The 141,934-nt window shown below is 43.0% G+C and overlaps 6 protein-coding genes across 17 annotated transcripts; 4 read left to right on the top strand and 2 right to left on the bottom strand.

Moving 5' to 3' along the window:
* Positions 1–43,203: 43,203 nt before the first annotated feature.
* RAD17 (RAD17 checkpoint clamp loader component) lies at positions 43,204–59,443 on the bottom strand. 3 transcript variants are annotated; one of them, XM_063321042.1, is made up of 16 exons: positions 59,196–59,443; positions 57,603–57,881; positions 56,792–56,875; positions 56,385–56,541; positions 55,784–55,920; positions 54,591–54,643; positions 54,372–54,497; positions 54,215–54,284; positions 53,466–53,577; positions 50,974–51,171; positions 49,659–49,744; positions 48,952–49,098; positions 48,299–48,445; positions 47,432–47,552; positions 46,861–46,918; positions 43,204–44,544 (listed from the first exon to the last, which is right to left on the bottom strand). In XM_063321042.1, the coding sequence occupies exons 1-16, from the start codon at positions 59,235–59,237 to the stop codon at positions 44,277–44,279; spliced, it is 2,085 nt and encodes a 694-aa protein (XP_063177112.1). In that variant the 5' UTR covers positions 59,238–59,443; the 3' UTR covers positions 43,204–44,276. The 3 variants fall into 3 exon arrangements, with proteins under 3 accessions (XP_063177112.1, XP_063177113.1, XP_063177114.1); XM_063321043.1 differs by having other exon boundaries at positions 50,974–51,168; XM_063321044.1 differs by having other exon boundaries at positions 44,412–44,544; positions 46,829–46,918.
* Positions 59,444–61,884, top strand: AK6 (adenylate kinase 6). The gene is made up of 5 exons (XM_063321046.1): positions 59,444–59,579; positions 60,107–60,199; positions 60,527–60,585; positions 60,672–60,817; positions 60,965–61,884. The coding sequence occupies exons 1-5, from the start codon at positions 59,465–59,467 to the stop codon at positions 61,152–61,154; spliced, it is 603 nt and encodes a 200-aa protein (XP_063177116.1). The 5' UTR covers positions 59,444–59,464; the 3' UTR covers positions 61,155–61,884.
* An 80-nt stretch (positions 61,885–61,964) lies between these two features.
* On the top strand, positions 61,965–74,833 carry CCDC125 (coiled-coil domain containing 125). Its single transcript, XM_063321045.1, has 12 exons — positions 61,965–62,050; positions 62,389–62,749; positions 64,302–64,360; positions 65,758–65,844; positions 66,748–66,825; positions 67,535–67,620; positions 69,755–69,837; positions 70,731–70,846; positions 71,419–71,526; positions 72,557–72,728; positions 74,035–74,168; positions 74,295–74,833. Exons 2-12 carry the CDS (start codon positions 62,479–62,481, stop codon positions 74,628–74,630), a joined length of 1,530 nt encoding a protein of 509 aa, XP_063177115.1. The 5' UTR covers positions 61,965–62,050; positions 62,389–62,478; the 3' UTR covers positions 74,631–74,833.
* Positions 74,834–75,007: 174 nt separating this feature from the next.
* On the top strand, positions 75,008–109,165 carry ZFYVE16 (zinc finger FYVE-type containing 16). Of its 5 annotated transcripts, none has more exons than XM_063321041.1 (18): positions 75,008–75,167; positions 84,099–84,207; positions 84,397–86,576; positions 90,717–90,813; positions 91,714–91,821; positions 92,333–92,484; positions 95,388–95,766; positions 96,298–96,420; positions 96,514–96,669; positions 97,273–97,497; positions 99,298–99,380; positions 101,316–101,420; positions 102,310–102,460; positions 104,133–104,213; positions 104,764–104,926; positions 105,762–105,867; positions 106,273–106,437; positions 107,319–109,165. In XM_063321041.1, the coding sequence occupies exons 2-18, from the start codon at positions 84,138–84,140 to the stop codon at positions 107,478–107,480; spliced, it is 4,506 nt and encodes a 1,501-aa protein (XP_063177111.1). In that variant the 5' UTR covers positions 75,008–75,167; positions 84,099–84,137; the 3' UTR covers positions 107,481–109,165. The 5 variants fall into 5 exon arrangements, with proteins under 5 accessions (XP_063177111.1, XP_063177106.1, XP_063177109.1 ...); XM_063321036.1 differs by having other exon boundaries at positions 91,714–91,890; XM_063321039.1 differs by having other exon boundaries at positions 75,008–75,179; positions 91,714–91,890.
* Positions 109,166–109,819: 654 nt separating this feature from the next.
* On the top strand, positions 109,820–123,422 carry FAM151B (family with sequence similarity 151 member B). 6 transcript variants are annotated; one of them, XM_063320511.1, is made up of 7 exons: positions 109,920–109,934; positions 110,042–110,167; positions 110,289–110,701; positions 112,012–112,177; positions 114,766–114,983; positions 116,725–116,860; positions 118,627–123,422. In XM_063320511.1, exons 4-7 carry the CDS (start codon positions 112,023–112,025, stop codon positions 118,775–118,777), a joined length of 660 nt encoding a protein of 219 aa, XP_063176581.1. In that variant the 5' UTR covers positions 109,920–109,934; positions 110,042–110,167; positions 110,289–110,701; positions 112,012–112,022; the 3' UTR covers positions 118,778–123,422. The 6 variants fall into 6 exon arrangements, with proteins under 6 accessions (XP_063176577.1, XP_063176580.1, XP_063176579.1 ...); XM_063320507.1 differs by lacking the exon at positions 110,289–110,701 and having other exon boundaries at positions 109,820–109,934; XM_063320510.1 differs by having other exon boundaries at positions 109,851–110,167; positions 110,289–110,347.
* Positions 123,423–128,535: 5,113 nt separating this feature from the next.
* Positions 128,536–137,266, bottom strand: ANKRD34B (ankyrin repeat domain 34B). The gene is made up of 3 exons (XM_063321292.1): positions 136,996–137,266; positions 132,257–132,389; positions 128,536–131,663 (listed from the first exon to the last, which is right to left on the bottom strand). The coding sequence occupies exon 3, from the start codon at positions 131,617–131,619 to the stop codon at positions 130,063–130,065; it is 1,557 nt and encodes a 518-aa protein (XP_063177362.1). The 5' UTR covers positions 131,620–131,663; positions 132,257–132,389; positions 136,996–137,266; the 3' UTR covers positions 128,536–130,062.
* Between the last annotated feature and the right edge of the window lie 4,668 nt (positions 137,267–141,934).

The raw sequence follows: 141,934 nt of genomic DNA, 5'->3' as shown, positions 1-141,934 counted from the left end.
TTGACTTCAAAGACTAGATTTGCTAATATTTTAGCTGTGCAACTTTCCACAAAGAATGTTGCAGGTGCTGAATAATAAACCAGAGGAGGCGAGTCCACACTGAATATATTTTACCAAAGTTTCAGGTACAACGTTAGGGTACTAAGCAGACTTCATAATTTTCACACAAGCATGCAAGTAGTTTTACAGCAGTGATAACATTAAATTATGTCATTTTATTTACAAAGCTTGAAAATATATATTTTTTTTTAAGTCAGGGCAATATCTTGAGCTAAAAAAAAGTTTTAAGCATCTCACATAGAGCAATAAATCTGCCTGCTGATAAAAGCAATGGCTAAACCTCCAATCCTGTCACATATGTGCATAACTTCAATCACTACAAGATTTATTATATTGTGGTTTCAGGGACTGTGGAAACGTAAAATTAGGTGTTTTCTGTGGAATGCTCTCGGTGGCTGCCATGGTAAAATGCGATTAGCCCTACCACATGAAAGTTTTGAAACCTGCAGCTGATTAACAGGGCTAGCTTCCTTTAAACCTGACTGTCCTCCACACAGTAGTTAGGAAAATGTAAGAAATTTTCACTGCTGTACTTGTGTGTTCTAGACCAAGCAGAATCTTGTTCAAATAAAATTAAGGATGTGATGTAGGCGTTGGAGATTACTGAGTAGGTTCTTTGGTCATCAGTGAACATCAGCCTAGATGATTTCATTAGCAAAACCTTCAGTATTTTGATGTTGTTCAGCTTAATTGATAAAACAGACTACAAGAAAAGAACAGCACATGCTATTCAGTATCCATCTGACAACCCAAAGTGAAGGATAAGGCCATTCCAGTCTTTTAAACACAAAAAATTTCTAAATGGTATTATTTTTTTAACTATTGGGTGTGAACACAGTATAGGCATCAATATTCATGTAAATGGCCTGAATATTTGTTGAAAAAGCTTAAGAAGTAGTCACATATACATAAAGAAAGACAAAAGTGTAGCTGTTTCTTTTGCTCATTAACCAGTGAAGGACACTGATGGACACCAAGCCCGCATTTTCTTGTATCTGGTAAGGCTTATTATTTTGTGGACTGAAACTTTTAATGTTTTGCTGACTGAAAAAGAAATGTCTATTTTAGAAAGTAGTAATTTACATCATAAAAATTAAAGCAAAGGCTTTCTTTACTGTTGTCCAGTTGTAATTTTTAAGTGTTTCCTCAATTCAGGAAGGCTGAATGTTAATTATCCAGATTATTTCTTCTGGACTGCTATAGTACTTCAGGTTATGCACTTGCTGAAGTTACTTGCTAGATCTAGGTTTACAAATTCAGTTCAGTATCTTTTAAATCATCCATAATGTACATACTACTTTTCAGCTGTGATCTTGACAGAGGAAATATTAGTATTTCCACTTTGCTGAGACACAGCCATTACTATGAAGAACTTTTGCAAAACCAGTAATAGGATCTGGTCTCCTAATAGTCTAGAGTGGTTGAGGTTGGAAGAGATCTCTGGAGGTCATCTGGTCCAATCCTCCTGCTTAAGCAGGCACACCATGTCCAGATGGCTTTTGAAGATCTCCAAGGAGGGAGACTCCACAACCTCTCTGAGCAACCTGTTCCAGTGCTTGGTCACCCTCATAATGAGAAAGTGTTTCCTAATGGTCAGAGGGAACCTCCTGTGTTTCATTTTGTGCCCACTGCCTCTTGTCCTGTCACTGGGCACCATTAAAAACAGTCTGGCTCTGTCTTCTTTGGACCCTCCCTTCAGTAATTCAATCCCTGGCTAAGAAGGACTTCTTCCCAGGTCCCAAGCTGTTCCTGACAGGGTTGCTCTGTGGATCTCCATGGAAGCAATGAAGCTGCAAAGTGTGCCATATGCGCCCGCTCTGGAGAACATCTATTGTTAACTGATGTCCCAGCTAGTTGAGAGAAATTGTGATTTCAAGTAAAATAATAAGAGGACATAGGCACCATCTGCCAGAATACTCAATTAGAGTAGACCCAAAATTGCCCTTGAAATTTACTCAAATGTTATAACTAATTGACAAATGTACCTGAAATCTTGATGGATAAAACATTATTTTAGCTATTCCTGTATGCATGTAAAAGGATAAAATCTTAACATTTAAACACTCTCTACCTTTGTTTTGAGTAAGTAATTTCTTAAACTGTAATGATTGTTTGTGATGTTTGTTTAACTGTTGATAGGACAAGGGAAAGGTAAGTCAGTTGGATTTTTTATTCTGTCCCTGTCTACTCTCATGTTCCTGTGCAATAAGTGTGAAATTTGTTCCTCCTTTGGGTCTCTTGACTGAAATGAATAATAGTACAATAACGTAACTGTTAAGAATTGTTAGGATTAATAGCCTTGCTTAGCACTAGAAGCTAAAGTAGCTGAAGCCTTAATCTGCAAACTGTGAACTTTCACAAAGATACTGCTCTAGAAAGGGAGCGGCTTAAACATTAATAGCTGGAGTTCCACCTTGAGAGTCCAAGTGGGTTTGAGTCCCACCTCAGAAGGGTGCTTTAGGTATTCTGGGCCCAAATGGGTTCGAGTCCCATCTTGGAAGCACACTAGAAGAGGTGCGCACTGCCTGATCGGCATAAGGCACACAAATTTGGCATAAGATATGGGGAACATACCCATCACAGAGAAGGGGGCACCCTTAGCCAAGATACTAGAAAATTGGAAGAAAATAGATGGCACAACAGGCCTATCAGAAAAACGAGCAATAACACTGTGTAAGGAAGGCTGGCCAGTGCTTAGAGAATTGAAGGTATGGCCCCACCTAAGGAGCCTTCAAATTAAAGAAATTGGGTATGCTCTGGAAAATTTTAGAAGATTAAAAACCTCAGCAAATAGATTATTGGTACGTATGGGATAATTGGACATATGACCACCATGAAGAAGATGGTCGAAAACAAGCATGAAAACCTTGAGGAAGAACTTTTGCAGCTGTTGTGAGTAATTTAACCACGCTGCCTGCAGAGCTGGTCTCTGGTCTCTGCACTACCCTGTACTCCTCCCTCTGTATTGCTTGTTACTTCCCCCTGCATTGTCCCTGCAGCAGGGTATGTGTGTGGGGGTGTGTGTGTGAAATGTGCCTCCCTGTCACCCCTGGAACCCCAAGGATTTGGTTATGTGGGGAAGTCAAATGCCTAGGTTAGGGGAAGATGTGAGTCAATGTGCCTCAATATTTTCCAATATGTGTTCGGAATATAATCCGTTCTGGGCCTGCTATTGAAAGAGTTGTTCTGTCCAGGCAGAAAGATAAGATAATTGAAAAGAATGTGGAATTAACCCAACAGGCAGGAGGAAATCAGACTTCCTGGTCTCAGGTTGATCCTAACTGGGATTATAATAATCAAACAGGTAGAGATAATTGCCAAACAGTGGTTAGAAATCTGATAAATGTGATCAGAGTTTGTGAGAAGATAAAAGTAAATTGAACTAATGTACAGGAATGAATTCAGAGGCCAGAGGAATACCCCAGCGACTACGGAGGAAGATTGTAACAGGCTCCAGAATTTTAATAATGAATTGACAGCAAATGTGTTTCTAACAAAGCCACCTCTGATATCATAGATTCATAGAAACATAGAATGGTTTGGGTTGGAAGAGATCTTAAAGATCACCTAGCTCCAATTGCCCTGCCCTGGGCAGGGGGGACCTTCGAATAGACCAGGTTGATCAAAGTCCCATCCACCCTGGCCTTGAACACCTCCAGGGATGAGAGATCCACAACTTCTCTGGGCAACGTGTTCCAGTGTCTCACCACCCTCAAAATAAAGAATTTCTTCATAATGTCAGATTGAAATCTATCTGCTTTCAGTTTAAAACCATTAGCCCTCATCCTCCCCACCTTTCCTGTAGCCCCTTTAGGTACTGGAAGGCTGCTATAAGGTCTCCCCGGAGCCTTCTCTTCTCCAGGCTGAACAACCCCAACTCTCTCAGCCTGTCTTCACAGGAGAGGTGCTCCAGCCCTCTGAGCACCTTTGTGTCCCTCCTCTGGACTCACTCCAACAGTGGGTCCATGTCCTTCTTATCTGCAACTATTTTAAGGATCACATGCTGGGGTGGCAAGGAGAAAATGTGAAAGGTATTATATTACCTGGAGGTTCTATACTTCTACATTATGTAGATGATTTGTTATTTGCCAGCAAGACATATGAAGATTGCTTGAAAGATACTATTTTTCTGTGTACTGCTTTAGCAGAGAAAGGTCACTGTTCATCTCTTTCTAAGCTTCATCTGTGTCAGAAGGAAGTAAAATATTTAGGATTTATGTTAACTGAAGGACAAAGATTAATACACCAACAACAGGTCCAGGCTATTGTAGAAATACCTTGACCGATAACAAAGAAACAACTGCAAGGATTTTGGGGTGCAGCAGGATACTGCAGACCATGGATACTGGGACTGAGGGAGTTTAGTAAGCCATTGACAAAAGTTACCAAGGCGGAGAATGTGGAGCCTACAAGGTGGGGTCCAGAGAGAGAAAAGGCTTTCCAAGCTATAAAAGGGTCTTTAACTTCTTGTTCGGCACTGAGATTTCCGGATTGCTCCAAGTCCTCTGAACTATTTCTGTATGAAAACAAAGGAGTAGCTAGCAGAGTCCTTACTCCAAAAGTGGGTCCACACCGCCACCCTGTGGGTTTTGACTCAATTCAAATGGATCCTATAGCTGCAGGGAATAATAATTCCTGTGTTAGCGCAATAACAGCAACTATTATAAAAAGGAGCAGATCATTAGTTCTGGGTCATCCAACAACTGTGTAATGTCCCACATCAACTAGAACTGATTCTTAAGCAACATGCTACATAAGCATTGTCCCCACAAAAAGCACATCGCTATGAATTAACAATTAGAATGCAGATAATATTACTTTTAAAAGACGTAATATTTTGAATCCAGCAGCTTTACTGTCTGTTTCCTCCAACAGTGAGCCACACCATGATTGCGAACCAGACTGTGAGAATGTGGGCAGCTCCAGGAATAGATACAGCACAGCAGTAAAAAGGATTGTGAGTTCTTGTCTCACATGTCGAAAGTTTTTGAATGCAAAACCCAAACAGGATGTTGGAGGACAACCATGGGATTTTCCATTCCAAAGACTGCAAATTTACTATGCTGACATGCCTCCCATGACTTCAGTGGACTTAAGCACCTGCTGGTAATTGTTGATCAACTCTCAGGATGGGTAGAACCTTTTACTTAAAAATAAAATTACTCAAACTTGTAGTCAGATAGTTTTGAAATGGCCTGAAGTTCTTGGAATAGTACTATGGTATATCTGGATATTGGAAATACCCCTTACCAACCTCTATGGTTGTCACCAGCAGAAAGTGTTTGGCAAGTATTTAGCTGTACCTGAGACCTTCATCCCTGTAGGACCAGCCTCTTAGATGGAGATGACAAATTACCAAATTTCTATTGGGGATACAAAAACATTTACAGGTAAGTTTCAAAATTAAAAGGGATCATGCTCGGTGGTACCAACACACCCCTCCAGAGATACAGGTACATGATTTGGAGATGGAGGATAAAGTTTTAATAAAAGCATTTTCCTGTAAATCTAAACGGGAACCCAGGTGGGAGGGGTTGTTAATAAGGGTCTTATTAAGTTCTAACTTTGCTATAAAAGTTACAGGAAAAGAAGCCCGGATCCACCACTCACATGTTAAACAGCTGCCTGAAGATCATTTAGTAGATGAACAACAACCAGCAACAGAAAAATCTACCACAATCAGTACACTGGAGACTGAAACCATTGGAATTTCCAAAGGATGGAGTTACGAATTTGAGTCATTTCTGCTTCCTTTCCATGGCTACTTGGTCATGGGACTCCTCAGACACCTAGTCAAGCAGACCATCTGAGATTGTTAGTAAGGGTGTTTACAATTCTTGGTTACTGGTGAAGTTACTAACATTCGCTGTGCTGATTGCCAGAATAGCCCAGCCCCATGTAAGCCCCGTGATGAAAGAAGCATGAAACGTGCTTCTCAGCGGGCTGATCCTGGCAAGAGGGAAGCATTTAGTTTTCACTCAGAGTAGCAGCAGCTGTGAGTGACAGAATTTGCGACTGCGTACCTCAATGGTAAAATTAGTTCCTATTCTTTTCCTATTTTATCTTTTCCTGTGCATGACTTAACCTTGTGAAATATAAATTGAAACCTGCTGCTTTCCGTTATGTCACCTCAGTCACAGATTCTTTAAAGCAGGTGTACAACTTTATAGATGGAAATTCTGCTGTCAAATGTCGTTTCCAGGACCAGCACTACTGGCTTTCTCCTCTTCTAAGTAAAATTCCATGTTATTTACAGTGGATTTAAAAAAATATATCTATATATTGTTTCTGATTGAAAAAGTCCACTGTCAAGATAAGATAAAAATTAACAAAACAGAAAATTCTCTTTGAGACCAAAATAATCTCTTAAATGCAGATCAAGAAGGATTTTAAATTCATTGACTCATTTTTCTCTACAAGCAGAAATTACAGAGATAGATTGTCTCCCGAGATATACTGGGGTTTTTTTACTCAAAGGTACAGTGTTTTTAAGAATGTATATCAAGCACACAGTTCTAATAATAATGGAAAACGGAACCTGAGATTTTCAAACAACTCATCAACACAATCTGGAGTAATTTGAGATTATTCATGCTACTAACTTAACTTGGAGAACACTTGACACAAGAATAAACACTACCAACAACCCCATCTGCTGAAAAATTTAACTGAGATTGCTATATTCAAAAACTGTTGCTCTGCAAGTTACAGGACTTACACTATCGCTATTATATGAACATCATCAGGATCTATACCCAAACCTTTGCTGCCCTTCATAACTCTCCATAATTCAAAGTAGCTGTAAAATATTACATCATTGAATTGTTAACATTTTACAATGTTTTACAATATTTACAATGTTCCCTTGGTAAAAGGGAAGAGAAAAAGGAAATGGGGAATCAGGATTTCAAGAGTAAATCCACCTAGCATAAAAAATGTCATCGTCTACCACATAAGGTATGACAAAAACCTGTTGTGACCAAAAACCTGCAGTTTTCACACTGGAAAACTTTACCATCCATCTATTAGAACTGAAAGTGCTTTGTTCACTCAGTTTTTCTTCATGTGCTAGTGCTTTTTTCACAGTAAGGACGAGGCCTCAGAGGAGCATGTAATGGACACTGCAAATTTCTAGGGCTGCATTATCACTGAGGGACACCAACTTGCTCTCAAAGGCAAGAGTCCTGAGTACGTGTAATACCAAATCTGTGACTAATTCTTGCAAAATCAGGCAAATGCTTCTGTGTTCATAAAAAGAAAAGAAAATAAATCAAGAAAAATGGGGAAGATAAATATGGAAGTGTTGCCAAACAGAATGCTTTGGAAGAAAGAGGCTTTTCATAAAATACCTTTAATGAATGTTCAAGATTTCGAAAGCCGGTGGCTTTCAGTATGCAAAGCCACTGATAACCATTTTATTGCCTAATTTCTTAGCTTGCGAAAGTGCACTTTCAGTGAAAAGCAACAGATGACCAATTTGTCAGCCTGCAGAAATCCATCACAAGCTTGTAAAAGTTGTCCACTTTGTGGTGATTGATGGACTCAGATATGTTGTTTACAGAGAAGCAAAGTAGGCATTCAATTCAGGGCAAAAGGAGCAAAGATATAAAGTTAAATCATGGTATCCGATGAAGGATATACTCAAGTTCCCCTTTGCTATCACTTCATTATTATTCACTTATTACTTTATGACCCATATCTGTATTATCCTGTTTCATATTTTGTAATGCATAAATTGGAAAGGAATTAACTTAGAAAGTTTGAAAAAAGGAAATGCAGTTTGGAAATTAACATGCACCCTGTCCTTTCTTTTCCTGTAATCACAGAATCACAGAATGGTAGGGTTGGAAGGGACCTCTGGAGATCATCTAGTCCAACCCCCTGCCAGAGCAGGGTCACCCAAAGCAGGTTGCACAGGAACACGTCCAGGCGGGTTTTGAATGTCTCCAGAGAAGGAGACTCCACCATCTCTCTGGGCAGCCTGTTCCTCAGCTGGTACACCTTACCAAATCAAGTTATCATGCTTAGGATCAGATAAGTAAGGGAATCAAAAACTTTAAGTTAAAGAAAGAAGTGTCAATCTCATAAAATGCATAGGCACCATATTTTAAATTGCATTTCCACATCTTGATGTGCTGGGGAAAAAAAAAAATGCATTTTTACTCTCTCTGCCAAGTTCTCTTTGTGCCATAAAGCACAGTTTTCACGATGCTTCATGCTGGCGTGAAGAAAGAGCTTTGCAGCTGGTTACTCCTTCATGAAAAAGGAGATCAAGTCTCATCTGTCTGCCATATCTGGCAGTAAAAAACACAATTATAAATATTTTTTTTTACCCAGATATATCCCCAAAACTTCAGGAAACACTGTAAAATATGAATTGAGACTTCCTGACTGTGTAGAAGCAACTTTGATCTGTCAGACCATATGGAAGGAATGTCTCCAGGACACTGAATGAAATGAGCTGCAGTAAGCTCAAATTCAACCTAGCCTAAAAGAGATTTATGTGACATATAGGAAACTAATTAGATTTATTCTTTTCAGCCTCTGCTTAACATGTGTTTATATTTATGCCTGCATTTTTTTGTTCATATTTGCAGTGTTCATAGCCTTACACGTCTCTTATATTCTTAACAAGCTGTCTGCAAGCTATATCGCTTGTGAAGGTTTTGAAGCTTGGATTTTTGCTCTCTGGGAAGCAATTATAATGAAAAATTTAGATATCGAAAATATCCTGTGTTTAGTTTTCAGTTATGTCCTAGTCCAACAAAGACACAACATTTTCCTAACAACCTGACCTTCCTAATTATAAATGTGAGGAATAATTTTATGCTGGTGCCATTCCACTGGACATCCTGAATTCTGAAAATCTGTAAACACTTACATTAGAAAAAGAAGAGGATTGACTCTCTGTCTTCTAACACAGTGTTGGAGAAAACTCAGGAGCCTCAAGGGACTTACACCCATCCAGACACATGGAAAAAAAAACAACAGCAAATGAAACACAAGCCCACAAGTGAAGTATGTTGAACCTCTGTTACAACACAGCAGGTTAACAATCTTGTTTCCAGAGGTCTCTCTTTCTCTGGTTGAGGACTCTCAAACTGGTCTCCTTCAGAGCTTTTGGTGCTGTAGTACTGGATGAATCTGTTCTGCTTCCAAGATAGAGTTAGCAGGTACCTAAAGCCATTAATTCATACTCTTTCAATACAGTGGGGCATCTACACAGGTTTCATAAGTCAGGCAATATTATATTTCATAATATTATAAGAAAGCACCTTGATGGTTTTGGAAACAAAAACAAATATGACTTGTTCTAAGGAAGGTACTCATGCTTTAGATCAAGTACTCTTGAGTACCTATCCTAACAGAGAGAAAAAAGACTTGACCAATAAACAAGCATAAAGCTTGCCCCACTTTCTGTTCTGCTAGAAGTCGCAGCAGGGTCGTATCCCACACAGTGAGTTTCAAGGCAGCAGAAGTAGAAAAAGATGGGCCTAGTGCTGGAGGAGCAAGGTCGTGTCCGGTGGCATCAACAGCAAAGGCACAGAACATGAAAAGTGCATGAATGGGAGTGATGAGAGTGAATATGAGCATTTATTCTGTTCCTTGGCCTGGTAACTATATGGAACCCAGACTGCAATTAATCCACATGGCTTCAGAAAATTAGATTCATGTCCAGAATCTTCTGCCGGTTTATCTGCCTCTTCTTATACAGCTATTCTTCCAGTGTAGTCACTTTGAAGAAGAGCACACCAAATCCTCCCCCTTGTCCAGTCATGTTGGCATCTTCTGCTTCATTAGAACAGCAGCCAAATTGTGCTTTTGGGCTAATGAAGTCTCTCTCTCTCGGTAAAATCTTCCCTCGGTCCTGTTAGGAAATCTGATTCATGGTATAAGTATAGAGTGCCTAAAGAGAGCCCTGGTTTGGATTTAGAATAACCTGAAATGAAAGGCAGGAAATACTAAGGATTAAAAAGAAGGGAAAAAGAGGATTAATGAGAAAAAAGAAAGAAAGTGGAAATTTGGTAAGAAGCTTCTTGGTGATATTTCTCCATTCCTTCCCACTGTGGTCCTCAGCATGGGGTGCTACTCTCTATTGCCCATATACTATAAAGTGTAGCTGAAAGGCTACATAGAATCTTTTTTGCCATGAATATCATAGAATCATAGAATGGTTTGGGTTGGAAGGGACCTTAAAGATCACCTAGTTCCAACCCCCCTGCCCTGGGCAGGGACACCTCCCAGTAGACCAGGTTGCTCCAAGCCCCATCCAGCCTGGCCTTGAACACCTCCAGGGACGGGGCATCCAAACTTCTCTGGGCAACCTGTTCCAGTGCCTCACCACCCTGACAGTAAAGAATTTCTTCCTGATATCTAATCTAAATTTTCCCTCTTTCAGTTTAAAACCGTAACCTATTGCTAGACTCCCTCATTATGAGTCCCTTCCCTTCCCTCCTGTAGGCCCCCTTTAGGTACTGGAAGGCTGCTAAAAGGTCTCCCCAGAGCCTTCTCGTCTCCAGGCCATCAGTACCTCCAAAGACAGCAGTATCTGGCCAGACCTTTTTCGCAGTTTCTGTTCTATTCACAGCTAACATGACTAAACAGGGAAACTCATGAATGCTTATGCGGTTTTGACAAGGATGTCTTAATTATGGCAGTGAAAATGAGTAACAAACTGGCAGGAACTTCTTGGGTCTGGCAGTCAAATCCTATAATCCCAATCATAAACTACGTCAAGTTCTGTCCTACAGCCACTAAGTTTTCTGTCCTCACCTCTATTAGGAAAGCTATTCCATGACTCTCTTTCTCTGACAACTAGAAACCATCTTCTAAATTGCAGCCTAAGCTTTTTAACAGCCAGTTGATACCCATTTGTTCTTGTTCCAATACTTCTGTTCAATTTGCAACGTTCTCCCGCCTTCCCTCCCTGTTGGAGCTGTTGACTGATTAATATGTTGAGACAAGGTGTTAAGGGTGTGCAGAGAGGGTCAGATCACTTCATGACAAACTTAAGATTCCCCCATTTTCTTTTAATTTTCTCTTCAGACTCAGTGTGTCCTGGAATCCCCCATTTAGTTGTATACTGGTAGTTTACCCTTTATCATCAATGATGCTCTCTTGGGTCTTCTATCTGTCTAGAGGTGTGATGAGATAGGGCTCAGATTTGAATAAGAGTTGGAAGGTGGGTAAGCTCTGGCTTCTTCAAAAATGCATAAGGACTCATAAAATACAGTTATGGCAGCCTCATTTCAAAATGGCGCCAGAGAAGATGTAGCATTTCTCTTTTGAGCTGGTCTTCCATCTCCACCTTTATAAAAGGTCTCAGTGATGTCTGTACTCATCCAGAGCCTTGAGTCTCAGACTGGAAACTCTTCAGGATTTTCAAAATCAGTCTTCCTGGAACTTTCCCTAATAGAAATCTGGCTGGTTCCCGGAAGGGGGGGGTAGGGTAGTCAGGGTCAGGTAGACATAATTATCTCATATTATCAACTGTGGTAGTGTACGCAAAGACCAGGCAGGCTTTCCTTTACAGGACAGTTGACAGGTCTCCATCTACACTAAGTCATAGTCAGATTAAATATGCATTGATACAGAAGACTATAAGAGAAAAAACCAGCACATGACATATTATTTTTTTTAAATGCTGTCCATGCATGCAAATCTGTGTCATTTTAGCTATGTTTAGACACAAAAAAATTACTGTTTCCTGACACGGTCATCACTTCGTAGTGTACAAGTGTATGCATTGTGCTAGTTTCCATGGGTGCTGGATGGAAGTATCTACCTCTTTTCTCTGATTCATTTCAGAGGAAGCCAAGGAGCCTGCCTCAAGCCTGGGGCTGCCACTGAAAAGCTTCATCTTTGCTACAACACATTTTGGATAATAAAGCTTCGCAATCCCCATGCTACTGCTCAAAGCAGAAGTCACAGTCTCCAATTAGCCTTTAATCCACCAGCCCTTGGTACCTGTAACATCACTTATGCCATGCTGAGTGCTTCGTGTGGTTAGGTGGGCAATGGGTTATTTTGATTTATTTTTTTTTTCTTATTTGAGTATATTTCTAGATCTATCCATGAAATGAATCAGCTGAGCATACTCACAGGAGCACTTGGTATTAGCTCAAGGAAAGCAGATGGAAGAGGACTGGAGGGGATGCATTTGGGCACTACCTCAGTTGTAAGCCAAATTGCAGGTCCGGTGAAACCGTGCTCTTGGGTTCTGAATTCACTTCAGCACTGTCCAGATGTGGTCCTTCCTTGCTCTGAGCTTCATTTCTTCATCTATAGAAAAAGTGACAAGCCCTTTCCCTCTTCATCGGAGTATTGCAAGAATCCAGGGAGAGTTAGCTTCTTATGTACGATGGGGGTTAAATGTCCATATGAAGAAGAGGAGAACGCAGAGCTTTTATGTTTATGTGAAGGAAGCTGCTTTAGCCTGGTACAAGGAATTCAGAGAAACAGAGTGGGGAGGAAAAGGAGGGAAGGTGAAAAGTTTCCAGAAACATACTTAAAAACTTCCCCCCTTTCAAAAATGTTTGCAGTAGGATGTGGCCTCATCCCACAACAGCTGGTCATTGCATCATGTTTACAGGGTAGCTTTCTCAATTTATCTTCAGGAGTTGTGTGTTTTGCTTAGGGGTAACACATTGTGAATACAGAGAACTACGGCTGCTGTTGCGCACAAAACACTGAGTTAAAGCTATGGGGGAAATAAATGAACCACCAAGCTTTTCTTCTGACATGAGTCATTTCAAAACAGCGGCCTTGACTTTTGTATTAATGTCAGTTAATCACGTTTTAAAGTTTCCTATTTACTCTGTATTGAAAATAATAGTACTTATGAACCATTCAAATCACAAAAATAGGCAGGTATGACAGGCCATGAAGACAGAAAATGGTTTGAAATGTTAAAAAAAAAAAAAAAGAAAAAAAACTCAAAGTGAAAACAGATTATCATGTGAATAATACCACATGGAATTTATCATCTACACAACAAACGGACTTTGCAAATTTAGCTCCATTGTAGTATAATGGGCAACAGGCTGGTGTTGACACCCATCAGGTGCTCTAACTTAAATTAGTAATGATTTAATGCAAGGAGTAAACAGCTGATTACAGAGATCTGAAGCTAAAAAGGGAGCTGGTTCAGAAGCAATTTCTGCACATCGACTTGTCCTACTTTCCATACTCCTCATACACCAATAGTCAGGGGTCTGCGCTGTTTCCCAAGTATGACATACCTTAAAAAGTAATCACTGCCTTGAAGAAATGTACATTTCCAGACATAAAGCAGGTAATATATAGGACCTCTTTGGATCAGCCAAACAAAAATCATGCAAATTGAAAACATCTTTGGGTGCAACTTGAAGATCTACTTCACGACAAGGTCACCTACCTCTTGCCCAGCCTCTTGCCCCTGCAGAAGGTGCTTTATAAAGCAAGGAAACACCATTAGAACCATTTTACCCCTGAGGAAATGGAAATCTAGAAAAGTTGCTTCACCAGCTAATGGAGGAAAACCTTTAGAGAAGAGGTTTCAGTCTGGTGCTTTAGCCCTGAGGCCTTACTGCTTTGTCATTGTCAACGCACCATTGCGTCACCGCTGCACAGCTTTCAGCTAGTCTGTCGCTGTACTAAAAGCACCTGCACAGCTTTCTTCTTTTCAGAGAACAGGCTGCTAGCGACATAAAAAGGACCTGCAAGCCCACCTCATAGGACCTTGGCTCATCATGAGAGTTGTACATCTTTATGTTGATGGGTTGAATAAATAGACGGTGTGTGTCCCTAAGCCCAATACACAGAGTAATGGAGAGAAAGACAGAGAAAGAGGTGCAAACTAATTATGCTCCAGTATAACAGGCTGTTATGCTCCTTTATGCCCTTTCTTTGCAGTCAGCAAAAAATAAATATTCCCTTTTTCTTTATGTTGACCTTTTCTGGTTTAGAAAATGTTTTTAATCTTGTGGAGTTTTTTTTTTAATTCTCCATTCATAAATTTCCTAACACAAGATCTTATGCCCATCAGTGAAGCTGGACAAAGCAATCAGAGGGAGAAAAAAAAGAATATAGTAACTTCCTTGATCTTTGTGCTTAGTTTTGTTCTCATAAGAGAGGAGGGAAAAAAAATGGGGGTGGAGGGAGCAGTATCTACTCAGGAGAGCAGGACAGTTAAGTACAAGCGACTGTAAGAGACATGAAGGAAAGAATTGCCCAGACCCTCTTGGAAACTGTTTGGCTTTGCAAATCTACAAATCATGCCAAGGAAAATCAAAGTTTTTGTCACTTTCGCCATAAGATGATATAAATCATTTTTAAAACAACAAGAAGCATATTAGAATACTAATAACATGAAGTGCTCTGTTATATTGGCACCAGTGTTATGTACTGGTGCGCTGCCAGTTTGCCAGCGGCTCCTGGGACGCGCCAGCTGCTTGAGAGGGCACGCACCGAGCCAGGGCACAAGGAACGGCACCAAACGGGACGTGGTGCTGAAAGGTTTCAAGCTGGATTTTCTCTTATCTCGCAAATTCCTAGGATTGCTTTTGAAAGGAAGACTTGTTCATAATATTTCATTTGTGTGAATTCTCTCTTGTGTACCAAGGGACACAAGACAGGATGGAGTTAGACTGTCATCTCTTCTTTTACTGAAGGGTCTCTCTCTCTTTCCTCCTAAGTTCATTTTTTTAAAAGAACATGTGGAATCTTTGGAGTCTTTCCACTATGAAAGATCGTTGAAAATTCAGTCTGTAAGTTCAGAATTTGAATGGCAATTCTTATTCTGCACATCATCAGAGAACCAGGCAAAATCACCTCTTGGTCTTGATCCAGTTTACCATGGGTAGTTCTCTTTTCTTTTTTCATAGATTTCACTGTGAGGTTCCAACCATTTATTGACCTTCACTCAGGCCCAATACGCCGCCATTGCAGGCGTTATGGGTGCAAGGGAGGAACGCACTATCGCAATTTCAAAAGCAGTTCACAGGACACTCTTGTTACAACCTGCAAGAGATGCCCAGAAGGTACTAACACAAACCGCAAGCACGTTCACTTGAATGCCTTAAAGAGTGCACTAATCGCCATCTTAAAGCACGCCAAATACGGTACGTGTGCTCCCCCCCACACCCGGGCGGTTCCGGCTGGGGCGGAGACGCTCCACAAGAGAGTGATTTCGGGCGGGAGACGGGCCGGGCCGGGCCGGGCCGGGCCAGGCCGCGGGCGGCGCGAGCGGGAGCAGCGGGTCAGAGCGGCCGCAGCCCCCCGGGCGGGCCCCGCCGGCGGCCGGAGCCTTCCCGGGGCGGGACGGGCTGGGAAGAGGGAGCCTTTGGCGGAAAGCCTTCGGCCCGGGAGTGCCCCGACGGTGCTGCGCGGGCAGACGAGGCTGCCATCGGGCACGGCGGGAACGGCCAGCGGGGCGGGACAAGGCCGGGAGAAATGGCGGAGGCGGCGGCCCCGGGACGGGACCTTCACCCGGGGCGTCTCTGCCGCCGCTGCCGGAGGGACAGAGCTGGAAGCCGCCGTTTGCGGTTTGGGCCGCCCGCTCCCCTGGCGAATTCCTGCCAGGGGCCACTGCCAGGGAGCCTTAATACCCACTACTGTGGGTGCGGGAGGCCGAGTTTGGAACTGGTCGCTGGTCAGGGGCAAAATCGCCATTTTAAACGAGGAGCAGGACGAAGAATTGGAATTAAACCCTCAAGAAAAGCTAGAAGAGGGTACAGCAGAATGAGTAAAGCAGAAAAATGTGCTTTGGCTACCCAGGGAGAGGAGAGCAACGGCTGCAGAGGTGGCTCTGAGCCCTGATGCGGGAAATACACGGGGTGTGATGTACCCGCGGGCAGGCGGTGGCTCCGACGCGGCATGACGGAAGTAATTAATGAGCTTGAGAAAAGGCAAATCCTCAGTCACACTCACTCGCTGTACAGTTCCCTACTTGGGCCAGTGAGGCCTGACAGACGGTGACGTTTAATAGTTGCTTACAGAAAACCAAAGGGTAATACTCCACCCTTCCCAGTTGCTGTCACGAGCTTAGTGCCAGTGGTGATGCCGGTCCAGGCATCCACTCACCTGTGGGTGGCCGCTTTAGATGCTAAGTCCCTGTTTTTCATGATAGCCCTGAGAGAACAGGGTAAAGTCCAGCTTGCCTTCACTTGGGAAGGATTGCGATGAGCTTTTAACCGACTCCCCCAACGATACAAACACTCCCCTGCCGTTGGCCACAATGCCTTAGCTAAACTTATGGATACTGTAGAAGTGCCATCAGGCATGCGCATATATCAATATATAGATGATATTCTAGTTGGTGGAGATAAGAAAAGGTAGGGCAAAGGGCTGAGGCCATCTGGAATCTGAGCTGAGAATGGGCTAGACATTCCAAATGTCAGGGTCTGGGACAAGAGATGGAATTCCTAGGAGCCCGGTGGAGTTGCAATACCTGATGATACACTGTCAGCTCTTGAGAAGGGGTAAATTCCGGGCAATAAGACAATTAGAGCAGCTGCTGGGTGCATTGGTCTCTTGGGGGGGCATGTACCATGGGGGGGCATGGGTTCTCAGTGATTGCCTGCCCTGTGTGTGGCCTGCTCCGGAAAAACGGAATGGGGTTGGGCTAGGCAGCATGCAGAAGCCCTTAACACCTTGAACTGAAAACCTGTCAGAGGTGGGGTCCATTGCACCCACAAGATCTGCCAAGGGCAGAGTGGGGAGTTGAAGAACATGCCTCCTATTGTGGCGTGTTTCAAAGGGACCAGGAGGCCCAGCTGGACCTTTCTTGTTCTCTTCCATCTCCTTCAAAGAAACCTATCAATCAGTGGTATTCTGAGTGGGACGAGGGACTACCTTCACTCACCAGGGCAGTTAAGGAAGCGGAGAGGTTACGTACCTCACAAGATATCATGGTGCAAGGCTCTTCCCCTCTTCTAAATTTGATCCTTAGGGTGTCACCCCCTTCTGAGGGTGTAGCCCAAAAGGCCACAGAGTGGAAGTGGTCTGCCTACCTGGAAGAAGTTAGTCAGTTACTGCAAGTAAGAGAGGGCCCCATTAAGGTCTCCAGGATCCAACAACCTGTTGATCCAGATCAAGTTTTGTTAGGCCAACCTTACAGACCTTCCGTGATCACAGAGGCATCCGCACTATCCGTAGGTTTGGACACACAAGGCATGTTGTTCGCTGATATATCTGCCTGCCAGACAGGATCAAAGTGGCAATATGAAGCAGCAGCATTGGCAATTAGTACCAGGAAAAGAGTTACAGAGGAGGGAGACAGTAGTGCACAGATGGGAGAATTGTGAGCCCTTCTGCTGGCAGCAGAGAATGGCACCACCACCATTTATACAAATTCCTGTGCAGGTTATAAGGGTGCTATAAGAGTGGATATGCCAGTGGGAACCCAATAGCTGGGAAGTGGGCCATACAAAGAACCAGAGACTGGCAACGATTGTTAGAAATAGGCAGATCATGACCCCTAAAGGTGAAAGGCCATGCAAGGAATGGAACCCCAGCTGTGAAATGGAATCAAGAGGTAGATCATCTAGCGCAAATCAAGGTAGTTGACAGCAAAAAGGAGGATTCGGGATGGTTGGCTTAACGGCTGCACATTACGTGAGGACACTCAGGGAAGACAGATCCTCTATTACGAATGTTTGTCTCAGGGGTGGCCAGTGTCTATGAAAATATGGGAAGCAATTCTTAGAGCCTGTCCACAATGCTCAATAAGGCTCAAGGCCGACCATCCAGATCAAGACCCTGCCCAACATATTAAAGAAGGTAAAGCTCTTGGGGGCTTCTGACAGATTGATTATGTTGGGCCCTTGAGGCCATCCCATGGGAAGAGGTATATTTTGATAGGACTAGGGACAATATTGGGACTGACTATGGCCATACCTGTTGGCACAGACACGGGTGATCAGGGGGTTCAAGTGCTGCAAGAATGGCTTGGTATTTTTCCCGTTGCTGAATGTATTCTGAGTGGCAACAGGTCGCATTTCACAGCTACAGTTGTAAAAGACTGGGCATGGAGAGAAGGTATCAAATGGGTGTTTTACACACCATATTATCCCCAGGCTAATGGTATAGTTGAGGACGTGGACAACAACGACCTGGATGACAATATGGTAGTGAATATGATGATAGAGTTTGCCCAAAGGTTGAATGTAACCTCTGTTAACAGTTTGTCTACCTGTCCTCAAGTCAGCAGAAGCCCCCTTTCTGGTTTTTGTGCAAGACATCAACATATCAGTCCCTCTTGAGCTCACATGGAAGCAATACAGCAATTATAGCAGGTATTTCAAAAGGCTTGAGGGCAAAGGTTACACTTGTCTATAGTTGGTCATTGGGTGCGTTAAATGCGAGCTCAGTATGGGATGCAAGATGCAATTATATCCTCCAGCCCCCTGTTAACGCCACTGGGTGATGTGTGAGTGGTCCTGTACCATGTTCCTGTATTTCATGGGGAGCTACTGAGTATAATATTCGATGGAGTGCTGATGTATATTCTCTACAATATACAAACCCATTAAACGCCTCAGGGTATATTAAATACCCTGCAAGGGATAATAATGAGTGTCCCAGGCCATGTAATTATAACTTTTTTGACTGTCCTCTCAGCTGCACGTGGGCTATCTGTTCATATGTGTAGAGGTGGGACAAGGACAAGGAGCAGATACCCTCAGCAACAGAATCTTCTCTCTGGAACTGCCAAGTAGAAATCCGATGCAAAGACATGGACACAATGCCATTTCTATGGCTATACCCTCCTGTTCAGAGAGCTCTAACAGAGGGCTGCTTGTGCAGTAACACCAGTTACTCACAACCCTCTGTCTTAGATTGTAGTAAGAAAGGCTATTGTACTACCAGACCAGGTTCATGCCGAGCATCCGCTGTCCTTGCATCTGCTCACTTAGTAAGGGCATGCTCTGACGGCCACCTGTATTCCCATCTACATTGAACTATCCCTGGGCCAGCTTGTACACTGGCTGTGCTCTGCCTCTGCCCCATGTATTGGGAAGGGCCTATCCCATGCCAGTGGTAGGATCAAAGACCACGGGATGTATGGAAGGGGTGGCAAGAAGTCCGAACACGAATTGGATAGTGGATGGAATCTTTATTTGGAGTATGAATTGCCCTGGTACAAAACCAACAAGCCATTTTGGATCCAGGTCTACAACTATCAGCTTTAGCCAACACCACATCTGATGGTCTGAAGCTTTTAAACAATCAATTACGACATACTGTGGAATAATTACTAAATTGGCCAAGAATACAAAAATACAGCATCGTTCACACATTAAGGAAAGTCATAAAATCAAGAGGCTTCTGAGGTAGAATACAGCCGCAGCCAGCACACGAAGAATGCAACATCTGTGATTCCTTGTACAAGGTTGTTTGCGAAACTACACGAGGGATGGAATGGAACGCGCTTGTTCCGTGGCCTTCCCTTGTGACGAATAGCAGATATGGGGACGAGATGGTACTAGGGAACTGATAAGCAGCCTACACACTACCCAAGCCAACATTTCGTCAAATGTTGATGAAATGCTGTCCTTTGTGCGAACTTTGCTCACCACAATGTACCAAAACACACCTCCATCCCGGAGGCTGTCCGCCCCCGAGGTATGAACACTCCTCCTTGAATACATTAATCATAATAAAAGTACGTATGACTAAAGTCACTCAAACTCCACTTTGAAGATAAAAAAAAAAATATAGCCCAAGAGAGAGGGGATGTCAGGGAAGACACCATCGCGAAGAATTCCACCGCTGATTTCCGGGATCAGTCGACGGGCTGAGCCTCTCTTCCCCCCCATAGGCACGCCTTTGGGTAAGACTTCGATTACACCGAGCGCTTTCTCAGGGACTTAGAAATTTCTCTAGAGAATCTCTACCCTACATTTATAGCCAGGCTGTATCGTTTATAATTTTGTCGCACGTTTGTATACTTAACAGTACCTTTATTTGCACGTGCTTTGCAGACAGTGTATTTATCACCGGCAATCCTAAAGAACCTGTATATCTGTTGGTTAAATAAACTGCACTGTTTAAGTAGCCGGTCGTTTCGCTTTCTCACTGAACGCGACCAAAACTTGAGAGAGGCAGTGCTAGTTCAGGAGCACGACTAGACTGAAGGTGCAGCCCACTATTAGCGTATCCAAATCGTAATAGTTTAATACATATTAAATGCGATTGGACTGATAGTGCTGAATTGGGCATCACTCAGAATTTAAACCTAGCCGCACCTAGCCTCCCACCTCGGTGAGGAGTGTTAGAACGCAAGGGGGTTTATCTTCTGCCAAAACCGCTTGGCCCCATTTCACGCAACACATACCAGTAAGACGACCATTTAAAACTGAGCCGTATTAGACTTGATTGTGCTAGAGAGAGGCTTATGTGGAGTTCTGAACCTGGCAGTGGATGAGTGTTGTGTCTACATCCCAAATGTATCAATACTGCTTCAAGAGCAAATCATTGAGAGGAAGAAAGTAGACAAAGATGCAGAAGCGATCATTGCTGGACTAGGAACAAACTGGTTGGGGTAAGTTTTTGACATGTCTGGATTTTGTCTTTCTGGGTGGCTAACCAGCCTCCTTCAATCTTCGATAATGATTGTGTCTATGATAGTTGTAATCTGTGTTATGAGAAGTTGTATTAAGCACACAATAGTAAGATCTGTGTCAGTTGTGAAATATACTCCCTTACAACCTGTTCATGTAGATGATATCCCAGTATAGCTGTAGAACAATTGAGAAATGATGATCCACAGTGAACACTGAGACTCACCGAGACTGTGCTTCCTTTTAACTTTGGCAGTAAGAGGTGACTGTACCACCACTCCAAGGAAACCAGTTGGATCATGACTGTGGTCACAGGGTGGATTGTGTGGCAGATGCACCCACCTCGACAAAGCCTTAATAAAGTTCAGATAAGATCTGATGAAAGCTTGTGAAAACCTATACAACAATATATAGGCTCTACGAGGGCTATACAACCATATATGACCACAGGTCAGATTTGAATTGGGTATAAACAGGGCCTCGTGAGAGAGACATTTTGAGTTGGTCTCCCTCAGAGCAGTGGTTCTGTGGCTGGGGGCTCTCCCTGCGGGTTGGGACACCATTCCTCTCTTACCTAGGTGAGTGGTTATGCAGTTTGGGTCTGTCGGATCCCAAGGTTGGGGCAACTCTAGGTTGACAGATTTCTGTTGTCAGAATTAAGGTGAAATGACACCAGAGAAGTCCAAACAACAATTGATGTTTATTAACCAAGGTAACCTTTCTGAAGTATAGCGTTGCATCATGTCATTAAGCTGCCATTTGGAAAAATTAGTTAGAGAAGGAGAGAGAACAGAGAAAAGAAAAAAGGAAGAGAGAGAGACGGAGAGACAAATCACCAGTCCCGGGTCCAGTGTTGGTCCAGCCAACCAAAGAGGGTTCCGGGTTCTGGGGGCACCGTGCGGGGCAGCCTCTCCCCTGGATTTATATAGGTGACCAGTCTCCTCCGCTAGTCCACCACCTTGCTCTTCATGTAAATTAAGTGTCACGTGCAGTTCTTTCTGGAACATTCTGGAAGTTGGTTGGGATTAGAAGTGTGTGTGGCTACTCTGGAGTCTTGGGTGATAGTTACCCAGCAAGGATGCATGGTTTTGTAAGATAAGGAAGTTTGTTCAGAAAAGCGCTGCCTCATCTCCCAGGGCCCTCTTTTCCAACCACAACTTGTTCGTTTTTCTTCTGTCGACACTCTTCAGGGTCACTCTTCAGTGAGTGTTTGAGGCAGTTTCTTCTATGCTGGGTCTCTACAAGGTCATTGACCATAAACCTTAAGAATTCTTCAGTCAGCAGCATAGTATTAACTCACGAGCAACATCCTGAACCTGCGGATTGTGAATATTTGTCAGAGTCTCAAAGCGGCTTTGGTTAGAGTAAAACTTAGTTTGATTTTGTTACCGTGTTGTAAACATAAATCCTGTTTTCAGTTTCTTTTAGTCAGTCTGGCTTGGTTTGTGAGGTTCCATGACAGCACTCTCTGGCAGAGCGTTGCCCGAGGGCTGGGCGCTGATGGCACCTGGTCTTGGAGCTGGCTGAGCTCCAAGTGGTGTCACCAACTCCAGTGGTGGGAGTGACTTGGTTGCTTTGCACTTGTTTCCTAGAGGAGACACCATCCCTTTTGCTGGACTTTGAGCACCGAGAAGCCAGGGAGCGGTGCATACATGAAGCTGTCATTTCTGCGGGGCTCCTCCTCATGGCTGCATGGCAATGCTGTCCGAGGTCTCTCCAGCTGCTTTCTCTTGGTTGCGCTCTCCATCCTTGCCACCTGGTCTGGACACGCTCTCGATGAGCTCAGCCAAGTCTCAGTAGCACCCATAACGCCTGCAATGGCGGCGTATTGGGCCTGAGTGAAGGTCAATAAATGGTTGGAACCTCACAGTGAAGTCTCTCTCTCTCCCCGTCACACCAATCTGCCAGGGAAACCATCAGCGGAGGAATTTCCACAGGCTCTGGGTGGCTGGGGGCCAGAGTGACCGTCGGTTCTACTTTCTCCTCTGCCTTCCTTCTCTTTTCTTTCTCTTCCCCGAGTTGTTTCTGCAATTGTTCTGTTCCCAGAGATAGCAGCATTTCTGCTCGCTTGCATTCTTCCACCTCATCTCATCACGCTCTCCTGTTCTCTGTATTCTTCATACTGACGTGTTGCTCCTATATACTTTTTTAACATCTTGTATGTTGTTCTTCCCTTCTCTTTCCATTACCATCTTAGGAGGTTTGCCTGGTCTTTTCTCTTACTCCAATTATCCCGCTTTTCGCATGGCAAGTAATCCAGAAATTTCAGTGAAGGGCTAACCCCACGCCTCTATAAATAGTCCGCCGTTGAAGCTGCCGCACGACCGACTATGGCAGTTTTTGTCGCAGGTGAATTATTAAGAGAAGTCATCGTTGTGGGCCTAACTAAAAGGGTTTTATTGATTCTTAAACAATGATCAGATGATAACTAATCCATGACTGAATTAAAATTAACTGGTGATTAAGCAATAACTGACTGGTAATTAAAGAGTGATTTGACAATGACTGAAATGTTGACTGAAGTGATAATTTAGAGGGTGATGAGGGCGCTTCCCCGTGGCAGCCGAGGGGGGCTGAGTTGAGACCCGCAGGCGGCAGAGCCAGCGCAGCAGCCTCAGGTGCCCGGGGGCGGCTGCCCTGCCCATGGTGGGGCGAAAGGTGGGTGGGCTGCGAGGTGGGGGGTCCCCGCAGCCCTGTGTGACACAGCATGGCATCACAATGGGACACGCGCAGCCCAGCCACAGCTGCCTCTCCCCACCCTGCCCCCGCACCACACTCTCCGGCGAGGCCTGAGCAAGGGCAGGGCTGCTCTCGCCAGCGCTCTGCTCTGCAGGAGCTGCCCTGCTGCCAGGAGGAGGCGAGGGGAGGCCGTGGAGAGCCTTGGAGACGCTGCCTGGGGAAGCAGCCAGGAGGAGGACGAGGACCAGGAGCAGGAGGAGGACGAGGGGGCTTCGTAGCAGCACCAGCACCTCTTCCCTAACTGCTGCAGCGCCAGGGGGCAAAGATGATGAAATACCTGCTCTTTAGCTCCCTGGGGCCTGAGAAGCTCCCAACCCTCAAGGAGCTCACCACCAGCGGTAGGGCGCCGGGGAAGCCCTTGCAGGAGCCCTGTCAGAGCCAAGATGAAATGGAGACGGGCTGTGGAAGCCCTGAGGCTGCGGCTGGGGCTGTAGCGGGGATGTTCTGGAGGGCACCGCTGTCTGCAAGGAGAGCCCTGCCTGCTGCTGCCTTGGGGCTCCAAGTGGGCTTTGGTAGCCCAGGCTCCTTGCTGCTGCCCGTGTCAAAGGGCGGGATCCCCTTCCTCAAAACTCTGCGGATTCCTGCCTTTCCTCTGCAGGACCTTCCTGGGCAAAGGGCTAGCTTCTTGGAGTCTGGGGGTGGTCAGGAGGGCAGCTGGGCCGCCCTGGCAGTGGCCGTCTTTGCTGAGGGCGAGGCAGGGTTTGAGTGCCCTCCGCTGTTGTCTGCGTGGGTAGGGGGGTGCTGGGTGGTTGGGCGCTGCCGACTCAAGAGCATGGCGGGCCTTTGCTTTGCTTTCCAGAAATCTGCAGAGTCTGGGCTGCCACATCGAGGTACATCCGCAGACAGCTCTTGCAGAAGAGGGTGAGCCTTGCCTCCTGCCCGTGTCCCTCCTGCCCCTCTGGACCTCCGCAGGGGGCAGGGCACAAAGCACCGGCCCCAGGGCCACGCCAGTCACGCGTCAGCCTTCCCGCCCCAACGCTCCCTCTTCTTGCTTGCGTTTCCAGGCGGTGGAGATCGGCGTTGGGACATTTGCGGTTGTCCCAGCGTGTGCCACGGTGGGAGAGGACGAGGTTTTGCCGCTTGAGAGACCTGTCTTCAAGCCGTGCAAATTTCTGAAGAAATTTTACAAACTCAAGTGTGCAAAGACCAAAATTCCCGGTAAGAAGACGGGTGCCTCCCCTGCACAGCCCTTGCCTTGGCTCGGTGCCGACACCTCTGTGACATGGCCAAGCAAAGGCTCTCCCAGGCAGGAGAGCCGCTGAGCGTGGGCACACGTACGGCGGCCCAGCACCCTGCCCCCCCTTGGGAGCCAGCCTCCTCTCCCCAGCGCACCCAACGCTCCAGCTGGGTGCTCCCAGCAGGAGGCAAAGCTTCACTTGTTGAAGTGGTCTGTTCCTGAGACGTGGGCGAAGCTGAAAGGGGAGCGTCTCTCTCGGAGCGTAGCTCGAGGGCTGGGCGCTGATGGCACCTGGTCTCGGGGTCGGCTGAACTGCGGTGGGAGTGAGTCGGTTGCTTTGTGCTTGTTTCCTAGACGAGACACCATGCGTTCCGCTGGACTTTGAGCAGATTGCTGCGGATATCCACTTCCGCCAGGAAGTCGTGGAGCTGTGTGTACACGAGACCCTGCTTTTCTTTGCTGGGACTCTCCGAGATGAGAAGGAGGTGGAATTCTCCTTCAAGGGCATTGGCATCCTTGCTGTGCGAAGAAAAGCGGTCAGCATGACCTTCTTGGATGACTTCCTGCTGCAGCTGGATGCCACCGGGAACATGCAGGCAGCTCTTCTCGGGGTGAGCTAGTGATTTCTGCGGGGCTCCTCCTCGTGGCCCTGTGGCAGTGCTGGCAAAGCTCTCTCCAGCTGCTTTCTCTTGGCTGCGCTCTCCTGCCTCGCCACCTGGCCTAGACACGCTCTCGACGAGCTTGCCCTAGTCTTGGTAGCGCCTCGGCCCCTTCAAGGGAGGGTCTGCTGCCACCAAGGGAGATGGTGGTGTGAGGCTTTCTGAGAGGCAGCCATTGTGTCTCTGAGCAGCCGAGAAGGTTTGCCGCCTTTGTGAGCAACCAGCACGTGTCCTGGGCCTCTGCTGAGGTGTCTCTGTGCCCTTGCAGGACTCCAAGATGAGGAGTACCGTGGCCTTCCCTGGCAAAAACAATTTTGTTCGTCTCAGTCAAGATGGGGTCATCACGCTGCCAAGGTGAGCAGGATGGTTCTGCAGCCCCTGGCTGGTCAAGGGAGCAGCTGCGCAGCGCCTTCTCTGGGGGCACCCTCTTGCCGAGGCTCCTCTCCTGCCAACCTTAGGCAAGACCAGCTCCTTGCCAGGAGAGCTTCCTGGTCTTCCCACCGCTGGCTCCTCCCTGGCTTGGAGAGTGCGGACCGAGCAGCCCGTGCGCTCTGGACGTGCCCTGAGAGAGCAAGAGAGGCGGGAGGGTCTGCGGAGGGGGCAGCGAGGAGGGCGTGAGCTGGGATCATCAGCTTTCTGGCAGGAAGGCGAGGGCAGCAGCGGCTGATGGAGACCGTGGGGCCCCTCAGGTCGACAGAGCTGCGTCCCCCAAGGACTGGGCAGCGGCTGCCAAAGATGCCTGCCAGCAGCTTAGTAGCGTCAGCCCCCAAGGGAGCGCGGAGCCCTTTCACCCAGCTGGTGCCTTCTTCTTTCCAGGCTGGCACTTGAGACCCCCCACGGAGCGTGGGTCCATGCCATTTCTCTGAAGCCCCGCAGAGAGTCGGCGCCGTGGGACGGAGGTGCCCGCAGAGGTAATGTGTTGCCGAGTGCTGGGAGGGGGCCGTGGGCGCTCCTCTCTGGCCCGCAGGGTCCCAAAGATGCTGTTGGGCTGTTCTCCCGCTTGCAGTGAGCGTGCTGGATCCGGTGTTCCTGGCTCAGCGGAGGGTTTCTCTGGCCAGGCAGCTGGCGCAGGAAGCCGAGCGGGCTAAACCCAAGAAAGCCGGCCGAGCCAGGTGAGCCTCCCGCAGGAGCGGTGTGCCTGGGGGTGCGGGGGCACGCCGTGCCGTTGTGGTAGTGCGAGTGAGACGTTTCCCTTGGCTGGGGGGTGTCTGTGCTGGTGCTGAAAGGCCCCACAGTTGTCGTCCTGCTGGACACGGGGTCCTGCTGCCCAACCGCCTGGCGACGGCGGAGGTGGCTCAGCCCGGGCTCCCATCAGCTCAGCGTGCCGTGCCTCTTTAGGTTCCTGCCAGAAATCAAGGAGAAGTCCCAGGAGGAGCTGAAGAAGCCCAGAGCTGCGGCTTGGCCACGGTGTCAGCTCCCTGTGTGTGCTCCGCAGCCCTCGGGAACGGTACGCCCTAGGGATTTGCCAGCCCTGTGTCCCCTTTGGGCTCTGGGCCGGGGCAGAAGAGGCAGCAAGAGCTGCCCACCGTCCCAGCCCCCCTGCCCTGCCCAAGCCCAGGAGACTAACGCTGCGTGTGTGGGGTGTGCCTGGTCTCCAGGGAACGAGCTCCCTCTGCACCGAGAGGGCAGAGAAACGGCTGCAGCTGCTGATGGCGTCCAAGCGCCAAGAGGTGGAAGTGGACGTGTGGCGCCAGTACTTTGCCCACAGAACAGGGCAGAACACGGAGCGAGGCCAGGTACGGCATGCAGTTCAGCGCCCCAGGAAAAGGGCCTTTCCCCTGGCCGCTGCCTGGGAGGGAGCCTCTGCAAGTCCCACGCCTCGGCTGAAGCCTCGGGAGCAGCCCCCGCTCTTGGTGGCTGGGCTTTAGGAGTCTCTTCTGCCTTTGCAGAGCCCCTGCCGCCATGTCTTCGAGGATCCCTATTGCCCTCCCCACCTGCGGAGAAAGGCCTACGCCGAGAAGCTGAAGGAGAGGCAAGCGGAGGAGGAGAGATGCCCAAGCCCTGCGAGGCCGAGAGCCTCCGAGGGGCGGCGGGCAGAGCTGCAGCTCCCGGGCAGAGCCCGGGCAGAGTAAGTGTGTGCCGGCTCCCGCAGAGGCCGGGGAAAGCACTGGGCGGCTCCCAGCCCTGGACGGGTGCGGGCTGAGGACGAAAGGCCGGCTCAGCTGCTGGGCTCTGCCTTCCCAAAGGTCGGGCAGGAGGCCCACGAGACGCCACACCGAGCAGCGGGCCGGCCTCCCTCGGCGGCACCTCCCAGAAGTGCTGGCCTGAGCGTGGGCCCTTGTCCCCGGCCTCAGAGCTGAGTCCCTTTCTTCTGCGTCCTTCGGCAGGGGGGAGCAGGGGAGGCTGCTGGAGCGCCGTGGGAAGGCCCAGGGATCGCCAGCCCCGCCAGGAAGCGGCCAGCAGCCCCACGGAGTCCGGTGGCAGGGGCCGTAGCCATCCCGGCGGCCGGCCTGTTACCGAAGACAGGCCTCTGCTTCTTTTATAGATACATGCTAAATAAAACGTTGCTTGTTTCCCACTGAGCTTCTTATTGCGGGAGAAAATAGTCACTGAGGTGATGATTACAGACAGTGATAACGAGGAGACAGCCAGAAGTAGCTCATCACCACGGATGGGATAACAAGAAGCAGTTAATCACTTCAAGGTTCTTTTACGCATCAAGTATGTGCTCCTGTCCCAAGTAGGACAGAGCTGGGTCTACTTCAAGGAACATCCTTGTCATCCTCAAGAAGTTGGCAAACTGGCGGTAAACTTTTACCATCCTGCGGTGACGCCACACCTTAAAAGGATAATGTGAGGAAGGGTCTCCTTACCCAAACGACCACCGAGGAGCTCACGCCTGCGCAGAAGTGTCTTGCTGATGCAGCCAAATTTGATATGCCCGTGCAAAAAGGCCATTCGGTCATCCTAATGAATACGTACAGCGAGGAGGAGTTATGTATTAGGTGGGCGGAACGATAAGCATCTTCTGTGTATCAATCACAATCTGTGCATCAGCAACAGCTGCCTCTCCCCACCCTGCCCCCACACCACACTCTCCGGCGAGGCCTGAACAAAGGCAGGGCTGCTCTCACAGTGGCCCTCAGAGGAGGACAACTTGCTCCAACAGTTTGATGTCCTCCTTATGTTGGGGGCCCCAGAGGTGGACATTGTACTCCAGGTGGGGTCTCACCACAACAGAGTAGAGGGGCAGAATCAGCTCCCTCACCCCACTGGCCATGCTTCTTTTGATGCAGACCAGGATGCAGTTGTCTTTCTGGGCTACGAGCACACATTGCCAGCCTATGTTGAGCTTCTCATCCACCAACACCCCCGAGTCTTTCTTCTCAGGGCTGCTCTGAATCCCTTCTCTGCCCATCCTGCATCTGTGCTTGGGATTGCCCTGACCCACGTGCAGGACCTCTCCTTTGGCCTTGTTGAGCTCGATGAGATTTGCACGGGCCCACCTCTCAAGGTTGTCAAGGTCCCTCTGGATGGCATCCCTTCCCTCCAGCGTGTCGACAGCTTGTTGTCATCGGCAAACTTTCTGAGGGTGCGCTCAATCTCACTGTCCATGTCACCAACGAAGATGTCAAACAGCGCTGGTCCCAGTACCGACCCCTGAGGAATGCCACTCCTCACTGGTTTCCCCTTGGACATGGAGACGTTGACCACAACTCTTTGAGTGCAACTGTCCAGCCAATTCATTATCCAGTGAGCGGTCCATCTGCCAAATCCACGTCTCTCCAACTTAGAGACAAGCACGTTGTGCAGGGACAGTGTCAAATGCTCTGCACAAGACTGGGTTTGTCACAGCTGCTGTGATTATAGCAGTGGACTGCATCTAATTGTGTCTAACCGTGCTGACAGTTGCTTGTCGATTGCTGATTGTAGAAGGGGTCAGAAAGTACCCGATCTCCCCAACAGCGTTTGGATTACACCGACACGCAGACGGTAGCACAAAGGCTGTCACAAAAGGGCGAGTGCTGATGGCCTGTAACTCTGCGCCGAGGCTGCCACGTTTGGTGCGTGCTGCTGGGTAGATGCTGGGGTTGCTGCTGCCAGGACACAGGGATCAAAGCCGAGTCCTGGATCTCACCGCGTCAGATGCTCCGCACACCCACATTCACTGTTAGTGCTTGCTCCAGACGCAAAACAGGGAAAGGGGCTAAAGCGTCAAAAAAACCCCAAGTGGAGTGGCATAAAAACTTCAATATCCCCAAGGAGGTAATAGAGGACAGAACAGAAATCGATTCCCCCTGTCCGGTCACTTCTCACCACAACTCCTGAAAACTTTGCCAAAGCACCAAGAATGTTTTTGGTTTAGTTTTTAGCAATTTTTCTAGTATCCTCATACTGCCAGTGGTTTCACGAGCTCTTTTTCTCATACACGGGCAGAGAGTTCCCCGTACATTTGCTACAAAGAGAGAAACGTTTGTGCGTGTTCGTGTCCAAGACCTCTTCAGCGTAAAAACACATCGGATCCAACTCCAATTCACTGCCTTTCAGGAAGAGAACTACTGCCCTGGAAGATGCGATTGTGCAACCTGAGCCAGGCTGCCTTTACAGAAAACGCACAATACGTGTGTCCTTCTGCAGCTGGAGCGCGTCTCGCCAGGCTGGCATCCATTTGAAACTGAGCCCGTTCAAAGGTGAGGATGTCAAGGCAATTGGGGGGGGTAAGGGGTTTTTTTTTTGGCAGGGGGGGAAAGAGAACTACCCACGGTAAACTGGATCAAGACCAAGAGGTGATTTCTCTTGGGTGTCCCACACAACTCTGACATAGAATCCCAGAATCATAGAATTGTTAGGGTTGGAAGGGGCCTTAAAGATCATCTAGTTTCAACACCCTTATTTTAGTCCAATCATCAACCTAACTCTGACAAAAACCATCACTAAGCCCTATCTCTAAGCACTACATCTACCTGTCTTTTAAATACCTCCAGGGATGGTGCCTCAACCACTTCTCTGGGCAGCCTGTTCCAATGCTTAATAACCCTTTCAGTGGAAAAATTTTTCCTAATATCCAGTCAGAAGCTCCCCTGGTGCGACTTGAGGCCATTTCCTCTTCTCCTATGACTTGTTACTTGGGAGAAGAGACCGACCCCCACCTCTCTACCCCTTCCTTTCAGGGAGTTGTGGAGAGCGAGACGGTCTCCCCTCAGCCTCCTTTTCTCCAGGCTGAACGCCCCCAGTGCCCTCAGCCGCTCCTCACAAGACTTGTGCTCCAGACCCCTCACCAGCTCCATTGCCCTTCTCTGGACCGGCTCCAGCACCTCCACGCCTTTTTTGTGGTGAAGGGCCCAAAACTGGACACAGCCCTCAAGATGGGGCCTCGCCAGTGCCGAGTACAGGGAGACAATCACTGCCCCAGTCCTGCTGCCCACACTGTTCCTGACACAGGCCAGGATGCTCTTGGCCTCCTTGGCCACCTGCGCACGCTGCCGGCTTGTATTCAGCCAGCTGTCGACCAACACCCCCAGGTCCTTTTCCACCAGGCAGCTCCCCAGCCACTCTGACCCTGGCCTGTAGCGCTGCAGCAGGTTGGTGTGACCCAAGTGCAGGACCCAGCACTTGGCCTCGGTGGACCTCGTAGCATTGGTCTTGGCCCATCGATCCAGCCTGTCCAGATCCCTCTGCAACACCTTTCTACCCTCCAGCAGGTCGACACGGAGCAGTGGCACCTGCTGACAAGAGCGAGTTTTCCTGTTCAGGCCCACAGTTTGCAGAGTTTTTCAGTTCCTCTCTGGAGAACTTTGCGGTTAGACAAGGTGAAAAAAGTTCTAAGTAGCTGTACCTCAGAGGAGGGGAAGCCTGAGAAGGCCATGACAACCAAAGGTGTGTCTTCCCAGCTGGGCGAGGACTGTTTTTGGCAGAGCAGCAGGCAGGCGCATCCAGGATTGCGCTTGCTGTGGCTGCCTCACGTGTCGGTGATGTACTGTCTGCACTGAACACCCCCAGGATTACACCTACACTTAGAATCTTGGGTGCGTCGGATGGGTTCAAGCGTGAGCCACGTTGGTTTCCAAAAGGCTGTCACAGTTGTTGAAATTCTTGGACCCCACCAAAAAAGCACAGGTATCTTTCCTTCTTGGGATGCTCCTAAGTCACTCCTATTTGAAGGGCAGTTCTCTTCTTTTCCCCGCCTTGTCATTGAGGTAACATTGCTGAGGCGCTCTGCCAGAACGGACCCTTCCACTCCCAGAGACAGCGAGGAGGTGGGCTGTAGCACCAACGTTCTTGTGCCTGCTTGCAGCTACACAAGCTTAACAGCTGTCAGCGCTTCCCTTTGTGTCCCGGTTTGCCGTAAAACAGAACCAACTTTCTGTTCAGTAATTTTATTTCTTAGCTAGGCCTTTTCTAACTCTTGAAATTAACAGCATGTTGTGTCTAAAATGGTTTGTTCAGAGCGATAGGACACTTTGTGCCAAGGAATGGTACGCAGGGAGGCTCCTGCTTACGCTCATTGCTATAACGCCCAGGGTCAGCTAATTTCATTATTTGCCCCGTTGGAGGGTCGGAAGGGGAAAAGCGTGGAGGGGTCCCACCTGCGGGGAGGAGCGGACAGGACAGGGGACCCAAAACTGACCAACAGGGTAGTCCATCCCATCTGCCTCCTGCTCAGTATACAAACCGAGGGAGCAAAGGGTCAGCTCTCTTCCTTCAATGGCTGACGTCCGAGGAGGACCCTGTCTGTTCATCTGCCTTTGATCCCGATCCGTGGGTTCCTGACTCGTCTGCGGAATCCGGTTCCCACCCGTCGCTGAGTGCAGTCTGGGACTTCCCCAGTGCCTGCCGGTGGCAGCATCCTGGGAGCTTAATAGGGTTGGGTATATGCTGTATCTATTTCATTATTTTCCTTTCTATTTTATTATTAATATTTCATTGAAGTGGTTTCGTTTCTTCTGAACTTGTAAAATCTCTTTATCTCTCCTCTTGCTCCCTGGCAGTGGCCCCTGGCAGGAATTCGCCAGGGGAGCGGGCAGCCCAAACCGCAAACGGCGGCTTCCAGCTCTGTCCCTCCGGCAGCGGCGGCAGAGACGCCCCGGGTGAAGGTCCCGTCCCGGGGCCGCCGCCTCCGCCATTTCTCCCGGCCTTGTCCCGCCCTGCTGGCCGTTCCCGCCGTGCCCGATGGCAGCCTCGTCTGCCCGCGCAGCACCGTCGGGGCACTCCCGGGCCGAAGGCTTTCCGCCAAAGGCTCCCTCTTCCCAGCCCGTCCCGCCCCGGGAAGGCTCCGGCCGCCGGCGGGGCCCGCCCGGGGGGCTGCGGCCGCTCTGACCCGCTGCTCCCGCTCGCGCCGCCCGCGGCCTGGCCCGGCCCGGCCCGGCCCGGCCCGTCTCCCGCCCGAAATCACTCTCTTGTGGAGCGTCTCCGCCCCAGCCGGAACCGCCCGGGTGTGGGGGGGAGCACACGTACCGTATTTGGCGTGCTTTAAGATGGCGATTAGTGCACTCTTTAAGGCATTCAAGTGAACGTGCTTGCGGTTTGTGTTAGTACCTTCTGGGCATCTCTTGCAGGTTGTAACAAGAGTGTCCTGTGAACTGCTTTTGAAATTGCGATAGTGCGTTCCTCCCTTGCCTGCAATGGCGGCGTATTGGGCCTGAGTGAAGGTCAAGAAATGGTTGGAACCTCACAGTGAAGTCTCTCTCTCTCCCCGTCACACCAATCTGCCAGGGAAACCATCAGCGGAGGAATTTCCACAGGCTCTGGGTGGCTGGGGGCCAGAATGACCGTCGGTTCTAGTTTCTCCTCTGCCTTCCTTCTCTTTCTCTTCCCCCAGTTGTTTCTGCAATTGTTCTGTTCCCAGAGATAGCAGCATTTCTGCTCGCTTGCATTCTTCCACCTCATCTCATCACGCTCTCCTGTTCTCTGTATTCTTCATACTGACGTGTTGCTCCTATATACTTTTTTAACATCTTGTATGTTGTTCTTCCCTTCTCTTTCCGTTACCATCTTAGGAGGTTTGCCTGGTCTTTTCTCTTACTCCAATTATCCCGCTTTTCGCATGGCAAGTAATCCAGAAATTTCAGTGAAGGGCTAACCCCACGCCTCTATAAATAGTCCGCGGTTGAAGCTGCCGCACGACCGACTATGGCAGTTTTTGTCGCAGGTGAATTATTAAGAGAAGTCATCGTTGTGGGCCTAACTAAAAGGGTTTTATTGATTCTTAAACAATGATCAGATGATAACTAATCCATGACTGAATTAAAATTAACTGGTGATTAAGCAATAACTGACTGGTAATTAAAGAGTGATTTGACAATGACTGAAATGTTGACTGAAGTGATAATTTAGAGGGTGATGAGGGCGCTTCCCCGTGGCAGCCGAGGGGGGCTGAGTTGAGACCCGCAGGCGGCAGAGCCAGCGCAGCAGCCTCAGGTGCCCGGGGGGGGCTGCCCTGCCCATGGTGGGGCGAAAGGTGGGTGGGCTGCGAGGTGGGGGGTCCCCGCAGCCCTGTGTGACACAGCATGGCGTCACAATGGGACACGCGCAGCCCAGCGACAGCTGCCTCTCCCCACCCTGCCCCCGCACCACACTCTCCGGCGAGGCCTGAGCAAGGGCAGGGCTGCTCTCGCCAGCGCTCTGCTCTGCAGGAGCTGCCCTGCTGCCAGGAGGAGGCGAGGGGAGGCCGTGGAGAGCCTTGGAGACGCTGCCTGGGGAAGCGGCCAGGAGGAGGACGAGGACCAGGAGCAGGAGGAGGACGAGGGGGCTTCGTAGCAGCACCAGCACCTCTTCCCTAACTGCTGCACCGCCAGGGGGCAAAGATGATGAAATACCTGCTCTTTAGCTCCCTGGGGCCTGAGAAGCTCCCAACCCTCAAGGAGCTCACCACCAGCGGTAGGGCGCCGGGGAAGCCCTTGCAGGAGCCCTGTCAGAGCCAAGATGAAATGGAGACGGGCTGTGGAAGCCCTGAGGCTGCGGCTGGGGCTGTAGCGGGGATGTTCTGGAGGGCACCGCTGTCTGCAAGGAGAGCCCTGCCTGCTGCTGCCTTGGGGCTCCAAGTGGGCTTTGGTAGCCCAGGCTCCTTGCTGCTGCCCGTGTCAAAGGGCGGGATCCCCTTCCTCAAAACTCTGCGGATTCCTGCCTTTCCTCTGCAGGACCTTCCTGGGCAAAGGGCTAGCTTCTTGGAGTCTGGGGGTGGTCAGGAGGGCAGCTGGGCCGCCCTGGCAGTGGCCGTCTTTGCTGAGGGCGAGGCAGGGTTTGAGTGCCCTCCGCTGTTGTCTGCGTGGGTAGGGGGGTGCTGGGTGGTTGGGCGCTGCCGACTCAAGAGCATGGCGGGCCTTTGCTTTGCTTTCCAGAAATCTGCAGAGTCTGGGCTGCCACATCGAGGTACATCCGCAGACAGCTCTTGCAGAAGAGGGTGAGCCTTGCCTCCTGCCCGTGTCCCTCCTGCCCCTCTGGACCTCCGCAGGGGGCAGGGCACAAAGCACCGGCCCCAGGGCCACGCCAGTCACGCGTCAGCCTTCCCGCCCCAACGCTCCCTCTTCTTGCTTGCGTTTCCAGGCGGTGGAGATCGGCGTTGGGACATTTGCGGTTGTCCCAGCGTGTGCCACGGTGGGAGAGGACGAGGTTTTGCCGCTTGAGAGACCTGTCTTCAAGCCGTGCAAATTTCTGAAGAAATTTTACAAACTCAAGTGTGCAAAGACCAAAATTCCCGGTAAGAAGACGGGTGCCTCCCCTGCACAGCCCTTGCCTTGGCTCGGTGCCGACACCTCTGTGACATGGCCAAGCAAAGGCTCTCCCAGGCAGGAGAGCCGCTGAGCGTGGGCACACGTACGGCGGCCCAGCACCCTGCCCCCCCTTGGGAGCCAGCCTCCTCTCCCCAGCGCACCCAACGCTCCAGCTGGGTGCTCCCAGCAGGAGGCAAAGCTTCACTTGTTGAAGTGGTCTGTTCCTGAGACGTGGGCGAAGCTGAAAGGGGAGCGTCTCTCTCGGAGCGTAGCTCGAGGGCTGGGCGCTGATGGCACCTGGTCTCGGGGTCGGCTGAACTGCGGTGGGAGTGAGTCGGTTGCTTTGTGCTTGTTTCCTAGACGAGACACCATGCGTTCCGCTGGACTTTGAGCAGATTGCTGCGGATATCCACTTCCGCCAGGAAGTCGTGGAGCTGTGTGTACATGAGACCCTGCTTTTCTTTGCTGGGACTCTCCGAGATGAGAAGGAGGTGGAATTCTCCTTCAAGGGCATTGGCATCCTTGCTGTGCGAAGAAAAGCGGTCAGCATGACCTTCTTGGATGACTTCCTGCTGCAGCTGGATGCCACCGGGAACATGCAGGCAGCTCTTCTCGGGGTGAGCTAGTGATTTCTGCGGGGCTCCTCCTCGTGGCCCTGTGGCAGTGCTGGCAAAGCTCTCTCCAGCTGCTTTCTCTTGGCTGCGCTCTCCTGCCTCGCCACCTGGCCTAGACACGCTCTCGACGAGCTTGCCCTAGTCTTGGTAGCGCCTCGGCCCCTTCAAGGGAGGGTCTGCTGCCACCAAGGGAGATGGTGGTGTGAGGCTTTCTGAGAGGCAGCCATTGTGTCTCTGAGCAGCCGAGAAGGTTTGCCGCCTTTGTGAGCAACCAGCACGTGTCCTGGGCCTCTGCTGAGGTGTCTCTGTGCCCTTGCAGGACTCCAAGATGAGGAGTACCGTGGCCTTCCCTGGCAAAAACAATTTTGTTCGTCTCAGTCAAGATGGGGTCATCACGCTGCCAAGGTGAGCAGGATGGTTCTGCAGCCCCTGGCTGGTCAAGGGAGCAGCTGCGCAGCGCCTTCTCTGGGGGCACCCTCTTGCCGAGGCTCCTCTCCTGCCAACCTTAGGCAAGACCAGCTCCTTGCCAGGAGAGCTTCCTGGTCTTCCCACCGCTGGCTCCTCCCTGGCTTGGAGAGTGCGGACCGAGCAGCCCGTGCGCTCTGGACGTGCCCTGAGAGAGCAAGAGAGGCGGGAGGGTCTGCGGAGGGGGCAGCGAGGAGGGCGTGAGCTGGGATCATCAGCTTTCTGGCAGGAAGGCGAGGGCAGCAGCGGCTGATGGAGACCGTGGGGCCCCTCAGGTCGACAGAGCTGCGTCCCCCAAGGACTGGGCAGCGGCTGCCAAAGATGCCTGCCAGCAGCTTAGTAGCGTCAGCCCCCAAGGGAGCGCGGAGCCCTTTCACCCAGCTGGTGCCTTCTTCTTTCCAGGCTGGCACTTGAGACCCCCCACGGAGCGTGGGTCCATGCCATTTCTCTGAAGCCCCGCAGAGAGTCGGCGCCGTGGGACGGAGGTGCCCGCAGAGGTAATGTCCCAGCCGAGTGCTGGGAGGGGGCCGTGGGCGCTCCTCTCTGGCCCGCAGGGTCCCAAAGATGCTGTTGGGCTGTTCTCCCGCTTGCAGTGAGCGTGCTGGATCCGGTGTTCCTGGCTCAGCGGAGGGTTTCTCTGGCCAGGCAGCTGGCGCAGGAAGCCGAGCGGGCTAAACCCAAGAAAGCCGGCCGAGCCAGGTGAGCCTCCCGCAGGAGCGGTGTGCCTGGGGGTGCGGGGGCACGCCGTGCCGTTGTGGTAGTGCGAGTGAGACGTTTCCCTTGGCTGGGGGGTGTCTGTGCTGGTGCTGAAAGGCCCCAGAGTTGTCGTCCTGCTGGACACGGGGTCCTGCTGCCCAACCGCCTGGCGACGGCGGAGGTGGCTCAGCCCGGGCTCCCATCAGCTCAGCGTGCCGTGCCTCTTTAGGTTCCTGCCAGAAATCAAGGAGAAGTCCCAGGAGGAGCTGAAGCAGCCCAGAGCTGCGGCTTGGCCACGGTGTCAGCTCCCTGTGTGTGCTCCGCAGCCCTCGGGAACGGTACGCCCTAGGGATTTGCCAGCCCTGTGTCCCCTTTGGGCTCTGGGCCGGGGCAGAAGAGGCAGCAAGAGCTGCCCACCGTCCCAGCCCCCCTGCCCTGCCCAAGCCCAGGAGACTAACGCTGCGTGTGTGGGGTGTGCCTGGTCTCCAGGGAACGAGCTCCCTCTGCACCGAGAGGGCAGAGAAACGGCTGCGGCTGCTGATGGCGTCCAAGCGCCAAGAGGTGGAAGCGGACGTGTGGCGCCAGTACTTTGCCCACAGAACAGGGCAGAACACGGAGCGAGGCCAGGTACGGCATGCAGTTCAGCGCCCCAGGAAAAGGGCCTTTCCCCTGGCCGCTGCCTGGGAGGGAGCCTCTGCAAGTCCCACGCCTCGGCTGAAGCCTCGGGAGCAGCCCCCGCTCTTGGTGGCTGGGCTTTAGGAGTCTCTTCTGCCTTTGCAGAGCCCCTGCCGCCATGTCTTCGAGGATCCCTATTGCCCTCCCCACCTGCGGAGAAAGGCCTACGCCGAGAAGCTGAAGGAGAGGCAAGCGGAGGAGGAGAGATGCCCAAGCCCTGCGAGGCCGAGAGCCTCCGAGGGGCGGCGGGCAGAGCTGCAGCTCCCGGGCAGAGCCCGGGCAGAGTAAGTGTGTGCCGGCTCCCGCAGAGGCCGGGGAAAGCACTGGGCGGCTCCCAGCCCTGGACGGGTGCGGGCTGAGGACGAAAGGCCGGCTCAGCTGCTGGGCTCTGCCTTCCCAAAGGTCGGGCAGGAGGCCCACGAGACGCCACACCGAGCAGCGGGCCGGCCTCCCTCGGCGGCACCTCCCAGAAGTGCTGGCCTGAGCGTGGGCCCTTGTCCCCGGCCTCAGAGCTGAGTCCCTTTCTTCTGCGTCCTTCGGCAGGGGGGAGCAGGGGAGGCTGCTGGAGCGCCGTGGGAAGGCCCAGGGATCGCCAGCCCCGCCAGGAAGCGGCCAGCAGCCCCACGGAGTCCGGTGGCAGGGGCCGTAGCCATCCCGGCGGCCGGCCTGTTACCGAAGACAGGCCTCTGCTTCTTTTATAGATACATGCTAAATAAAACGTTGCTTGTTTCCCACTGAGCTTCTTATTGCGGGAGAAAATAGTCACTGAGGTGATGATTACAGACAGTGATAACGAGGAGACAGCCAGAAGTAGCTCATCACCACGGATGGGATAACAAGAAGCAGTTAATCACTTCAAGGTTCTTTTACGCATCAAGTATGTGCTCCTGTCCCAAGTAGGACAGAGCTGGGTCTACTTCAAGGAACATCCTTGTCATCCTCAAGAAGTTGGCAAACTGGCGGTAAACTTTTACCATCCTGCGGTGACGCCACACCTTAAAAGGATAATGTGAGGAAGGGTCTCCTTACCCAAACGACCACCGAGGAGCTCACGCCTGCGCAGAAGTGTCTTGCTGATGCAGCCAAATTTGATATGCCCGTGCAAAAAGGCCATTCGGTCATCCTAATGAATACGTACAGCGAGGAGGAGTTATGTATTAGGTGGGCGGAACGATAAGCATCTTCTGTGTATCAATCACAATCTGTGCATCAGCAACAGCTGCCTCTCCCCACCCTGCCCCCACACCACACTCTCCGGCGAGGCCTGAACAAAGGCAGGGCTGCTCTCACAGTGGCCCTCAGAGGAGGACAACTTGCTCCAACAGTTTGATGTCCTCCTTATGTTGGGGGCCCCAGAGGTGGACATTGTACTCCAGGTGGGGTCTCACCACAACAGAGTAGAGGGGCAGAATCAGCTCCCTCACCCCACTGGCCATGCTTCTTTTGATGCAGACCAGGATGCAGTTGTCTTTCTGGGCTACGAGCACACATTGCCAGCCTATGTTGAGCTTCTCATCCACCAACACCCCCGAGTCTTTCTTCTCAGGGCTGCTCTGAATCCCTTCTCTGCCCATCCTGCATCTGTGCTTGGGATTGCCCTGACCCACGTGCAGGACCTCTCCTTTGGCCTTGTTGAGCTCGATGAGATTTGCACGGGCCCACCTCTCAAGGTTGTCAAGGTCCCTCTGGATGGCATCCCTTCCCTCCAGCGTGTCGACAGCTTGTTGTCATCGGCAAACTTTCTGAGGGTGCGCTCAATCTCACTGTCCATGTCACCAACGAAGATGTCAAACAGCGCTGGTCCCAGTACCGACCCCTGAGGAATGCCACTCCTCACTGGTTTCCCCTTGGACATGGAGACGTTGACCACAACTCTTTGAGTGCAACTGTCCAGCCAATTCATTATCCAGTGAGCGGTCCATCTGCCAAATCCACGTCTCTCCAACTTAGAGACAAGCACGTTGTGCAGGGACAGTGTCAAATGCTCTGCACAAGACTGGGTTTGTCACAGCTGCTGTGATTATAGCAGTGGACTGCATCTAATTGTGTCTAACCGTGCTGACAGTTGCTTGTCGATTGCTGATTGTAGAAGGGGTCAGAAAGTACCCGATCTCCCCAACAGCGTTTGGATTACACCGACACGCAGACGGTAGCACAAAGGCTGTCACAAAAGGGCGAGTGCTGATGGCCTGTAACTCTGCGCCGAGGCTGCCACGTTTGGTGCGTGCTGCTGGGTAGATGCTGGGGTTGCTGCTGCCAGGACACAGGGATCAAAGCCGAGTCCTGGATCTCACCGCGTCAGATGCTCCGCACACCCACATTCACTGTTAGTGCTTGCTCCAGACGCAAAACAGGGAAAGGGGCTAAAGCGTCAAAAAAACCCCAAGTGGAGTGGCATAAAAACTTCAATATCCCCAAGGAGGTAATAGAGGACAGAACAGAAATCGATTCCCCCTGTCCGGTCACTTCTCACCACAACTCCTGAAAACTTTGCCAAAGCACCAAGAATGTTTTTGGTTTAGTTTTTAGCAATTTTTCTAGTATCCTCATACTGCCAGTGGTTTCACGAGCTCTTTTTCTCATACACGGGCAGAGAGTTCCCCGTACATTTGCTACAAAGAGAGAAACGTTTGTGCGTGTTCGTGTCCAAGACCTCTTCAGCGTAAAAACACATCGGATCCAACTCCAATTCACTGCCTTTCAGGAAGAGAACTACTGCCCTGGAAGATGCGATTGTGCAACCTGAGCCAGGCTGCCTTTACAGAAAACGCACAATACGTGTGTCCTTCTGCAGCTGGAGCGCGTCTCGCCAGGCTGGCATCCATTTGAAACTGAGCCCGTTCAAAGGTGAGGATGTCAAGGCAATTGGGGGGGGTAAGGGGTTTTTTTTTTGGCAGGGGGGGAAAGAGAACTACCCACGGTAAACTGGATCAAGACCAAGAGGTGATTTCTCTTGGGTGTCCCACACAACTCTGACATAGAATCCCAGAATCATAGAATTGTTAGGGTTGGAAGGGGCCTTAAAGATCATCTAGTTTCAACACCCTTATTTTAGTCCAATCATCAACCTAACTCTGACAAAAACCATCACTAAGCCCTATCTCTAAGCACTACATCTACCTGTCTTTTAAATACCTCCAGGGATGGTGCCTCAACCACTTCTCTGGGCAGCCTGTTCCAATGCTTAATAACCCTTTCAGTGGAAAAATTTTTCCTAATATCCAGTCAGAAGCTCCCCTGGTGCGACTTGAGGCCATTTCCTCTTCTCCTATGACTTGTTACTTGGGAGAAGAGACCGACCCCCACCTCTCTACCCCTTCCTTTCAGGGAGTTGTGGAGAGCGAGACGGTCTCCCCTCAGCCTCCTTTTCTCCAGGCTGAACGCCCCCAGTGCCCTCAGCCGCTCCTCACAAGACTTGTGCTCCAGACCCCTCACCAGCTCCATTGCCCTTCTCTGGACCGGCTCCAGCACCTCCACGCCTTTTTTGTGGTGAAGGGCCCAAAACTGGACACAGCCCTCAAGATGGGGCCTCGCCAGGGCCGAGTACAGGGAGACAATCACTGCCCCAGTCCTGCTGCCCACACTGTTCCTGACACAGGCCAGGATGCTCTTGGCCTCCTTGGCCACCTGCGCACGCTGCCGGCTTGTATTCAGCCAGCTGTCGACCAACACCCCCAGGTCCTTTTCCACCAGGCAGCTCCCCAGCCACTCTGACCCTGGCCTGTAGCGCTGCAGCAGGTTGGTGTGACCCAAGTGCAGGACCCAGCACTTGGCCTCGGTGGACCTCGTAGCATTGGTCTTGGCCCATCGATCCAGCCTGTCCAGATCCCTCTGCAACACCTTTCTACCCTCCAGCAGGTCAACACGGAGCAGTGGCACCTGCTGACAAGAGCGAGTTTTCCTGTTCAGGCCCACAGTTTGCAGAGTTTTTCAGTTCCTCTCTGGAGAACTTTGCGGTTAGACAAGGTGAAAAAAGTTCTAAGTAGCTGTACCTCAGAGGAGGGGAAGCCTGAGAAGGCCATGACAACCAAAGGTGTGTCTTCCCAGCTGGGCGAGGACTGTTTTTGGCAGAGCAGCAGGCAGGCGCATCCAGGATTGCGCTTGCTGTGGCTGCCTCACGTGTCGGTGATGTACTGTCTGCACTGAACACCCCCAGGATTACACCTACACTTAGAATCTTGGGTGCGTCGGATGGGTTCAAGCGTGAGCCACGTTGGTTTCCAAAAGGCTGTCACAGTTGTTGAAATTCTTGGACCCCACCAAAAAAGCACAGGTATCTTTCCTTCTTGGGATGCTCCTAAGTCACTCCTATTTGAAGGGCAGTTCTCTTCTTTCCCCCGCCTTGTCATTGAGGTAACATTGCTGAGGCGCTCTGCCAGAACGGACCCTTCCACTCCCAGAGACAGCGAGGAGGTGGGCTGTAGCACCAACGTTCTTGTGCCTGCTTGCAGCTACACAAGCTTAACAGCTGTCAGCGCTTCCCTTTGTGTCCCGGTTTGCCGTAAAACAGAACCAACTTTCTGTTCAGTAATTTTATTTCTTAGCTAGGCCTTTTCTAACTCTTGAAATTAACAGCATGTTGTGTCTAAAATGGTTTGTTCAGAGCGATAGGACACTTTGTGCCAAGGAATGGTACGCAGGGAGGCTCCTGCTTACGCTCATTGCTATAACGCCCAGGGTCAGCTAATTTCATTATTTGCCCCGTTGGAGGGTCGGAAGGGGAAAAGCGTGGAGGGGTCCCACCTGCGGGGAGGAGCGGACAGGACAGGGGACCCAAAACTGACCAACAGGGTAGTCCATCCCATCTGCCTCCTGCTCAGTATACAAACCGAGGGAGCAAAGGGTCAGCTCTCTTCCTTCAATGGCTGACGTCCGAGGAGGACCCTGTCTGTTCATCTGCCTTTGATCCCGATCCGTGGGTTCCTGACTCGTCTGCGGAATCCGGTTCCCACCCGTCGCTGAGTGCAGTCTGGGACTTCCCCAGTGCCTGCCGGTGGCAGCATCCTGGGAGCTTAATAGGGTTGGGTATATGCTGTATCTATTTCATTATTTTCCTTTCTATTTTATTATTAATATTTCATTGAAGTGGTTTCGTTTCTTCTGAACTTGTAAAATCTCTTTATCTCTCCTTGTCCTCTCCGTGCATGAGAGGCTGGGGGAAGGAACATCTGTTGACCGTCATTGGCCAATTTAGGCAAAACCACGACACTTTGGTTCACTTTAGGATTGATTTAATCTTGATTACCATTGGCTTTAAGAGGGTGCTCACTGCCACCTCACTAATTTGGAGCTTCCATCCTGTTCACACACTTTGCATGCCATGGCAATTCAGAGGCAAGAGCATAGACATTCAAGCACAAGAGATTATTGAAGACAATAATGGTTTGGGTTTTTTAGTGGTGTTTTCACGTGAAAGAGGCTTTACACAAATTACATATGAATGCTGTAGTTGATGGTGCTAAGTCTCTACTGCTGAAATTTATAATTAACCAGGTAAGCACTGAACACTGCCCTAGTAAGGGCAAGGCCAACAGTAATGCAAAGTAATTGATGCCAAAGTACCTCTGTTATTACTAGTATTATGGGATACTAATGTAAGGAAAGCTGAAAATATATAAATAAGTAGCTTGGAGTTTTACTTGCAAGTCAGAATTTCACGCCTCACTGTCATTTGCACTGGGAGCCCCCCAGGAGCACAGGGATACGCAACCACAGGAGACCCAAGAGAAGGGGGCTGCCACCTAAGCGGAGCAGGGGTCACCCCACCCAAAGCACCCTAGGGAGGGGGACAGGGGTTAAGGGGCATCAACAGCCAACAAAACATTTTGAGTTTGCTGTAACAGAATTTAAGAATTCAGGGTGAAATTTCCCTCTTCACAGTTAGACAACACCTATAGATGTAAAGACTACACCTGTCCCTTGAGAGAGGATAAAAGTGGACTTTTTAATAGCAGCATTAATTCCAAGGTTACGGCAGATAAACACACATTTGCTTCTACCAAACTCTGGATGTAAGCAATACAGAAATGCAAACCTATATTACACATTCAAAGTTGTTTTGTTTGGTTTTTTTTTTTATTCCTGTGGTATCACTAACCACAGCAACATATTAGATTGATTTGCATAGACCAAGCCCAGTTACAGAGAAACACTGAGGTATCAAACAGTCTATTCAGACAACCACAACACACTTCTCACGTGTCAGTTACCAAACACAGTATTATTCTTTCACCCAGCACAACTCCAATTTAAGGAGAAAAACAGCAAAATACACCATTAACTTCCTACAGAATACAAAGGCTGAGAAGGACTTATGTTTGATTGTTATATCTTCCCCTCTATAAATTATGAAAATATCCTTCAAAAAGGAATCAAAAATATTCTGTTGTACAACATATGTTCAACTTATAAACACATAAAAATCTGTGGAAGAGTACAAAACAGTATTAATACAGTAGTTTTATTTACATTATCAGTATAGGATGTCAAACTTTTTACATGTACACTTCAGTGTCTCCTTTCAGAAGGGCCAGGCTTCCAAACAGCAATTTTTTTGAAGGTATAAATTTTAATAAAACCTTCAAATGCTGACAACTTACCAAGTATGCACTCAGGAAACATACTCTACAATTGCAAAGTAAATTAAAATGTGTAAAAAATAAAAATAACTTAAGAGTGACACTGCTTATCTACAATCTCTTCCAAACTAATTTCAGTCATCATTTCTTACTCTCTTTTTATCAATATAGATTACTTCATGGCTCAGGAGAGGCAGGGAATAGCTTGTACTCTAGTATTCAGCTCAGGTCTGACCCTGCAATGTTAAGAGGAAGCTGAGGACAGTTGCCTCGATGCTGACACAGCACGTTCAGCCTTGGCCGCCTAGCCCACCTAAGCAGCCAAAGCAGTACTTTTGCGCAGACCATCATGTCTTTAGCAAAGGCCTTGGCAGTGTATTAATCTATTCAGGCAAGTCAGAGGTTGCTATTGTGTTGTACTCAGTCACTATCATATTCCTCTATTTTTAATTCGTCTTCCTCCATGATGGCTTGAGCTGCAACAGGCTGAGGCTGACTGCAAGGCAGTTCACTTCCACTGCACTGGCTCGAGGAGAGAGGGAATCCGTCCGATTCGTTCTCATTCACTCCATTTTTCTCCACTTGCGCAGCCGTCTCCATAGCGTGCACATTGGCACAGTCCCCCTCAGAGCTAATAAAGAAGTCTGGTATCCCCGGATCTTTGTCAGTAAGTGTTTCAAGCTTTAACCTGCAAAATTGTCATTGCAACAGTAAGTTACCACAAAAAAAAACCCCAAACCATCTCCTGCTCTTTCACACAGAAGCTGCAACAGAAAAGACTGCCCATGTACCACAGGCGTCACCCTTCTTCACTGGTGCTTAAGAGCTTTCAGATTTTCTGGTCGCGACACCATCCCTCAGTGACAATTAATTCAAGCTATATACTTTCTGTGCTTACATCCCTACCTTCAGTATTATGTTTTTACGGCTCTGCGCACATCGTCCAGATCCTTGTGCCCAGAACTCAGCACCGTGCAGCCTACGTGACAGCCTACAGAAGACACGGGAGGAGTTCCTCTCGGGGAAAGGACTGCGCTACATAGCCCCAAACGACAGCGAAATACCAGATGGCATCTGTGCTCCGTCACTCCCCCGTACCCATTGCTGCTTGAAAGTTTCTTCCTTATGGTGACAGCGCTTTTGCTGAGCTTTCCTCGCCCACATGAGCTGCAAACAATTAACTCACTGACAACGGCCCATTAAACCCTTTCCAAGCAAAACTGAAATCCTTTAGGATAGGAAGCAATTTAACTTGAAAGAGGAAAATTAAAAAAAAAAAAAAAGAAATTGAAAGGAAATCTTTTTATATATTTTAAATTTCTGTTACTATTTGGACTGCTCAATCTTTCCAGCATCTCTGCATCAGTATGTTACCGATGTTCCTATATTATTTTCCCCACTTTACATGGGAATAATAAAAACCCATACAGTTACTGACAAAAACTCATCCTGACACAAATTCCAGCTGATCAAATATCATGCACTTTCCTCACTGCCACTTTTCTTACTCCCATACCATTCCCAACCCACTAATAAATACAATGGAAAATAAATATTCTTATTTCCATTTAAACAGTTACACATAAGTTATTTTAAAGACTGCTTAATAACACAAAATAAGTTATTTTCAGTTAGGATTCCTGAAGGAAGCAAACACTTACTAAAATACCTACATTTGGCCATACTTCCTTTCCAAAATAGTGAACAAATTTAAAAAGATTACCGTATTTTCAGGAGAAAATCACCCCTCAGATAAAACTCTAAATGACACATGCCCAACTTAGTAATGCAGATACAAAATGTTTATCAGTATTTAATGGTGTGCTGCAGACAAAATTTATGGCATAAGGAAGTCTACAATTAGTTTGTGAAGTTACAAATATTTTGTCTTAGATGAGGGAGTTTCCTTTCTTCCTGACCAGCAACCAAAATGGCTTTTAATAGAACTGTTGGGGAACAGGGTGGTTCGTGGGTAACACAGCCTTTACCTTACAGGCCAGTATTTCATAACTCGGGCAGCAACACCACCGTGACAAATATGAGATGCTTTGTCAGATGCCCTAAGAAACTCACTCTCTTGGCTAAGAGTTAGTCTCATTCCAGCTAACTGTGATCTCGATCCTTTGTTAGAAACAGACCATCACAATTAAAACTCTTTTTAAATTTCAGAGATATGAAAGTTCCTGAAATATAACTGGGGCTCTACTAGTATAAATGATGCCCATGATTCAGAAGGCTCACCAGAGTCACCGGAGATATAACGTGTCATGCCATGTCTCTCCATGAGCACTACACAATCTGTAAGTGGAGCACTATTCGGTATTTAACATCTAAGACAGATGGACTTCAGCAGCTATAGTTTTATTTAAAAAAAATGCAATCTAAATAAATATTTACTCATAAGCAGTCCAGCAGCCAGAAATTCCATAAAGCAAAAATCAGTGCTGCTATCTAATTTCAGAGGAAGCACTCATTAAAATACATTGTAGTTTCATAGATAAAGAACTGCTTCAAAGGAAATAAGAATAATTCCCCACTATACATCACACACATGAACACAGAATGTTCTATCAGACTTCCAGATTAATGTTTTATGTCATGATAAACAATAGGCAAAGTGCACTATACTCTTTGCATCAGTTCAGTTTTATTCTCACATAAACATTTTTGATTGTAAAAAAAAAAAAATATTCACATCATGCACTGGAGAAACATAGGTATGTCTAGGGCAGAGCTAATATTTGGTACAATGGAAAAGAAAGCTAACCAAGGATTAAAAGCAACACTATAGTAAAAATGTTGCTACTAACATTGTAGTGATAAATAGACTTGAACTGGAAAAAGTTTTAACAGGCTAAATATAAAATTATCATGCTGTAAATGAGGGACAATGTCACATCACAGGTGTACAATGAAGACGTTTTTCTATGAAAGGGTTCTTTTCCTCAATATATTAAAAAAGAAAGTCTTACTTCCTTTAAGAAAAGACAGAAGTCAAGTTTACCTCCCAAAATGTCTTTTCAGTGGTAGCCTCCCAATGTCTTGGATAAAAGCAATCTGAGCTGAGAAAAAAAGAATCACCAGTATCATACTGGGTAAACTGCAACACACATACCATTAAACATACTGGAAAATAAGTTAATTCATAAGTTTAGTCAAGTATTCCTGTATATATTTGCAATATTTTAGACACCAAAACACTGCATGCACATGTATGCATTTATTTTTTCAAACTGTCTACCATATTGCCATATTTACAGATAGCCTACGTACAAAAAAAAAAAAAATCACTGACATTCATCAACTGTGTATTTACGAGGTAGAGTTATTATTCCATAGCCTACAAAATGAATTCATCCTGATGTCAAGGCCTTAGTTAAGATATGAAGCCTTTAATTAGAAATAATTAACATAAGTGACACGGCTGTCTATACAGTAATTTTTGGATTATATACCACACGAAGTAATTGTTTTTTTTACATGCACTGTCTGCTATTGGGTGCTTTAATTACAAAAAATTTAATTACTTTTAACTGAAGAAAAAAAAAAGAGTTCAAGAGTTACACCCATCTTACCTTGGTTTCTCATTGGATTTGCTAACATAGCAAGGTAAGGCAACAGCTCTGTCTGAAGACACTCGGGTGGTAAACAGAAGCTTGAAAAGAGAGATTTTGCAGCAAGGCAATTTTCTTGATACTGTAAGAGTGGGGGGGAAGGAAACACAAGTAAAAAACCTGTTAAATCATTATTAATTTAGATACTCTGTACTATAAAAGGCAGACTTTCTTCTTGCCTGATGGATGACTACACACAAGCTACTGAAAAATGAGACCAGAAGAAAATGATAAGCAGTTAGAGTTAATATATGCAGATCATAAAAATGGGAAATTCCTTCATTTTTGCCTTTTGCTGGGCATTAAAATTTCCAGAAAATATTTATCCCTTGGTTATAGAATTTGCCACCTACCCAGGCAAATATATTTTGCCAGATACAGCAAGAGAAGTATTAGTTCAAATGTAAAAAATTGCAAAGTGCTTTGGTATCTTATGAACAACGTACTTCTGTTAAACACATAAAACATAACAGCAATAATCTGTTAATCTTACACAACATATTAATGTGATTTAAACTGAAAAAAACCCTTAACTTTACTTGTAGGAATACTTTATAGTCTTTCAACACTAATTGTGTCTCCATTAATTTAGAATTAAGACTCTCCCAGCAGTATGCCAATTTGGATACAGGAACCAGACTTTGTCAGAGGCCTCCAATTTATTTTTCCATTAAAGGAATAATATAAACGTAACTGTTCAAGCAAGTGCTTTTTAGAAGTAGCTTCTATCAAAAGATTTGACAAGTTTAGCACTGTAAGCAAATCTCATCTGTACTACTCAAATGTCATACCTTACAAAAAAAAATTTTAAAAAAATCAAGTATTTACCTTTTTATTGATGAAGAACCACTGTGGTTTATGTAAAGGCCGGAACCCCATCCCTCCTTGGTGGTGGGCAAAGGCTCTGGATGTATTTGAATGTATCACCCCTCGGGTGGCCACAGATGCGCTGTATTCTTCCATCACAAGCCTTGTCTAAGAGACAAATTGGGCATTATGTGAACTCAAGGCCTTTGTGCAAGGTGTGTCATTTGCACTAACACACGCTCTGTAATTGCAGTGACAGCACACACCCAGAATACGTTTAGATCACTGTGAAACTCTTACTCAAAGCAGATGAATGAAAAAGCTATCTCAATTACTTCAGGGAAAAGGCATACAAACTCCAACACGTTTTTAGCACAAACATGTTCTACATAAAAATACTTTGTAGAATATTTCACAAACACTATAACTCACTATAATGAAATACTGACAGAAGTTGGACAAAAAGTTGAACGTGCATCTCTTCTATACTTGGATGTACTTCAGCATTTGTTAACAATTCTCTGTCACCTGTACTGGAAGTTTGAAGCTTAATTCTTATTGAATTATAAAAAAAATTATTTCTACCGTTCATATAGACTTAGAGAAAAAATTAGAAGCTCAATGTCAGAGTATTAAAAAAAAAAAGTATGTGTGTATAAAAAGATGACACTTACAGTCCAATTACTACAAAGGATGTCAGCGGTGCTCAAATATTCACTGGCTCTCACTACATCATCTATATCACAAAAAAAGTCTACATAGTTCTGGTGAAGGTATAAATTAAACATGCTTCCAGACATATGCGATTTTTCCACAATATCCTATCAGGACAAAAAAAAAAGTTCAAGTTTTACACAGAGCATAAGGAAAAGCATCCTATAAAACTTACAATACATTTAGACAGTTAGGGAGCTGGCACACATCATCTATGAACAGATGCTTATTACAAAAGGAAGGTTGGCTTGCTCCCCGGGAAGGCTAATGGTGGGGATGGAGGGGCGGAAGCCATTGCTGTCTTCAACTCTCTTAATGGGTGGTAACAGAAAGGTGAACTCAGACTCCTCTTGGCAATGCAGGATGAGACGTAGGAGGAAACAGGAAAGTCCACCTTCCAGCACAATTCCATCAGTGAGGTGAGAGAATCTCTGTCCCTACAGACTCAAAGCTCGACAGTCAAGAGCCTGGGAACCTAATCTACCTCCAGAGGTCCCTTCCAGATTAATTATTCTGTAACACAGACAGATTGAGTACACATATATTAAGATCAATGACAGTGACAAGTCAAGACAGTGACTGTGCCTGAGAATTTGCATCAATCACTTAAGAGTCCGTTTTGGTTTTTTCACACCAAACTGTAATCAAGTAGTTATTGCAGACGTACCTCAGGCTGAATAAGCAAGGTGTCTCGACGGTATTCTGATAAATGAGCAGGCAGCTGAGGAAATTCTGATTCTGACACTGGTTCTCCTACAAAGGATTTTACAATCTTTAGTCTTTTAGTATCAGAAGTATTGTTACATTTCTGCACATAATCAAAAAAGCCAGAAGAAAGACACACATTTCAGATTAGATATTAAAAATTAGAATAAAAGTTACATAAGAGCAAGAACAGAGATGTGTAACTGCATGAACAGTAGCTTTCACATATATTGAGCACCATTTTCAGCAACTGTCAACTCTACCAGCAACTAGATTACACCATTTTCAGTTCCCAGGAACCTCTTGCTGCAGGTGTATGTACTTAATTATACAGTCAATATTATATAGTAAACAAGAGGTAATTAGTTACATTACACTTCATATAAAAAAAATTCAGTTAGTTATTTTCATATTGCCTCATCTCACTAATTCTCCTCAGTTGATTTTGGAACTGATACTGTGAATTATCCCTGAAATGTGGACAGCCAACGTCATTATGGATCCTGATTTAGCTGAATGCAGGTAGTACTAGTTTATTAAGTACCAAATGCTTATGAATTGTATTTTTTAAATGTTAAAAAAAGAGTACTGTAACCACACACAGGGAGCAGATAGGTTCTGTAAATTTACAGAACCTGAGTCCATAGAAAGTAGAACTTTCAGTAGAAAGTAGCAAAGTGGAAAGTATTTTAGAGAGGTGGAAAGGGAGATAGGGTATGGCAGAGAAGTGGAAGAGGTTTTCACGTCAGAAAGGAGAGAGCACACATGTCTGTTAAAAGGGAAACACAGAGCTGAGATAAACAGTAGGGAGGAAAAGACGGCACGAGTCGTCAAACCCATATACACAAATAAGGAAGGCAGTACCTATGAGGCTGCAGGGCAGTTCTATTACCTTTAGGAATACAGACGAGTACAGAACATAACTGTACAACAATGTATTATTATGCACAAGAGCAAAATTTGCTTTTGTACAATACAACAAACATAGTGGCTATCTATCTAGCTTTGTGAGGATGACAACACATGGACCTAACGCAACTAGAATTATGTAATTTTATTACATACATGTAGAACATCTTAATGAAATGTTTATTTACCTAAAAGATACAGACAGCTGCAATCTCAGTTACCACATACTTTTATTACTGTTTTTATACTGTTAGTAATGACTGAACATGCGAATTGGAACTCACCCTAAGCCTTACTTTAGCAAATCTAGCTATCAGCAGCTGACATACTTTGCCATTGAAAGGAAGAGTAAGTCAAAGCGTTCTTACTTTTGCAGTATATTATTTTCCCCAGAGCATGGAAAAGAAAGATGGAAGCATCTTTGCCACCAATAGCTTGTATCTCCTGGTCTTCTGAAGTATCAGATTTAATTTTCTTGCTTGCTTTAGATACTGCTGCTGCTTCACATTTTAGTGTGGAGCTCCTTTTCTTCCTTGACCAAAACTCTTTCTCCAGTGAGCAGTCTACTAAAAAAAGCAAAAATACAATCAGGACAAAGCACATGAATCAAAAAAATGTTTTCTATTATATTGCTACTGCTAATGTTCTAAACAAACAAAAAAACCAACAAAAAAACCCCACCAAACAGAAAAAGTTATATAAATAGGGGCACTAAGAGAAAACTCATGTATTAGGAAGACAACCCAGTCACCTAAACTAGCACGTTTCATTCTACTTCTGTCCCTTAAGTCAGCTAAAGTGCCAAGTACTTAAAAAGTTCTTCTTTATAAAGTACAATGCAAATATATACAAATTATATTTCAGTTACATTCTGTTCACTGATCAATTTATCTTTCATTTGCATTATCTGTATAATGCCCTCACTGAAATAAAAGGAGGCAAAGAAAACCTTTTCTTTAGGTGATTCTTCCAACAGCCTACTAATTTCCACAATGTTTTGAGCTCCAAGGAATAAAACCCTTCTGCTCTTATATAAAACTCAAAAATTTTCACCCACAATTTGATTTAGTGGCAGATGAATATTCCCTATCAAGCTAAGAGAACGTCTCTTTTAAGTATTTACCTTTCTCTTCTCCCAAGATTACCATAGATCCATTTTACCCATTAATGCTGCCAAAGTGAATGTATCGCTTGTGTTTACACACAGCCACAAGTGAAGAAGAAAAAATATAAGTTAATAATGCATTCTCAGGAGATCAACAAGGAGGTGAGGTCTCTCCAAAATTTACAAAATATCACTGGCTGCCAAGCATTTACCTAACTGAAATACCTGAACAACTAAAAAATTTCTATTCAACATGAATTCTCAATCTAGAGAAAATGCGACAAGAGACTGTTCTGTGTGGTATAAAGAGAACATGATCCTGAGAATGTACAGAAGCTGTCAAGCCATATGCCTTTGCTTTCTCCCAAGTTCTATTCATAACTCATGTTTTTACATTTCCAAGGTAATTTATTAAAAGTTACATAAACTGGTCATTTTAAGACTATTTAGATTTTCTACAGTACGTAGAAGCTACTTAGCACCCAGCAGCGAGCTACTGTAAACTTTTCTCAGGTAACCCCAACCTACTGTTTATTAAATTAATGGCATTATCATCAAAATGGTTGTACTAAGAAAAAAAATTCTATTTTTCCTATTAATACAGAACAGTACAAACTTAGTATACTAGAAGACAACATCAGAAGAATTTATTTTCCACGTTCTCAAGTTAAACCTAGGAACTTGACTCTCTCCCTCAGGAAATTTAACAAACACAGCTAAGTTAATTTCAGTATACTCTAAAATTCAAACTACAATACTCCCTCTTACAACAAGGACTTGAAACACTCATGTGTTCCATGAGCAGATTTTCCATTTGCAAGGTGGATGGGAGAGAAAATGAGTAAAAGCAACAAGATCATTGCTAGCTTTATGACATACACCAGAAAACAACCGTTGAATTCATTTCTTACGTCTGGGTTGTATATAAAAGCTGGCACCATCTAACGGTTCTTGGCATGAACTACACATGTCAGAGTACTGCTTTGAAAAATTATCAGTTATGTAACTCACATACATTGGTTCCTTAACAATTATTGACTTCCAGTGTTTATGAAAGACACAACAGCAAGTGTCCTGTTTTCTTTCAATGTTGGAACATTCAAAATAATCCCAAACTAAGTCTGATTTGCGCATTGTCTAACCAAGTACTTTGAAGACTACTAAGACTACTAAAATAACTTCAAAGTTTTTCTGTAATACATTCAAAAACTTCACAGTAGGTCATGCCACCTCACAGTTTTTCAATTTACCAACAGCCGTAGGAGCTCCAAAGCAAAAATCAATCATTACAGAAATGCTGTATACAAAGTCAATGGGCTACTTCAGGAATGCATTATGGGTAGAAATAAGGACATGGAGAAGTATAAAGAACCAAGCAAAGAAAATATCCCTCTCAAATTAAAGTTGCATCATAAAAGATTTGATCAGTAAACACCAATGGCAAAAATATTAAGAGGGCATTTCATTAAATTACATCAACACACACATAGCCCATGCTACTCAATTTTAAGACTACGTATCACAGTTATGAAATTAAACACTTTCAGCTTAAAAAGAAGAAAAAAAAACCCCACAACCAAACTTTGTGCCTTTTATTCCTGCCCCAGAGCAGCACGTCAAAAGTGTTTTGCACAGCTCGCCTAGCTGTGCTGCAACAGTGAAGTATACCTTCTTTATACGTATACCAAGAGTATACCAACTTTCCAGCAGAAATGGTCAAAATGTCATTCGCTTTACAAAATCATAGGTATTTACCTTTCATAGAAGAAAACTGAAGACTGTTTATTGCACTTCTTATATCCCCTGAACAACCTCTGCAAAGCAACTCCAAAGAAGTTCTATCAAGAGCATAATTCTTTTCTCTGTTCTACAAGGAAAAACAACATTAAAAGGAATAAGAAATAGGAAAAGGAGTATTTGAGTATTATCCTGGCTGTGGGGACCCACGTCTGATACACACCATCAACAGACTACATGAGCACCCACCATGTGCTTAAACTGTGTAATACTGCTAACTTTAAAACATTTAATACATTTAAGCACATTGCCACATTTAATATAGCAATATTAAAGATAATAACACACAATTCTTTGCAAGGTGTCACTCAACAGAAGACTTGCTTGTAATCAAAACAGTTCAGGAATAATACAGGTTTTAAGTTTGTGACCTCTTCTGGCCTTGCTGGTACAATGAGAACTACTTCTGTTCCTATTATTTGTTTCATATATATGCTTTCTGTAATAGGCAAAAGAATTTTCAGAAGTAACTTTGAAGGCTTTGAACAAGTATCAAGTGGAACTAATCTTAAAAACAATACATCTTTCTAGTTTGTTCCTTGTTTTCTGTTGGGGGGGATTGGTTGTGTTTTTTGGTGGGTGGGGGGGTCTGCTATCAAAGATCAAACAAATACAGTAACAAATGTAAATAACATATATTAGATATAAAAATCTAAAGTTTCTTTGGACCTAACACCACACAGAAGTTATCAGTTTTGACAACTTACCATACTAGCTTCTGTTGCAGCTATTCGATTAAGAACTTTCATCATATTTGTTGGTGCAACAGGCTTGAAACTGTTGAATTTCATTTAAAAAAAAAATTCATTAGTTTCTGACTTCTCATTTATTTCAATCAAGTTTTAATGAGATAGAAGATCTTACCTAATACTGGCTATAGACAGCTCCTCTAGAATTTCCGTTGGGAACAGTAACCTCTGGTTGCTGTCTCCACTGAAGTTATCTGAGATTATAAATATAAGGGGACATCTACTTGTACGAACAAATCTCCTAAATTGAAAAATAAGCAGGCATAACAAGAATGAAACTCCAGTTTACTGCAAGCGGCTAAAGCTAATAATGAAAAACTTATTTCCAACTGACCTGAGAATTTCATGTAGACTGCTAGGGTCTCGATAGAACTGGTTGGGTACATCCTAGTCAAAAGAAATGAACTGCTGTCATTACACTCAGATGCAAATACTCTTTCCCACAGACTGACTGTTAATGGCACACTCCGTTGCTACACATTTTTTCTTCCTAGTAAACTTGCTTTCAACTAAATCTGAATGTGGCTAACAGTGAAGATAACCGAGGGGGAAAAAAAACCAAAACACCACACAAAACCAAACCCCAACACAGCACAGTATTTCTTTATTTTATTACACAGAAAAAATTATCTAAAAAGAAACATTTTCTTTCTGTCCTTGTTTCCTACGAAACAGCCTTGGATGATTACATTGCCTACTAGAGAGAGTTTTACTCGGAGGATAAACGCTCAAGGTAGCAGCACCACTGAGGAAGAGGACTTGAGATTTGAGAGGACCTACACAAGGACTTCTCTTCATGAAGAGAAGTCACAGAAAACTACGCTTCCTAAATTCTACCAAACATCACATTACTCAACTAGAATTTTTTATCTCATCTGTTCTTTTTCTTGAAAGTTTACAGATCACTTGACTATCATAACTTCTAATACTCCTCTGTCACAGCACATGAAAAGATCAGAAGGAAAATGCTACTGAATCACACTCTGAAAAAGTAAAAATAAAGTCTTCTCCTCTACCTCCTGCTAGAGCTTACAAATCCTCAGTGCTCACATCTCTGCCCTAAACAGCACCACCCACATCAGACCAGGGAATGCTAAATTTCAAATGCCTTCTGATTGTATTAATTCTCACATATCTTCTACACTCTCCTGCATCCTTAAGTAACAAGAATAGCGGGGAGTTTTCCCCTCTTCCTGTTTATACACGTATATTTCCAGAAAGTTAACCATACAGAAACATGGGTGTGAATTTTCAATATTGTTTTGATGTTTTTGATACTCTATTACTTATTTCTGTACACAAACTAGTCTCCAATTTCTGCCTGACTATTAGCTCATATAGCTTAACCACAGGTAGAACTTCATTCTAGCCTGCTGTAGAGACTCAAAAAGTAATAAAGAACTCCTATCTGCAATAAAGCAGACTAACTTTTGGCAACACCAATCCACTAGCTGAAGCCAGTTAGCATGTCAATATTATAATAAAAGGTATTCTTTTCGAAATAAAATTTTACAAGTTTTCACTTACTTCAATAAGAATAAGCTTTTTATCATTTTCTGAGGACTCCCCAAGCATCTGAAGTTTGTTATACTTATTTGCTCTTAACAGAAAATCTTGAAAGAGAGTTGCTTGGGCCTGACTCGGAAACGTATGAAAATTTGGGTCTGAAAAAGAAAACTAATTAAAAATTTGTATTCTCTATATTATCCTAAGTAGAATACAAATACCACAAGAACTAATACCCACCCATGCTATTTTCTGACAGTAGCAACTGAACACCAGCAGACAAGCCCTTTGGCAAACATATGACAAATACAAGAGAATTTTTAAAGGGCAGAATTCAATTGAGGACCCAGACGAAGACAGACTTACCTATTTTTATTTAATTGCCTCAAATGATATCCAGGCTATTACATAGCTCTCTATATTGATTTGAATTGCAAATTATTTTGGCGTAAACACTGGGGAAAAACTAAATCCCTTTTCAGATAAATGCAAAACTAAGATTCTTATTAAGCACTCGGGATCTGACTTCATCTGTGACAGACATAGAAGAACAAAAAAATACAGAACACAAGAGTCACAAAAGTAACTGGAAGAAAAAGAAAAAAAAGAAAAAAATACTTACCATGGCCAAACATATTTCTTAAGTCTTCTTTTGTATAATCTAAAGATATTGGATTGATCCATTCTTGCACCTGAATGCCAAGATCTTTTGCTAATACTTCAATAGTTGCAGTCTTTCCACAACCAGGAGGACCAGTTAGCAGTAAAATAGAGCTACCCTGTCACAGGAAAAAAAACAAAACCAAAACCAACATAAAACCCACACAAAAACAGACTCCACCTTTTAGCAGCATAAGCCCTAAATAAATGTACAAGTTCTAAATCTATATTCTTAAAAGATTCCTTATAACGCAACGGATACATAATCACTGCTGGTAAGTTAAGATTTTTCTCTGAAATTAAAATAAAATTGAATCCAGCTTGTTTGTATGGGTTTGTATCTCTAGCTGCTAATTTTAGCAAGATTACCTGCTTTGGCTGCCTCTGAAATATGTGAGTTTTTAACCAGGTTTCAACTTCTTCGATCTTCCTCTTTTGCACAGCAAGGTCATTCTAAAACAAGATTAAAATACATGAAATTCATATATACACCTTTTGCTTTCTAATACAGTAATGATGACATTCAAGAACAGAATATACACTGACTAAAACACTAACAGACGTGTACGTGTATGTTCCAGTTACATATATTTATGCTATGTAGAAGTGCAACAGTTAAGGACAATCACTTCAGCCTGTTTCCTCAAACAATTTTCCATTGCTTGCAGTTGGGAAACAATGAATTATTATTATTCCTAAAGTAACAACATTACAATCATGCCTGTTTGTGTCAGAGACAGCACAAACTACAGTTATTCAGGAACATGCCAACAGACCAGCTGACTGCTGTCCAGTAACACACAAAATAATTTCTGTTCTCTGTCCCATAATTAGTGCACTAACTCAGTTCTCTCTCCTTTCTTCAGCTGTGCATTTTTCTAGTACTTGGAGCTGTTAGATCTGGCTGAACTTCAATAACTGGTTCAATAACGGGAGTGGATGGACAGGAAACTACATCCCATCAGTAGCTTTATCTCCTCAGGAAGCCTGAGGGAAAAAAATGCACCTTATACAGATAAATAGCTCATTAAAATCTTAACTACAGTCAGGAAATAAATCAAACTAGTATTTCACTGCCCTAATAAATAGGATATACTCAGAACTGACCAATATGAACAGAAACACAACATGTTACACTATAATGTTACTACTGCATTAGCACTTAGCATAACTCTCACACCTGGGTTTCAGGTTTGTATCTATCTACCCATGCCTCATCTTGAGCTTGGCCCCAGTTTTGTCTGGACTTGTTAGAAGGCAGATCTACTGCAGATGACTTTGCTCTTTTCCTGGGCAGAACTTTGGTTTTGCTACTTTCTGGCACAGAAGGCAGGTCTTTCTTTTTCTGCTGCCGTTTTCTTCCAGAGTTGCCTTCTAGTGGCTTCACAGGAACAGCACTAGACGAAATATTTGGGTTTCCAAAGAAGTCATCAAATGAGTGTGCCAACCAATCTGTTACCTGGTAAAATACAAACATTTTGTTATTAACGTAGCACACTCTTCCACTTAATTGGGTACAGTTGTCTCTAGAAAATTAAAGATGTTTAATCAAGTGTATATGAGAATATCTCGTACATCTAAAGAACTTCATTAACACTGAAAGGCATACTACTAGCTATCAGCAAACATGGGCACTCAGGCTTTTTGAACGTCAGCTACATGCTTCTTCAGTATTAACAAAACCAACATCTTGCACATTGTGACAGAGTATTTTTCATCAAACTGGCAAATCAGAACAAGTTAAAAATTCTACAAACACACATTCAAACTAAAGAAGTAAAATTAAAACAGAGATAAGAAGGAAAAAATAGCATAAGCTTATTCCTACCATTTTTACATTACGGTCACGTTCATGTTGTTTCTGTACAGGTTTCAGTATGTGGCTTTTTTTTTTTCTTTTTTTTTAACATTTACAATGCAGCCATTTGTGTTTAAAAGTTAGAAATAGGTGACAGAGAAAAATTATTTAGGCAGCACAATAAAATCAAGTGTTATTTGTCTGCTGTGTGAGGAAGCTTGGACTGATCTAGAATCAGACCGTCCCATGTATCAGACAGTGACCAGGAACAAAACTGCTAAGAACGTCAATATTTAATTTTAGATTTGAGAAATACCCTGCTAGGACAGGTGTACAAACTTGCACCCTTGAGATGCTTTTCAGCCTACCTATGGTCCCAAAATAGTATCTGTGCTGCTAACAACCGCATGATAACCTTTTAGCATAGGAATTGTAACAGGTTACACGCTGAAACACACTTCTGTGAAAACGTGAGTAACAGAATAGACACGTCATCTCCAAAAATGTCTGTGAATACTCTACAGCTTACAAGTCTTATAAATTAATGCAACACACCATTACCAGACCACAGATTATGTGAGAGGCCTTAGCAGCTGGGAAAGAGGATCTGCCTCTACACGGTTTGCTTTTAACGTTACTCTGACAAAAACTATTTTTATTTGAATTTGCATATTCACTAGCGGGTCTGATAGCACCGAGTGAGGGGGTTCCCTTTTTTACACATTGCACCAGCAAGTAAGAAAATAAGCATCTTACACATGGGGGTGTGTGTGTGTGTGCGTAGGAGTAGGGGGAAAGCAACTGAAGAATAACTGTCAACACAGAGACCAAGGAGTAATAATCGGGCGTAAACATACTGCTAATCGGAGCCGCCAGACTATTCCGGGAAGCTGTAAAAGGCTTTCTCAGGACAGACTCGGCGCGCGGGCACCCCTCACCCTCAGCCCATCCCCCCAGCCCCGTCCCGCGGCCTACCTCCACCGGCGCTGCCTGCCTTCCCGAGGAGCTTCCAGACATTCTCAGCCCAGGCGGTGCCCATCCGCCGGGCAGCCCCCAGTTCCTGAGGGGAAGAGCCCCGCTCCCGGGGCGGCCGACGCAGCAGCCGGGCGGGCTGAGGCGGGACCCGCTGAACCCGGGCCGAGCCCCCTCTCACCGGACCACCGACCTCCCCAGGGGTCCTTCTCCTCCGGCGGCTCTTAGCTGCCCGCGGGGCGCCTGCCCGCCAGCGCCGTAGGGACGGGCGGATGGGTGACGCCATCGGCGTGCGCCGTGCGTGGCGGAGGCCCCCGCGCACGTGTCTCCTAGGCGACCAGCGGCCGCCGCCGGGCAGCATGAGGCGGCCCAACCTTCTCCTCACCGGTGCGGGGCGGTGGGGACGGGCCCCGGGATGTCTCGCGGGTCGAGGACGCCGGTGGTGCCCGGGTCGCTTGGCCCCGGCGGGGCTGGGAGCGGTGGGGGTGCGGGTGGGGCCCGAGCTGGGGCGGCGGAGGGAGGCCCCAGCTCTCTTCACAGCCGGGGGGGAGGTTTGGGGTCGAGGTCCCCGCGCAGCCGGGGCCGGGCTGCTCTGCATGAAAACGTGGGGCTTCTCCATGTTAGTTAGGGCTTTTAAACGAAGCAGGTTTTACTTTTGCCTCGCCTCGGTTAGAATAACACTTCTACACAAAGTGAGGTTTTTTCGTAGGATGTTTTTTATAATCTCTAGGTGTTGCTCCTATTTGTTTTTTCTTGTCGTGCACCTTTTTGCCCGTTTTTCTATGGAATAGCCAACGTGACTGACCAAAGTTTTCTGTTTGGTTCCATAGAAGGTTATTTGAAGAGGTCTCACATGCTCTTCTCTAACATGCTTCTCTTACATGCCCTTCTATTATATGGTGTTTTCTCGTTAGGTACTCCGGGTGTTGGGAAAACCACGCTTGGAAAAGAACTTGCGTCAAGATCTGGGATGACCTATATTAATGTGGGTGACATGGCAAAAGAAGGTAGGCTGTATGAACGAAGCAGTCCATCGAAGTGCTTTAGATATTTTTGCTTTGTGTAACAATGTGCTTCTAGCGCATGTGTTCTACATTAAATGAAAAAGCAATGGATTTGCTTTAACAGAAATATTTTTGAAGGCATGAATTAAAAAAGCATTTATGTAGCCATAGCATGCTTTGTAATAAGTAATAAATAACTTAGCCTTATATGGATTTGTAAACAAAGCCTTCCTTGCTGTGAACACTATCTCCTGAAGTAAACATAACAATATAAATAATTCTGTTAACCACTGTTATTTCATAAACTTCCACAAATTATTTTTGCTGCAGGTGAACTGTATGAAGGTTTTGATGAGGAATATGATTGTCCGATTTTGGATGAAGACAGGGTAAGTGCAACTTCAAAACCTATCATTTTTCTATCTTGACTTTCTGTAATTTCAGATAAACCTGTCTATCTTTGTTTCCTTTGTAGGTAATTGATGAACTAGAAGATAAAATGAGTGAGGGTGGAGTGATTATTGATTATCACGGCTGTGACTTTTTCCCTGAACGGTGGTTTGATATAGTATTTGTACTTCGTACAGAAAATTCATTCCTGTATGACAGACTTGAAAGCAGGTATGTCAGTGGAGTAAATAAGGAGTGACATACTGTTGTGTGACTTCATTGGAGATTTTTCTAGGATATAAATTACTGATTCTTTATAGAACCCTCTATACTTCTCTGCATATTTGAGACTCTCCTGGTATTTCTCTCATTTTCTAGGGGCTACAAAGGGAAAAAGCTGCAAGACAACATTCAGTGTGAAATTTTTCAGACACTTTATGAGGAAGCTATGTCATCATATAGAGAGGAAATTGTACACCAATTACCCAGCAACACTCCAGAAGACCTAGAGAGAAATTTGGATCAGATTATGCAATGGATTGAGCAATGGATGAAGGACAACAATTGACATTTGCTGATAAAGTAACTCTGCTGGATCGCTTCCTGGGAGGGTTTAATAAATTACATTCATCATTTTTGTATGATAAACTAAAATCAATTTTACTGTAACATGGTATGGTCGGGGGAGTAGAAGGTGGTTCAGAATAGCCAGGTTGTAAGGCTTTGAAACAGCCCGTGGAGCACTATGGGAGAGGCACACAGGAGAGCTGACACAAGTGAAAATTCATCTGTGAATGAAAGGATGAAAATGACACGGTTGCCCTTAGTAGCAGGAACTGGGTTCCGTAACTGAGAATTTCTTGGAGCCTACAATTAAACCCAAACCTTCCCCCCTGCAAGAAAAGTGTGCAATCCTGGTAACTAGTGGCAGCTGAGGAGCTTTTGATTTCCAAAGGGCAAAATGGTGTCCTGAAAAGGAGTTTTGTCTGTTTCTGAATTTTTAGACTAAAACCTGCTATATTCCACTTTACTCTTGAATGTATGGAGGGTAATGTCGAGTGAGGGGCATGTGATGTTGTTTATGGAGGGTGCTTTATTTTGGAGGGAAGAGAAGTGACGTGGTAAGAGAGATATTTTAAAACGATTATAAGAACTTTGGGGATTACTTGCGGTGTCAGGAAACATTAGCTGTGTCTGCACTGGTGTGGAATATTAAGCAATAAGGTTTTTTCCTCCTTTTTCTCTTAATAGTTTCCATCACACGTCCCAGTCATGGAAGATATTTAGGATTCTGTAGAAAGCGCTTGCTAATAAAGTTTTTATATACACGAATTTGAACAGTAAAACTCTTCATTTGCTTGAAAAATTTCTAGCCTCCCGTGGAGCTGTGGGATCGCGCTGCGGCTGCCGGCTGCTCCAGCCCGCCCCGGGGCGGGACCGGCAGCGCCGAAGCCGGGCGGGCAGGTGGGTCCGGGGGCTCCGGCGGCGGGGGGGGAGACCGGGAGGGGAGGGCAGGAGTGTGGGAATGTCGCGGGGGGGTCACCGAGGCGCTTCCACCCGACCACCGCCGCTCCCCTTCCTTCCCCTGCAGATGCGTCCGCAGCCGGAGGTTTCACTTTAATGTGTTTTTGTTGTTTGGTTTTTTTTAAATATGTAACGCTTTAATGTTCTACCGTGCGGCGGGAGCGATGTTTTACAGCAGACCGAAGCCGTATTGGAAGCAGCCACGCACCATTAGCTTCAGATTTTTCATTTTTATGTTGTTTTGCTGCTTTAATTATGGAGTTTTTCTGTTTTTCTAGATAAAATACTTGTTTCAAGGGAGGCACTGTTCACATTGCCAGTAAGTGAAGTGCTCTCAATAGGAAAAAAAAAAAAAAAAATAGGAGAAGATGGAGGAAGCAGAAGAGGATGACATGACGTGTGGAGACTTGGGAAACGGACTTGGGAGAAGACCTGGCGCTGTTTATCAAGGGGAAAATTTACAAAACTCCTATTCATTTAGATCTAGGAAGGGATCTGGAAAGGTGTGTAGTTCTCTCTTGTCAGCAAAAAGAGTGGAAGAAAGCGATGCCGCAGCTCTTCCTGGTTCAAAACGAAACAGTTTTTACGATGGATCATTCAAAAAGCCAGTTACTGGTCCAACTCGACAGAATAGCTGCGGTAAGAGTAATTTGGAAGTTAATTATTCACTGTGAGAAAAATCTCGGCAAAACTGCCTCACAGTTCATCTGTTTCACGAGGTGTCAAGCTTAATTCAAACTGTTTGCCGAAAGGCTTTGAAATCTCTGCAGGATTCCATGAAATGCGTGTGCGTTGCAAACCTGCTGGGATCCGGCGCAGCCTTGGCAGGGTGGCCGGGCGACCTCTCCGTCTGCTGCTGGTGGCACAAAAGGAGGCAGCCCTTTTGCGTATTCTGTTCCCCAATCTTCCTCCCAAAACAGTTAATGGCAGAATTCCTTTCCAGTGAACGAGGCTGTGGCCCTTCTTAGTGTAAAATGACCAGTTTTTAAATGTTTATTTTTACATTTGGAAGTGATATTTGGCGAAAAGCACCCTGTGGTGGGGGACAGCGTTGTTTGTCTCTAAATGCATATAATGACATTGAGTGGAATTGCTTTGATTCCTGATTTGTTTAAATGTGTCTTCCTAGAGATTGCGTCTAAAGCTAATAGCCAAGTATTCAAAATCCTGTTTGCTACTTAGCTGAAATTTGTGAATTTGCCTTACTTTTGAGGTTAAGAAGTTGTTTTTAGAACCTGCACATCTCTGTTTTCACGGTGTTGGCATTATTATTTTTTTTTGTGAGGACAACACTGCTGTAAATAACATCAAATGAAGGCTGTGCTGTTCATTACACTTCAGATGCTTTGCCTTACGTTTTTATCCATTTTAAGTACTTTGACTGAAATATTTCCATATAACTTGCTTATTTCTTTCCTTTAAAATGAGTCCCCACTATCCTCTCTGCACACTGCAGTAAGCTAAGCAATATAATTATTCTTTGCTGGTTTCAGCATCTTCAGTGAGAATTAATGAGAGCAGCATAATTCCTGCTGGTTTCACTGTCCTGCTGGTGTCTGTCTGATGAGAAAGGTCTAGGTCTTTCACACAGCAATGTCCGTGAAAGCATGAGTTAAGGTCCACGTGAACCTGACTCTGATTTAGGAGGAGGTGGCATCTTAACATATATCTGCAATGCTCAGTTTAAGAAAAACAGTACCAGTAGTAACTGCTTGTTTAGAAGAATACTGGATCTTGTGGGACACTCCCAACACTGCACTTGATCTTCGTCTCTTGCAAATGGCCCCTACTTCTTAATAGTGCTAGCCACTGTTGTGTTTAGTTTGGTTGTTGAAAAGTTACAATCTGAAAAGAATCTAAAAAATTAAATTATTTTTTAATCAAGATGGCAATTTTATTGCTTTGGGCTTTTTTTAAAGAAAATTATAAAATAATTGTCCTTATTTTAGGTCTCTCTACAACTGTTCTTTTTTTTCCCCATTTTACTTCTTTAACTGTGAAACAATATGTTTGAGCTTAGTATTTATGTATTTCTTAAATCTGTGTATTAGCTCCAGAAGAAGAAAAAAAACCACAAAGATGAAAATTCACCTCCGCACATTACCTGTTTTCAGGGTAAAGCAAATTCTCATGTTTTCTTTCGTAAATATTTTACTATCTCATCTTTTACTATCTCCTATCAATCTGACAGAATCTAATACTGAAGTGTCCAATGAAGAACTAAAGGAACAACTTCGGGACGCTCTAGAGGTTAGTCACTGTGCCAAGAGTGCAAGAGTGCTGCTCTGAAATCTGCATTTCCTTTTAATGTAGAAAATTAAAGCACAGTGTTAGTTTAGCTGAAGACCTTGGTGTGTCCAGAACTTGGATGGATTCAGGGTCTTGAAATTAGAGTGCTAGTTGGAAGCCTCATAACATTTTATGCCAGGAAATCACAATGTGAGATGCAGTTTATAGCCTGGATTTTATTTTTTTTTGGGGGGGGGGGGGGGCGGGGGTTGGGAGGGAGTATTTTTAAAGATGTCAAGAATATTAAAAGGATTGTACTCCTTTTCTAGCAGGTTTTCTTTTTTTATTAAGCTTTGGGCCTGAAAATCTGCCCTAGAAACACAACAGTCTTTGGGTTTTCACTGTGGAAAGGTAGTTAACTCCTACATTTTAATTTTACTGTGTTGATATGTTGGCATCAACCCAGGCAGAACGAGCAGGATGATCTCCGCTATGAAAGTACACACTTCATCTGCTCTGTGTTCTTTAACCTCAGGATAGCCCGTGGTAGGTCATTTTCATGCTCTCTTAGCATGAAGAGCCTTCAGTGTGCAGGAAGTTAAAATGTCAAGAGCCTTACTCATTTTCAATTGGACAAAACTGATAATTTGCCATTGCTCCCAGATATGTTTTCAGAATCAACTGCTGAAGTAATATAACTGGGAAGAACTATGAAAAAAGTTTTGTATGACCGCAAGTGAACAACTGAGTGACCCAGATAGGGGTTAAGGAAAGATAAGCATACAAGGCAGTAATTTTTCTTTTAACACTTGGAAATTGAAAAACTGCTTTGTTCATCATTCCCATGTTCTGGGAATGTTGCATGAAGACGTGATTGGCACATACCTGGAGCAGGAATCTGTTTTGTTGTTGTTATTTTGTTCTGGGCAAGCAGTGGTTTTGATCTAACAGTCCTAACATGATACCTGCACTATAGAGTATGGATATTTTGTACAAGATATTGTACATTATGTTAATGTAGCATTTATATTTTAGTGTATGTTTGTAATATTTACTACATTTTGTATCTGTTGCATCTATTTGCCTGCATGTATATCTGCTATTCTGTTTTGCTTTATTATTTTAAAGCTCCAGACCCGTGTTGGTATATACAACAAGCAAGGAAGAACTACAGTATTTGGTGGCTTATTTTCCAAATACACTAAAAGAGAACAGAAAGAATAATAATTACGAGTATTCTTCTTTAAGGATTTTGTGCTAACATGCACGGTTAACATTTATTCATCGCAAGCAAGCTATTAGTCAGAGAAGAATCATATTTGTTTTTTGAAGAGGGCAAATTTACATTGCTGTTACAGCCGAGTTTTAACAGGATTACCTTGGCTTTTACTCAGTGTACCTATTTTATTTTGCTTCAGGAAGTTGAAATTTTGAAAGTTGAGCTTGAAGCATCACAAAGACAGCTTGAAGGAAAAGATGAAGCCCTAAGAATTCTGCAGAGCATGGTATGAGTTGTTCAGAAATAATTTCAGTACTTAGTGGTACAGGAAAGAAGAGAGAAGAAATATTTCTGCCGCTCCTCATCAAAACCCCCAAACCTTAAGTTCTTCCCAGGGCTATAATTTAAACCTTGAGTCTGCAAGTGTCTACAGACTCAGCTTCTACGATTTACTACTTTTTCTGTGTGGAACTATTGCAGTTATTTAAGAAGACTTTACTGTTGTAGTAAATTCTCATAATTTTATCTTTGAGGATCCCTGAAGATTTAGCTATTTAACTTACAAAAATAAGGCTTTATTTCCAATCCTTCAAATTGCAGATTTTGCCAGTGCTTGAAATTCTGCTCCAAAGCATAGGTATTTTCTGTTGACTACTGTGTCTGTTGTCTTAGAGGACGTTATGCGTTAAATGTTACGTCAGTCTTTTGTTCAGTTTGCAATATTTTTTTTCATTATCGCAATGAATTGTGTTGAAATCAGTTTCTGGTTTTTAGCCTACTTGCATAACCCATTTATAGTTCTGCAGTTTATACCTTCAGACATTTTTAGTAAGTTATATCTGGATCAAACTATAAGTGTGTTGTAACTAATATTTTTTAAGAGCTGATTTTGTGTTCAAGCCCTAAAGAAGACGTCATCTCATTTTAAATGATGCTACGTTTTTCAATAGAAAAGATTATGGGATTGGAACACAAGTTCCTTATGCAACATAGCTATTTAGCGACCTGAAATTAGATCTGCTGGGACTTACAAGCAAGTTGCTGCTGTCTGTAATTCTGCACGCTCCTGCTTAACTAAGAATGTGAATTTCTCTTGATGTAAAACTGAAAATGTGGCTAAAGCTAAATCAAGTAAGCTTAATTACAGGATTTGACAGAGTTGTGATTTTTTTTTTTTTTTTTTTTTCAGGCAGTCTTTAATAAAGCCACTAGTCATACAAAAGCAATGCTTCAAAAAACTGAGGAAGAAAAGAGAACTTTAGAAAAGGTAAGGGTGCATGTTTCCTTCACACCTGTGCAAAAACATACTAGATTAATAAGGGGTTATCAGACTGTTTCTGTTTTTTCAGTAGAAATCTGGCATTAGTTCCAGGGGTTTTTTTTAAGTGTTCATATTCCTTCTTACTAGAAAGATGTGTAACTCTTTTGGTCTCTAGTTGCATGCTTTAGTGTGTACAAATAATACCTGACAGTTACTAGAGTTCTCTCTGTATTTTCAGTTGGTCTCTGTTATGAGTTTCACAGTCATTCATAGTGGGTTGCCCTATTTCTTAGTTATTAAACTGTCACTTCCAACAAGTGTAAGAAATGGGTGCCCAATTTTCATAGGGAAGATGAGGGAGGAGGAGGAAGGTGGCATTGACCTACCTTGTTAACTTGAGTTTTATGCTTTGTCTCTCCTCCTATGTGACCTTTCCACAGGACAGTAAGAGGACAGGGAAATATGACAGTGGGCTTGCTTTTGTCGTGAGTACTACCAGCATTAGGTCGTGCAGTGCAGTCTGGAATCCATAGATCAGTGATGCAGAAACTTTTTGGTGTCTGTACCAAATGTATTTTTAACAGTGCAACAGATTGTCATCATCGTTGGTCATCTAGATCTCTGCCAGCGCCAAAATTGGCACCAGCATTTCGTCTTCCTCCTTTCAGTGGGAGGCTTGTGATGAGCGGCTGCAAGTTTGTTTTTGTTTCCACAGGAAATTAATATTTTGCAATGGGAGATTGAATTTGATCAAGATAGATTTAAAAACATAGAAGACACATGGACCGAAAAGTATGACAGGTATTCGACTTACACTGTGTATCTTTGTGGGGTTTTTAATTGCATTCAGTGTTATATGCCATCTTTCCTGTGTTCCAAGTTTGCTTCATCCGGTTTTATGGAGTTTTTCTGTTTTCACAATTTCCTTCTGGAATTGTGAATATTTATTTAATTTTCTTGCTAGTCACATTTGTATTTTTCAATTAAAACTACTAAAATGATTTTGTCTCAATTCTTTAGTGTGTATATAGGCTAGCTTTGCTAGGCTGAGTCTTCATTTTCATCCCGTTACGCTATTATGTTAGGCAGCTGCAGCCAGACTGTCCTTACTTAATTTAACTGTAAATGGGGCATAGAAAATAATGGTATGTGCATGCATGTGGAAGTATCATTTGCTGGTTAATCATTGCTTTATTTTCTTGCATTGTAGGTATGAGCATACATACAGGTAAAATGGAATGTTTTTAAGAGAGGCTGATCAACTGGTTCTTTGTTTAAATAAGAGTTACTCTGGACGGAGAGCAGGTGTGGTTAGGCAAGCAGAAGATGCCAGAGGCACTAAACTAATAAGGCAATAACAGATGTTGAAAAATGTGACCAGCAGGCTCACTTACTCGAATGTAGAAATGGTATCTCTGAAGTCTCCCCATCAGTTACAATTATTTCAGCGGAGATTTTTATTTAAAATTTTCAAACTTAAAAAATAATGAAAAAGTTTTCAAACTATGAATTTGTAAGAAGAGTTTTACTAAGATACTGTGTCTTGTTCACCTGTGAACTTAGTTATACTTGTCAAGGGATACCTCTTGAAAAACTCTTTGGCTTTTCTGACTTAGGGGATGGGAAGTGTAGCCAGGTATTCTGGAGCAACAAAATTACTGTTAACTGTTGAAAGCTAAAGACATGGCTTCAGAAAACTGCAAGCCAGGAGCTCAGTCCACTTTGCATAAAGATTTTCTGATATCTGAGACGGCAGGATGAGGAGAATGTCTGTTTCCCATTGTTTATTCATGTTAAATAATTCAGGTTACCACTTAGTTTGAAGCAAAACCATGAATTTGCAGTATGCTGCATTTACTGACAGCTGAAGAGATGCACCAAATGTATCACATTGCTTTAACATTTAGGACGTTAGATTGCCACCTTTCTATTCAAGAAGGAAATTCTTAAGTACTTCAAGGAAAAATGCATTATAAAGGCATATTGTATGTTCTCAGGTTGCAACACTTGAAAGTACAGCTGTTCTTGAGAACAGTATTAAGACTACAGGAAGTTTACGTTCTAAAATTAAGACCAGAGCTATGTTGTCGCATGTCCAATAACAATTATGTTCTTTCAAGGAAGTAAGATATTTCTAGCCAGTGCTCAGAGGTTTGTAGTTACAAATTTCTTTGAGTTTCTAATGGTAATGTGCTACTTAAACTCAGCTCTTGTTAAACTCTGAAGTTGTTGGCACCTGCTACTTACAAGTGAATGTTTTTTTTTTTTTTCTTTTAAATTTTATTTTTCTTAACATTCACTTGAACATACTTGGACGCATTTAAATGGGTTGGGTGAGGGTGCGGTCTCCTGAACAAGGCGAGCCTGTTTGGACAGGACATGCTATCTGGGTTGCAGAGAAACCTCTCTATGAGCGCAGAGATTCTTGGTTTTGCTCTTGGTTTTGCTCGCTGCAGAGCCACCTGCAGCCTGGATAAGGAGCAGTGACTCCACAGAAGCCAAGCCTGGCATAGCCCCCTTCCTTCGCCTTGGTTCTGTGCCAGGCAGACCCAGCCTACGCACAGAACTTTCTTCAGAGGGTTAGGAGTAGCTTTAGGTTGCTTATTGGCCCCTGGCTAGGGGATGTGGATCTAACAGCATACTGCGTATTATTGGTACAGATATTGTTATGGAAAAATTTTACAATATTTTCCACAAAAAAATTTAGAAGTGAGGAAACTGCTTATATAGTGCTGCATGGATAATACCTTGTCAAAATGAATACTCTTTTCAGTTTTGATTTTTCTCTTCAATCTTGTCACCAATCCTAACTTTAATTTGCAGAATTATTAGATACAGTGTTTTAACAGGCTAATTTTTTTTTTTTCATTTGAGTGGCCATTTTAAAATACTTTTTTTTTTAAAAGATAATACAGACTTTTTCTGACTTCTGCAGGATATATTGTGAAAATGCAGCTCTCAAGGAAGCACTGAAACTGAGAACAGAAGAAGTTAAAACTCTTAAAGCTGAAAATGCAAGTAAGCCACCAGCAGCTATTCCTCTTCCCATACTGTTTCTCAGCAATAATTCAGGACTGAGCTATGAAGGAAGCTTTCTGTCAGGATAAGTCTCTTGTTAGTGGAGGCTGACATTAGTGGATATGCAGAAACCTTTTTTAAACAGAATTTTGTGTTTGTTTTTCTTGTCACATTGTCACTTGAACTGAAAAAAAAACAACCTTAAATGATAGGAAAAGTCAGGTATGTCAAGCTTACAGCGTAGATCACGTGTGAAAGAAGTATACCTATCTTATCTCCCTGGCATGGTGACACCCTGGGCGAGGAGGGAAACAACCGGTCTGTGCTCCTGGTCCTGTCCTGGAAGGTGGCAACAGCAGCCAGGGCAGCCACCGAGCGCTCCTGCTACAATGACAATCTGCATCAGAGACGTTCATTTTTAACATGCACACTTAGAGATTCCCATAGCACAAACTTTGAGGTAATTCAGCGTGTTGGCTTTATAGTGGAGGTTTCCAAACCGCAGGTTGTGCAGGCGTCTGGCTGGGTCAGATGGCTCAAGCACCTTTCCCTTATTTTTGGCTTCCAAAAAGCTCTAAAATAGCTGACGTACATACATCATTATATTCTCAGTGTTGTGCTATTCTAAAGGAGCAGCTGCCTCAGGTGTAAGTGTACAAAGAAATGAGCCCTCTAGTACTGAGGCAGAGCAACATACGAGATGGTGTCTCCGCAAGTGGGTCATTCCCTAGGAAAACACAGAGGGATCTGAGTTTCCTGATCTACGTAGTCTCAATACATTCCCAAACTGATGCTTATACTACAGAACCGTTTAATTTGGGCTTTTTTAAACCCAGAGATTAAGAAATCAGAGCAGCAGATTTTTTAGTAACTTTCCTTGTTTTATTTCATAGTCCTGAATCAGCAGTGCTTGGAATTTCTTGCCATGCTGGATGTGAAACAACAGAAGGTTGTTCAGGAAAACATGTCCCTGAATAAAAGTGACATTACAGATTTTACAGGTCTTGAAGTAAGTATGAATTCCGTGTTTTTCGAAATGGCTGGTTCAAAGATATGTTTATATGCAAAATATACAGATAAATTTTGCTTACTGATTATTTCACTGTTTCTTTGGATTTACTTTTAGATAATGACAATATTCCCCTGCATGCCTGTTAATCAGTTTTCTAATGTGTCATGCATTGTGATTCCTATATTGCAAAGAAAGGACAGAAGGAGCATCAGGCTATTTTTCCCCAGCCAGCATGCTTATTTTTTCTTCCTAATATCTTAGCTGTTAACTCCTATGCCTACTGCATTACTTTGAGTGAAAAAAATAATTCTAATGAGGTCTGCAGGGAGTGGCACATACAGGCCAACAATTTTTGCCTTTATGTTATCTTGCAGAAAAATATGTTTCACGTGTGTGGTTGTGTGTCAAAAGAAATAGCGCTGAAATCTCTTGTGGCGTGCTTGCTTCCCCTCACCCTTACGCTCCTTTTGTAGTTTCAAGATGGTTTTTTTACTAGTCATCCGGCATCTCTTGGATTGCGTTGTGTATGTAGATAGGTATTTAACTGGTGGTTTGTTTTTGATGTTAAGCTGGCGGTCCTTGGAGCCTGCACCTGCAATACTTCTGGGGGGCAGCCTTGTCCCTGTGCTAAAATGGCAGCTGTAACTCGAAAGCAACTTCTTCATCTCAAGCAAGAGGTAACTTACGCTGATCAGCTTAGACACGAACAAGCAGAGGGGCGCTTGTGCTCAGAACCAAATAAAACCACAAACGCTCTACCGCAGCTTACACAAACCAATGTATCTTAAAACAAGAAAGCTTCACAGACTTAATGTAATATTTGTTTGTAAAGCTTTTAATGCCCTAACTTTTGCTGATAGAAAACTGACATTATGACATCAAATCAGATTTACTAGTTAAAAAAAAATTTCTTTTCTCATTCTTTTTTCTTCCACACACATTTTCTTAATCTAAAAATATGTATACACTGTGTAAATGTATACGCAGTGTGAGTGCGGACTACCACTGGTGGGGGTGACTCCCCTTCCCCTTCCTTCTTGGCAGTGCGTTCCACCCGTCCCTTGCATTGACGCCGCCACTCACAAGCCCGCTCACCCAGCTAGGTCAGGAAGCTCATCTTGCGGGAAACTCTGTACTTACACGTAAATCAATAACGTGATTTTCAAGCTCTTAAGGTTTTTCATTTAGTGAAATTCTATTGTTTTAGATAGAAGATTTTTTTCTTCTAATTTATATTTAACTCTGCGAATGTGGTTGCTGTCCTTGTGGTCCCACAGCAGAAGTCCCAGGTGACTTGCTGGTTTTGAAAATAAGTACCGTCGTGTCCCTTTTGTACCAAACTTCTTATCCCTGACACAGATACCCTTCTTTTGCTCCTTTTGCTGGTGGTCCAACTGGCATGGGACATTAATGCCCTCCTCAAGCTCTTCTGCATGTGCAGAGACCAATGGGCACTGCTGGCAGCTTGTCTGTGTAGATGGGTGGTGGTGTGCGCATGCGGAGAATAGCAGGGTAAAGAATCAATACACATTTCAAATGCACTTCTTCCTGTGGCAAGAAAGCACTTGGTTTCTACTACTTTGATTATATTTATTTAAAAGCTGTCTGTGGTAATGGCTTCAGTCTGTCTCTTAATATATATTTTAAATCTGCTATTGCTTCCAAACGGCTTAATATACTTTACCTTTTCTCTGAATTAAAAACCAGGTTGAAAATCTGAAGAAGAGTAAAGATGAAGCTTATGTAATGGCAGATGCCTTCAGGATTGCATTTGAGCAGCAGCTAATGCAGAGGAAAGACCAAGCCCTGAGGCTTGCAGAAGTGATAAAGATTAAGAAGGAAACTAAATTTATAAACTGGAGACGTCTGAAAGACGATGGTAACTGGACATGCTCTGTATCTAATGGCTGAATAGAAAAGAAGTTAGCTGACAAGCGGCAGAGGCAGACCTTACTGTATTAAATGTATGGTTGTGGTTTAATTGCTAATGGAGGCTTCTGAAGAGTGAAAAAAGAGAAAGACCAAGTTATGTCAAAACTGTAAATACGTTAAATAGTGCGTCATGTAGTTGAAGAATTTCTACTGGAAGTTTCGCATATGTACGGTAGGGTGTCTGTGTATACGTAGAATACATAAGTACTGCTGTAGGATGTTGGAGCTACCAGTCTAGGCTTTTGATGTGGCCCTTTTTTATTACACAATCATATACTGTATTATCTGAGTAAAAAACATGCTCAAATAAACAGGCTGTTATCCAGGATGACAATAACATTCTGGATATTAAAGTTGTTCCTTGTGAAAACAGCACAGAAGAGCTGCCATCTGGCAAGTTTAGCCTGGCCATTTTAGATGCTGTCAGCAATTTAATGTGATGGGTTTCTTTCAAGGGATCTCTACATAAGAGGCAGGGAAGGAAGAGAAGTGCAAAAAATACCTACTGAGTTTTCACTGGAATACTAATTAGAATACCTTTCTTTTATTATGTATGTGCATGTATATCAGTATTTATTACTCTGCTTATACTTGACATGGTCATCTGTGAATTACAAGGCACTCTAAGAAGAGGAAAAATTCTTATTCTTTTCTTCTTTAAGGAAAAGGATACGGAGAAGTATTTAAGTGCTTATGTCATGGTCAAAGCCATAGCAGAATTTAGGAATGGCACTTCAAGGTACATTTGTGCTAGCCATTGATTTGGAGGTGCCAGGCTTAGAAGCTTTGGTGGGTCTTCTAGATTCCTTGAGCAGCCTTGGGATGCAATACTAAAACAGCATACATCCTGAGTATCCGTATCCCCTATACCGATGTCATTGTTTCCTAGCTCCCAGTAATGTCTGTTAATCTTTTTAGAAATCTTGGAAACTTTTCAACAGCTTTTGTCAAAAACCCTTTTTTTTCAGGCTACCTACTGTTTAAAAAACAAATTACCACAAATTACTGTTTAACTAGAGCATTGAAGTATATTTTTTTTTTGTGGAGTGAAAAGAATTTTATTTTCAGTTTGCTCATCTATACAATGAAAGGGCTGTTTAGCGTTCAAGTAATGCTAAGGGTGGAGAAGCTGTAGCTTGCATTGCCCTTTCAGAGGAGATCGTTCAGAATTCAGTTTTACGCATTCCCCTTTTATCCCAAAGCAGATTTTCTCTTCCTAAATTCCACAGTCCTCATACTTTTGTTTTCCGTAGGACGTGTCAAGTTACGAGGGAACAAGAACAGTCTGGGACAAAAACTGTCCATCCTGCTCTCATCAGATGGGGACTGCAGGAAAGTCGAAGAGCTGGACAATCCTCATGAAATCCTGAAGATGTTAATAGATTTGGTTAGTATTTTGTTCAGCTGTTCATCGTGAGTCCTTAGGGGAGTAAATCTGTCAATTCACATAGCCTGCCTTGTTCTTTAGCTTATAAGCTTGTTTTTTGTCTTTCTCTTTTCAATAAACACCCAGGTAAATGACAAAGAGGAGGCTCTGGCTCATCAAAGGAAGGTTAGTTACATGCTCGCTCGCGCAATGGAGATGAAAGAGGGTGTTTTGGAGCAGGATAAAGGAAATTGCATGCCAGGGGGTCATCATCACGAAGCCCCAGCATCATCGGGCCCCCTACACGCCTGCTGCCAGGAGCTCCCTCCTCAAAACGGTGTTTCTTCAGTTCCCGGTGCAAAAACATACGAAAATCCGGTAAAAATGCTTCGAAAATCACACTCCTGGCCGTCTGGGATGACGCACCGTGGAGACAACGATCCCCTGGGAGATTCGGAGGAAACGGTGGTGATCTCTGTATAGCCACCCGCTGCAATAAACGCACTTTTGAACAGAGAAATGCCTGAAAACGTCCTGTGATTACATCACTGGGGGCCAAACGCGGACAACGCACAATTCTGCAGTAGTGCCCTAACTATTGCTTTGGCAGAACAGCCCGATTTAATTAATTTAGCGGCAATTTCCAAGCAGGGTGAGGTCGCTCTCCGTCGCCTCAACCCTCGCCTTCCCTGACTGCCTATGACGTGGTGACGAGCGTGACGGGGTGAGAATCACGTCACGGCGGGGGGTGACGTCCAGAGGAAGGGCGGGGGCGCGGGGCGGGGAGCGGGCGGGGGCGCGGGGCGGGGAGCGGGCGGGGGCGCGGGGCGGGGAGCGGGCGGGGGCGCGCATGCGCTCAGCGGCCTCCGCGCGCGCAAACAAGGGGCGCTGTCGCCGCCGCCGTTCCGAGGCCGCTGGCGGGGGAGGGGCCGCCTCTAAGCCGAAGGGCCGGCGGCGTCCCCTGCGTCCCCCCGCCTCGCCCGGCGGCCGGGGAGGGCAGCCTTGCCCCGCTGCCTGGGGGTGAGGATGCGGGTACGGGGGCGGGAGGGCCGGGGCGCCGGGCGAGGCGCGGTGGGGAGACGCGCGGCCTGGACGGCCGGCAGCTGTGGCCTGCTGGGCAGGGGGGGACCGGGAGTGCCGGCAGAGCGGGGACCGCCGCTTCCCGGGGCAGGAGCCGCTGTGGGCCCGGGGGGCGCGACACGGATCGTGTTTCTGCGGGGGTTCTGACCTACCCGTCCGGCGCCCGGCGGTCCCCTGGCCGCGGTCGGCGCGGCGGTGTGGGTGCTGACCGCCTTCGTCTTCTCCGGTCCGGCACCCCTGCGTATCGCGTCTGAGGAAGGTGTCCTGAGCGGGCCTTGAGCACTGAAGTGTATCCCTTCTGCGCCTCTTGTGTACTTCAGAACTGATAGGACTGGCATTAGCCAGAGAAACGTTGCGCCGTAAGGATTTTACAGTCTCTGTGGCATCGGCGAATGCACTTTTTGGACATGGAAGACGGTAATGAAACGAGAACAGAGCCCCGTGGTTTTTACAGTGCAGTTTGCTACTTGCACGCTGTTGCAGCTGACTGTGTAGTACTCTCACAGCACTTCATGCTGCGTAGCACGTATTAGATTGCTTAGGTGGATTAATTGCCCCTAGAAGTATAGAGATATTGGTGATAGTTTAGCTTACTTCTGTTGCGTTTATCCTGATACAGGGTACAGAGTGTAATGGACACGCTTATGCCATGCACTTACAGGCATTAAATGTTTTAAGACGCGCTTCTGGATAAACTGGGAAACATTCTCAGCCTGAATTTAAATACAGGCTATAATGGGAGAGAACTGGTTATTGGTACATTATGGAGAAGTGAGCAGTGCACAGGAAAGGATCCAGTTGAATGCCAGTGCTAGATGGCGTTAGTGTCTAGTGCTGTATTGCTGGGGTTGTCTAATGAATATCTGGTTATTAATAATGCAAATCAGAGCAGATGAGAATATTGAGGGAGCAGTGGTTTCCGTTGTGGAATGATCTTTCAGACCTGATGTAATAATCATGTTCTCATGACTCATTTTCAAATGCTGAGTAATAAATGCTGATACAACTAACGAGGTGGCACTGTGGGCAGTATGTGAGATGCATTTGTTCAGTTGAGCAAGTGGATTCTTCAGCTGTGGGCCTGGCTGCTGATCGTACTGCTGATGTGTTGGAGCACTGATGAAAATCAGTAATTGTTGCTGGCAGTTTTTTCTGTGTTGTGTGAATGATACTATTTTCTGTTCAGAAGAGCAATAACAAATTACTGTGGATGAATGAAAGGCGAATCTTCAGGGGCTGAAGATGATGCAGGGAAGGAGTTGTGAGTTGTCTTAGTGGTGTTAGTGGTAATATAATGCTGTTGATAGAGTTTTGTTCTTCTGAAGAAATTGTGTTGAACGAACAGAATGTTGCTTTTTAAGCAAGGTAGTCCAGTTTTTTTTACAGTGTGTCACATAAGCTTTTCCTTACGTGTCCGAAAACTTCGGTAGCTTTTATCTTCAACCCCTGATTCAGCTAGTAAATTCGCAGCGGCAGCAGCTGCTGCAGTTCTGGGGTTGGATAATACATTGTCTTGCTCAGCAAGAATCACTTTAACTTCTATTTGACAACATTTAAGTTTTTCACTAAGCATTTGCTCAGTTATAATGAAATTCCCTGTTAAGTTGATTGCTGATGATCTCTGTGGGCGGTTGTACCCTTACATTTTTTTGTCTGTAGAGCCTCAACCCTATGGGTAGGTGCATGGTAGGGATATTGGAGGGGGGGTGAGAAGGAGAAGGTGGGTAACTAAATAATTAAATACTCTTAAATAATTAAATACCCTTAAGGTGGGAGAAGAGGCGTGCTGTGCTTGATGCAGCACTTCTATAGCATTGTGAACTTCGATAGTTCTTAATGGTTGTGTTTCTATCAGAGGCTTTGTTCTAGTTATGGTAGTTCCTGTGTGATAAGGTGGAAAAAGCTAGTTAAATCCTGTTGTGGGGATAAAAGCTTCAATACAGCTTTCTGTTCAGACTCATAATGCTTAAACACAATGGTGAAGTTGAAATTACGTAACTTTGCAGCGAGCAAGGAGACTTCCCTGATAATCTAAAATTAAGATGGCTGCTGTGGTAATTTTCTGGAGTGAGGACTTCTGTCTGTATTTTTGTGTGTGTTTCTTTAACCTGATCTTATGTGGTTTTAGCATGCTCCCTATAAAAGCAGACCTGTATTCTGCAGTGATAATAAGCTGTGACTAGCTGGAGATCTGGTAATGCCTATGTATATTAACACTACGGAGAGTGTTTTTCAGGGATTATTAAATATCAGAGGGCTACTTGTCAACAGACATTGAACTGGTTAGCTGGTAATAATTTACTTATGCCTTGTATGTTACAAGTTATCACCATTGAAGGCTACTAACCACCTCCATTTAGGGAGACTGTATTTGAAAAACCACTGACAATCCATTCTGTAACTTGGCCATTCCCTACCCTAGCACACTTGTGTTATCCTCTCCTTTAAATAAGAGTTTGTTGAGAAGTCCCTAGTGGAATCTTGGTTTTGATTCCTGGAATATGTGCCTATTATGTTAGAAATTATTTATAAAGGGTATAAAAGAAGTGGCCTCTAAAGTGTTTTTAAATGCACTTGTTCCCAAAGACAGGCCTCTGCTTTGTTTATAACCATATGCTAACTAAAATGTTGTTTGTTTCCTACTAACCTTCTTACTGTGTGAGAACACAGTCACTGACCTGATGTTACAGACAGTGATAACGAGGAGACAGCCAGAAGTAGCTCATCACCACGGATGGGATAACAAGAAGCAGTTAATCACTTCAAGGTTCTTTTACGCGTCAAGTATGTGCTCCTGTCCCAAGTAGGACAGAGCTGGGGCTACTTCAAGGAACATCCTTGTCATCCTCAAGAAGTTGGCAAACTGGCAGTAAACTTTTAACATCCTGAGGTGACGCCACACCTTAAAAGGATAATGTGAGGAAGGGTCTCCTTACCCAAACAACCACCGAGAAGCTCACAATTGTGCCCAAGTGTCTTGCTGATGCAGCCAAATTTGATATGCCCGTGCAAAAAGGCCATTCGGTCATCCTAATGAATACATACAGCAAGGAGGAGTCATGTATTAGGTGGGTGGAATTATGAGGATCTTCCGTGTATCAATAATGGGTGAATATCCCCCGTGAGGTGTGCTAGATTTGTGGGTTTTTCCCCTGGCACCCAACGTCGAATAAAGCAGTGTCTCCTCTCTAAACTGCTTTGCGTTTCGAGAGCTTTTATTTCAGGTAACGCACTGACACACTTGCACTTGTTGGATAGTCATACAAATCACAGTATTTGCTTCCGTTAGGTAACAGATTTTATGTAGTAGAATTATTGCATCTGTTTCTTAAGATACTGTATTTATGCAATTTAAAGTGCAGAATTAGGAGTTTCCCAGACAGCAAGCCTCATCTGACTGGGCAAATAACAAAAGCAAACTTTTGCTTATTCTCTCTTGTTCCATTTTAAGCTTGCCTCTTGGAGACCTCAGGAGGTAAAGGAGGGTGTTTGGCCAGGTGTCGATGTGACCTAAATAGGAACTGTTCAGAGTCCTTCCAGAGATTGCCACTGACTGGCTCACTTCAGTACTGTTCACGTCGGCGGTTCTAGGTATTGGCTTACTGGGTTCACCATGTTGACTGCTGCCTGGCATAGCAATTGAGTGTTATTAGTTTTCCACTAAATAAACATGGGTAAGATAATGAAGAATGCTGATCTTGAAATCAGGTGAAAGCTTTGAAAGATAAGAGACTTAAGTTGAGCTTGTTTAGAAACATACCAAATGTTTACGCAGAGAAGTGGCAAGTGCTCTTAGTGTGCTTTTTTGTAATACATCAGCAAAAAGTATTATTTTATCTCGAAGCTAAGGATACTCAGTTGACGAAAGGAAGAGTTGACTGTCAACTGGAAAAAAAAATGGATCTTTGCCAAGCCATGCTCTTGGAAACCCTTGTGATTGGTGTGTTCTGTTCTTCAAGTGAGATTAGCTGCCGCTTAAAGAAGTGAAATGTACCTAAGGATGACTTAGAACTGATGACCTGTAACAGTGTAAAATATTCAGAATGTGACCTGTTTCTGTCCATTAATATGCCATCTTTGGTGTATTTCTGAAGAAGTAGTAATCAAGCACCCCAGCACTTCTTTTGACATCAGGCCTTGTAGTTTACTCACACAGTAGACAGTAAAATGTCTTAAGATGTTTTCTGACTGAACAGACCTAATTAAGTTAATGCAGCACAATAATCTGTGAAAGTAAATTTCTATAAACTAAATTACCTGATTTAACCGTAACTGCGTTCCCAGATCTAAACTTCACTTTCTAAAAGAAAGCTTTCTTGGATCTTGCTCTTTAAAGTGGGTTTTACAATATTAGATACTAGCTGTTATCAGTGTACTGTAGTCATCTTATGCTTTGATTATTTTTTTTGCCTTTTCAAGAAGGACTGGTATTTTATCTTCAAGTCTCCTCACACATAAATATTTAACTTGTCTTGATATGAACACGTACGGTCTTTGACAGACAGTGATTTAGACATTTAAAACTTGAAGCTTTCTAATTTGAAAAAAATTTATAAAATGGAGCTGGTAAGAGCCTCAAGTTGTACGTCTCATTGCACTGTTAAGGATTTAATGCCTCAGATGCCATTATGAACATTGTATTTTAAGAATTTATTTTAAAGAAATATTAATCTGTGAACCAACTTGGAGAGAGTCTAGTGAGTGTGAGTGTTTTCATAGCTCTAGAAAACATCTTCAGAAGACAGCACTTAATGCTGTTTAGTGAACAGAAGGTCCATGCCTTTAAACGTGTAAGAGGTGGCAGCAGCAAGGAGGGGATTGACTCAAATCCTGAAGGTGTCTGCTAGACACGCAGATTAAGCTTCTTTGTGCTTTTCTTCCTGGTCGTAATTCCTTCCTGCTCATGCATTGCCCCTTCTGGTGTGCTGGCACGCTTTTTTGTATGTCTGTGCGAGGATCTTGTCTGGCTGAAAAATAACTGAGGAGAAGCTCTATTTAACCCAGGTCAGTTCTTGCTCTGTGCACAACGCCACTGAACGGATGTTAAACTAGCGTGATGTATGGAAGGGTAAAGGGACAAGCTGTTGCAGAACAGGTCTAAAACCTGCAGTGGGAAGGTCTGTGTGCATAAGCAGCCATAGCCTCCTTTTCTACACCGAGCACCCCCCATCTGCCACACGCACTTTCCTTGCCCATATGAAACAATCATTTCCCACTCCTGTCTCAGTTGTTTGTTTTCTTAATGGTTTTGTAGGATTGGGGGTGGGGGGATGGTGGGTGTTCCTACTACGGAAGGTTCCACCTACTTAAAAAAAATGTATATAGTGGTGGTGCTGATGGTTTTGGATTGCTAGAAGTATAATCCTTAAAAAAATACGTTCAGAGCAAATGCAGTTTGCTAAAACAAATGGTTCGTACAGAGTTCTTTTGCTCAGGGAAACAAGCAGCCATTCAATAAAAACATGTCACTAGAGCTTTTTCATAGCTTCTGATCCACTCCTTGTTTAACGTAAGTATTGGGATTGGCTGTAGGTAGATCTAGGAAGCAAAAAATAAAGATCGGTCTTGTTGATGAAAGATGATCTGAAACGTTAAGAAACCAGAAGGGTTTTACATTTCTTTGGTGATGCAGATACATGGATTCAGGACAGAGAGATGAGAGAGGGAGAGAAGGAGTTACTGCTTTTTACCCTGGTTTGGGGGTTTTGGTTTTGTTGTGGTCTTCTGGTTTTGGTTGTGTTTTTTTGGAGGCCTGTTTTAGAAAAACTGATAGCCTGTGAAACACTTTAAGAAAGGGTAGTGAAATAACAGGAATAATATGCTGAATATTCAAATTTATGTTATGTGTTGAAAATGCTTTACTAACTCAAATGGAACAGTTTTATTACAAAACTATATAGGTTTTACTAAATGTAACAACCTTATTGGCTCAATAAACTGAGGTATCATGGTAGTTTCTGAGCTCTCTGAAGAATGGATGTAAATGCATACGATTTCAGTTCTGCCATTCTTTCCATTGAGTTCTTTTCTTTTTCAGAGGTGAATGGGCCAAGAGCATACAGTGCAAACATGTCCTTCTAATATACCTATTAGCATTATAATCTTATAGTGCATATATGCTTAATTCAGAATTTTTCTTGTACCACTTAAGAGTGCAAAATAATGGGTAATCTCTAGGTCTTTTTAAGTATGAAATAAAGATAGTTGAATAGATTATTTGCCTCTCCTCAGTATGTTTTTTGGAATGCGGAAGATTTTTTTCTGAGAGCTTCTGGTGTCATTGAGAAACCTGAACAAAATTCATTTCAGAGGACATCTTTAAGTCTAATTTATTGGTGATAAATTTTGTTTACTTCATTACCAGTCAAGTTTTTTTAAAAAACATTTATTGCTGATTTTAAAAATAATCAAAATTCTGATTGTAGTAAGTTGGGAGCTTAACTTGCAGGGCTATAACTTTGCAAGCAGTGTGTTTTGTAGGTATCTAAGAGTGAAGCAAGACAGATTGCGCTAGGTCAGTGTTTGTTTCACGTTGGAGACCTGTTTTGATGGCGAAAAAAGCAAAAAACTAACGTTGTTCTCACTCAGAAGTACATGACTTTCTGTCTTCTTTTTAGCTCTTTGACCTGGCTTCATGTGGCATGAGATGAGAGTATTATGTACAAGCCAGTACAAACGAAAGCTTGGGGAATGTGTGGCTGGAGAGTGGCGAGGGGCCTGTGACCACCCCCTCTTTTGGTCACAGGTATTAGTCTGCGCATTAGTTGTAACTTTAGTTGTACCTGAGTGGTAAGGCTGTAACACAAATCCCTACAGAGAATAAAACTCCATTATGTATTCATTGATCCCCAGTTTTCTCATAATCCTTACGTATTTCTGGTTAAGAAGATCTGTTCAGCTAATTTTTGACGAACGGTTTGTTGCTGTCCATAAATACATGCTTTAAGGATGGGTTCTGTGCTTTAATGTCTCTGAATGAATCACCAAAAGCTGTTAACCTTGTAAGGCTCTTAATTGAATTAGCTTCCATTTCAAGTTGTAACCTCCCACTTGCAGGAGGTCGTGAAATGAGATGATTGTTACAGGGGATAACTGTATTCAAATGAGTGTAAGAGAAATGGCATTAAGTATGGCCTTGTTGCTTTTTGATGCCTGTTAGATAGCTGGGTGAGCCTTAATGTACGGTGCAGTGTGCTGAAGACCATTGGAGTGATTGACTTATGGCCATGGATATCAAAACAGTGGTATATTCAGATTATTTGGTTTTTGCTCATATATGGGTACAAAGTACTGCATTATCTTATGTTGCACCTTTCTCATGCTTTGCAAGTCTCTATTTGAACTATGTATTAGCTTAAAAAATACTCTTGTCACATGCCTGTTAATGTGGTATGGTAAGCGAATGCACCTGATGCGAACCATTCAGTGAGAGGAAGCCTTACACCTCACTGGAGTATGTAAGGCATAGAATCTAGATCTATAGCTGTACAGTGGCGTAAGTGATATGAGAGGATTAAAGTATTTCTTTGGGCTCTAAGCTTTGAGAAGAGACAGTACTAGATAGTCAAAGTACCTTGAATGGAGTAGGGTGTCAAAGGTAGAAGGAAAACTAGACAGACCTCCACAGGTCTAGTTTCCAGGCATTAGACTGAAGGGATTTTAGTGCCTTCAGTTTACTTAAGGGAAGTGTAAATCGCATCTTGATTATATGTTTTAAGTAATTGTACAGTGTGGGTGTTCAGACATGAAAAAGATGTGGAATTAAAAAGCAATTCAGAGTGACCGAAAAGGCATAACACTTGAGTGGCTGGAAATCTTCATTAAGCAAATGAAATGGGATGTTTTGCAATAGGGAATGTGATTAATAAGTAGCTTTCTGATAAGTTGGCAAGTCTCTAAAAAGAGATTTTAAAAAATTTTTGTTTCAGTCTCAGAGAAAGTGAATGGCTTATGTGTTTTAAGTAAAATAGAGGTGATGAGCTGAATTACCATGCTGGATTTTTTTCTTTTTCCCCTGGTCTTGGAGGAAGGTTTAAGAGGAGGATTTAGAAGCAGCTCGTTGGTGACCACGGGGGAGGAGTACTGACCTCAGCCTGCCTAAATGCATTGCAGCTCTGTGTTATGACTGTCTTGTGCTTCAGCTGGTTAGCTACTTTATAGTTCCTGGTATATTTTAGGTTTTAACCAGTGTTTAGTCTTACCTGAAACATTTGGTTGAAGCTGAAAGTGATTGAGGTTGATTGGTTGAATAGCTTGGGAACTAAGAGAATCTGTTTCTTTAAGTCTCATGTTCACATGCTCAATGTTGAACTTGTCAGGTTTTAACTCCTAAAGGAGAATTTTTTCTTGCTGGCACTTCTGACAACAGAAGAATACTTTTTATGCTTTCTACTGGAGTTTAAAGGATGAAATGTCTGGGATTATGCAAGCATTATTTAAAGAGTTCACTTGTGTTGGAAGGGTAATGATGACCTATTTGGGGTTTTTGCCTGTGAAGCGTGTGGTATAAAATGTATAGGGGATCAAACTAAAAGTTCCTAGTATCCCTTCTGGTTTTAAACTTCTTGACATAATGCCTTAGTATGTGCTTTTAGATGCATTTGGTTTTAATAAGACAGCCTCAGTTTCCTGATTAGAGGTGTATTTTTGAGTGTATTGTGCATAGTGTATTGAGTATACTGTAGAGAGTATTCAGAGTACCTAGAGGCTGACAGTTTGCAGCCCTGTTTGTAGTTACATTTTGTTTACATGGAGAGAGAAGAAAAAGTTGTTAAAAAGAAAAAAATACTTCATAGAAGTTGTCTTCTAATAGCACTTTGACTTTGCAAACAGCAAAATGCTGTGACTGAAATGCTGTGTTCTTCTTTCTAGATTTAAGAAGGCCAGAGCTTCACTAGAGCTGTAACTAGAATGGATAGTTACTTTAAAGCTGCAGTCTGTGACTTGGACAAACTACTCGATGAATTTGAACAGAATACAGGTTAGTTCCTGCACTATCTTGTTCTCGAACATAATGATACTGTTCAAATGACTGTTACTGTGGAATTCAAAAGTAACATATGCTAAGTAAAAACTTGTATTGATGAACAGATGGGATTTAGAGGGGGTACGCTGTGGAAAGAGAGGAGTTTTATAAACTTCAGTTTTGATCTCTTTTTGCTTAAAATAGATGAATATGACTGCTACAGAACACCTCACAATCCGTATGACTCAAAACACCATTCGCTTTCTTCAGTTCTGGATTGCTTACACAATGTATACCCAACACCAAAACAGCAAGAGGATGCTAACAATTGTACTTCATCAGAAGAAATCTCTCTACCAGGCCACATAGGAACAAATGAGGCCCTTCTGAGTTACTCACCACAAAATGAGAAGAGTGTTGCTGGACCTGATCTGTTGTCCACTGTGGACAGTGGTTCCTTAAATGAAATTCAGGCTTCAAACCTAGGAAGGTGTAGTATACCTGTGTGTGATCTTGTTAATGACACAGGTAACTTAATCCATTCAGTGGCTCCTCATGAAAATACTCAAAAGTTGCAGCCCAATGATTTCCAGTATAGTGAAGGTTTGATTGGCTTTGGTATATCTTGCATACCTGTTCCTACCTGTGTGTCATCAGCAGGTTGCAGTGGTGTTTCAGGTACAGAGCAGAGTGATGGGGACTCAATGCTACAAGATTCAGGACATCTTAGAATGGAGGAGATCAATTGTTTAGCTTTAAAACCAGACAGTTATCCTACAGCAAAGATCTCAGATCCACATGATGATCAACATGGGACAGAATCTGTAAAGTGCAGTGAAGTATTTGATCAGCCTGAACAAGCAGCTTACCTTGAAACTGCATGTGTCCCTGTAACATCACAGAATTCAAATGCATGCAGTCCCAAAGATGAGAAAGCATATGAAAAATGTCTTTGTGAACCACAAGATGAAGGTGCATGGTCTGCAGTAAGCAAAGAGACGTGTGGAAGAAATGCCATAGAAAAGATAGACTCAAAAGATGAGAGTAGTGTTGAATCCATGCCTTCAGATCTGCCAAAGAGGCCTCAGTTGCAAAAAAGCCCTGCAGCATTTCCTGAAAACCATGTTTTACCAGGCTCCTCGTGTCAAACAGGAGCTAAAGTAGAATTGGAACAACAAATCTCAGAAGAGAATGTAAGTAGTGAAGGACTTAATAGCAATGAAATACTGAACAGTGTTTCAGCTTCATGTATTTCAGTTGAGGATGTCCAGACGTCGCTGTCATGTCTTCCACTTCCTGTATCTATATGTGGTTCATTAGCTGTAACGGAAGAAAAAGTTAATCCTCTACCTCAAGATGAAATGGCGGAGGTTATTAGTGATATTGTAACTGTTAATGCTGGAAAGTCTAAAACTGATCTCTCCAGTAGGGAATCCTGTGAAAACATTGACTTGCATGAACAGGAAGGATATATAGCTAAAATCAGTGAAAGTATTGTGGAAAAAAGTACAGATGGAGGGAAATATGATACTGAGAATGTAATTGATGACAGTGATTCTCAGCAAATCAAAGCTTTTGATTCTGCTTTTCTAGAATATGAAGCTGAGCCATATGGTGTTGATACAGACTCTTATTACAGTGAAAGTATGAGCCCAGTTATGGGTGATTTTACTGTTGAGGAGAATGTTTTTAAAAGTGACACTCTAATAAGCGATGCCGAGCTTGATGATTTCTTGTATGGACAAAGTCTTCAGTCCAGCATGTTGAAGTCTTCAGACAATGACAGTAACTTAATGGAAGCTGATACAGATGAAGGGAATTTAACAAATGTGAACAACCTGGACTTTACGGAGGTCACTGAAGAACACATGCAAGCGAAACTAGAGGAGATAACTAGCATTAATAGTAATCTTCAACTATCTCTTACTGCCAGTGAACCAAAGTCTGCAACAGAAGAGAACATGTCTCGTGTTCAGGACATGACTGAGAGTGGTAGTGAAGGACTAGTTTCTAATGTTTGTACTGAAGGTGCAAGACCAAAGCAGTTGCTTGGCCCTTCCCAAGAAGTTTGTCAGAGACAACTGAACAGAGCGGATGTACTTGAGCGAGAAAACCAGGAAGCCAGTTCTGTTGCCGCAGAAGCTCCCCTTTCAGGCACCAGCGTAAATATTGGTAAAAATTCTGAACCTGCACACTCTGGGGAAAGCAGCTCTGACGCTGGAGGAAATCAAACGTCTGAAAATGTAGAATCACTTAAAATACCTGCAGCGCTCTCACGCAAACAACCGTTGTGGGTTCCTGATTCAGAGGCACCCAACTGCATGAACTGCCAAGTCAAATTCACGTTTACAAAAAGACGACACCACTGTCGTGCATGTGGAAAGGTAAGTTATTGGAGAGGGGTCCTGAGTTACTGAAAGCAAATGAATTCTGATTTAGAGATAACCAAAATACAGAAGGGAAGGAATATTGACAGAATTTTTCTAGCTCAAAGTATTTTATTTTTTAAAAATATTTTATTTTTCCTTCATAGAAACTTAAAGGCTGTTGGAAAAGACTGATATTAATTAAGAAACGTATAACTTTTTTGTGAAAATAATTAAAGGGAAGTATGGAGAATGTTCTTTTTTTATCTTTTGTTACTACCTAGACTAATGCGTTTTGCATAGAACAAGGAAGATGATACAGTGGACTACTTCACAGTAGTCATAGTGAATCAGCTTTTTACTCAGTTTTTAAGTTAAGCATAAGTATTTAAGCTTAAAAAAATTGAGGTGATGATCAGAATTCAGGTAAGGGATTATACCAGCTGTAAAACACTGTCCATGGATCTAGAAGGATTGCAGTCTTTCAGGAGATGTAACAGCAGTACCAATGCAAATGATATATAGCCTAAATCTATTCTCCTGTATGTTTAAATGTATAATTTTCCAGGGGAGTCATCCCAGGGGAAAAGCATGCTACTTTTGTGGGTACTCACCAACTGACCAAGTAATCTGTAGTACTTTTTTTCAGACAGTGGTCTTCTGCAGTGAGTAAATAATGTCAAACCTTATTCTTAATCCAGTATTCCTTTCTGAGCTACTGTGGCTTACACTTCTACTAGTGCATAAATGGAAATACTAACAATACTAATTAAGATATTCTCTGTTAGCTTTATGGATGAGGAGATAGAGCAAAGACTAATGTCAGGAGTTACTAACTCTTTGCATCTCCAGTGCTGAGGGCATCTGGAGAGGCTTGGTAACTTTTTTCCATGCTTTCAAGCACCATGTAGTCAAAGCATAGTACTCATTTACTTCAACTGCAGTAAGTGTGAACTAAAATGTAGGTCTGAATTTGGGTGCCAAGGAAATTAAGAACTCATTTGTGACAACCTAGAAGTCATTGAACTTAATCACTTGGCAGAATATCTTGTTGAAGTTTTGTAATGGTTTAAAACAGTTCTTCGGAGTGGTTTCATTTTAGTCATAAGACTGACTGCCTTCAAGTTCCTGTTTATGTTCACTGTGAAGTTTCTTGTGCCTTGTCTGTAAATGGGGATAAAAGCAGCCTTCGCTACACAGTCCTGTTTACAGCCATCAGCTGCTAGTATTGCTAATCCTGTGTGTTAACAGAGGGGGTTTTGGCAGAAGAACAGTGTAATTAGGGAGAGAACGTCAAGGTCTAATCCCAGTCAGCAGCTAGGACCATGCAGCTGCTCTCTCATTCCCCCTGGTTGGGACTGAAGAATGAATCTGAAAAGTAAAAGTGAGAAAACTTGTGGGTTGAGATAAAGACAGTTTAATAGGTAGAGCAAAAGCCGCGCACACAAGCAAAGCAAAACAAGGAATTCATTCAGTGCTTCCCATCGGCAGGCGGATGTGCAGCCGTCTCCAGGAAAGCAGGGCTCCATCATGCATAATGGTTACTTGGGAAGAAAAACACCACCACTCTGAACATCCCACCCTTCCTTCTTCTTCTCCCAGCTTTATATAGTGAGCATGACATCACATGGTATGGAATACCCCTTTGGTCAGTTGGGGTCAGCTGTCCCAGCTGTGTCTCCTCCCGACTTCTAGTGCACCCCAAGCCTGTTTGCTGGCAGGATGATATGAGGAGCAGTTGCCTATCAACAACTAAACACACCTGTGAGCTATCAAAAGTATTTCTCATCCCAATGCAAAACAAAGCATTATACCAGCTGCTAGTAAAAAGGTTACCTCTCTGCTAACTGAAACCATGACAGAGCATCACAATACATGTTCATTGGGCAAATGAGTGAAGGCACTATAGATTATCTAAACTTTACGGATACCGGAGTGCTATGCAGTTGTAACTCTGTCATATCTTTTCTGAATGTGCAATAGCTTAACTTTCTGCCTTGTAAGACTTTTTGTCTTTTTAATAGTAACTTGTTTCCTTAAAAAAAACAACAAACGAAACACTCCTTTTGGACCTGTTTTGGGCTGTTGTGTGTTCAACCACTTGGACACTAGGACATAAGCAGAAACTGGTAGGAATTCACAGCTGCCCTCTGTGGACTATTCTGGAAGACAGTTGTATACCTTTCATCTGATCCTACAGCTTTTTTTTATCAGTGAAAATGGCAACACTTGTGAATTCTGGTTTCTATGCAGGAGGGAAGTGTGACGTTAGTGGTCCCCCTGTTCTCTCCCATCTGCAGCACTTGTGAGGCCAAACAGCTTCTCAGGTTCTTTATTTAGATGTTTGTCTCTTGTTGTGGTATCCTTCCTCGTCCTAGCACAGCCAGAATCAACTTCTTTGCCCGGCGGCCTCATCTTCGTTTCTTTACCGCTGCTACATTGCCTGTCTCTTCATTTGTCTTCACCTCTTGTCTCCAGTGCATTAGGATTAAGCTGCCTCCTCTGTCGTGGGCCCCAGTGGCACCAACTGTAGGAGGAGACCAGTTGCGAAGGATTGTACTGCTTAGTATTTGAAGCTCTAAGGTGGATTGCAACTGATTAGCAATTAATCTTCACCAGTTACATTCTTAACATCTTTACTGAGCATGTGCATGTTCAGTTGAGGTTGATTAGGTGTGACACTAATGCAGAAGGACTTGGAATAGTTTATTTTTTGAGCTCATATTGCACCAATCAGGTATTACTGTTTTTACAGTGACTTTACCTACTTAGAGGAGTTCACTTACAATAAATTTTTCTCTCTGTCACTACTGTTTGGATTTGTTTGTGGTTGTTTTTTTTTTCCTTAATCCATTTTGTTTTCCTGGATATAATTAGGAGTAGCAGAAGAGTTTTAGCGTTCCTTCTGCTTACTTAACTCTGTTCAACAGTAGAAGACTTCTGTCAGACTGAGGTTTCAAAACACACCTTTTGTAAAGGCTAATCCTGACAGCATATAGTTAAAAATGGTGTGACTCTCTGAAATCTTGCAGATCACCATTGAAAGAACATACGGGAAAAGTGAGAAAAGAACCTGATATTTATGGGAACTCTTGCAGAATACTGCTTTACTAGAGACATAATTCTTTCAGTGGGACCATGCACGTGTAGTCCAGGCTAGAGAGATGCACTTTTTTCTGCATCTCTGCTTAAAAATAGACAGGAGAATGTATCCTGTTGGAGTAGAAGAGCATATTCTGTTGTTTCAAAGCAGTCTTCAGCTGGCTTTTATTTTGCTGAAGGGAGTAAGTAACATGAAGGCAACTTTGCTTGTTCTTTCTGGCAGAGTTGGGGAGCCTACTTAGCCAATGTAGGAAGAATCCCTGATCAAAAGCAGACTGGGCAGTCTTCGTAGTTTGGCCCAAATTGTGGAGCTCTTGAGATTCTTAACGATAGCATTGTAGAATAGTTTGGGTTGGAAAGAGCCTTTACAAAGCATCTAGTCCAACCTTCCTGCTGTGGGCAGGGACATTTCTCGCTAGGTCAGGTTGCTCAGAGCCCCATTGAACCTGACCTTGAACACTGCCAGTGATGGAGCATCCATAGCTTCTCTGAGCAACCTGTTTCAGTGTCCCACCACCCTCATTGTAAAAAAAGTTATTTCTTATGTCCAGTCTAAATCTGCCTTCAGTTGAAAATCATTGCCCCTTGTTCTGTCACTGCAGGCCCTGGTAAAAAGTCTGTCCCGATCTTTCTTAACAGCCCCCTTGAAGTACTGAAAGACCACAATAAAGTCTCCCCAGAGCATTCTCTTCTCCGGGTGAAACAACCCCAGGTCTCTCAGCCTGTCCTCACAGGAGAGGTATTCCATTCCTCTGACCATTTTTGTGGCTCTCCTCTGACTTCCACAGGTCCATGTCCTTCCTGTGCTGAGGACTCCGGAGCTGGATGCAGTAAAAGCCTTTTTAGTCTAGTATTTTCCTTCCTTCCTAAACAGAAATGTATTATAAGATACATATGCTAAAGATGCTTTTCTCCTTCCCTACTTCCAAAAATGTGCATGTGTGCTTTATCTAATGCAATGTCTTTTAGTAAATGAAGTAAATAATAATAGGAACTTAATTCAGGAAATACTGGGATTTTGTATATAATATTTAATTAAATCTTTTTCTGGTTCAGGTTTTTTGTGGTGGTTGTTGCAAACGAAAGTGCAAGCTACAATACATGGAGAAGGAAGCAAGAGTCTGTACTGGCTGTTACGATGATATTAATAAAGGTAAAAAGTTTTTTTTGCGTAATGGTATTCATCATTAAGGAAGAATAGGTACAGCTAGCATCTCTTTAATCTTTGTTCTTTTTAGGGAACTTCAGTAGTCTAATTAGTGTATGTTTTCCGATTTCTGAGATGGAGGGAATAAGAGAGTAATTGTACCTCTTAGTTGGATTCCAGTTGTTATTTTAAATTTTGAGTAGCAAGCTGGTTACTTTTTATTTAAAAAAAAAAAAAAAATTTGGTTTGCACTCTGCAGGACTAAATATAAAGTTACACTGTTGGGTCGTCTGTGGCAGGATTCTAGCAAAAGTGATCCTCCTGCCGCAGTAGCCTTCTGCATGTTTGAAGACCATACCCTAACTTGTTCTCACATGTTATTTGCCCATTTCATGTAGCTTTCTGTCCTGCTGTCTTTACAAGTCACTTAACAGTACTACAGTAACTGAATCATAAGATAGCTTTCCGTTAAGAAAAGCTTAAGCATGGATTCTTATGGAAACATCAGGAGAAAATTGAGGTCCTAATTATTAATATTTAAATAACAAGTTGAGAACATATCAGATTTTTAATATGCCACCTGAGTGGAATTTGACTTGATAAATATGATACATGTTTTTGCACCAAGGTACAGGGATTGTATGGTTGAATGTAGTCACTGCAACAGTAGCAAGATGTACAGGGAGGTCTGTTTCTATGTTAGAAATTAATGAGGCAAGTGTGCAGGTAGAAAATCAAGAAGTCTAAATTTTCTTCTCTACAATAGCTTGAGTGTTTGTTTTTTGTAACTGTCTCACCAATTGTGCACTGCTCTTGCAAAACAAACCACCTGTAATGCTATATGGTAAACAAAATTTTTGTGAGAATGAAATTGAGAGATCTTAAAAGCTACCCACACTTTTTTAGCACAGGCATTTGAAAGGATGATGAGTCCAACTGGTCCCGTCCCCAGTTCCAGTATCTCCTCTGAGTATTCTTCTGCTGTTCCACCTTTGGAGGAGGCCCAGATATCTGGTAGTGCTAGCTCTCCTTCACCTTCTGCATTGTTACCTATCTCAGTACTTAAACAACCTGGTATTGAAGGTATGCTAAATACAGTATAATATATCTTAATGCTTTCAGGATCTCTTTGGAAAGACTTGTTTAATCACATCATGGATACATACTTGGTATACTGGTATTTTCTGTGGGAAATGGAAACTGTGAACTGGGACACTGGAAAGTTACTTTTCGTTCCCAGTTTTGATGCCATGTATGAGCTTGGCCAACTCTGTCTTAAGTCTGTGTTTATGAAATGTGAATGTTTGGGTTTTTTATTTCATTGTCCTCTCTGTTTGTATTGTTTGATATGAGATTTTTTTGCATGTATTTGCCTGACTGGAGACTGCCTAGTGTCAAACTGTCTACCTGTGCTTTGTAAACAGATTATGTATGTGGGGGGTGAAGGAGCTTAATTTTTATCCCTTTCAGCTGTTACACCAGTACAATAATATGAAGTCAGTGTTGTTTCCTTCACCTGCCCTAGGTCTGTGCCCCAAAGAACAGAGGAGAGTTTGGTTTGCAGATGGTATTTTGCCAAATGGTGAAGTGGCAGATACAACAAAACTTTCATCTGGAGCAAAGAGGTCATCACAGGACTTAAGTCCAGTAAACCCTGACTTGCCAGAGATGCATATGGTATGAATTAAGAAGTGTATGTAGGTGCATGAATTACCTCTTGAAATACCTTTGTTTTGCTATTGGTAGCGTCCCTTACATACCAAAATACGACTTTTGCTTCATAGCTTTTGGAATCCAAGCCAATATTTGGTTTTGGGGTTTTTTTGGGGGGAGTGGCTGTGAAGTCCTTGGGTTGAAACATTTTGTAGACCCTACTTCAGAGGAAACTGTGTTTGTTTTGGGATGTGTGTGAACTTCAGAAATGGTATGGCAGAAGATTTTCCAAAACAAGATGATTTTTATTATACACAGCCTTTGATTAACTACTTTTGTGATGGTAACCTCAGCCGCAGTTCTGAAACCTGTCATTAACAGCATACTTCTACTATAAGTTTGTGGTTTTTTTTCCAGTGGCTTGCTGTAGTTGGCATGTTGGATTAGACTAACCAGAAGCTGTTTAACGCCCTAGAATACTAGATCATGGGATGCATCAAAATCTACTTACTGCTTCTATTGCGAACTAATACTGAATTGAGAGGGGGCTTGGCTTTTTTTTGTAATAGATCATACTCGTGGTGTTGAACTAGCAGCACTTCACAGTAAGAGTCCAAAGAAGTGCTGTAAGTTTGCTTTGGAAAGATTTGGAGAGATTGCTCAGCTGGAGCTTCTTTAAAATAAAACATAGCTCTGAAGCGCTTTGTCAAGTGGTAATATGAATTCTATGATTCTAACAGCATTCAGGAGTGTTCAAAACAAATTAGTAAAGCGAACAAACAGATCATTATTATTTGTATATGGGGGCTCTGAACAGTTACCAAGTGTATAGCATGTAAACCACTGTTAATTCATGAAGAACAGGTAGTAGTAAATATGACTTCATTTGAACAAGGAGAAACTCCAGTAAGCTGCAGGTGAATCTGGCTTCCCTAGAAACTTTAGACTGGAGGATCCATTCAGACCAACAGCAAGAAAGCACTGAGATTGTTTTATAGGGCTGATTGTGCTTCTCACTTCTATTAGTCTGTAAAGAATGGTAGAGTAATGCTGATATTGTTGATGAACCTGTATTTCTAGAAAAGCTCGTCAAGAGCTCTTGAAAAGAAATTAAGCATCAATAAGATAAATTAAAAAAAAAATCCTTCCAGTTCATAAACGTGCAAATTAAGTGATAAAGGTTTGAGACCCACAGTTGTCTGTCCTGGACTCCACGCTATTCAGCAAACTCACAGATGATAAAAATGGTAAAATTATTCAGACAGTGAAGGCAGGTAAATTCCCGATACTAGTGAACTGGATGCTAAAATGACAGATGCCATTATGTCCTTAAATGCAGAATAAGGAGTGCATGACTTCGGCTGGGCTAAAAGATTATATTTATTACTGTATCACTTATCAGGAAAAGAGAATTTATGATCAGTGATCAACCTGAAGAAAATATTTAAGCAGTTGTTAAAAAGGGAAGTAAATGGGTGGTATAGAATCATAGAATGGTTAGTGTTGTAAGGGACCTTTAAAGGTCATCCAGTCCAGCCCCCCTGCAGTGAACAGGGACATCTTCCACTAGATCAGGTGGCTCAGAGCCCCATCCAACATGACCTTCAGTGTTTCCAGGGATGGGGCAAACAGAGATGGTAATGGAGAGAAAGTGAAGTAGAAAATCATTATGACACTAAATGCATCAGTGCTGCTCCCAGAGCTTGAATATACCTAGAGTTCTTGCACTAACCATTATAGTAATCAAAAGGTACAGCCTGTCTTCCATTTTGAGGAAAGAGTAGAATATTTTACCTTGCAAAAGATGAGCGATGTCTGAAATTAAGAGCAGCATGGACAAAGCGAGTTGGAAACAATCAGTTGATGGTTCTTCTATGAAGCTTCAGAAACTAAAACAAAACCGTCATACTGCCGCTTTGAAGCAAAGGATGTATTTTACTAGGTAACACGTAATCCTGAACACACTGCCACAGGATGCTATGAAGGTCAAAAGTATAAAGTGATGTGAAACACCAGCAAGCAAATTCATGGGGAAGAAGTCTGTTAGAGGCCAGTTTAGTCATGTTTTTGTCTGTGTTTGTGGGGTGTTATTTTGGGGGTTGGTGTGTGTGTGGTTTTTGTTTTGTTTTTTTTTTTCCTGTTAAGAGGATTTTCCTGTTAAGAGAATTGCTGGAAGCTGATGGCATACCGGGAGAACTGTCACAGGACAAGCATAGAGTTGTAGGTTTTTTTTCTCGTTGCAGTGCAAAGTCTTCCCTATTGAGATAGGATGCAAGTCTAGCATACTTGAACGATGACAGCGCACCTCTCAATTTGGTTTTTTGGGCTTTTTTTGATGGCAGCTCATATCCTAATATGCCTGTGCTTATAGCTTGTCATATCCATTTTGCTGGTGGAGTAGCATAGGTTTGACTCCAAACTAGAAATTAATCAGACTGTGAAATAGTAGACTTAGGTATTTATATGTAGTGTAGAAATAGAAATACGTTTGCAGAACTGAACTGCTGATCCCAGTGATGGCAAATTACAATGATGACAATGTTCAGTAGCTATGAGTTGGGGAAACAGTAATACTAAACACATTTCTGGAGGGGTACTTGTTTATTGTTCATTGTTTTACATTGGACTGTTGTATGCTAAAATGGCTAATCTGCAGTGCTCTGATAAGAATTTTGTGTTACTGAATAAATAAATTAATGATGCATCTTCAACTAAAATAGGGACTAGTGTAACTTCTAAAGATGGAAATAAAAACAAGAAGAGCCAGGAGAGATTTAGTGGCCGCCTCCTTGTTTAGAGGAAATGCATTATCAATATTTGTGATAGATTTCTGTCTCTTTTTCCTTCTGGAATCTAGTAATGAAATTTTAGCTTGTTGTGAAACAAGAGTGTAGATTTTTTGTTGTTGTTGTTCTTTTTCTTCATAGGCTGCAAACCCAGAGGAAAATGACACATTAACTGATGTAAATCCAAGACTTAAAGAAGAAACTGATACGACTACAAGACTGGAGGAATTATGTCCTTCTGCTTGTTCAGATGATGCACAGCAGGCTGTTCCAGGCCAGAGTGAGGTGGTACACAGTTATAAATCTGTAACTCTAGGAACTAAAGAGTGTTCTCCTGCTGCAGAGGCTGAGAAGACTAGTTCCGGCTCAGTTGATCAGACTACAAGTGATATGCCTGTTAGTCCTTCAAGTTACAGAGCACTGTGTGGTGTTGAAAACTGTGTTCGTAAAGAAATCAGCCTTGTTCCTGATGGTGACAAACTGCCACCGCTTTTGCTTGCAGTGGGCGAAAAAGGAAAAGGTAAAATTTGAGAATTTTGTTAATATTTAATGACCTCATGCAAGATTCTAAATATGAACTTGTATGTATATAATTTGTATTTTAGTACCATTCTGATCCCTCATTTATTTGCTGCAAATTGGAATGGATTGTTGGGTAACTGAACATGCACTATTAACAGTATCAATATGTTATGAAAAGAATACTTCATGACTTAAATTCATTACAGTAGTGACTGTGCTTACTGATGATAACTGAAAGTACCAGTACATGGATGAGGAGACAGCATACACAGTTTGTCAGTAATTACAAAATGAATGGTAGCCCTAGTTTGCACCTTGTTGAAAGTTACTGCTTTATTTTTATATGTTCCTTGAATCTTAGGGTGAGCAAGCTGTTCATTGGTTGATCTGTAGTAATTCTAAGTATGAGGATAATTACCAGCCTCTTAAGATAGGAGGATGGGACAGTGTTTTATATGCACTGATCTGTAATTCTTGTTTTAGGTAGTTGGCTGACATGTTTAACTTAATTGGGTGTTAATTTATTTAGATCCTCTAGTGGAAGAACATCCATCTCACCAACAGGTCACTCTGCTTCTTGTGGAAGAAAGTCCTAATCCATTAACTTTTATCCTAAATGCAAACTTGCTTGTGAATGTCAAGCTAATAACTTGTAAGTAGTGCACCTTATCTTCTCCACTGAATCCAGCTTTCTTTTTCTGACCGTGAAACAACATTACTGTGGTATCCACCTTTTTAATTACAGATTCTTCAGAGAAGTGCTGGTGCTTCTCAACAAATGGACTACATGGTTTGGGTCAGGCAGAAATTGTCATTCTGTTGCAGTGTTTGCCAGATGAAGAGATTTTTCCTAGTGAAATATTCAAATTATTTATTGACATCTACAAGGATGCAATGAAAGGTATGTGATTTTAATGTCTAAATTTTACTTTAGAATATCTTCTTGATGATCTATAAAGCTGGAAGTTGGTATGTAATTTTTCTTCAAGTATTTGTTAGGTATCTAATGATTCTGTTGAAAAATCTTGCAGTGTTAGCCTTGGGCTCTAAATAAGAGGGGAAAAAAAAGTTTCTTTGTTTCATATACTTCTGTAAACATTGTTTTTGCTGTTTGTTTTGGTGTTATTCAGTCCTACTATACTAGAGATTCTGGGTATAAGTTCTTGAGTGTATGGTTTAGGACATCTGGAACTTCATTTGTAGAAGTACAGTACTCTTGTGTGTATAGGTGTTTGAGGTCTGTTAATCGAAGTTCATCAATTGGTGTGTGCCAAAACATTGTACACTTCAGGGGTTTTGGTATTCTTTGCAAAAAACTAGCTTCATGTACAAGTTAATTCAGTTAATAAATACTGAACACTTAGTCTATGGGTTTAGATGTCTGTCAGACTTTCAGGAAGATATGAGATACACCGTATGTCTTACAACTGGTTAGAGTAGTTTTCTTGACACCGATGTGTTACTTCTCCAGATGTGTAAAGACTCTCTGTTTCTCTTTCTACAGGAAGGTTAATAAGAAACATGGAAAACATTACTTTTACTGAAAACTTTCTCGGTAGCAAAGAACATGGAGGATTCCTGTTTGTTTCACCAATTTTTCAGAAACTTGATGATCAGATTCTACCAGATAACCCTTTTCTTTATGGCATTCTTATCCATAAAATGGAAATTCCCTGGGTGAAAGTTTTTCCAATCCGTTTAATGTTGAGATTGGGAGCAGAATATGGGGGTAAGTTTTAACGCTTTAAATAGCTGTATGAGTGTAAAATTCCCTTTGGAAAATGAAAGGTTTCTAGACAAGCAAAATATTTGAAATCATCTTTGCAGTATTTTGTATTGCACCTGTGTAATGCTGAAGTTTCATACATAGGAAGCCACCTATTAAGACACTTGGGATTTACATTGTGTTATTGGAGTCCCTTGATTATATTCTTAGATTATGAGAAAGATAAGAAAGCAGAACTGACAGTAGTAAACTCAAAATGTCTGACTTCTGTTGTCATAGGAGAAAAGTTTGAAGGGAAGTTCAGAAGCCCCATATACAACTCTCACAAGTTGGTTTTTTGAATTAAATTACTGAAATTTAGTATATGGGCAAAATATTACCGCTTCATCAAATGGATAAAGGTATTCGTTACTTATAAGGATAACTTATTAATACATTCGAAGTCTCTAGGCCTGTAAAAATGCAGGACACATGCTTTCCAAGTGAAGTGGATGGGGAGCATGTAAACGTGCACCGCCACAGGTTGTGCAGTGACACAGCATCCTTGTGGGAATTATCTTCCACAGTCTGCTGCAGGCTGAATGGGAGAATTTTGCACTCTGACAACAAGGTGTATGCTGACTCTGCTCCAGCCTCACCAAACGAAAGCGTTTATGCAGATTCCCATTGCCTTGAAGAGCAGATAAAGCTAGCTTGAGCAAGACCTGAAAGCAGATACTGTCCTAAATGCCTTGTAGAGTTGCTTGTGTACTTACCTGAGTAACGCAGGCATTTACTTCAGTGATATCGGTGCTGATTTGTTTCCTGTTGCACTGCTGCTTATGATCTAGAGAGCAGGAGTTCAGATAAGGTGCAGCATGCAGCAGTTACTTAAGTGGAATGGAATTAAAAAAGGGGTCATAGACAGCTTTCCTCACTTCAGTGCATTTTTGCTAAATAAGCCTACTATTCTAGAAGCTTCCAGTCCATAAATACGTATCAGTCACTTGTTCATGGATTTCCTGAGTCAATAGCAGATTTCTACTGGCCAGGCTTCTGACTGCATGTTGACATGGGTGGTAGCTTGTTTGTCATTCTTCTTTCTCCTAACAAACTACTTGTCTTTTTTTTTTTTTTTTTTTTTATTAACCAATTTTGCATCTTTGGCCTAGCAGTCCTGACTGTGCTGTGTTACTTGTCTTGTTTTCAAACAGCTTCATACTGTATCCGGTGATCTCCTGCCTTTCATTGTCTTCCCTAGTTTCCATCTGCCTGTGTTTCCCATTGCAGCCATGGGACTTTAAAGCATGTTACTTTGTATGAACATCCTCACTCACTCTATTCTTGCTTATCTGTACGAAGTGGTACTTCACTTTGTATTGCAGCATTAACAAAGAAGCAGATGTTAACCTGTATGGTATTCTTATTCAAGCAACTACAAAGCCTTGCAACCCCTCCCACAGCTGGTCACCCAAAGACTCAACCCAGGATGTTTCTGCCCAGATCACCTGTTGCAAGAAACATAGCTGTCAAAGCATACCAAAGCAGCAACAAGTCTCTGACACAAAATTACTGCTGCAGGAGAGTGACTCCATGCAGCGACATTGCAGTAGGATTTAACCATGGGTGGGGAAACCGTGCAGTGGGATGAAGGACAGCCTGTACCAGAGAATCAGAGAGGGGCTGTAGTTCCTTTGGCTGGTCAGAGACTGAGATAAGAAACATCGGCTATAGCTGAAAATAAAAATAAATACTTGGATTAGCAAATCTTACAGTTGTTGATAGGTAAACGTGACCTTTTGTTTTTTCCTTCCTTCATCTTAGCATATCCAACTCCTGTAGTAAGTTTCAGGCACCGGAAGCCACTGTTTGGAGAGATAGGACACACAATTATGAATCTGCTTGTTGTGAGTAAATGTTTCATTCTCTTTTCGTGTTGTAATTTAGATTGTATAAAATATCCTCAAAACTATTCTTGAAAGAGTTATTTTTCGCAAAGGGCTGATATCTTTGTTCTTCATACCTGACTTGAAACTTCCTTACCAAAGAGTATTTATATGTGAGTCAGGAAAGCTGTGTCTTTCACATTACATCGTTATGCATTAGTTCTGGTATTAAGAAATGGCTTTAAATGAATAAGAAAAATGCTGACATTTACATTCAAGCTGTTAATAATTGTTCAGTTGCATTTTTCTCTTTCAAGCATTGGTGTGGTGCGAGAATTCTAGTCTTAAATGTAATATTTTTTGAAGCTGAAAGTTGACAGGCAGATGCTGTGGTCTAACTGTACCAGTAATTACTTTGTCACACAAACATAATCTTAACACGATTAACTAGTCTGTCTTACGTGAAGAACTTTGATTTTTGGCAGAATTGTCAGAGTAAGTCAGGGCTGGAATTTATGCCATTCACTGAGGAAGTTCTTTCTCTGTTACTCAAATAATTTGATTTAAACTTCAGTAAGCCTGTATTCCTGACCAGTAGCCTTCTTCTAATACTTAGATAGAATTTACCGTTAATGCTGTGATGAAAAGTGCTGTGAGGCTGTGGAGAGAATTGCATGTATTATTTAGGTGACCGCTAAATCCTCTCTTATAAGTCTAGAGACTGTTACAGCTGAAATGAAACTGCAGTCTTTGGCCCCTCTTTTCTTTTTTGCCGCTGTTGATGTCCATGTCATCACATAAGGTATCAATCAGAAGAGTTGCACCATCTGAAAAACAGTGTGTTTTTTCTAAATGGAGGAATCTTACATTTTAATTCCATGAGCCAGCTCCCTGCCTGACTGGTGAGGTGCCAGTACCAATGTGGAATTGCATCTTCAGACTTTGAGGAAGGCGACTTCTGTGGAGTTTATATGAAGCTGGGTTAGAGTTACTCCGATTCTCCTTCATAGCTGTGTTTGTAATGTAGCTTCAAGCAGGCAGTGGGAGCATGTGCTCCTTGGCAGGACTACCTTATTTGATGCAGCAGGAGGATGCATTTGTAAGATATCAAAAGGAACATTTTGCAGTTATTACATTTTTAACTACACATGGTGCAAATCCTCAATTAAAGATCATATAAAATCCCGTACCGCACAAGTGACTGAAGTTGTGGTAAATGATGAAGGCAAAGGCCATCTGTGATGTGTATCCTTCATATTGCTAAAACAATGCCAGCTCAGTTGAATCTTTTGATGCAGAGATCTATTCATAAATACCCTTCTTGCTACAGCTGTGATTACCTGTCTCAGCTGGTGACAAGAGCCTTCTGTAACCTTTCTTAGCTGCGTTAGTAAAGGTGAATGAGACCATTTTACACCTAATGTTGTTCTTCTGGAATAAAACAGAATAGGAAAATTTTGCAGGTGTGGCTGAGATGATAGATCGTATCATAGATGGTACAATAGATCATAACTTCTGTCAGAGCAAGGTATGAGAAACAGTGCCGTATTCAAGCTATAGCTCAAGAAGTTAGAGCTGTAAGAGACAGAGCGTGAGCCTGGAAAAAAGCTATATGCGGTCTTCCATGCTTTGCCTTTCTGTCAGAGATGGAAGGTGTTGAAGTATTTTATTACCTAAAACACTGTAAGATCCTAAAATGCATAAAGTAGCCATAGTCTAAATAACCCACTAGTAAATAGAGCTACCTTGTCAGTGCTATATATTTGTTTATATATTCACTAAGGTACCCTTCGCCTACATCATAGCAGGAAAAAAGTCTTTAGCAACCCTTAATGTCATTATTCTTTAGAAGTGTTAGAGATGTATGTAAAGTACTTTAGTTAAATAATATTTGTTATAAAAGGTAAGAAAGTGATACTTAATTGTCCGCTAACATAAAAATGTCATCTGTTACAGGACCTTAGAAATTATCAGTATACTTTGCATACTATAGACAACCTGTTTGTTCATGTGGAAATGGGTAGAAGCTGTATTAAAATACCCCTAAGGAAGTATAATGAGGTGAGTAAAATCATCTTGATTAGCTTTCTAATCTACACTGCTTTAGTCTTTATTTTTAATATAACATCAGTCACATCTTTCACATGAGCTCCTTTTTTTTTTTTTTCTTTCTTTTTTTTTTTTAAAAAGGATAGGGGGGCTGGTTCTTAGAGGCTGTAATTTTTTTATTCTGTAGTCAGTTTCCAGGCAGTTCTGCAAGTGAATTCTCCACTTGATATCAGCTCTCTAGATGACTTTGCTATTTGCTGTGCAGTAGGCTCTTTGAACTTCAAACTGATGTAAGCATGTGATGGGGGGAGGGCATGGAATTATCTGAACACACATTTCCTTCTTCCTGGGTATGTTGGAAGGTGGATAATGATGAGTGAAAAGCTGAGCTTTAGGATACCTATTAAATGCAGAAAAATCAACAGTTTCTTCAAAATCTTTTAGCATGTCTTTTCAAGGATTCTCTCTTACACATTTCCTGATGATGGTGGTTTGCGTAAAACTTGGGGAAAATAAAAAAATCTTTCTTGCCAGTGTAGTTTTTATTACAATTTGTTTACTTCAGCTTTAACAAAAAAAATCCCCTGAATAGTAAACTGCATGAGGCTTAATGGGTATCTTAGCCTTAAGACCAACAAAATCCGTACAGCTGATATTCTGCATTGTCCAGTGGTAGGTACTCAGACTTACTTATCCTTCTCAAATGAAGTAGTATTTTTGATCATGCTTAGTGTTGGTCCAGCCTGTCATGGTAAACTGCATTGTCCAAACTCTCTGTAATTAACTATGTGAATAATTCTTGGGATTTGCTTTGAGAGATGGATTTTTCTAATGTCGTGTCTTTAAAGTGAATATTGTGAAGTGAGATTTGTCAGTTTAATGCCAAATTTTGTGTTGGCAGGTAATGAAGGTGATAAATTCTTCTAATGAACATGTAATTAGTATTGGAGCAAGTTTTAATACTGAAGCAGATTCTCACTTAGTGTGTGTGCAGAATAAGCATGGCCTCTATCACACACAAGCAATCAGTGCTACTGGACATCCCAGGAAAGGTAAGCTTGTCTAATTTGGCTTAGGGAGAAAAATCACATTTCTGGAGAAATTAGTTTGCTTTTAGGCTGTAAGGAAAAATCTGTATTCCCAGTAAGTGGTTGAGACAAAAAGTTCAGCATTCAAGCAGCAAAGCAATTTAAATTGCTTCTGTACTCGGCACTGGTGAGGCCTCACCTCAAGTACGGTGTCCAGTTCTGGGCCCCGCTGTACAAGAGGGACATTGAAGTGCTGGAGCGTGTCCAGAGGAGAGCTACCAGGCTGGTGAGGGGTCTGGAGACCAGGTCATACGAGGAGAGGCTGAGGGAGCTGGGCATGTTTAGCTTGGAGAAGAGGCGGCTGAGGGGAGACCTCATTGCCCTCCACAACTACCTGAAAGGAGGGTGTAGAGAGGTGGGTGTTGGCCTCTTCTCCCAGGTGAATAATGACAGGACCAGAGGAAATGGTCTGAAGTTGCGGCAGGGCAGGTTTAGATTAGATATTAGGAAGAATTACTCTACTGAAAGAGTGGTCAGGCACTGGAACAGCCTGCCCAGGGAGGTGGTTGAGTCACCGTCCCTAGAGGTGTTTAAGAAACGTCTAGATATGGCACTTCAGGGCATGCTCTAGTGGCAGAGATTGTAGGGTTTTTTTTGTGTATGTATGGTTGGACTCAATTTCAAAGGTCCTTTCCAACCGTGAAGATTCTGTGATTCTAAATGCAAAATAAAATGTTGCTGGTTTATGTCAACACTTAGCTACCTTTTACAAATGTCACATTAAAGGGAGATTAATACTTTTTTCCTCCTTGTTTCCAGAATGTCATTAATATAACTTATATTTTCAGACAGATTCTTTACATATTTCAAAATCTAAATTTAATATTCATGTGAATTGGGCAATGTATTTACGCACATAAACAAATAGTCTCAATAACCGAGTGTATAGAAATACAGTAACAGTGAGCAACACCTAGCAAACTGATGGCAACCACCTGTGCAGAGAAGAGTGTAGAGGGTACCCTTTAGGTTCTGAAAGTAATACAGCTGTGCAGCGTGGCAGCATGTCTGGGCTCATAAAGCATGCTTCTCAAAAAGGCCTATTAGTCTGGGGGGAATTCCAGATTGATATGTGTGTACTCTTACCACCTCTAGTGTCAACTTGAAATGTTGTTCTGTGCTTCATTAAGCGTAACTACTTAGCATGTTCTTGTTTGAAGCACTGTGTGCATGGAAATTCACTTATGTTGTCTTTGCTTCCAGTTGCTTTTAGTACCTCTGAAAATTATCTAAAACTTCAGGAATATCTTCTGTAAATAAATTAAATTTAACAGTTGAGCGGCATGTCTAAAAACCCATACCACTGTTTCTTCAACTATTTCTCCTTTTTGTACATGGAGCTTTTCTGGCTTGCCTGTGTTGGCTTGCCACCAGTACCTTAAAAGGATATTGTATGTATTCAGAAAATAAGTTAACAAAGCTGGTCTTTTTTGCCAAGGTCTGATTGGAAAAAATTCTTCTCTCTTTAGAGAGTTATGTTTCATACAGTCCTGCCAGTAAGGGATTTCTGTTAGTACTTTCAGTATAGCAGTACCTTTTTTTGCCTGCCTTTTTGAAAGGGAATGCAAATTAAATGTTAGTAATGACAAACTTGAGTGATATGGAGTGGTACTCACTTTGTTCCTACTTTTTCTAGTTACGGGTGCAAGTTTTGTGGTGTTTAATGGAGCCTTAAAAACATCTTCAGGATTTTTAGCTAAATCCAGTATAGTTGAAGGTAAGAATTTTAGAAAAAAATTTAAAAAAAAAATAAAAATAGAAGCAGTCTTGTGCAGGATCTTTATTCTCAGTAAGCTAAACTTTGTCTTTTCAGGATTTTTAACTTTGTATAAAAACTATTGCAAACAAATGCTGTATGGAAAATACGTGCTAGTTCACCTAAAAGATACTAAGTTGTTTTTTTTAACATATTTTGCTTTAGTCAGTGCAAGTCTCTTTGACTTTCCTTTACAGCTGCCTACATCTGGAACTGTTTTCGTTGCCGAATTCATGAAATACATATATTATCACATACATGCAAAAAAACTTCTAAGATTAATCAAAGATTGATCTTTCAGTCTTAGTTCTGTTGACAAGAAAGGTTTTCATTACTTCCTCTTTCATGTAACACTTAATGGTGTAGTTGGGTGGTGGAGTCCATTTGATGTGCCTTTATTAACGAGCTGTAGGAGAGGGTTGGTCCCACTAGAATTTAAGCCAAGATTCTACTAAAAAGCTGTGCTACTCTTTCTGTAGATAAGTTGGAATTTTAACTGGTTTTCTTCTAGATGGATTAATGGTACAAATAACACCAGAAACAATGGAAAACCTACGTCAGGCATTAAGAGACAAGAAGGACTTTAAAATAACTTGTGGCAAAACGGATACAGGAGACATAAAAGAATACGTAGATATTTGCTGGGTAGAAAATGAAGAGAAAACAAACAAAAGGTAAACATATTACCAAAGCAAAACATCTTGGAGAATTCTTGTTCCCAATTTTCAAATATCCGCCGTTAATTTCTTGAAATTAATCTAAGGGTATTTTTATTGAAAGAAAGTACTTGATACTAAAACTTGAAAGGGGATAGAACAGTAAACTACCTGCAATCCTCTAGATGTCACCAACAGAACAGTTTTGCTTGTAGTTCACCAAAATTTAATACAGTTTTCTCTGTTCAAAAGTTGACAGGAAAAGTGCATGAATCCTCACTTCCCTTTGAAAGTCCTCTATCAAATCAGTAATGAGTTTGTGTGGGGATGCAATTAATCTGTTTAAGGTTCTTTGTCAGGGGGATGTTGGAAGTGCGTAGAACTGCCCTTGGCCATTCACTGCTTGGAATGCCAGCATTCAACAAAGCTAAAGGAGGTGCAAGACATCTTTATTGGTCGTGATTTGAATGCTTGTTTATGTAGTTTCAAACTTAAATTGTACTAACTCAGAACTTGTCTCATCTTAAGTTGTTTCTTACACCATGCATTTGACTTGGTATACCATTTTCTGTGGCTTCTCTGACCAGTTACAACAAACAGTGTCTTTACCGAAGGTGGTTTATAGCTTCTTAAACCTGTAAGATTAGGTTTTTATTAAGTGTTGTTTGTTTTCTGTTCAGGATATTTCTTTTTGTAGCATCTGTATTTTCATGGGTACAAGTCTTGTATTACATTTTCTTGTAAAGCTGTTCAAATAGCATTTAAGGAGGGGTAAATGTTATTTCATACAAGTTATTCAATCTAAATCATAAAACCTTGTTGTAATTATTAACCATAACATTATGTTCCATAGAACTTTAAGCCCAATCGATGGAAAATCAATGGAAGGAACACAGAGTGAAAAAGTACCACAAGGCAGAGACTTTGAAAGAGAGGGAAGAGTTATGAAGTGTACCGAAGTTAGTAAACTACATTGTTCTTGAGTCTTTTTGTTACTTTTAGAACAATTAAGTGGTAAAGTGATCATACTAAGTGATACTGCTAAAGAAACTAACTTACTTGATGTACAGCCATACTGATAGGCAGAATGTTCTCAGTAGCTCTTTGATAAGTTTACATGCTTTTCATTTTTCTCATCTGAAAAAGACTAAAAGCCTCTTAGCATTGATAACTCTATAAAGATATACTCCAGATATTCTCACGGCCACTTAAGTATTTTGATTGAGTATATGAAATGCTAGAATACTTTTGCCAGCAAACAAGCATTATAGCTTGCTCTGTTCTGCATTGTACTCAACTATTCTTTTCCTTATTTTTCAATACAACCAGGCTGCTGACTGTCCTTATCCTTTCTATAATTTCAGGTATACTATTTTCTAAAGGACCGTGAACTATCCAGTCCTGTTCCTCACCAGTTTGCTAAAGAGATTGCTATCGCCTGCAGTACTGCTCTTTGCCGACACCTTAAAACCTTGAAAAATAATGGGATGAATAAAATAGGCCTAAGAGTTTCTGTTGACTCAGATATGGTAATCTTTCAATTTTTATTGCAGACACTCCAACTGAAATCTCTTTCTTGTAAAGACCTTGGATCTCTTTTTGAAAGCTTTTAGGTTTTTTGCCCTACCCCAGATCCAGACTGAGGATGGAATTTCATGAAGAAACTGTCTTAATGACTAGTTTTTCTTGAAAGGAATAGTCCCTATTCTGCCCAAATTCCCTAGTAGCTGCTTGCAGTAAGCTGTCAGTCCTTCCCTGGTTCTAACTCTCTCTGGCAGTCATCTGCCTCCAAGGTGAGTCAATTTAGAGAATTGTAGGGCTAATTTTCTGAGGCGTTTCTCGAATTACTGCTGGTTTTGCTCCTTAATGTAGTTCCGTAAGGGATATTTGCATCAAAATCCGTACAGCAGAAAAGGACAGGTCTACCCAGCTGACAGTGGAAGAGAGGGAAGGCAAGGCTTTCCAGCATGCAATGCCCCTCAAAAGATCACAAAACTGTAGAACAGTTCAGTTCCTTGCCTCTGAAGGTGTTCTGTGTTACACTTCCTCAGCTTTTTTTGAGAGAAGCTGGAAATACAGTCCTGAAAATCCAGTTTTCAGTAGTATATTTTGAAATTAATAGCAACTGTGATACTAGGACACAATCAGATCACTCCTGGGTATCGGACTGAAGCAGTGTGGGAAACAGAGGATGCGTGTCCCTGTAAACCTATGCAGAGTGTTGCATGCTTCTTGATGGCAAGCCTAATCATTCATGGTTGGCTTCAAAGACCATCCAGCTCCCAGTGTTTGAATGTTATTTTGTTACTTCATGCTAGCTGAAATACTGTTTTACCAAGATACTACACTTTTGCGCTGTCGTGTTGATAAAAAAAATGTTAGTATCAACATTAATGTGTTTTCCTTCTAGGTTGAGTACTTAGCCGGATCTGGAGGTCACCTTCTTCCACAGAACTATCTGAATGAATTGGACAGTGCTCTGATTCCTGTGATTCACGGTGGGATGTCAGATCCCACAAGTCTACCATTGAAAATGGAATTAATATTTTTCATTATAGAACATCTGTTTTGATGAGGCTGATTACAGGCAATATACTGATTTGCTAGATCTGAACACCAAAGTTGTAATGCTACAAACACTAAAAATGTTGAACTTACTAAACCTGTTATGTTTTAATAGATTTTCAGGCTGTTTTTTAAAACCCTCAAGTCCTTTCTGGTTACTCTACCACAAAAGAATTGTAGTTTGTAATGTTTCCTAAAGTTCTGAAAGTTTACACTTAATACTGGTGCAGAAGAGGGCAGGTTTTGTTACCTCTTTACACAGCTGTAGCATTTTCTATATGTAGTGTAACTTTAAGCCATACTATCTTGCCTCTTAAATTCAGATAAATGTGTTACTGAAAATTGCTGTGGTTAGATCTAATTTCTGTCTGAAGCATGTGCTTTGCATGTGCAAATGAGCTAAAACACTGAAGTAGAAGCTGGCACAAAACTGTTTTCTTGCCATTTGAGATTCAAATACAAGATCTGTAGCTGACTGCAAACTTCATGTGTCAGTTATAAGTGCACACCTTCTGACACTTGTTACGGTCAGCACAAGGAAGAATTTTGCAGGTTTGTTTATGAAGATGTTGTAGTTGAAGTCCTTAACATTAGAGTATTATGCTGGTGCTTCAGGAACATATGCTCTGAATTAATTTTTTTTATAGAACAACTGATTTCTTTTCTTGTATTTATAAGGATTTATCTAACTTAAATGGATGCTATTTTTATAAATGCTGGGTTTTTTTCTTTAGTCTGTGTTCAGAAGTCCTGATACAATTTGACCTTTAAAGGATTAATAAAAAACAGATTACCCTTGATGTAATCTACATGTAGCAATAAGTCAGACCAGAATTCTGCAATATCTTTTCTGCTCCTGTCTACTGCTTTTGCCACCTCTTAGTAGCCACCTTTACTTTCAGGGAGAATTGATGTATTAAGTGTGAATTTTCATGAACAGATTGATTTTTAGTATACCTGAGTTCATGTATAGTTACGTATTTTTGATATTGGGTCATTAAGATCTATTTATGTACTTGTGATGCATGTGATTTGTACTGAGGTTCAATGAACCATAATTGGGGTTTGGTAACTGTCACACAACTGTTTATCAAGAACAGAACCAAAACTAAATACATACAGGATCTATATTGTTTTAGTAAAAATGCTGGTACCATTTTTGTAATGAGACTAAACTTGGATGCCTTCTTGATGCTAATAAGGGGATATTTTATGTTTTTGTATCAAAAACAATTTGTAACTTAACCTAATCTGCTCTGCTGTTACCTGTGCTTTAAAATACCAGTTCTAGAAGGGTTCAGGCTTCAAGATCCTGACCCAGGAGGAAACTGGGGCTGCGTTTGAGCTGGTTAACGTGACTTCTTCAGAGAACCTGCAGTCCTGGAGAAGAGCTGAAGACCACACCATATGCAGTATGAACAAACCGTGTCCTTGCTTGAAAACAAGCTGCAGCCGGACAGCCAAGAAGCAACAGCGAAGGGTTGAACAGAAGCGAAGGACTGTGGCGGGGTCGGAGGTGGCTGTTGTACCCTGAACTGTGTGGGCCAGGCCATAGGGGTAACCAAAGGAACAGCTGCCACTCGCCCTCTACTAACTCCTTTAAGTAATGATCATGAGGAAAGTTAACTAAAATGCTTGATATCTTATCACTGTTATTTAAAAAAAAAAAAAAAAAGACAACTTCTTGGTGGATGTGTCTGGTCTTTGCAGTGTTTTGGGGAGCCTGGACCTGTTCCAAGACATGGACCTGTTGGAGCGAGTCCACAGGAGGGCCGTGGAGATGTTCTGAGCCCTGGAGGCCCTCCGCTGTGAGGATGGGCTCAGGGAGCTGGGGTTGTTCAGCCTGGAGAAGAGAAGGCTCCGGGGAGACCTTACAGCAGCCTTCCAGTACCTAAAGGTGGCTACAGGAAAGCTGGGGAGGGACACTTTACAAGGGCACGTAGTGACAGGACGAGGGCTAATGGCTTCAAAGTGAAAGAGGGTAGATTTAGATTAGATGTCGGGAAGCAATTCTTGAGTGTGAGGGTGATGACACAGGCTGCCCAGGGACGCTGTGGCTGCCCCATCCCTGGAGGTGTTCCAGGCCAGGTTGGACGGGGCTTTGAGCAGCCGGGTCCAGTGGGAGGTGTCCCTGCCCACGGAAGGGGGGTGGAACTGGATGGTCTTTAAGGTCTCTTCAACCCAAACCACTCTCATTCTCCTGCCCGTCCCTTTTCCTGCCGCACTGCCGGACGCTGGGGCTATGGCGGTGCTGCCCGGCCGGAGCTCCCCGCCCGTTCCGCGTCCTGCGGAAACGCTCCCCGCGGCCATCGCCTCACCGGCCGGTACCAAAACCCGTCCCTATCACTCCCCCGGTCCGGAGAGCGCCGGCCGCCCCGCGGGGCCCAGCCCGGCCGCCGGCGCCGCTCCGCCCGCCTCAGCGGGGCGGGGTCCGGCGAGGAGATGGCGGACGAGGCGCAGGGTAAGAGCTGCGCGGCGGGGACCGGGCCTCCCTCCCCTCCCCTCCTCCTCGGTCCGGTCCCGCCGAGCGGCGGTGCTGAGGGGAGGTCTCCCTTGGCGCCGTCGCAGGCGCCTGGAGTGAGGCGGCGGTGGATCACTTTCTGAGGCGGCGGCGCATCCGAGCGAGAGACGCGGCGGCCATCAGGTGGTTCCACGCCGCCAACAGCAAGGCCCGGGCCGGGGAGGCCGCCAGAAGTAAGTGTGAGCCGCAGCCGGCTTGCCGTGCCTCCGGGCGGCCGCCTCGGCCCGACGTCGGGGGGCTGGCGGAGGGAGGCGGCCCGGTGGGGCCCTGAGGCCATCCCGGTTTGTCTTCCAGGCGAGCCCCAGCCCGGGACGGCCGCCGGCCCCTGCGGGCCACCGGGCCAGCAGGACAAGGTGTGGAGGTGATACCCTTTCAGCAGACAAACTTGTTTGGTTGTAAAAAGACAACCAACTTCCAGGCGTACAGGCCCTCTCTCAGGTCAGGCCTTCATATTAACAAAGCCTGTCGTCCCCTGTCAGCAGACCAGAGCCGTGGGTAAGGAGTCTTCTGGTTTCACACACTGGAGCTAAGATTGCCTGGAGTGCTGTCCAGTTTATTTGTTGGCACAGGGGAACACTAAGCCGCCTGCTGCAGATAAAACTGTTGTCTGTGATGTGGTTGTGCTGAGGACCCACCACAGATCCCTCATACGCCAGCCTGGGCAGCAGTGGTCAAGTCGGCCCTGTCCTTTCCAGTTTCATCTCATGGTAGGTCACCCTGTCCAGTCTGCTGACACTTCTGCTTGTGGATCTGCTCTGGAAAACAGAAAATGGAAATGACCTGATTAGAAGTCTGTCTGTCCATCCCTCCCTCTCTCCATCCTCCCCCTCTCCATCCTCCCCTTCCTCCCTCCATCCCTCCTTCCGATGAGGTTCAGTACCAGTGCTGTTACAGGGACAGCGGGTGGTGGAGCACAACCTCAGGGGAACCTGCCGTACCTCTCAGGCTGGCTTTGCCCTGGGTGCCTGCCCGAGAGCAGCAGCTGCAGCGCGGTGAGGATCGCTGCTCGCAATGGTTTTGTCAGCGCTCTGCTGCAAAACTTGCCCTGTCTTCCTGAAACGGTTGAGGATTCCCAGGTAGTTTTGACCGTATATGGATGGATCTTCTTCTTCCAGGTCTTTTTAGTATGAAGTTGTGTAATGTTGTGTAATATTTCTTGTATTCTATAGAACAGTTTTATTATTACTTCCCCCCCTATTTAGTTTAGGATGATTAAGGTATTTCAGGTTATTTGTGAGCAGTTTATTTTAGGGAATTTTAATTTAATGTATGTGAATATTGGGGAAATAGTAAATTTATTTATGTAATTTTATATGTAGTTTGCTTTCTATTGGCTGTATAATTATTACCTTTTTTATTATTATTTCAGTATACATTGAATTCTCTGCAAAGCTAGTAGTACTGCCCAGACTCTCGAATGCTTCTCACCATAGGAAGCTGTTTTCAAGAGCTTGCAGCATTCCTAAGATTTCCACTCATTTGTCGTGTGTTTTAGCTACTGTTTTCCTGGCATATGTTTCTGGCTGGCTGGCTGACTTTTTTTTAAAGTTTTGGCTGATATGGGTTTGTCGATTTTGAGAGTGAGACAAGGAGAGTATTCAGTCTGTGACAGTGTTAAAATCTTCTGGTCGCCTTTTCCTAAAAGACTCTGTCCGGCGCCCTGTTTTAAGAGGAAAAGATTCGAAATTTAGCAAGAGTGGATTCACATTTTGGATATTAATTTTGCTGTTCCTCTGAAAAAAAAAGTGATTACTTGGCCAAATGTGTCTACAAAAATCAGTTTTCATGTGCTTGTAGATTTCTAGAGTTTATTGACTAAAGTACCCAAAGAAATGCATCTCTTGCTTTGCAGATAGCAGCTCATACTGGGTGATCTTTGTGGAGAGTGTGGAGTGAGATCTAAGTGTGCAGAGTCCAGTGTAGAAAGACTTGCCCTGTAATTGTGACGCTGAAGTGGAGCAATAGTGAAACTATTGGATTTGCTTCTGTTAGAGCATTCATTTTTTTAAATCAACAGGTGATGTTCACATGATAGAAGCAGATGTTCTTCTTCGTGGTGGCTTGGGAGGAAATGAAGATCCTATCATGGCTCACCCACCTGAAACAGACAGCGATAACACATTGCAGGAATGGCTAAAAGAGGTTGTTGACACAAATAAAGGCATCAAGCTGGATTTTAAGAGGTATCTCAAGACAAAAAGATTTTTATATTCGTGTTCTGACTAAGTAACAATTTTACAGGTAGCACTATCTTTTAGCGATGTTAGACCAACCTTTTTCTTATCGTGTAATGCATTCCCTCCCAAACAGAAAATGCAGTGAAACGTAATCAGTATAACTAAATGCATTTCAAGAGTAAAAGCTTCAAAAGTGTTTTAAACTACAAATAATTATTTTATATTCAGTGAATTTGTTACCAAGTTGCTACTGAGCAAAGCTTTCGATAGAGAAAACTGAAATGATAATGCCTATCTGGGAAGCTCCTGTGAGTTTTCTGCTTGCGAAAAAATGTGGGCAGGTTAAATCCTTCTATTGTTAACAAAACCTGTACATCTCTGCCTGGACAGAGAATGGCAAGGACAAGAGAAGTAGACATTTGTTTGGGTTTATTTGGTTTTGGGGTTTGTTTTTTTCCTTTCATTTTAGTCAGTGTTTAAATTAATTTAAAAACATCTGCCTCTTATTTTTCCACATGGGATTTCCACACAAGTGCAGTCATTTAAAAAAAGGTTTTTAAAATTATGTTGCATTATCAAAGTCTAATTGCATAAATGCATTTTAAAAATACAAGCACACAGTGCAGCTATAGTCAAATGAGTGATAGAGATTGTGATGTTCTTTTGAATAATATTCCTTTGGATACCGTTGCTGAAGTTTTGAAGATTATTTCAACAGCACTTAATAAGAATTATTTTGTGTGTTTCTACTCTGTCAGCATGATTGACCCCATAATCACATTTCCTGCTGGCTTTATCTGCAGGAATGAATGTATTCTGCAAAAGGACTTCAGAGTCCCACTTCTAAAATGCCAGAGTCATTCAGCATGGAGTCAGCAATACGTTTGAATTTTCCAAATGCTGTGCAATAAAAACAGTGCTGTCTGGAGTTTGGGTTTGGTTTTTTTTGTTTGTTTCAAGAGATGCTGCTTTGGGCTTTTTTCTACTTCCATTATTTTGTGCTTTGTAGTAAAAAGGAAGGTATTCCACTGGCTTTCACAATCCCTTGTATATGTGAAAATGCCATCTATTCTGGCCTCAGACAATGTGAGAAATACTTAAGCGAATAATGTTAACTCAAGCCATCACTAGCTTTTCTCGAAGAAGACTTGAGCTAATGCTGACTGAAAACATTGAGAGGAATTCCCGCCACTCTGCAGCTTTCTCAACAAGACAAAAATTAAAATGTACAAAATGACTTTTCACAGGAAATAACACAGGCAGCCCAGGGTGCTTTTTCGCTTTAGAGATAACCTAATGTACCAGCTGGCTGCCATTCCCACGTGTGGCCACAAATCCTGACACAATTCATCTGACCTCATCATGAGCTAGGTTAGGAAATCACTTGGTACAGAACCACCCCTACAAAACAATGAGAAAAGTTGTTTACCACTTTACATCCCTGAACACACACACACACTGCTGCTAAGGCAAGCATCAGCGCTGGTGTAGCAGGTGGGAGATGCAATGGCCTGGGAATTGGGAAGAGATGGTACTAATTAACCATCACCTTTGCTGTTCGAACAGGCATCTGTGCAGCATGTAGCTTGTGGCCCATGTTTGAGTAAGCTCTACCAGTTGTGATCCTCTCCTCGCTCTTCACAGTGCCTTCTCTTCCCCTTGCTTTTCCTGGTGCTCCCGTGACACCCGGAGGGACCAGTTTAGGATGTTGAACAGGGAAACTAACCCTGCAGAGCAGCACAAAGAATTTTCTGTTGGCTCAGCTCGGTATCAGGTCGCTGCAAAATTTTGAGGAAAAGCTAGAAGATGGCTTATTCTGAGCTTTTCATGACTTGCAGGAGAAAACACAGGTATTAGTAAGGATATCACAACTCTGACCGTAATGATTTTAAATTCCTGAATGTTACATAGAATGTTAATTAATCTGCTGTGAGAGAAAAAAATACTTTATTGGCATTTATTCCTTTTCCCCATTATTCCACATTTCCTTTCCATCCACAATACTGCTGTTTCAAAAGTTTTGGTGGATAGAGAAAGGTTATTGTTTGCCTTCTAGTTATGCCTTTTCTTTTGATTTGAGGGAATAGTGAGAATATGTGACTTAAGATATTTTGTTAAATGCTTACAAGTGGTGCTACGCTGGTTGCTCAAGTGACTACATCTCAGACTTAATAATTAGCGGTAGGATGAACACCCAGTGGGCAGAATTCTTCATGCTGCCAGTACTATGCCACGGCTTTTGAGCTGTGGAAACACGGAAACAACCACTGCAAAAGTGTCGGAGCCTGCAGTGGCTTCCTTAATTAAAATCCTTCCTAAGAGTTCAATAACATTGAAGTCTTAACAGGTCTGGAGTTAGAAGAGCCATGAGGTAAGACCCATGAAGCAGTCCATATTGGGCAGCAGGGAGACAAGAGGCTTACGGTACTTTACCCCCACAGAAATAGTCACCTTATGGTAGAAAGGGTCCTCAGCATTTGCTCTCTGGCTTACAGGGACAGTGTCATTAACATACCCATCTACATACATACTGTATGTTTCCCATCTTCAACCAGAATGAGGTGTCTCATCTCACCCATGTGTTATTATTATAGTCTAGAAGCTGTACGGCCTTCCTTGGAGCTTCTTGAACAGGTGGAGCAGCAGTTGAGGCGACCCGTTTGGATCAATGCAGATATCCTACCAGGACCTAATGGAAATAGTACTGTGGTGGATGCAAAAGGGTTCCTCGACACTGTCACTTCATTTTTCCCAAATGTAACCTTATCGCTGGGGTGGACAACTGGCTGGCACCCTGTCAAACACAATGAAGGTAAAGATAAAACATTTAATGCTTATACTGCATAGTCTGTTTTCTCCAAATTAATTTTATAATTGATTCAAAATACATTACATGCCACCTGGTCCGTTCGAAAATAATAGTGAATGTAAGAAGAATTATTTTCTTTGTTGGTCTATATTTGATAGTGTTTTAGAGCAATTAGTTCAATGTTTGAGTTGTAGCGGAACTGTGTAAAAAACTGATGTTTTTGTTGTTACTGAACGTTTTGTATTTTGTTACTGAACTCATTCACACATATTGGGGAATTTGGGGGGGCAAATTGCTCACGCCCTGTTTCAGGTAGTCTGCTCCCTGCATCCTATGAGGATTGGTTTGGTAATTGGAATTCTGGCACGTTTCCTGAGCAATAATACATTAGCTGGAAATTTAAAACCCTATCAGTGTGCTTTTGCAGTAGATCACTGAAATAAAATTGTAGGTCAACATTGTTTTTAACATTTCATTTCCATTGAATAATTAAATTTTTGCAATAAATTTTCCAATTTATTGATGTTAGTAACTTCTTTAAGTCTCAGTTTTGAGAATCTAATTGAAGTTTCTTATTGTTAATCCCTAACGTGAATTTAGATCCTGAACATATAAGCATTATCTTAGGGTCCTTTTCACAGGCTTCCTCTCGTAATTCTCACAGCTGCTTTGATTAGGATGTTTTACTCCAGTGCATGTGCATTTGTGTGCAGTAGTGTAGTCCCACTAATATTGTCTGTGACCACAACAGCAAAATTATACACCTTTCCAAATCGCTGATTGTTCATTAGCAAGATTTAATATTGTGGCATGAGGATTTTGTTTTATATTATACAGTAATTTTATTAAACTATATAGTACTTTGTCCAAAGTATTTTCAGTGCAGTAAAGAGTTGCTGGAAATAATGTACTGGAAATACTGTACTAAGTAACCATTTTAATAAATAACTTTATCACCATTCTAAACTTCAGTTTGTGATGATGCTAATTAAGGATAAGACACAAGAAAACCAGCTTATTTGACTGATTTCAACCACAAGTTGCTGTTTGCCCAACAAAATCTGTTTTGTTAAGATTTGGTGCTTTAAGTCTTTTCAAATTGCATATAAGTACTTGAGAAAAAAATATTAACTCTTTGTCATTGAAGTTAAGACTTTCATAGCCTGTAGAAATAAGAGAATATTAAATACTGTTTTAACTAGCTTCAGTGCTTGTAAAAATCTCAACAGCAGGCACTTGAAACGTTTCACAATGCTTAATTTTAGCAATTTTGATGTTCAAAATGTTTTACATCCTTCATTTCTCTATAATTTAAAAATTCATTGAATTTTTTTTCCAAATTTTTCAAAATGTTTCCATTTTTTAGGCTCACTTTCAAGTTAAAACTGGTCCATGTTGAAGTCAATGGTAACACTGTTTTTTGAGAGAGAGCAAAGATATAATTTCCTGCACGTTAGAAAATGTCACATTCTGTAGCTTTATGTAAAATAACACTGCAATTAATAGAAATAAAGATTTTCAAAGTAAATTTATTTTTTCATATTAGTATTGTTTTTCTCCTCTGGGACAATGACATTTTTTATTTATAACAATTTAGCAATTTCATTGCAGAGTTATGTCACTTTCACAAAACCCATGTTCACTCTTGTATTACCATGCAACCTAACCATTTTAGAATTTATTGTGCCTTTATAGAGGTTGTATTTGTGAAGAATTCTTTTTAATCAAATGGTCTTTATTGTAGGCTATGACTGGGTGATGGTGAAGGAGATGGCTCAGATATGCAGTACACTTTCCCAGCCTGTAACGTTCCCTGTAAGAGCAGCGTTAGTACGACAGTCAATATCTGAGCTGTGCTGGTTAATCCAACAGTCGGATAGGTAAGTTTGAGGGCCTTTATTCTTAGCTGTCCTTATTACAAAGGCACATAATTGTTTATATGAAATATAGCACAGTTATGTGTACATGCTTATCCCAATTACTTCGAAAATATTTTTTCTTCTAGATTATCCCTTCAGTTCTTTAATTCCTTGAGTTCCTTGAGTTACATTGTGTTGTCATACAGAAACGGTCACTATAAATTTCTTTAAAATAAGAAAATCCCAAAAGCCTCTTCTAAAATTACTTATTATAGTAGTGAATCTTGTGTAGGTTTGTAATCCAGTTGCACTATAAGCATTTTGTAGGACTAATGTAGTTAAATAGACCAAGTAGCTGGATGTTGCAATTTGGAATAATTATATTTAAATATTTAAACTTCATAGGTACTTTTTATTGGATTCAGTGTTTATATTTTCTGTAATAATGTGACATAAAAACATTAAAGGTGGTTTTTAGGTTGGAAGTCAGTGAGCGTGCTACAAAGCTGTTTTTGCTTATGTACTTGAAATACATTCAATGGTTTCCAAACACTGACTTAATCTTTCCTTCTAAAAATAGTTCTTACAAACGCATAACAATTTCATAGAAAAAATTTATTTACATGTAATAGAATGAGAATAAAGCCTGCTTTGTATATAATTGTCTTTTACTCATCTTTTTCACTTACTCTGCCTACCTGCACTTAATAAAGTTCTTCCTTAAGCACCAACCACGGTCAAAGCTCAAGACGGAAATGTTAGGACAGTGACTTGTATGGAAAATTTCTAAGTAATTAGAGACAACAGAGTGGAAAAACTATAGGGTTTTTTTCTTGTTTATAGTGGTGAATCAAGAGATAAATTAGAATTGAACATTTGAAACTGGGAAATTAATTTCAAAATATAGTTACGTTAAGAGTACGTCTTGTGAATTGTGCCATTCTCGAATTTGTCCTCATTGGATACAAGCATTATTCCCACTGAAATACTAGTATTTTCTCTTTTACCTCAGCATAAAAATCATGATTTTTTTCTAGTGACATGATTAGAAGAAAGAAATTGCTGAGCCAGTTTTGCTGACATGCAACTAAATTCTGGCCTACCTGTATTTGAAATACATACAGTTTTAATAAACAAAGGGGAAAATTTAAGTATTTGTCACATGGAGATTGTGGAGTGTAATGCTTTTAACTTTAAATGATACTTGGAAGTTTTTCAGGTTTTTTTAGAGTTACAATAACGTCTGTGCAATTAATGAGAAAAGTACAGAAATTACATTCAGTTAATCAGATGGCATAACTACACATCACGTAGGTGACAAAACATGGAGTATGAAAATCAGCTATAACTGAGATTGCCTCATATTTTCTATTATAATGCTCCACATGTAACTGTTTATAACTTTGTCAAACTTTAAATGCTCAGACTGATAAATTCATTTGCTGGACATCTGCCTAGGATTTTTTATTTTATTCCTTGCTAGGTTTGGCACAACAGTTCACACAAGGACCAGAATACAGATAAATGGTTCTGGGTGGCGTACGATTGTCCATCTTAAACATTTTGCAGTCCTCCTTGGGAAGTTCTAGCAAGTTTAGCTTTAGGAGCAAGAACTTGAAGTTTGACTGGAGCCAAATTGTGTGACTTAGCTCTGTAACGAGGAAAAAATATTTTTAGGAGCTTATTAGTGCGATGTATATCTGTTGTATGTGCTTTATCTTAAGATAACATACTCTTTTTTCTCTTTCTCTCTCTCTTTTTTTTTTTTTCCCCTTTTTTTGATATAGGTACAGCCTCACTGTTTGGACAGGGAAGGAGGATGTGTATTCTGTAGAAGATTTGCTTTACATCCGAGAAAACTTTGATAAAAGTAGGGTTTATTATGACATCTTAGAGCCCCAAAATTCTGAATTCAAAAAAGCCATAGGAGTAGAATAGTAAACACAAAGCAGGCAATCTCTCACCTTATAATACTTAGCTTCTTTAAACATGAAGATTTCTTTTTCAGGGAAATACATTTTCCTTCCCAAAAGAATTGTATAGAACACAGCCGTGGTTATTGGAGGAGTTTTTATATAACACTTGTATTGAAATGCTTATCAAATAGAAATCTAATGCCTTCTTTAATAGGTCAGAATTGCTGCTTACTCATCGTATGCACATTCCCTCTCATTCACCCGGTGGCGCGTGGTAACGGCTACTCACGTTACCTAAATATACCAATACTTCTTCCCTGCAAGCACCTGAAGGGGAGAATGGCCCCAGCTGATATTTCTGGACCAAGGTGGTTCGCTACTAACCGCTTTTGTGTAAGACAAAGTCTATGGGACATTCTATCTCTACCAAAGCCTGCTTTTGCTTTTTATAGGGGAGGACAAGAGTCAAGACCATATTAAGTACAGAACTATGCACTTCCCAAAGGGTATTCTTTTGTAGCTCATCTTGATACACTATTTTTAATGCCATTGCGGTTGATAATGTTCTCACTCCTGGTCAACAGATGAGTCTGTATGCTAGACGTGAAGAGTGGGATCTCTGATACTACATACTCCATTGAGAAAGAATGGCTATTTTTACTGAATTAAAACTAATCAGGTTCTCTGCAATGTGGTAATTGTGCATGTCACACCATGTCTTGCCTCCATGCTTTCTGAGCCATCGGCGACATAGTCCTTGGATTGTGAGAGGAGCTGGAGTTGTAGCTGCACGGCAGGAGGTGCTCGGCAAACAGAACCCCCAAAATGAAGAAAAATCCTGTCCTGTACATAGAGCACAGCGATGGATTACAGGGAGGTACACATCAGAGACAGCATTAAAAGAACTGTAGTGTTTTGTAAGAGAAAAGTGGTAGTTCTTTCAAGAGTTTGAAACGAAATTTTAACAGCAGTTATGTAAAATGTTCTGCTGCAGTCTTTCTGAAGGCCAGAGGCTCTAAGAATGAAATAGCTATACAGTGATTAGTACTTACATCAAAACCTGTACATTTCTGTGGTGGAACAGTTGTTTTCTACAATCCCCTGGTTTGTGCATCTTTTTAATTCTCAGAATACAATTTCAAAAATTTTCAAAAGTTGGACTTCCCTTTGAGGGAAAGTAAAGTCATTGCAACTCTGTGTATCACCTGCAGGAAGAGTCCAACCTATTTCCTTTTTAAGCATTTTTTTGCATCTTTCACTTCTGCGTCCCTTAAAATAGAGATATTGAAATCTGTGCAGATTGAGGCACAAGCTGTGTGTTGTTGCCTTCTGCCAAATGTTACAAAGTCTTTTTTCATAATGACAGAGATCTTGATTTCTAAATGAAAGCTGATGCTGTGAAGAGGCATTACCCTGTCCCCTGTCATCCTCTTGTCCTCCTTTTCCCATCCTCTCACGTGCTTCCTGCAGGAGTTGTGTGAACTTTGATGCTTTCCACAATACTGTCCAGGCTGTTAGTACTAAAGAGTTAATTAGGGCAAATTTTGCTTATTACATAGCATTAGTACAACTGTGATAGAAAAGTTAGTTATATTTCTTAATCCTAAATCTTGAAATATGGTGATTTCATGCAGCCATTAAAATTCAGGATTGCTGACCTACGCTCCTTTGGCAGGTTTATGTAATAATTGGTTTGTGTTCTTGGGGGGCAAATCTTTCATCATTTTTATTGTCTAATAAGATACAATATACTTGGATAAAAATAGGAAATTTTTTCTAAATAAGGAAAAAAACTATCTAGTTGTACTTGGAATAGTTAAATAGAGTACTTAATTTAATTTACGCAGTTGATGTGCATCGCAGTTACCACCAAAAGGTCAAGTTGTCAGTGCCATTCCTCTTAATGAATGGGGAGAAATGACGTATTTTTCAGTTCGCTGTGACAACATGATCTGACTTGAACAGATTTGACCTCTCAGTTCTTCATAGCATCTCTTTCTTTGAAGTTTGCGCGTGCATTTTGCTATACCATGGCAGGAAGCGAGATTAACTATTTCCCAACTGACCATAACTATGTAAAACATTTCAAGTACTTCAAAGACCCTTTTCTAACCCAGATCATTTTGACTAGAACAGGTTCAGGAGCTATTGGATGACAGGCGTGCTATCAGATACGATCATGTGGTATCCTTGTGACCCTTTCACCTTACTCCTTTTCAGGGAAAACAGGATATATAAATGACCAAAGCTCCAGTTAAACCCAGGTTATAGACATTGCTTTGAATCTATAGTACATACAATAAAGTAGTAGGAAATAGTATAGTTCAGAGGTTTTTGTTTTCTGGGATATACCATTGAACAAGAACCACTTCGGGCCATCAGCCAGCTTTTGGAATCAAACGCAACACAGCTGCATTAGCCAAAATGAGTCAGGCAGGTGCCTGGGTAACAGAATTTGCTTTTGAGGGGCATAAAGGACATAGCTTGAGGACACACCGCTGTAGCCGGGTTCATTTATTGAGTGAAAGGTGCCATTAAAGAGCACTGAGTTCTTTGTATTAATTCTTACTGATCACTTTACTAGCTTTCTTTTCAGGATATTGGTGGTCATTCAGAAGCAGCAATACTTTCTAGCCATATATTTATTTCAAATAGATTTAAAGTCAAGAGTATCCCATTGTCCTTTTGTTCCACAATTTATGTGAACATTTAGGGCAGGGGTGGACTCCTAGGTCTTGTTTCAGCTCCGTGTTGCAGGCCGTTATATTTATTGACTTAAGGGATTTTGTCTTTCAGTTCGTTAGCCATTTTTGCGTCCACACTGGCAGACTTTTCTGTTATTTGGAAACCTTTTTCCCACTTACCAATTCCCACCTGAAGTATTGTTAAAACTGGTTAAACTATTAAGTAAAAAATACCAGCCAGAGGTATTAAGGGTGTAGACATCATGGAAGAAATATCAGTGAGTAATACATGTGGGTATTCAGATAAAATTAAAAGAAGACATGATCTATATTACAAGAAAAAATAATTAAGGCAACAAGACATGTGAAACTAGATTAAATAAAATGCTAGAAATGAATTATATGGAGCATGCTTGCAGTGACAAGGTTTGACTGTGTGGTGAATTTGATTATTCTGTATGGATTCTCCTATGTATCTGAACTCCTGTATGTATTTTCTACCTATGGATTTCTGTTAGTTTCCTGTGAAGTCGTTTGTGGTGTTTATGTCAGTCTGGTCTGACTTGCACGTAAATAAATTAATTTTAATTTGTTTCTCTGTTTTCATGCCAGTCTTCGTACAAATGCTCTCCTTCTAAAATAAGATGTGTTAGCTGTGGGGCTGGCAGTAAGATAATAAAGGGGAGAAGAGAGACAGCTACTTACTCTGTTGGAAAGGGGGCTCTGTGGCAGGTCTGTGTTACTCGAGCTGTTGCTTTTTTTTTAAAACCTTCTCTCAGTGATCTGTTCCTTGTACTTAAAATGTTTAGAAGCTATAAATTCTGCCGCTTCTTTGTGGAATCATTTTCTCTGTCGGTATTGCTTTGTGTCTGTTGATATCTTTCAGAGAGGCTTTTAGACATAATTGTCCTTGTTACATGAAAAATCTGTTAATTTAAATGAATTAGATATTGTTCAGGATGTCCAGGGGAGTTAACCAATTAATAAAATATTTCTAATTTGCTGCAAGTGTAGTTCAAGCCTCATGTTTTTCTGTGAATTTGACGGAACTGACTAAATAGATAAAATAACACGTTACAGAAGAGTATTGACATCATTAGTCCTGCACAACTACTCAATAATATCCTGCAGTAAGATGTAAATATGATGAAAGGAAAACAGAAGCCGCTTTTCTGAGGTTTGTGTTGTTTAAATGTGCTGTGGAATTGAAGAAAATGCCCCCAAAGACATGCATTTTAAAAACCAGTTCTCCACCTTCAGAATCCATGTGAAGAATTACTCAGTTTCGGCCTACTCGGACTGCAAAAAACGCCAGTCGTCGTCTTCAATTAAAACCTTGACATTAAACCCTTGTATGTTTTATTTATCAGCCAGCTGCCTGCGACCAGGCCGTTTGCTAATGTTACTGCAGACTTATTTCTGCACTGTCCATTAAACCCTCTTTAATGTTTGAGTCCGAGCACTGTAAAGCTTTTCACCTGTGATTTTTATTGTGCTTTGTTTGGGTAATGAAGAATTTGATTCGGCACCTGGCCTGTGCTGTCTTTTTCATACGGGCAGTGTCTGTGCAGCCGCCAAGGGAGGGTGCCTCTGAACCTTCCCAGCACCCTCCTGCAGAACTGGGTTTACACAAACCTCCACCTCTGCAGCCCACCACCAGGGACTCGTGACCCTGGTGATTAAGAAGACGGAGTTAGTGAATTGCGCAGAAAGTCTTCATACCTCACTTAATAACTCTGTGATAAAATGGCCCTGTCCTTCCTTTTCTTTAAGAAAAAATACAGAAATCACAGTGTTGGGGAATTAAAAACGTTTGGTCTGTTTTGGGGTTGGCTGGTTTTTTGAAGGTTAGGGAGAGCCCGTTATGAACTGCATCCTACATTATATCCAAGAGTCAAGGGAGCTTTTCCATCAGTTTCAATGTTCTAAAATTTCTTCTAATTCATTTAAAATTTCTTCCAATTTTCAGAGTGTATTTCTTTTAATAAGGGGAAAACTACTAATGTAAGGAAAGATATTAGGAGGCATTTTAACAGTTGTTTAAAGAAACATTTTTTCCATAAACTCTGTTAACCAGAAAACTTTTTCTACCACAAAACTAATTAATTATACTTTTTTTCATTAAAATTGTGAACCAGTTTTTTTTCATTGTTGTGTTTTGATGCTCATGGAGATCTCTATTCTTTAGTTTGTTCACCTGTTGTTGCAGGAATATCCGTTTGCCCGTGCAGTGTGGTTCCCTGATGCCCAGGCTCCTCTTCTGTGTATTAACTTGTTATATTTACTGTCAGTTTTGCCGAGAGTTTTACCTATGAATCTCGTACTAACCCGGGAGCTGCTACGTAACAGCCAAGCCAGGGTGCTGTGTTAGTCGTTAGTTCTTTGCCTCTTGTTAGGGCTCTGCTGGATGAGTTTTGGTGTACGCCTTTGCGGTGAAGTGAGATGTTACTACCATCTTCCAGCTACTTCTGATACGTCTTTTTACTGTAAATCACAGTAATTACCTTATTATTACTTTTTTAGTACAATGGTTAAAGAAAATACTCACTGCACGCTGCAGTTACTCCAGATTGCACTGGGGTGTTGAGGTCTGTGTTCCCTCGCACCGGACCAGTTGCTTCTGGCAGACGGGTGCAAGGAGCAGCCGAGGATGACACCTTGGCCTGCCACAGCAGAGGTGGTTCATTAAATCCCCGAATAAGGAAGCATTGGTTTTGATTTTGCTTCCAGTAAAATTAAAAGTACTGTACTCTCATCTTCTGAATTTTGAACATCTAAATTTTTGGGGCAATTTTATGTTGTTTTTTAATATCCTTATGTTTTGGCTTGGTTCCCTTGAATTTTTCAGTGATCCTTCTGTCATTATAGCTGTTGCTTTCACTGCCTAATTGCAATTCTTCTCATTGCTGTAGCAGAAAAAAAATGGCATATGCAAATTCAGAATCTTAATCGGGATCTGACCAAGGAGAATTAAAATATGTTTTTAAAAGGTGTGCTCATTATTGTGTGTTTAAAATGTACATACAGGTCAAGTTTTCATTTTAAAATGGACTACCTTTTGAGAGAGAAGGCTGTAACCCCTGTATCCGTGGCAGCTTGTGAAAGTGTTCAAAATTGCTAGCTGGTGCCTTCAGGGAAAAAATACAGGAATTAATTACAGTTCATTGCCATGCATCTGCATCTGGCTTTGAGAAATTTGGGAATAAACATTACTGCGTACAATTCTAAAAAAAATACCTTCACTGTTCAAGTTCTTACCATGTCTTTTAAATGGCTGAACATAAATTCACTTTTTCTGCTTGGGACAAAACCTCTGAGTTAACATTGGATCTACAGTGCGGTGCTAGCACAGGAGATGCCATCTTTATGGTTAAAGTTAAAATAGGGGTTTTGACTTCACGTTGGTAGCGCGGAGTCCTCTGGTGCCTCCTGAAGTGTTGAACTGTTGATACCTGGTTTTCCTGAACCCCAGCTGGGATGAGCGGTATGGCCGAGGCAAGCCCTGCTTGGAACTGGAGGTGGGATGGGACCTCCAGAGGTTCCTTTCAGCCTCAATTTTTATGATTTAATAACACATTTCACCTGCTACACCGTACATACTACCATAGAGCACTGATATGGCTGCAGGGAGAGTTTTAAGTGACCAACTGTCATCTTTGTTGAGCTTTAACAGATACTTGCAAGGAGTTTAAGTAAAGAATTTGTACAAATTACAGAGCGCCTTGGTCCCTAATCGGAGTCCTCAGGATTCTGAAGTCCATGCTGTACCAGCAAAAAGAAGCGAGCTTTTGTTTTACGTGTGTGAAACGCTAAAGCCAAGGACGTTCCTACGGGGTCTGCACTTTCTTTCAACCAGCTACATGCACCATCGGCCAAGGAGACGCCTGTCTCAGGTAACGGGTGTCCTTTGAAGAACAGGAATTTTGCATATATATTTTAAAATAAGGTTAACTTGTGTAAAGGAGTATAAGACCTACTTTCTTTTGAAAAGGATTAACAGCTGGGTATTTTATCAGAACAATTAATCATAAAAATTGGAATTTTATCCCTTTCACTCTGTGGAAAAAAAAAACGACCTTGAGTTTTCCTAAGATGTATCCTTATCAAACCTGATCTCCTTGAAGTTATTGCCATGCCAGTAACACTTTAAGGTGAAAATGTGCAGCTGGGAAATATTTCACAACTGGCATTTCTCCCTCTTAATTCTGGATTTCAACATTAATTAAAAAAAAAAAAAGCCTGTCCCTTTTATCAATACAGTGTTAATGTTTTTAGTAGGACGTCTGGTTGTGACTAATGTTGGCCTTTCTATAACAAGCCACGCTCTTGTTATATAAACAAAATAGCCAACTAATGGAATAATGGCTTACTAATGCAAGAATCCATTTATTTATGAATACCTCATTTTAGTTGGAAAATTAATTAGTTGTACTGCATAACAGACGCAGAAAGATGAAGGTCTTATTAAGGTTTGGTGATGGGAAAAAAGAGGAATTTAATGACTGGTTTAGTTTACTATTTTACTTGCATAGCTGCATCAAATTATGGCAATATTCTTCTGGAAGTGCTGCATAACTGTAGCAGACAAAAATCAAGACAAAGCAACTCCAAATGCCTTTCTTCTTAAAGCAAAAACAGTGCAGAGAAGGATACTTTGAAGACTGTCCTTTGAACACCACGCCTTAAACACAACCTTGAAAACTGCTTTTTTACAGCATTCTTGTGTAGTGGCTGTTCTTAAATTTCTTAAACCAAAATATGAAGATTTTTAGATGATCACTGCTTTTTTGTGAGGCCACCATGATTTGTCTAGAGGTTACTTTCATTGCATGCTTTCACAGCATTTTGCAGAGAAAATGAAAACCAACAGGAAAAAAAACGTTTTTCACCTTTCTAAATTCATCACGTAGATTCAAAAATCAACAATCTCCCAGGCAGTGTGTTTTACTGAAAGCTGTAACTTATGTTGGCAGGAGTGCTTCCTCACAGAAATGTCACTTCCATTTTATATCGTTTAAATGTTTAAGGATTTTCTGCCATTAATCTTTCTATAAATTAGCGTGGACAAGCTTCACTCATTTCTCACTGTACGGTGTGAGAACCAATGGCTCTCCCTGGATGGGAAGCCACAGCTCTTAAAACTAGCAAGGAAAAAGTTTCAGCTCGTGGTGTTTTCTTTACCAAGATGCATAAAGAACACCTGAAAGGTATTTTGTTGTTTGTAAACTTTAATGTTTCGGGATGGAATTTAACATTAGAAATTCAGGTCTTGATTCCCAGTCTTTGCTTAAAAGATATTATGGATGACTGGAAAATGACAAGGATTAAGACTTCAAAGATGGCAGACTAAAGTGGAACCACAGAAAGCTGCTGACAGACAGACAGAGCCTCTCTCACACAATACTGTGTACAAATTTAGCTATGTTGGATTAAATCTAATTAACTGTTCCAATTTTCCCGTGTAGAGACAGCCTGAGAAACACTTAGGAGCGAGTACCTTTGGTAGTGACTCAGCGTCTCCTAAGTGGTGAATAAAAGGATGTGTCTATTTCCGTATTCCCTGAATGGCGGGGGGGGGGGGATCACTTTTATTTATGCATCATAACAACATCAAGAGAACAAAACGGAACTGTTTTTCCTTTGAAGGTCACTTTTAACATTGATGCAACAATAAACATTGTTAACCTTTCACATTACTTCTGCATTTGCACATTAAGCACAAAATACTGGCAACACTACAGAAAACTCCTCAAGACATTTGCCATTTTCCTCCATTGTCTAAGCATTTTGTAAAAAAATTACTGTTTCAGTTGAGGGATCAGTAATCTCTCTGTAATTAATTTTAAAATCAGTACAGCGGAAATTGGGCTTCGTACCTTCAGCAACGATACTAGTAGTTGATTTTTTCTAAAGGATTTATATTTTTTAAAGATAGATTTTTAGCTTCAAATATTTAACTGCATTAAGAGATGAACACACTACAAATTGCTGTTTCCATTTATAATATCTTAAAAACATTTGAAAAGTATATTGTGTCTTTATGTGGTGTTTGTAGGGACCAATTTGTATCCAGTTAATTAGTTAATATTGACACATATTGTTCCACTTAATTTCTCTGACATAAAACGATTTCTGTGTAATCATCGTTTCTGCCTGGTATACGCAGATGCTGATCCAGCAACATCTCATGAAGTAAAAGGCAGAACCTGAATGGAACCAAATACTGCATCACCTTCACCATGTTTCCACCGGTATTTAAGAGCTCTTAAAATGTATGTAATTTCACTTTTGGAACTTTCTCATTTTTGGATGCTTAATGCACGAACTCAGGTGGTGGGTTTTTTGTTGTTTGCTTTTTTTACCATAGTGAACACTTTTTGCTTGTGTATGTACAGAGACTGGGGCTTGCCAGCCAATCCACCATGACCAAGACTCTTTCAGTGGATGAACAGTCCATCTCTAATTAAAAAAAACCAAACAATGGGTTTGCCAGCAACATTTTTGTGACTGGCACTGATTGTTCTTGAGGGGTGAGAAGCTAAACAAGTGTGACAATCATGTCTAGGTACATCAAACGTGATCGCGTAGTGCAGCTCACCATGGGCCTTCCCAGCTGTCACCAGGTTAGCAGAGCTGTGACTGCCGGAGGGCAACGGACACCACGGCTTTCAAGACCTGTATTTTGTGGGCAAGAATTAATTTTGACAATTGTGATACCAATTTGCATCTTTGCTTATTCTAGCTACCTTTGGACAGAGAATCAGCAGTATGATCATCTGCCTTCCAGCAGTTGTCACTAGAGATTGGAGAGATTTTGTGTCACAAATTTGATTTCAAGATTTAAATTTGTAGTTTCAGATCAGTGCTTGATATACAACTCTGCTGTGTAGAGATGTAAACCATACTCCTTTGCTTTCCAGGTGTCAAATGTTCCCTTCTTCAAAATATGCATATTATGAATTTTTGGACACTTTTCTGTTTCTACATTAAAAGGTATTTACAGAGACTGTATATTTATCATCCACTTGAAATTGTCTTATAATAAGGGCAATGCTAAGTAAAATTGCAGTTATTTGTAAGGTAATGCCAGACTGGGTGAATTTTAAGTGATGCTGCAAGAAGGCAGATAGTGCCCACTGTGTATTTTCAGAAAAAAAGCATCTCATTTCAGTATACAGAAATTCACATTATACAGACACAATTTCAATACAATTTCTGTAAATTATGACAAAACAGAACACATTCAATATTTTTCAGTCTTCAAAAGATGAGTTATAAAATGCCAGAAATCAACCAGCTATAGAATGTACACAAAGACAAAGTGGATATCCGGACTTGCAGAACACTAAATGGGAAGGAAAAATAGATTTTAGATAGAGATACTTAAAAATATGCAACAGCTTGGAGGCAACAGCATGTTTCTCATCTGTAAGAAATTCAGTCCTCTGCTTCAAATTAGGCAAAACGAGGACTTCCATCTCCCAGGTGAGTATCGTAGCTGTCAGATTCCTTTTAGGTCTGTCTGAGCAGGAGGACAGAGCTCTTCCTTGCTCCCAAGCATGTGTGTGAAGTGTTGTTGCTGATCAAGACAACATCTGGATGCGTACCACCATCTGTATCCTGTCTTGAAAAGAAACCCAGACCTGTGACTGGGGCCAAAGAGCTCCTGCATGATCTGGAGATCTGTGCTTTGGGAGTCTGGAACTACAGAAAGTAATGGACCCTAGTTTACATACAGCTTCTGCCTCTCCCAACCCTTTCTCTTTTTAAATGAGCAGATTCCAGCAATCTCATAGCTTGAGAAGCCCAAGTTGACTGACGTACCGCATTGACGCTGCAAGCAGGGCTTGGTCATTTTACAGGAGGTTATTTAGGACTTGTTGCTCGCTGTGCTGGCTTCTTGACTTGGCCTCCAGGCATTGTGTGCTGAACTTGAGCTCTCCAGCACTCTGGCTATCACGCTGACTTCCAGTGGGCAGCAAGGCGTCTAAAGCAGGCTCCCAGTTTTCAGCTGGGATTTTCTGGGCATAGCTATGCATGCAGCACAGCTCTGCTACACGAATTTTACTGACTCTGCGTATTGTCCATTTACGTGCGACAAACCACTGAAGCTAGAAGACACTGCTATGTACAGCTGCCACTGCCCACCCTTTGTGCACACTGGTTGTGCCTGGGATTTAGGGATATTGCACAACTTGGACAGAGTCAGTCTGGTGTCTAGCATCACAGTCAAATGTTTCAAATTCCCAAATCCCACCTGTACCACCTTTCTGGTGCAGAAAGAGCACACGTTTGGGGAAACCTCGGAGGCATAGCATTTCCAACCTAAAATGAGAACTGCAGTGCCTGAGACCCATTGTGTGTTCAGCCTGTCACAGGTAAGATTTCAGTGCTGAAGTTGAAATCATTATGAAAACAGTATAATAAATATTCCTCAGTTTCCAGAAAGCAGCATTATTAGTTAAGTATATCTTTTCAAGTAGTTTCTAAGCTATTTAACTCATTGCAAGGCAGAGAGCCTTACATCACAGACCTGCTGTCTTTTGTGATATGTATCATTACAATCATGTAATGCAGTGAATATGTACATATCTTAATGATTTTGCAACGCTTTAATCCCCTGTTAAAAATTCACTAGTTGCTTAATCTGCTCAGTCTGTAATGACTGCCTCCTTAGAAGCATTTTCGTATTTTTGGTCTCCTTAGGAAACGCAGGTGCTGCTGGTACTAAGTGTTTTTGTCCACAAGAAATCATCCCAGAAACCCTGTTTATGAAAGTAGTATCTGGAATTGAGGGGTGAGGATTCACATTCAGTGGGGGAAGAAAACCTGGTCTTGCCTGAGTAATATGATCCAACAATAAGGCTCCTGAACCCCGCCTTTCTAGAAAAGCTTGATTTCTCCTGCTCAGAGCAACAGAAGGCATGTTCTCCAGTACTTCCCTAGAACTTGATAACAGAGAATGAGATGGAGAAAGAATCTTTTTCTTTGCTATCACTGACTTACTGTCTTCTGCAGCAGCAGGACTTAGACTAGTAGTTAACTGAGAATCGGAGCTGTAGTGATTTGCTCCTGAATTTCTTTTCTGGATAATACTACTGAGGTTTGAAATGAAGCTGATTTGTCCTGAACTGGCATCCTTACCCATAGGAATCCCACAGGGGTTATGTTTGTCTTCAACATAAGGAATCTGAGAGTTTATCTCATCATATGATAATTTCCTTGATCCAGTTTGATCAAAGGTTTTCAATAAATGAGCAGTGTCTTTTATGTCAATACTCTGGTGCCTGGTGATGAATCTCTTTGATAAGGCAAGGCCATTGATTTTAAAAGAGAGCTCTTCTTCTGGAGTAATATCCTGAAGTTCTTCTTGTAAAGAGGCAATTTTATTCTGGTGAAACAGTGACGGAGAACTCTTTATCCAAGGCTCAGATTGTAGCCGTGTCACTTGTGCCAGCTTGGTCCCTATTTTTGTTGAGCTGGATTTTCTCGTTGGTGAAACTGTTTGAGATGAGTTGTCCATGCTTCGTGGATGATCTAGATCTTTAAAGCTGAACAGTACTTTTTTAGTTTCATTTGAACTTGAAAGTGGGGATGGAGATGTTTTCAGTTCTATTTCTGATGGGGAAGTGCAAGCAGTCGGGGAATAGCATTCCTCGAGGTCTGCAGGAGGCACATTTAGGTACTGCTTCGTCTTCTGCCTTCCCGAGGCGGACTTGTCCGTTGTGATGATGATGACTTCTTTTCCTCGTGCCCTGCAGGCATTAAGAAGAACTTTCAGGGTCTCCTTGTCTCCAGAGTTTATGGCATAGACAAGTGCAGAGCAATTGGAGTGATCTTGCAGGCTTGGGTCAGCTCCACTTTTCAGTAGCAGAGATACCACTTCAGGCCCTGCTTTTTCCAAACACGCGTGCATCAAGGCTGTCTTTCCACATTTGTCCTGTATGTTCGGATCAGCCTTGTTTTCCAGTAGGTATTTAACCATCTTTGCCTTGCTGACACTCTGCGAGTCCACATGTTTTGTCCTACAAGCAATCATTAAAGGGGTTTCACCTCTGTCATTGCTCTCATTGATGTAGGCGCCACCCTCCAGTAACAGCCTGGTGAGGCGAAGTCGGCTCTGGTAGACGGCTCTTATCAGGGAATTCCCCTCCGCTGGCAGCTCCACCGTTTCGGTCATCACACTTGTCCCACTTACACCTTCCTAGTGGCTGGACAGAACACCTGGTTTTCACAGAGAAAGCAGACAGGCCCCACAGAAAAAAGAAAATAGGAAAAAGAAAAAAGAGGGTTTAACTGTACAAATTGTTCCTGTAAATTCCCTTGTACTTTGTGAAAAGAGCATGAAGGGGGGAAGGAAAAAAAAAAAGTATTCCCACCTCCTAGACTCCAAGAACTGCATTAAAAACCTAAAATAATATTTGGATGTAGTTATAACATTTATAGATGCATAAAGCATGGTTGTCACCTTTTTTTTTTTAATAACTGTTCTCCCTTTTGTCACACTCTGCCAAATAAGCTGCAAGAAAAGTTTAATTCTCCACACTCTAATGGCTTTATACTCAGAACACCCAAGAAGCAAGAACTGAATGAATCCTGCAGTGTTTTTGTTCATTTATGTGAGATAGTATCACATTCACTCATTCTTTCTCCTAAGATGGCAATGCTAAACACCTAGAAATTAATGAGTTCATGCTTCTTAATAAATAAGAAAATCAAGGATAGTAAAATATTTTTTATCTAAGAAGAAACTGTTAAATGCGTGGCAAATATCAATGTATTTTATAAAAGTAAATACAGCTGTGGAAGTACGCTACCTTCCTCATGTTCCTTTGAAAACATGCTAGTCGCAGTGAAGCAGCATAAACGAAGTGATGCACAACCTGTGCCACTCATCCTGGGGATCGGGGGGCTGAGAGGAGTCCCGTACCTGGGCAGACAGTATCATCTCTAAAACAAAAGAAACATTCAATAGCATCGAAGAACATCTGGAGGTTTCACACAAAAAAAATTAAGAGCTGAACGGAACACAAATATATATATATTTATATTATAAATAACAAAAGGTCTTGTATGAATGTAAACCTGCATACATGCAACTAATACGATCCAATTACTTTTATTTATGTCTTTTATGTGCTTGCTTACCCATGTGTAGGAAAAACTTCTAGACAAAAAAAAATCAATATTTAACAGTTGGCAGAGCAATATAATTCCAAGACAAGATTCAACATGGATATGAAAATTACATTTGTTTATTTACAATATATTTGTAGAGAAGTAAAAATGTGTAATTAGTTTAACTGCAAAGGAAATTAACAGAGATTACTTTTTATTTGCCACTGAAAGCACTAGTAATGTTCTGGTGAATAACTGAAGAGCAGTAATTCCATTCTTTCACATGGGAGTTTTACTTTGAATTCCAAAATCAAAGGATGATACACAGAATCACAGAACGGTAGGGCTGGAGGGGACCTCTGGAGATAACCTCGTCCAACCCCCTGCCAGAGCAGGGTCACCCAGAGCAGGTAGCACAGGAACGTGTCCAGGCGGGGTTGGAATGTCTCCAGAGACGGAGACTCCACCACCCCTCTGGGCAGCCTGTGCCAGGGCTCTGCCACCCTCAAAGTAAAGAAGTTCCTCCTCGTGTTTAGGTGGAACTTCCTATGCTCAAGTTTGTGCCCATTACCTCTTATCCTGTTGCCGGGCACCACTGAAAAGAGCCTGCCCCATCCTCATACCAATTTAGTTTGTTCCTAAAGTCCAACAAACAAAAAAAAGTCAGCTCAAACACACATGACATTTTTATTATAGTTTCCTCCCTGCCGTTTATTTCACTCCATAGCATCGTGCTCTGCAGCTACAGGTGCTTTTGCTACGCAGTGACATTCAGTGGCTTATCAGTCACAGTGAGAACAGTTAGCTAGGGTGCTTCATACTTGCAGTGGGTTAATTCAGTATTTAACTATTATTCAATATAGTCGTTGTTTGGTGGCATGGTGTAACAATGGTCATGAGCAGCATGTATTCAGGTGAGATACCTCACAATATTTGGTATGTGAGGGAAAAAAAACATGAGATGAACCAGTTCACCTTTGGCAGCATTTATTTCTGGGCTTGCGGCCCTCACAGAGACTGTGCACTGTGTCTATGACTGCAGTCCTGCTCCAAACAATTAAGGAGGATGAAAGAAGCCAGAACGTCTCTCTCATGAGAGCAAACATCCCACTTCTGCTCAATGCTGAGAGCGGGGGCACGGCTGTGGCACTATCATCTTTTGACCGGTTGTTTTTTTTTCTTCCCCTCCGTCTTGATAAAACATTTTTAAAAAGTAATTGCATTGAAATTACTTTAAGGATTCATTCCATTATACTGAAAGTACATGATTCAGTAGTGTCTATCTCAGCTTTCATTGATGTGCAAATCATTATTGTGAAATGCATATTTTTGACAAGTAATATATTCAAGATTATTATCAAGTCTTTTATAAAAGTATCCAATTAATTTGTGCATTTAGCTTCCCAGAAACAAACTAAAGAAAAATATCTTTTAGATAGCACACGTGCTAGGGTTCTGATGGTGTTCTCCCTTGTTTTTGACCTACCTGGAAGTCATTGGTGATTTTACATTTCTTTCATATTTATCTAAAGCTCTTCTGATACTTAACTGCTCACTTTACTGAAGTGATGCCATATAGCACTTCTTTGAATGAAAAGACACAAGTCTTTTTATCAGTAGAAATACCTTTTATGGACAAAAGAACATTAATATTTAAACAGGCACAGAGAGAGAATAATGCTACTTGAAGTCCTGCAGCAGGTCAATGCTGAAAATGAGACTGTCTTTCTGCCATACGATCTAATGCCTCCAACTGCTACAGGACTGTAAACCCGAGTGAGGGTAGAGGAAGGCTAGTCTAAGAGAATAGTTAAAGTCTGAAAGTTGGAGTAGACTGTGTTGCCAGGATGTTGTGTGAATCCAACCTGGAGAAAGCCCAAGATGTTTTTGTGCAGGCAGGTCAGCAGCTCCAGCGTGCCCGAGATCTCACTGGGGCCTGTAGGTACTAACAAATTTCATTTCAGAAACCAAACTAATAATTCTGTACACAGACTGTCAGGTCTGCAAAGCAGGCTGGCTAATCCCTGCAAGAAGGAGCACAAGAATCAGTACTGCCAAGATCCAGCCACGTTATTTATAGGTTGATCTACACTTTCCACTGAACAGGAAAAGAGGGCAGCGTGGGGGCAGGGGAAAGTGGAGAAAAAAATATATAAAGCAGGGAATAAAAATCCCCCAAAACTTCTTAATCAGATACAATATGATAAAATGAAGTGTTACAGGTTTGTACCCAGAACAATATAAAGCAGAATACATTCCTGGATGCTGGATGAAGGCATGATTTCCCCTGGAGAATCTGCTAATTACAGGAGAATGTGCTTGGGGATGTGTCATCCTAAAATTGCCACTGTGCAATGCAGAACAAAATGCAGATGGACTCTGTAAGACCCACACTGGCACCAACCAGTGGAAATAACCATGGCACACCTGGACTGGGCACAACCTGCTCCGAAAAAAACCCACAGCTAGCTATTCTGAAGAGAAAGACCACAGTTCAAGCAGGATCCCTCAAAGACTAATTTATTTGATAATTCATCACACATTGATACTGAACAGATTGGGATTATAAAACATTCCTAAATCTAATTAACTGCGATGTCAGAACCACTACATGTGTTACTGAGATGTCATGACTGACACAGCTGCTTTTTGTCTGTGGAGGTTAACTTCTGCCAAAATAGCAGTTTAAAGCATGAGGAACTATACAACCCGGTGTGCGACACTGAATCACGAACTGGTCTTTCAGATCATCCACAAATTTCAGGTGTTCTTGTACAAATATTCCTGGAACACTCTGTGTGTCTAGGAAGAGCTTCATTTTATTTTCAAAAAGCAATATTGTCAAAAAGCAAAAAGTGGAAAGTGCTCTGAGATGAAGTAGTACAAAGCACCTTGTAGTATGAAAATCAATTTTTTAAGCCGATGATGATTTGTTTCCAAGAATTAGATAGCTGCTGTTGTGTATTTGTGCTGGGTCCTATCCTGAGATCAGGCTGGCAAATGTAAGAGTGATAACCCAGAGTCCTATTCTGATACAGGTCCTGCTGCCATCATAGCGGGAAAAGCCACAAAGACTTCAAAAGTTTTAGCAATTCTTCCTCCAGCTCTTGTTTCTTGATTTGTGAGCAGCATTTAATTACACGGAGAAATTCTCACAGTGTTTTGTTACATCTAACAGCAGAAATAATCACAAAATTCAGGGGGAAAAAGCTCACTGATGTATAAACAAACATAAACAGAAACAACATTTTCACAAGTAACAGAATGCTATGAATCAATGCTCTTGCAAGATACTCCTCGCTTTTTCAATGTGAAAGCCAAATTTTCTGCCCTTTGTGCCTCAGCACTCTGTTAACACAAATAAGCTTTCACAGTAGCGTTTAGAGAGTCTAAAATCATTCCAGTAAAACCAAATCATCAATTCTCATCTCCAAAAAAAGAGCGTAAGCCTTTAAATATTGTGATTCTTCGTATTCATGTTAACCCCCTGTGAATTCTCTCAGTCAGTATGAGAACTCTGATTTCCTACAGTGTCATAAACACGTTGAAATTTACCACATGAGAATAACTTGATTAAAAAATTACCATTCTAACACAGCCAAAACTTGCCCACCTTCCCCCAGAGTTGCCAGAATCAAGTCCAGTTTTGGAAACCTATCCTGTAAAGCGCAATTTTCCACAGTGAAGCCTCTGTCATCTCTTCAGCCTTGCTGTTCTCCAAGGTTAACTGCAGGATGGTCAGGATCTGTGTGTTTCTCACTCTTCTCACTTAAAATCTGCTGTGTGCTTTGGAAGAAAGTTTGGAGAGGTCCAGCCAGCTCATACAACAGCTTTCTCCTGTCATAGCGTTTATCCTCTTTCCGAGTACTCTTTCCCATTTGGAGGTATTTTCTACTGCAGTAATTACTGCCAGAGAGTGGCAGGAGCACGGTGGAGAGCACCGAGAGCCGCAAGTTTTCACTGGGGCTCTACATTAAGGTCAATGTTGTTGCTCACTCCTGTCTCACGCAACCCTGACTTCCAACCTAATGGCTCTAACCATTTCCCTGAGGGACGTGGAAAAAAATGGGACAGGCAACTTCTCTAACAGAGAAGTTACAGAGAACACACCTGAAAAATATAAAAGCCGGCTGGAAGAGTAAGCATGATGAAGGCTTTTACCTTAAAAATTCTCCGAGAAGGAAGGGGCCGGTGTTTGAACTGAGAAGAGCCTGACAGAACCGCTTTGCCAACACAAACATCCCACACAAAATAACATCCCATCTCTTCAGACACCGACCCGAACCCTCCCTCGGCATTCTGCCCCCCCCAACCTGCCATCAAACGCTAAAAAACCCCCGCCATCCCCTTCGTGTGGGGAAAGGCGAGGGCAAGGCGCCTCGGCAGCGGTCGGAGGTGCCGGGGGGAGGGCAAGGGGAGCGTTTTCATGTGTTTTTACCTCCTGCCGCCTCAGGGCCCGCCGGGCGGGAAGGGACGCGCCTGCAGCTCCTCGGGCAGCTCCGGGCGAGGGGAGCGCTCTGCCGTTCCCGCGCCGCCCCACGGAACAACCCCCGCCGCGGCGCGCAGCGGCCGAGCGGCGAAGTTCAGCTGCCACCGTCCACCGACCTGCCTTCGGCGGCACCCCCGGCCGGGCCGATCCGCCCGCGAGGCGCCGACGGGAGCGCGCACCCTGAGGGAGACGGCGAGGAGGCGCGGGCTCCCCGGCAGCCTCCCGCCCGCCCCGAGCGGCGCTGAGGGGAAGCGAGCAGCAGCCGCCACCCGCGGCTTACCTGTGGGGTGAGGCGGGGCCTCCCCGCCGGGGCTGAGCGCCGGCCGGCCGGCGGGGCGGAGCGGAGCGGGCAGCGCGGTGGCCGCCTCCAGCGCCTGCGGCCGGCGGGGAGACGGGGAACGGCGGCGGGCGGGAGCGGAGCGGGGCTGGGCGACCGCCACGGCCTCTCCCCCTTGGGCCACCTCACGGTGACCCCCCTCGCCAACCGCCACAGCCCCCACACACCCCCTCATACCCCTCCTCACCGCAGCCACACACCCTCACACTCCTCACACCTCCCCACCCCTCACACACCCCCAAATCCACACTCACACCCCCTGAAATCCATACCCCCTCACACTCCTCACACGTCCTCACCCCTTACACTCCCTCACACCCTTCACATCCTCCCGCACCCCCAAATCTACACTCGCACCCCCAAATCTACACTCACACGCCCTCACTCATACCCTCTCACACCCTTCACACCCCCTCACTCCCCTCACACACCCCTAAATCCACACTCACATCTCCTCAAAACCACACCTCCTCACACATCCTTTCACAGTCGCCCACACACCCCCTCACACCTCAACTCAGACCCCCTCAAACCCACAGCCCCCCACACCCATACCCCCCACAACCTTACAACCCTACACCCAGGCACCATCTCACTCCCACACACACACCCCCCACTCACACCCCTCTCACCCCCTCACATCTTCCCATAGCTTCACACCCCCACACCCTTACACATCCTCACACCCACACCCCATCACCTCCACACACCCCCAACACCTTGCACATCCCCACCCCTACACTGTCTCACCTCTCACACCCCCATCCCACAGCATCTCCAGTCATTTCTCTTCTGGTGACGAGTGTGGCCATCACACCTCACAACAGAGACAGCACCGAGACATGTTTGGCTGTACTTATTCATTTCCTTTACAGAATCACAGAATCACAGAGAATCACAGAACAGTTCGGGTTGGAAGGGACCTTAAAGATCATCCAGTTCCAACCCCCTGCCCTGGGCAGGGACACCTCCCACTGGACCAGGTTGCTCAGAGCCCCATCAAACCTGGCCTTGAACACCTCCAGGGATGGGGCAGCCACAGCTTCTCTGGGCAACCTGTTCCAGTGCCTCACCACCCTTACAGTAAAAAATTTCTTCCTTAACGTGTAGTGAATGGTAGAAACAACTCACCTAAGACCCTTCTTCACCACCTCACTGCCTCCTACCACCCAGGGGCATGAATTTAATGGCATTAATAGAGGAAGGTCAGCCCAAAGAGATGCTTCCTTCAGATGTACTCAATTTTCACTCTGCAATAATCCCTGGATGCTGTGGAGGCCAAAACTGCCAAAACACAACGAAGCATTTGGGTCCTATCTGCTTGTAGGAGGACTAAGAAGTCCCAGTTCTCTCGCAAGGCTTCTTTGTTATTGAACAATCCCAAACCCACCCAGATGGTTAAATTTTTTATTATGAGGAGTTTTTTTTCTGCAGGAGTACTCATGGAGCCCACTGGAGATGAAGGCCCCCATGTCAATATGGGATTACCTTGTGCCATGGATTCTTTCTCCGCCGCTTGCTCCATGCAGGAGCAATCTGGCCAAAGCCTGTCAGGAAAGACTCTTTCTTCTTTCTTGGTACTTGGCATTGCCCACCGCCAAATGAACCTGACAGCAAGTAAGTCCCAGTTCCTGAGATTTTCTTGCGTGGTAGGCACATGAAGAGTTCATCTGCAACACTGCTTTAATGCAGCATCACTTTATACGGATTTGTGTACTGAGAAGGAGGTTTCATTTTCCAGAGTGGCTTGGAATCAGCTTCAGCAGCCAAAAAGCCTCAATAAGAAAAAATAATTCCAAGAAACCCAAGGTGTAGGCTCTTGTCCATAAAATAGGGAAAAAAGTTGCAAAATAAAAAATTTCTGTCAGATGCCAGAATCAATCTCTTCTCACAGCTGCCATCTAGTATTTCTCTGAGGTTATCTTAGCTCCTTGGGTCCCATTTTTCTAAGCTCATTGTCTCATAGGACTTCTGTTCCTAATGGGGACTTTTCGGATTACTACTAGAACTCCATGAGATTTTGAAGCAAGGTGAAAGAACCTACTCGATTTTCATGCACATTTAGGACACCTTCACAGAATTACAGAATGGTTGAGGTTGGAAGTGACCTCTGGAGGTCAACTGGTCCAACCCCTCCTGATCAACCAGGGCCACCTAGAGCTGCTTTCTCAAGATCACATCCAGACATTTTTTTTAATGTCTCCAAGGATCAAGCCTCCACAACCTCTCTGGACAACCTGTGCTGATGCTTGGTCACCCTCACAGTGAAAAAGTGTTTCCTGGTGTTCAGAGGGAACCTCCTGTTTTGATTTGTGTCCATTGCCTCTTGTCCTGTCACTGAGCTCTACTAGAAAGATCCTGGCTCTCTCTTTGCACCCTCCTTTCAGATATTTGTATACGTTGATACAATGCCCCTGAGCCTTCTCCAGGCTAATTAGTAGCAGCACTCGGCCTCTCCTCCTAGGCTCTCCTCCAGTCCCTTCATCATCTTCATGGCCCTTTGTTGGACTCTCTCCAGTATGTCCATGTCTCTCTTGTTCCAGGGAGACCACAACTGAAGGCAGTACTCAGGTGTGGTCTCACCAGTGCTGAGTAGAGGGTAAGAATCACCTCCCTCAACCTGCTGGCAACACTCTTCTCAATGCAGCCCAGGCTATTGTTAGTCGTCTTTGTGGCAAGGGCACATTGCTGGCTCATGCTTGGGTATACAGCTCGTTACTGAGCTCCAACTAGGCTTTGTGCTACTGATCACCACCCTCTGGGCCTAGTTGTTCAGCCACTTTTCAGCCCACCTCACTGTCTGCTTGCCCAGCCCATATGTCAGCAGAATCACAGGATGGTAGGGGTTGGAAGGGACCTTTGGAGATCATCTAGTCCAACCCCCCTGCCAGAGCAGGTTCACCTAGAGCAGGTTGGACAGGAATGCATCCAGGCGGGCTTTGAATAGGTACAGAAGAGACTCCACAACCTCTATTCTACTCCACAATATCCACTTCTCTAGGAGGATCTTCTGGGAGATAGTGTCAAAGGCCCTGCTGAAGTCCAGTTAGACAACACCCACTGCTCTCCCCTCATCTACCAAGCCAGTCATTTCATTGCAGAAGGTCATCAGATTGCTCAAGCATGACTTCTCCTCAGTGAAGCCAAGCTGACTACTTCTGATCACCTTGCTGTGCCATAGTCTCGTATCCTTAAGCACCCCTTTGAATGACAGGACTGCCTGCTGATATCCCCGATATTCCAAGGATATTTTCTTGGAACGCTGATTTCCCACAAAAGCATGCTGTAACAGTTCTACACAACATTTTGCAGAAGTTTTGGCTGCCTTTTGTCACGCTAACTTTTTGTGGTGGTGATACAATAGACAGACGTGGCACCGGCAGCAACATCTCATCTCCCCCACCACCACTGCTAATTGCGGGGGCTGTAGTGCTGTTGTTGTGCAAGGTCCTGTACTCATCTATTTAAAAAGGCAGCTGCTGCCTCAAAGACGTTTTGTTGTCTCAGCATGTAATAAAAGACAACAGCTGAATGCAGCAAACAAACAGGGGAGGCGAGGGCAAAGTAGCAGCGGAACAATCCGTCTTGCTCGGTATAATCAGCAGCAGTCACAGGGCACCAGCATCCTTGATGCTGTGGAGGGCTTCTTTAGGTATCACAGAGAGAATTTTCCAGGAGGAATGTGAAGGAGATTTGTGCCTTTCTACTTTTTTAAAGTGCATGACAGGATCAGTTAGATACTGGCATGACTAAGAGCTGGATGAATCGTATGAATAAGCCACTAAGACAAACAACATCCCAAGGGCAGGTTCTTCAGTTACTCTTTTAACCTTGTCTTTCAAAAACTAAGTTGGGAGAGTGTCCACAGACGTTTTTTTATTTTTTTACTTTTTTTTTTTTTTCCCTGCGGCGTGATTCTAATTATCCTTGTTTTCTTTTACTCTGTGCACCTCACCCACATCGTTAATAGTCGGTCTTTGCCAAGCAGCCTCGGAAAGGCATGTATAGCGAACACCCACTCTTTGGGAAGGTTACTGCTCTTCTCAGACCTGTTGTTGTGTGAATTATATAAGATATGGAGGTGGCGTACACTTGTGTATGGTTCATCAATTCTGCTGCTGGAGCATCTTCACTTCTGTGGTTTCCGCAGCTCTCATGTACGCTTTCTTATTCCGTCTTCTGTCCTTGCCTACATTGTACTGTTGTGCTTATGATAGCCAACATAAATCTTTTACAAAAAAAAAAAAAAAAAAGAGAATCGCACCAGTTCTTAAACATGGAAGATAACTAGATTTTTTTATAAATGTCACAATATTGTCCCTTTTGTCCACTTTTAATTACATGTAAGAACAACTGTTGGTATCAAGAAGTTAATTTTTATGTTAACAGTGAAGGAGGGTGGAAAACCAGAGTAGGGAAAACACCAATGCAGTGCACAGTTTACTCTAAAATACAGAAGATGTTTGCATATGCACTTAGCATATTAGTTTATCGTACTTCTGGGTGTCCCTCTCAGGATCTCTATCAACCCAGCCCTCTCCTCTATTTCAC

The sequence above is a fragment of the Chroicocephalus ridibundus genome, chromosome Z (genome assembly GCF_963924245.1).
Source record: "Chroicocephalus ridibundus chromosome Z, bChrRid1.1, whole genome shotgun sequence".
Classification (NCBI taxonomy): domain Eukaryota; kingdom Metazoa; phylum Chordata; class Aves; order Charadriiformes; family Laridae; genus Chroicocephalus; species Chroicocephalus ridibundus.
The sequence above is the reverse complement of the archived record's forward strand: the minus strand, read 5'-3'. Positions and strand labels throughout refer to the sequence as shown.

Bases quoted from the DNA above. Each gene is read 5' to 3' on its own strand.
- RAD17 (XM_063321042.1), bottom strand. From the start codon at position 59,237: ATGTCTGGAAGCTCCTCGGGAAGGCAGGCAGCGCCGGTGGAG. The intron at 54,644-55,783 runs GTAAGTGAAAAC...TCTTTTGACTAG, and splicing joins AAAAGCTTATTCTTATTGAA to GATGTACCCAACCAGTTCTA. The intron at 48,446-48,951 runs GTAAGTGTCATC...TTTGTCTCTTAG, and splicing joins TCCTTTGTAGTAATTGGACT to ACAAGGCTTGTGATGGAAGA.
- AK6 (XM_063321046.1), top strand. From the start codon at position 59,465: ATGGGTGACGCCATCGGCGTGCGCCGTGCGTGGCGGAGGCCCCCGCGC. The intron at 59,580-60,106 runs GTGCGGGGCGGT...TTTTCTCGTTAG, and splicing joins GCCCAACCTTCTCCTCACCG to GTACTCCGGGTGTTGGGAAA. The intron at 60,818-60,964 runs GTATGTCAGTGG...CTCATTTTCTAG, and splicing joins TATGACAGACTTGAAAGCAG to GGGCTACAAAGGGAAAAAGC.
- CCDC125 (XM_063321045.1), top strand. From the start codon at position 62,479: ATGGAGGAAGCAGAAGAGGATGACATGACGTGTGGAGACTTGGGAAAC. The intron at 69,838-70,730 runs GTAAGCCACCAG...TTTATTTCATAG, and splicing joins TCTTAAAGCTGAAAATGCAA to TCCTGAATCAGCAGTGCTTG. The intron at 70,847-71,418 runs GTAAGTATGAAT...TTTGATGTTAAG, and splicing joins CAGATTTTACAGGTCTTGAA to CTGGCGGTCCTTGGAGCCTG.
- ZFYVE16 (XM_063321036.1), top strand. From the start codon at position 84,138: ATGGATAGTTACTTTAAAGCTGCAGTCTGTGACTTGGACAAACTACTC. The intron at 96,421-96,513 runs GTAAGTAGTGCA...TTTTAATTACAG, and splicing joins GAATGTCAAGCTAATAACTT to ATTCTTCAGAGAAGTGCTGG. The intron at 105,868-106,272 runs GTTAGTAAACTA...CTATAATTTCAG, and splicing joins GAGTTATGAAGTGTACCGAA to GTATACTATTTTCTAAAGGA.
- FAM151B (XM_063320507.1), top strand. The intron at 110,168-112,011 runs GTAAGTGTGAGC...TTAAATCAACAG, and splicing joins GGCCGGGGAGGCCGCCAGAA to GTGATGTTCACATGATAGAA. The intron at 116,861-118,626 runs GTAAGTTTGAGG...TTTTTGATATAG, and splicing joins TTAATCCAACAGTCGGATAG to GTACAGCCTCACTGTTTGGA.
- ANKRD34B (XM_063321292.1), bottom strand. From the start codon at position 131,619: ATGACCGAAACGGTGGAGCTGCCAGCGGAGGGGAATTCCCTGATAAGA.